At 37.4% G+C, this 132,518-nt stretch overlaps 5 protein-coding genes and 2 pseudogenes across 11 annotated transcripts; 4 read left to right on the top strand and 3 right to left on the bottom strand.

The window, feature by feature from the left end:
* Positions 1-24,441: 24,441 nt before the first annotated feature.
* Positions 24,442-26,788, bottom strand: LOC129239318 (pineapple eye protein). Its single transcript, XM_054874755.1, has 3 exons — positions 26,605-26,788; positions 25,930-26,539; positions 24,442-25,862 (listed from the first exon to the last, which is right to left on the bottom strand). Exons 1-3 carry the CDS (start codon positions 26,722-26,724, stop codon positions 24,691-24,693), a joined length of 1,902 nt encoding a protein of 633 aa, XP_054730730.1. The 5' UTR covers positions 26,725-26,788; the 3' UTR covers positions 24,442-24,690.
* A 3,117-nt stretch (positions 26,789-29,905) lies between these two features.
* On the top strand, positions 29,906-44,863 carry LOC129239301 (uncharacterized protein DDB_G0286299). Of its 4 annotated transcripts, none has more exons than XM_054874714.1 (2): positions 29,906-30,053; positions 41,149-44,863. In XM_054874714.1, exon 2 carries the CDS (start codon positions 41,189-41,191, stop codon positions 42,989-42,991), a length of 1,803 nt encoding a protein of 600 aa, XP_054730689.1. In that variant the 5' UTR covers positions 29,906-30,053; positions 41,149-41,188; the 3' UTR covers positions 42,992-44,863. The 4 variants fall into 4 exon arrangements, with proteins under 4 accessions (XP_054730689.1, XP_054730715.1, XP_054730697.1 ...); XM_054874740.1 differs by lacking the exon at positions 29,906-30,053 and adding an exon at positions 30,056-30,147; XM_054874722.1 differs by lacking the exon at positions 29,906-30,053 and adding an exon at positions 30,071-30,157.
* Positions 44,864-52,215: 7,352 nt separating this feature from the next.
* Positions 52,216-56,584, top strand: LOC129239280 (serine/threonine-protein kinase greatwall). 4 transcript variants are annotated; one of them, XM_054874675.1, is made up of 10 exons: positions 52,216-52,542; positions 52,833-53,310; positions 53,393-53,557; positions 53,616-53,758; positions 53,831-54,001; positions 54,076-54,204; positions 54,709-54,866; positions 54,945-55,034; positions 55,094-55,791; positions 55,881-56,584. In XM_054874675.1, exons 1-10 carry the CDS (start codon positions 52,354-52,356, stop codon positions 56,144-56,146), a joined length of 2,487 nt encoding a protein of 828 aa, XP_054730650.1. In that variant the 5' UTR covers positions 52,216-52,353; the 3' UTR covers positions 56,147-56,584. The 4 variants fall into 4 exon arrangements, with proteins under 4 accessions (XP_054730650.1, XP_054730676.1, XP_054730667.1 ...); XM_054874692.1 differs by having other exon boundaries at positions 52,217-52,542; positions 53,399-53,557; XM_054874683.1 differs by having other exon boundaries at positions 52,217-52,542; positions 54,079-54,204.
* A 25,924-nt stretch (positions 56,585-82,508) lies between these two features.
* Positions 82,509-108,812, top strand: LOC129238181 (sodium channel protein Nach-like). The gene is made up of 9 exons (XM_054873218.1): positions 82,509-82,693; positions 88,241-88,447; positions 88,786-88,975; positions 93,622-93,755; positions 96,832-97,099; positions 97,170-97,383; positions 102,787-102,955; positions 107,178-107,296; positions 108,625-108,812. Exons 1-9 carry the CDS (start codon positions 82,509-82,511, stop codon positions 108,810-108,812), a joined length of 1,674 nt encoding a protein of 557 aa, XP_054729193.1.
* On the bottom strand, positions 89,451-89,638 carry LOC129236666 (U2 spliceosomal RNA; annotated as a pseudogene).
* LOC129236567 (U2 spliceosomal RNA) lies at positions 89,879-90,064 on the bottom strand (annotated as a pseudogene).
* A 3,515-nt stretch (positions 108,813-112,327) lies between the features above and the next one.
* On the top strand, positions 112,328-130,748 carry LOC129238170 (sodium channel protein Nach). Its single transcript, XM_054873207.1, has 11 exons — positions 112,328-112,569; positions 112,680-112,883; positions 112,986-113,178; positions 117,848-117,975; positions 118,166-118,286; positions 123,330-123,708; positions 126,481-126,599; positions 126,736-126,940; positions 130,160-130,325; positions 130,400-130,512; positions 130,579-130,748. The coding sequence occupies exons 1-11, from the start codon at positions 112,328-112,330 to the stop codon at positions 130,746-130,748; spliced, it is 2,040 nt and encodes a 679-aa protein (XP_054729182.1).
* Positions 130,749-132,518: the final 1,770 nt, after the last annotated feature.

The following is a 132,518-nucleotide window of genomic DNA, read 5'->3' as shown; positions in this document are numbered from 1 at the left end:
GTAAAAATTAAAAAAGAAATATATGTATTTCGACCTCCGTAGCCGAATGGTTGATGCGCGATTACGATTGGGAAGTACACAGGTTCGAATCTCCGTGCATAATACACCAAATAGAAACAATTTTTTCTAATAGCGGTGCCCGCTCGGCAGACAATGACAAGCCTCCAAGTGTATTTTTGCCATAAAAAAGTTCCTCATAAAAAACCATGTGCGGTTCGGAGTCGATTTAAAACTGGCGTCGACGGAGCCTGGAGAACAACATCAAGACACATGTTACAAATCGGAGGGGGGTATAAGCGCCAATTATTTATTTATTTATTCCGTACAAACGCAGCGATTCCAGGACCGCAGCAACGGCACAAATTTACTTTATAGTACGCACAAGCAAAACAAAAAAAAAAAAAACAAAAACACAAAAAAAAAAAAAACGCAGAAGCACTAGCCAGGAAACGGAAATAAGCACTAAAAAGTAGGAGATGAGTAACAACAAACACAAATTACCCCATAAAATCTTGGAAAAAATAAGAGAAAAACGAAAACTAAGGCAACAATGGCAATCTACACGCTCACCAGATATCAAAAAAAGGCTGAATATAGCAGCAAAAGAAATTAAAGATATATTAAAAGTGGACAAGGACGAAAAATCTGAAAAATATATCGCATCACTGGGAGCTACTAGAGCTACAAACTATACACTATGGAAGGCCTGCAAAAAAATCGAAAACGCGGTTATGCACCAACCCCCTCTAGGACAAGTAAAAATTCTTGGGCGAAAACACCAAAAGAAAAAGCAAAAATACTCGCTGATCATTTTAAAAAAACATTTACAAATCAACATAACAACCAAGGCATTGACAATTCTGAATTTCATGCCCACCTCACAAATAACAAATATACCAATCAAGAAAATAACTTCAAAAGAAATTCGTATAGCAATTGAGACAAAAATTGACGTAAATAAATCCCCAGGATATGACGGAATCGCAGGAAGGATTCTAAAGGAGTTACCTGACAAAGCAACTCTGTACTTAAGAAATGTATTTAACTCAGCATTACGAATGAAGTATTTTCCACTGCCTTGGAAGGTTGCTGAAATCATCGCAATACCCAAACCTAATAAAGATGCCTCTGAAGCTTCTTCATACAGACCAATTAGTTTATTACCATCATTATCTAAACTTTTTGAGAAGCTTATACTTGACCGCCTTGACCCCATACTACAGGCGCGAAACTTATTTCCCTCACACCAATTTGGATTTCGTAGAAAACACTCAACAATAGAACAGGTACATAGAGTAACAAATAAAATATTATCAGAAATTGACAAAAGAAATACATGTGTTGCTGTGTATCTTGATGTAGCGAAAGCTTTCGACAGCGTGTGGCACAAGGGTTTAATATTTAAACTTAAACAGTATCTTCCACTCGACTACTATTTGTTAATGAAAAGCTATTTAGCAAACAGATTCTTTTATGTGAAATATAGAGACAAATACTCTAATATTCAACTCATGGAAGCCGGTGTACCTCAGGGCAGTGTACTAGGGCCTGTACTATATGTGCTGTACACAGCTGATATTCCCCTGCCTGCAAGTATCGACATGATAGCAACTTTTGCAGATGACACTGTTCTATTGGCAACTCATAAAACCTTAGAAGCAGCAACAAACAAGTTACAACAAATTTTGAACAAAACACTAACATTGTTTAATGCTTGGGGTATACAAATCAATAGTGGCAAAACAATTCATGTAGTTTATTCCAACAAGAAAGTAAGACACAAGAATCTGACAATAAACCACTCACAAATCCCAATAGACACGAAAGCAAGATACCTTGGAATGACTATTGACTCCAAACTTCTCTGGAAAGAACATATTACGATGAAAAGAAATGAGGTAAAAAACAGATTCCGACAACTATATTGGCTACTTGGCAGGCGCTCGAAACTGTCATTGCTGAATAAAATACTTATATACAAAACTGTGATTGTGCCAATCTGGGCATACGGCATAGAAATCTGGGGTACTGCAAGCAAAAGTAACATTAACATTATTCAACGACTACAATCAAAAATACTCAGAACTATAACCAATGCACCTTGGTACATCCCAAACGAAGACATTCATCGCGATTTCAACATCGAAACAGTAGCAGAAATCATCCGCAAACGCAGCACAAATCATATTGTCCGTTTAATGAACCATTCCAATAATGACATGCGACAACTCCCAACAGCAGAAAGGGCAAACTCTAGGCGGCTCAAACGACCAACCCCAACTCAGCTGATAACTAGAATAATTTAAAGCTATGCACATACCTACACTTGTAAACTCACACAAAAACTTAACCCAAATGTAATATTGATAATGATTAATGTTATAAAATCCAAGCTGCAGAAAGAATTACTTAGTGTCATACGACAGGTGTAATTAATAAAGGAGGCAAAAAAAAAAAAAAAAAAAAAGTAGGCACCAAAAAAACGCCAAAAAAATTAGGACCAAAAAACGCCCCAAATAGTAGGCACCAAGGAAATATAACGCCAAAAAGTAGGCATCAAAAATATATTTCGTACAAGTTTGCACCAACAAGCAAGCGCAGCGTTATTTTAGAAATTAGCAACCACAACGAAAAACTCCGGAAGAAATGTATCTAAGATATATATGTATAAGGCAGTGGTCGGCAACCTTTTCAATGTGTTGAGCTACTTTCAAGATTTTGAAATAAACAGCGAGCTACTTGCACAAGCCAACATAAATTAAATAATACACAGTTACAACAATAATACACATACAATATATGTATTTATTTTACTAATATACGTTCTATATATAATAAACTTATGATTTATAGTGCTTATACTTATACATAACTACATCCATGTTCACACCTATCAACCGTAACAAAATTTTTTGCAGTTATAATGGCAAATCACAAGCGACTTAAAAAAACAATAAAACAGTAATAGTACATTATTATATAAATAAAATATGGGCAGATAAAAAGAGCATATTTAATGAGAAGGTTGACATTCTGACTCATCGATAATTTTTTTAATATTTGCAGTATGATTTGATACAGTCATTCGAATACAGTTATCCAAATGTATACATATCTGTAAGCCGATTGCGGTATTTATTTTTAATAAATTTCATATTGGAAAAAGAAGATTCACACAAATAAGTTGAACTGAATAACGCTTTCACTTTCAACGCAACATGACATAAAACTGAATACTTATCTTTACTTACTAAAGTCCATATACATTTTGTATTTGAACCTAAAGATTTTAAAGTCAAGTCACTTTGAAAAGCAATCAGTTCCATTTCTGTCACAGCAATGTCTTCGCCAAAGTTGTTCATAACACAAGTTGCAAACTGTTGTAAATATATCAATGTCCATGAAGGGTGAAACAACAAATTGCGTCACTAAAGCAATTTTGCTGAAATCCTTGAAACGATTTTTGGATATCTTTTCGGAAAGAATAGGAAAATGCTTAGTATCGCGGTTTTTTAGGTTTTGTTCCCAAAATTCAAGTTTTGTAATAAATGCATTTATATCACAAATCACAAATCAATTTCCGCTAATTCTTTATCCCTGCCTTGAAGCTGCAAGTTAAGCTCATTTAATTTCTCTGTAATGTCCACAAGAAAACCAAAATCTCTGTGCCAAGTCGAATTTTCCAGTTCAGGAATCGGTTCATCGCGTTCTTTGAAAAATTGGAGTATAGCAGGCAGGACATCATTGAAACGTTGAGCACTCGTCCTCTGCTTAACCATCGCACTTCAGAGTGAAGAAGTAGCTCTCCGTATTGACAGTCAATTTCATCAGCCAAGGTTTTAAATAATCTTCTTTGTAACGCTTGAGCTCTAATCTTGTTCACAATTTTCACCACCAGTTTCATAACGTTGTTCAAGTTTAGAAAATTTCCACATAATGCTTGCTGATGTATAATACAGTGGTAACTAAGAAATTGTGGAAAACTTTCATCCTTATGAAATAGCGCCACGAGCCCCTTATCACAACCCACCATAGCTGGAGCACCGTCAGTTGTCAGGCCTACCATTTTTGATATTGGAATTTTCTCAGAAGATATGAGATTTTTTAAATGAGAAAACAGCTCTAGCCCAGTAGTATGTCCTTTGAGTGGAATAAACTTCAAAAGATCTTCTTTAATTGTAAAATCACTAAAAGCCATCCTGACAAATATGGCCATCTGTTGATTCATCCAGTTGCAGTGAAAAATAAATACAGTTATCTAAGTCACTTCTTAATTTTAAAAAAATATCATTGCTCATTACTTCTACTCGCCTCATCACTGTATTAGCAGAAAGTTGCATAGATTTTATAGCAGACACTATTTCGTCTTTATTTCTAAAGTTGGCGAATAAAGAATCTGCAGCTTCCAAAAATGTTTGTTTTATGATTTCCCCGTCTTCATAGGGTTTTTTCTTTTGTGCAATTATCTGGGAAACACGATAAGATGTTTCAGTTGCAGCCTTATTTTTGTCGATTGTTTTCAAAAATATTGACTGTTGTTCAATTAACTGGATTTTTAAATGTTTCAGTTTTTCTTTTCTGGTGGCAGAATTTAACGGGAATGCCTTCTCAAAATTCGAATGTACAGTTTTATGATACCTCTCAATATTTCCTTTTTTAGAAACTGACACAGATGTATTACATAACAAACAAACACTTTTGCCTTTAACTTCTGTGAAGAAGTATTGTTCTTCCCATTCCGAATGGAAATGGTATGTCTTCGCCTTCTTACTACTGCTTGCCATAATGTTTCGAACTCTAACCCAACCGCTGCACGCAGAACGTTGGTAATGCCGTTCAGTATTAAACTGAGCGCAATGTCGACGAGCATTGCGTATATATAAAGCCAAAAAATTCTCGAACACGCTAATCGGTTCCAGCCGATCCTAGAACGGAGACGCGACTTCGCGTCGTGTTTGTCGGCGCGAAATCGTTTACCGCAGTGTTGCCGCTGTTTATCTATTTATTATGAAAATTTCTGAAATTTGCTAATACTGGTATGATTTTCAGACTTTTGGATTTTTTGCAACGTGAGCAGCTCGAGCTACCAGAATTGCCTTTGCGAGCTACCGGTAGCTCGCGATCGACGGGTTGGCGACCACTGATATAAGGTATAGCACTCTCTCTCTCATTTTCCTCTACGTTATATCTTTTTTCTCTCTCGCGGAATGAAAATGCCCAAAACGTTGCATGGCCTGGAAAGTTTATTCTCCATTCTCGCTCGTCCATCGACGTCTAAATAGTTTCTCTTCAAAAATATCAAATGCTCTCTGTTCCGAGCCGTGCATCGCATTTCGGCGCCTCATTATACAGGATCCGGCACTCGAAGTGTAACCATTTAAAAAGAAATAAATTTAGTTTGGAAAATTACTTTTATTCAATTCAAAGTAAAAAATGTGTGAAAAAAATACAAAATTAAGAATCAATTTACTTTTGCTCGATATGACCGCCTTTTGCCTTGACTATGGCCTTGAGACAGTGCAGAAACGAATCGTAAGCTGCCCGAACGTGACTTGCAAGTATTTTGGCCCACTCGCGGACAATGGCTTTTTTTATCGCCTCATAACTGGTGAATCTTTTAGTTCGGACCTGCTCTCCAAAATGGCACAAAGAGAAAAATCCATCGGATTCGCGTTTGGTGAATTTGAGAGCGATTGTGTGGACGAAACTGTCTTTTGACGTTGCAGTCTTTTGATGACCACCTCCATGACGTTCCGCGATGCTACCAGTATCATTGTAACGAGTAACGGTGAGATAAACAAAAACTCTATTTACTTTAAGGTGCTCGAGCTCACGAATAATCGCTGTTTGTCGCAGCCAGTATAATGCAATTGGTCTGAAGTTGGTAACACTTCGAGGGCCGGACCCTATAGATCATCCGTCAGCAATATTTCCTATGTTTAATGTCGTTATCGATGCCCTTTTGTTTTGTGATTCCCCATAGTCTTCGATTTGATATCGTCCAAGGCTAGAATTTTTTGCCGTAAGCAACGATTAACAAAGCATTGTATTTTATGTATGACGACTTTTGTTGTGTGCCATGTTTCACTACCGCAGGGAAGCGCTGTCTTTACGCAAGCGTTGAAGATTTTTAATTTAGTAGATGGACTTATTGTGGATAATTTCCATATAGGCGCTCGAAAAGCTCGCTTTGCTTTATTCAAGCGATTGCTTACTTCAGTCGAGGTACCAACTTTTGGTATCAAGGATACTCTAACATTAGCCAGAAAGTACAATAGTTCCCAATAAAAAAGGGATATGCAATTCGAGCATTTGTGCGTTAATGTTCTGTTGTTGTTATTGTTGTTGAGGGGGTCGAGTTTTTACTGTATTGAGTGGGGTTATTGTTGTTGTAGCAGCTGTACTAAGCCCTGTCAGTGTAGCGTATATCACCAATCCCCTTCGTCTAAAGGTAGTCCCAGGAAACATGCTGTTTCGACAGGTTGGGTTCAGAAGGAGAAAGGTGTTAAATGAGTGGGTGTAGTGGAGCATGTGAAACGGCGGTTAGTGTCGTGCGGGGTGCCTTCATATGCAGGACATATCTTTGGTATGTCGGGGTCAATTCTGGATAAGAAGGATTTTAACCTGCTACAATATCCAGAACGTAATTGGGCCAGTGTGGGGTCTCACAGAGAAGCTGGATCTCTTCATCTGCTGTAGGTGGTGGTTGGACTCCGATTATAGCATTCGGTGGCCGGGAGCTTAAGAAAATGGCAATGGCCTCCCGACGAATGTCGTTTACCGTCTGTCTAAACACTGTGTGGTCCAGTAGATGTCTGTTCGTTTTGTCCTGGATCTCGCCTGACGTGCCTGGGAGGCGGCTCTGGCTCAAGCAGTTTTTGTTTGCTTCAAGTTTGCTGGGTAGTTTATTGTGCTGCTTTGCTGAGAGCATCTGTGCCTCGTTCTGAAGGTATTGAAGAAGGAACATCAGAAGGCAACCCCTCGCTAGCCGAATAGCAGTGTTTTGGCAAGTCTGGAGCTTTATCCACTGCGTGTCACTAGTTTCAGGCGACCAGGCAGACGCAGCGTAGTTTAGAACTGGTCAGTCAATTGCCTTAAATGTCGACAACAAGCAGCATTTCTTTATAATTGCGCACAAGCGCTACCGGCAAGCAATTTGAGGACCTTGTTCTGATTTTGGACTTTAGTGGCAAATGCGGTTGTGTGCGCAGAGTATGGGTAGCAACTGCCACAGCCTCTGTCTAGTGTCGAACCTTTGCTTGCTAGCTCGTCTGCTTTCTCATTATCCTCTATATGCCTGTGTCCGGGTATCAGAGCAATTTGAAGCCAGCCAGTGACCAAGCAATTCTAGTTCCTCTCTACACTGTGAAACTGATTTGGATGAAATGGAGTTGGAGTCTGAGGCCTTGATAGCTGCTTGACTGTCTGAAAAAATGGCTAGTCTGGCACAAATTTCTTTTTAAAGTATTTCAGTGATTTGCAAGCTTCTCTCATTGCTAACAGTTCTGCCTGGAGTTAATGTTTTTTTAGCCCAGCTAAAAATTTTTTTCTTTGTCACTTTTACTTTCTTCCTTTTTTTAATCGGGTTGATGTACTTTGTTAAGTTTACCGCTACTCACGAAAGAAATATGCACAAAAAATATCATCAATCGCTCGCACTTCTTATGCCGTCATACGACAAAATTTGGTCAAGGAATGATCATTGCGTTATAATAGCCAACAGAGCATTGCATTCTTTTATTTTCAAAATTTTAATAATATATTTCAATAATTTCATAGCTCATAAAATCGCTACTTATAATATTTAATTTTAGCTTTGCTTGTGTGTGTGTGCTTGTTTGTTCGCGTTCATCTTTCAGTTGTTTGTGGGCCTAAGCTGCAACCAATTTGACTTACATATGTTTTGCTCACCTCTGCCTTCGGTCGACTCTTCGCCGAAGAAGTTGAAGTTCAGGGCTTTTGCATGCTTAAAGACTAATTAATACGGATTTTTCGCGATTTCATTGTGAATATCCATTAAATTCAAATAGCAGAATGCGACATTAATTAGCATAAACGCTGTGGTGTTGTTTCAAATGCATAGGTACTATGAGATTTTGATGGCATTTTTTATACATACATATGTATGTATGTATGTGTGTGTGTGTGTGTGTGTGTTTGTGTTATGAATATGCACAGCCGGAAGTCATGTTTTATTGGAGTTTCATCAACGGGTAGACGCGCTTAGAGAGTTTGCAGTGCTGCTGTTTTAACAAAACATTCGTCGATTTAGTGATAATTAATCACTTTTTGCAAATATTAAAGTCTGAACATAGTTAGCGTGAGTTATGGAATTGCAACATTCAAATGCGAATAAAAGAATTATGCACAAAATTGTTAATACCCACTGACCCCCGTTGAGGTCAAAATTTAAGAAAGTCTGCATTCTGTTTTACGGTGTACCAAAGGGGGTTTATGTCTAGTTCGGAGTTTTCCATTTCGGGTTTATGGCTTTTAAGGTAGTTCACGCAGCGGACAAAGGTTTGTGTGTGTTTTCAAAGCATCGGTGTTAAAGCGTAGTCGATTTAGGAAGCCATTTTTGTTTGTAGCCACAAGTCTCATTCTGACTTTTGCGATTCCCAACCGAACCAACGCACAGTGGTCCGACCAGAAGGCGTTGGCGGACAAAATTCAAAAACTCATTTAAGGGGTTATACGCAGTTATGAAGCAAATAAAAGACGGGTTGTCAAGGATTTATCCTGAAGAAACTTCAGAATATTTTAATTTGAAAATTTTTGGCGGTTATATGTTAAAAGCATCCTTCAAGAACGTAACAAAATTTTTTATTTATGAAAATGTTGATTATAGAGCGCTCTGCAGGCGATTTCTGCAACCTCCTTTAAAAAAAGTCGATTTACGGTGTACATCGTAACTCAGGATTGGATTATCTGAAATCAAAAAACCAAACAAATTTTGTTAATATATTAGATTATCTAGTAATTAATCGTTCGGCTAATCAAAGTAGTGAATTTTCACAAAATGGCAGCTTTTAAAAGAAAAGATTTCGATTTTACGTTAAAATTTGGCCGTAAATTGATTATAAAATGGAAAATAAGTATCAGATTTACAAAAGGAACGATTAATTACTAGAAAATGTATCTTTAAAGATTGAGTTAAAACGGTTGACCGATCAAACAAGCCGTTTTCGAGATATCGTGTACACCGACTTGAAAAATGCCGTTTTGAAAAAAACACAAATGCAATAAAAAAATTGATTTTTTTGAAAGTCATAACTGCGTATAACCCCTTAATTAAGCTGAAAATATATATTTAGGGGTTTTAAGGATCAGTGATGACGAATCTGACCTTAGTTTTAGCAAATTTTAAATTCATTGAATACTATAAATACATTTTTACTTCCGTAATTAGCTGGTGAGTTCATTTTTACATTTTTCACTACCCCAGAGAGTACCACGTGGAGGTTTACGGTAAGGTTATTCTCTCCTCATTTTTTTTTTGTTTTTAGATTTTTTTTATTTTTTATTTTTTTTTTATTTTTTTTTTAATTTTTAAATTTTTTTTTTATTTTTAATTTTTTTTTTGTTTTTTAATTTTTAAACTTTTTTTTTGTTTTAGTTGTCTCTTAATGCTGATGGGGTCTGTGATGTCTTTTTCTGTCTTTTACACAAAATTGCATAAGTCATATGTAACGTTTTGCCTGTGGGTAAATGCACAAAAGCTACATTATTTTTAATTTGCGCAACTTTGCGCAACAGGTTTCAGTTTGAGATCATAGCTGAAATATGTGGCTACATCCCTCATGTTGATTTCAAGTGGACCGGTGTGGACCACTCGAAAAAATGATCTTTAAAAAAAAATTTTCGAAAAATTTTGAAATTTCAAAAAAAAAATTGGATTTTGTACCACAACTTAAGAGAATTATTACTGTTTCCGTTAATATATTCAATTATCTTTTTTTTTCAATATTTGGTTAACAATCATATTGTAATATTTATTTGCAGACATGAAAATGAAACTCTTGTATGAAGTACGATTTGCATAAAATTTCATGTTTAAAGTCAAAAAACTACAATGAAAAATTTTTTAAATTAAGTATTGTAATATTTTCAGGAAATCTGCCTTGAATATTTAAGAAAACATCTGCGTTATCAAATTTTCATTTCAAAAATGTTGAAAAATTGAATTTTGTCCGGCCGCCGGACCACTGTGCAACGTGGGCGCTTCAGAAAGTTCGGACGTCCAGAAAACAGATTCTGCGCCAAGTTCTGCTGATGCAGAAATGATCTAATTTGGTTTTCAGTTTGGTTGCTTGGAGATGGCCAAGCAGTTTTATGCCGAGGCTTATGTGGAAAAATTGAACAACCAATAGCTTGCCAGGAGCTTATTGTTGTTGCAGAATTCAACTACTTTTTTGGAATTTTTTCTACATTAAGTCGCTCCTGTAAGTAATGACGATCATTTTGAACCAAGAATTATTAAAATCGGTTCATTTTTGACTAAGTTATGGGCATTTAAAAAAAATTTTTTCTTATATAATTAAAAAAATCGAGTTTGAACCGAAAAACAAAATTGCCGATAACTCTTGAAAAAAATTTTTTCGGGCGAACAAAAAAATACGTGTCTCATTATTTTGACCAGAGAGCAACATATTTGAGTTACATCGAAATCGAAGAACATGACCCGAATAGCCCGGTTGAATTGAAATGGAAAGCATCAGCATTGAAATCGCCCATTCCAATTACAACGTCCTTTTTTCTGATGGAATCGAAAGCTGCCTCAATTCAACTGTAAAAATTACGTTTTCTCTCATTTCCGTCACTTGCTTCCGTTGATGCGTACAATTACAATAACGCGGTTTTTCGCACACGAAATTGAAAGCGAGCCAGCAGAAGCCTAGAATATAAAGATCTCCATTTGATAAGTGCTTTTGCTCAATAATTAGCTACACCCTCGATGGCATATTTTTCAGGACCTGAGTAAAAGTTTCTCGCCATTTGTCGGAACATGTTCGTCAAAGCCCGTCCATCTGCACTCACTGATGCCCAAGATGCCAAGGTTGAATCTCCGGAACTCCACGGTTAATTGCTCTAATATGCCTGTTTCGTATAAAATTGTACATTCCACTATCCAATTCCAGTAGCCTGTTTCATATTAAGGGTGTTCGTCAACGGTGGATTTGTAAGATATTTCAAAAAATGGGCGATTTGACTCATACTAAAAACTAAAAGCTCTTTCAAAAGAGTCTTTCTCTTCTCCAAACTATAGTCTTTGTGAAATCATCTCCTGGGAGATGAAGCACAGAAGCTTAGTCAGACCTGCTCGTACTTTCGATGGCGCAGGCGCTCCATATGTTATCGTAGGCCTAATTAGCATGATGTACGTCTATTCCAGGATTTTTGGGCTACAACCTCTGGATTTTCCTGCTAATCGTTTGGACGCTTTTTTCAGTTGAATTGGCATCCATATTAAAGCCGGGATATTTAAATCCGCTAACCATTTCAATAGCGACTCCGTTCATAGTGATTTTCCGAATTCCTGGTAAGGATCTTTTTCTGGTGAACCACCTCAGCAAACTATATCTTCGTTAGGTATATCGCAAAGGCTTTCTCGAACTTACCGCAGATGCCGTTGTTATGACTCATATTTGCTGATGGAAATTACGTAACAACTAGTTAACAACTAGTCTGCACAGGTGAGCATGATAGTGACCGCAATTTTTACCTGAAAGAAGTAAATGGAGGCCTTTTTAAAGTTTGATAAGTTATCTAGTGATGTAGCTGTTTTTGAAAAAAATATGCGTTTTGAAGCAAAATAAAAATGTGTGAAGTGAACTGTTTTTGGAAGATTATTATATTCGATTTTTGTCAAGGCGAATCTTTTAAAGATATTATCGGTAAATCAGCTGGTTTGATTTTTTTCTTGCGCCGTGTCCATGTGACTGTCAGCCCAGATTGAAACAAGGCGAATTAATTTTTTGTTTTCTACTTAGCCAATACTTTGCTTTGCAAACGAATGGTGGAGTTAGCGAAGGATATAAGAGGAAAGTCATTTCAAGTTGGCACAAATATTACTGCGAACGATTTTAAACACTATTTTCAAAGCCTACTAAACCAACCGCAATTATTACGCAGCTGCGCTATGTAAAGAAGAAAAAACCATTGAAAATGCTAAAATAAATAAAGCGCCAGGAGAATATAATATAGAATACCATATGAACGGCTAAAGTTTGCTTCGCCAGAATTTCTGTTAGAGTTAAGGGGACAGATACCTGTAAAATTTCGGAAAAACATTTTTTTGACGTGATAACGTCTTATAATTCGATTTAGCCGGCTGCACGCACGAAAAAATGTGTCGTTACCTTGCTCATTAGTGTTACCTTGCTCATTTGTCGTTACCTTGCTCATTGCCGTTACCTTGAATGAACTGCAAGCGAAAGCGCGGAACGAACGGCAACGTTCGACATCTTGCTCTCTCCTACTTAAGTGAGCGTATATATGTATGTATATGCGCATATGTACATATATAAAATCACGTATTTGTATTTGCATATGCCTTCTTATTGATTATTATTAATTTGATTTACTTGAAGAATTTAAAATAAAACCAAGTTTGTTAATAATACCTGTTGTTTTAATGTTATTATTATTAATTTTTTTATTATATATGAAGGAAAAAATGTATGGTAATATTTACCACATACCTTATAAGATATGTTGTATACTAATATATGTAATATATATAAACATGCATATACATATACAATTTCGCGCAATTTTCAAAACGAACAAATCTATATGTAAAGATGCATACAAATCATATGGACATATCAAATATACGAATCTATTCCGTACGCAAGCAAATGTAAGCTAATGTGCTTGAACTGCAAGCGAGAGCGCGGAACGAACGACAAAGAGCACAATCGGCCCCCACGCTCGGCAACGTTCGACATCTGGCTCTGTCCTACTTGAGTGAGCATATATATGTATGTATATGTATGTATATGCGCATTTGTATATACATTCATATACTTGTATTTGCATATGCCTTCTTCCTGTGTGCATGGTAATGAACCATTTCTATAGGACGATGATAGAAAAAGTAGGAAATGAAAGGGAGTGTTTCGAGTGTAAAGTGTCTTGAAAAAGGCAAATCGATGATGGTGCCAATATCTTTCATGAATTTGATAAATGTTTCGTCATTTTTCACGTTTGTGTAAATGTAACTTGACCTATTCCATTGCAATTCCATTTACCTCCTCCTCTATATCCATACAAAATATCTATCAAACAAATAAAATCAAAAATTTGTTTTGAAAATTGCAACCATTCCATCAATATTTTCTTATGACGTTGTCACGTTAAACTATCGTCAGTAAACCGACTTTACAGACAACCTCTTTTTTTCATAAAATGTTAATATAATCCTTTAAGAATATGTCAAAAAAATATTAGATCGTAAATTTAAGTATTTCTTATATTATAGACCGTGACGACTCTATTCTTTGCGTTCGAGAGATGGGGGAGGAATTTTCATGTATTCAAACTTTAGACGCGTTTTTCTCAAAACTATATTTTTCGAATCAGCGTACACGACAACTAGAAAGTTATTTACCGATCTGCCTGAAATTTCAAGTTTTCATTACAAGTTTTCGAAAATAATTTTTCGAAGCAAAAATAGTAGGAAAATTCGCCCCAAAATTCATTTATTTTTTAAGCATTTTATTTCGCAATTTTTTTTATTTATTGTTAATTCATATAGAAATTATGACATTAATAAACAAAAAAACGTTTGGTTTTTTGTATTCAGGTCACTGACGACGATGCTACAATGCCTGCCGATTGAGAAGCCCCGCTGCGACCTTCCTGGAAGAATTAAGTGTAAATCCGCCATTTTAAATGATTAAAATAAAAAAAAAATTTATATTATTTTAATGTATAAATAAACTGTATGCCAATTTTGAAAAAAATATATTGACTTCTTCATTTTAAATAATTTTAATGAAAATCAGGGAAAATATGGCCGTTTACAGGTATCTGCCCCCTTATCCCGCAGCTTATGCGAAAAAATTAAGCTGCCAATCAGGAGTGATCCCGAGGATTGATCACAAAAATGACAGAAGTCGCTCGACCATATCTCAGACCTATGCAGGCGACTGCACAAATTGCAGTGTCCTGCGAGAATAAGATGCCTGAATCGCTTTTGATTGTACCCTCCTAATAAGGAGCCTGACGTAGCCCCATTAATTGATACCAGCTTATATCACTTAGCCTTAGCTCTTCGCTTTTAAGCTCTTCCTTGATGGTGAATTGCTCTATGACAAGGAATGGCTCTGATCATATTAATAGCGGATATGTCCTGGGACCCGTTGAGCCTGATGTGACTATTTAATCCTAAAAGAAGATGGAGTCTGTCGCTCAGCATGGCAATTGGCTCATCCCACAGTTGCCTTTCTAAATTTACATCTGCCCATAGACAGATGGCATACACTTCATCTTGGAAAATGCTGAGAAAACTACTCAGGAGCACCACCAGTTTTGTTTTGGGGTCATAGATGGTGGTGCTAGAAATTTCCTTAATGTCCGATTCAATTATGAAACTCTTCTTAACAACTATAGCCTTTGTGAAATCATCTCTTGGGAATTAGCAAGCGGCAGCTGCAGGCTCACACAATTCCATGTCGTTGGATTAGATCACTTTGTCTTTGCCAAAATCTTCCCTAGTCATGTTAAATAAGGAACGCTTGGTAAACTGCTGAATAACCATATGAAGCGATACTAACTCGAGTACTGCGGCTGCCGTAGCCGGAATGGGTTGGTGCGTGACTACCATTCGGAATTCAGAGAGAACGTAGGTTCGAATCTCGGTAAAAGACTAAAATGAAGAAAAAGTTTTTTTCTAATAACGGGTGCCCCTTGGCAGGCAATGGCAAACCTCCGAGTGTATTTCTGCCATGAAAAAGCTTCCCAAAAAAATATCTACCATTCGGAGTCGGCTTGAAACTGCAGGCTCCTGCATTTGGAGGAGGAGAAGCTCGTCCAAACACCTAAAAATTCAATAATTCACTCAGTTTTATTTAGTTTTACTTTCTGGTCGCTTTGTTGGTGTTCTTCTCCTTTCAGCAGTCAAGTCTCGCTCGCTGCTGCAGTGTTAAGAGAAACTCTTTTGTTAAAAGAACGACTTTTTTGCTATATTCGAGGTTATGTAACAAGATAAGGTATTCTTTTTGTAAAAATGTCATTATGGTTTCTTCAGTATTTTCTGATATTTTGTTGCTTGTTTTTACTATAAATACACCTCTTAATGCCCTATATCCCACTAAGAATTGAGGACCGGACGAAACGATTGCACCCCTATTGTTTTAATTCAAACGCTTTTTAAAGGTGTAAAAAGGTTTTCAATGTTCAGAAGAGTTGAGAGAAGAAGATTCAATATTCTTGCATAACCTTAAAAGGAGCAAAAAATTAAATGATAAAATTTTATAAGAATCGACTAATTTTCATTAGCACTAAAATCTTCTCAGATTGACCTTTTTTAACCTTCTTTTGTTTAATAATATTTTTTTTTAACTTATAGTTTCGGTAACTTTAAATTAAAAAAAAAAAAACAAACACGAAACTTAAAAATTTTCGCATTTTGGAAAAGCATTTTCGCATTTAAAAAAGCACTACATTTATTGCGAAGAGCAAATGGTTGGCAACACTGCACAACTCGGCAAACGTGACGTCACGCACTCTTGATGGGCGCTATCTTGTTTCTATCATTCTTGGGCTATCAACTTTTTTCGAAATAGTTTCGATTTGATTTATTTTCTTCTTTCAGTTGAAAATTATAATGTTTTCTTTCCAATTATATCTCTTATTTAGCCATAAAAATTTGTTTGCAAAAGTTATTGAAAATTTTTAAAATATTATTGACTTCTTTCTTCAGCTGGGATTTCATAGCATTAATCATTCATTAATGTTACATTTCGATTGAGTTTTTATGTAAGTTTACAATGTGAACTTTGAATTTTTCTAATTATCAGCTGAGTAGGTGTTGGTCGTTTAAGTCACCATCTGTTGATGGGGGTTTTCGCATGCCAGTATTCGTATGATTGGTTAAATGGAGAATATGATTTGTGCTGCGATTGCGGGTGATTTTTGCTACTGTATCGATATTGAGATCGCGATGGATATCTTCATTTGTTCTGAGTAATTTCGATTGTAGTTGTTGAATAGTTAGTTAGTTTTACTTGCAGTTCCCCAGGTTTCTATGCCGTATGCCCATTGATTGATTGGCACAATCATAGTTTTGTATATGTGTAAGTATTTTATTTACTACTTACTTTTCTACTATCTTATTAGAGCAAACTACATGAATTGTATTGTAAAAACTTGGCTTATCTGGAACTGCCCACATGTAGTACAGACACCTGCACAGAGTCCAGATCTCGACGTTATTGAGAATTTGTGGTCAGAGCTGGAAAATAAAATAAGAAACCATAATATTTCTAATGCTTCTGATCTGAAACGGGCACTACAGGAAGAATGGGATAAAATTAGTTCTGATAATACAGCAAAACTTGTAGAATTCCCGATTCAAAGCTGTTCTGAATCAAAAGGGAACCACACTAAGTATTAGCCGTAATCATGAAATCGAAATATTAATGAGTTTATGTTTTTTGAATACTTTTAATTTAGGGCATAATTTAAGCTGTGGCCTCAAAACTGTAACTGAATAATTTGCCATATCTTTCGTATGAAGAAAAAGTTTTTATTATTTTTTGTTATTAAATAAAACATGTTATTTAACAATAAAAAAATATGAATTTTTGCTGTAATGGAAGTACCATAAAATATATTTGATATTTTAATATTTTTTTTTTACTGCATAAAATAAGCTGTGAGTCACTGTTTTTCTTAAGTAGAGAGTGGCTTTGTCAGAGGAAACTCTTTTAGAATCGTTCGTGTGATTCCGTCATGTCCTGGAGATTTGTTTACGTAAATTTTTGTCTCAATTGCTTGACGTATTTCTTTGGAAGTAATTTTTATATTTATGTAATTGGTAACATTTGATATGTCTTGGTTATTATGTTGATATGTATGTAAATTTTTTTTTTTTTTTTTTTTTTTGTTTTTTTTTTTTAAATGGTTAATATTGAACATTTTGGTCTGTTTGTCAAATATCTTAAGTTTGTAGATATAAACAGACATAAACAAAGTTTTTCTAATGTTTTGAGCATAGTATTAAATCTTTCCCTAAACTGATTCATTTGTATTTATTGTATTTTGCTTGAGTATAATAAGAGGTAAACTGAAAAATATTCTTTTATTTAATATTTTTAAAAATTTTAAACATTTTGATTTATTTAATATTGAAAATTTTGTTATGGAGTTCTTTCAAATGAATTATCTTTAGTTCTTTCTTTCGTTTTTATATATTTTTTAATTTAAATTTGGGTATAAAATATAGATACATTTAAAATTTTTTCAAATATTTTGGGCAGTGTTCTAAATTTTTCTGAAAAGTGATTTATTTGTAAGAAGTAAACGGAAAGATTTAAAAAAGAGATTTATTCAATGCTGAAAATCTGATATGGAGATTTTTAAAGTGAAATATCTTCAGTTTTTTCATTTATATACACATATTTTTTTTTAGTTATTTGTAAAATTATTTCAAATAATTTGGGCATAATTTTAAATTTTTCTTAAATTTTCTGTTTTTTTGTGGGCTTGAGTATAATTAGAAATAAACCGAAAAAATTAAAAGCAAAATTATGACTAAAAAAATTTTTATAATTTTTTGATTTATTCAATGCTGAAAATTTGGTACGGAGTTTTTTCTTTTTCTTTTGTCATATACATTTTTAGAATTGTTTTTATATGAATTTTGTTGTATGAATTTTTTTGTAATTTTTTTTTTTTTGTAAAATTTTTTTTTTCCAATATTATTATTTTTATTTCTTGTAACATTGTTTTCAAAATATTTTTTTATATTTTTTTGTTAAATTTTTTTTTCATGATTGTGAACGTAGTGTGAAAAGTTTTCTGCCAATTGGTTTATTTGCAGGCTTGATTATAATAGGAAATAAATTGAAAAAAAATTATAATTTTAAGATTTATTATTATTATTGGTATTTATTGCAGTTTTTAATGCTGCTGCAATCTTTTGATGTTTTTAGCGACTATTTTCTTCAAAAAGGCCCACAAATTTTCAATCACATTTATGTCGGGACTCTGGACTGGCTGGACATATCGTATCTACTTCACACTTTCCAAGAATTGTCGATTGAGTAAAAAAAGGAGTTTGCAATTATTTTACCTGTTTTCTATTATTCAATATATTATTGCTTTCTCCGTTATTTTTTAAAAAGAATTCCACAGGCTTTTAAACAATTGTCGGTTTTTTCTCGAAAATCTTAAAAATATTTCCTGAGACCGCCATGTTGTTAATTTTGAAAAAAGATGCATAAGATTATCTATTAATAAAACTAATTTGTCTTGTCCGATTGATTTTAAATGAATCTTCAAGGACTTGTGACGATAACCGCAAGGGACTTCTGGAGAAACGGGCTTCACACAAACAGCGATCACTTTTACAATTACTAATTTTTTTTTCTTTAAATTTTGCTTAAGTCAAGTCGAAACATGATGTATTAATGCTATGTTGTTATTTTGTAAAATAAAGCAATTGACTAGCAAAAAAGAATTATTGAAAATAATCATTTTTCGGCTGGCAAAAATCCTCCACTGAACCCGCCCAGAGGGTGCCGGCTGGTAATAGGTACCACAGTAGTCCTGAAATAGGAGGTACCTAGCTAAGTTAATTATACAAAGTTTGGTGTTCGCTACTCCTCAATAGTACAACATCATTCGGAGTATCTTTAGCATGGTCGGGGGTAAAGGGCTGGATCAAGGTGTAATGCGACCCGTGCCGAGGATCTGTCAGGCTGGGGGCCCTTTTCAAAAATAACTCAGTCGTAAACGGAGCTTACGGATACCTGGCGCCCTCCGTAATAGCTAGCCTTACCTACGTAACTGGAGCTATGCGTAGGCGGACTTCTCCTTCTCCAACACTCGTGGGTCCAAAATGAATATTGGCAAATCTAAAAATAAAAATTCCAGGGAGACCGGTTCCTCCACTAAAGGACCGGAAGGAGCTTCCAGCTCTGCAATAAAGGCAGCGTCCTTGACGAGCCTCTCTTCAGCCCCAATTGCGACTGAGGCCAAGCCTAGTCAAAATTCGGGGGCTAACAAATCTACGGCTGGTAATTTGGTCCAGCCAAACAAGCAACTGTTGCGACAACCGAAAGTTGGTCGCCAAGATGAGGTGACTGCGACCTCAGTCAGCGCTAAAAGCAGTTCTCAGGTCCAGAAATGGCCTACAATAAAAATTTCTGACCCGTCAAAAGCTGGGTACCAGGAAAGGCGCAATGCGGCCAGGTTACTCACTAGAGTACACTCAACGCCACCAGCTGGGGAAGAACTCACTAAGGAGTTGCAAGAAGCGATCGAGTGGGCGAAGGCGGTACTACCCAATTTCCAGATTGAGCGTCCGGTGCATCCGGACATATCTAAGCGTCAGAGGTCAGCCGAGGGGGACAGCTCGCAGGCGAAGAAAATGAGGCTGCACAATGTCACGCCACACAAGTCTTTTGCGGAGGTTGCAAAAAACCGCATCATTATAGGCGTTGTAGACGAAAACGACCCTGAAGGAAAAATCCCCAAGAACCAGTGGAAATGGGTGAATGCTGCGCTGACGAAAGTAGCGATGGAAGTTATGACCAGCAACCCTGGGCCTCCTCCTTCCTGTACAGATGCAGGGTGGTATCAGGGGCAAATAAAGATAGTTGCTTGCGACGACGAAAGGTCGGTGCAGCTTTACAGGATTGCCATCTCTAAAGTTGGTGAAGTATATCCCGGTGCCAAGCTGGCGGTGGTCGAGAAGAAGGAAATTCCGTCTCGCCCAAGAGCAAGAGCTTGGTTACCAACTACTCCATCAGAGCCTGAGGATATCATGCAGCTGCTAAGAGCATGCAATCCTAATCTTCCAGCTGACAAATGGAAATTTGTCAAGTCTTTTGAGGAGAAGTCAAACACCGAGGTGGAGTCGAAAAGAGCCACTATGCAAGTCATGCTACTGCTGACTGAGGACTCACTAGAGCCATTGGCGAAGAGCGATGGCGAAGTCAATTATGGCTTCTGTAAGATCAAAATCAGGACATACAGAAGCGACATGTTAGGCCAGCTTGCTGATGATGAAGAGTCGTCTAGCGAGATGGACGTGCACGAAAAGGAGTCAATAGGCGTGGTCGACAGTATTGGACACGCTTCTTCTGGGGCGGATTTGTCAGAAGACTTTGCTAACCTGTTGTCGGAGAAAGAGCTCCTGGGGGAGGTAGACGCAGACGTAACCAGTGAGGCTCCTTCAAATAAATCTGCACCACAGTAAAGCAGCTACAGCAGCCCTTGTTGAACTAATGGCGGTAGAAAATCCTGACATTGTCCTCATTCAGGAGCCATGGGTGAGACAAGGGCGCATATGCGGATTGAGGGCTCCGCACTACAAGCTTTATGCTGCCAGCTGTGCAGGTAAAAGTAGGACATGCGTATTAGCTAAATCTAAACTTAACGTTTTCTTAATCCCAAAATATAGCAATGAAGACTTCACGACGGTAAGCTGGGAAGCAGGTGACATCGAATTTCGTATGGCGTCGATGTACTTGGCCCACGAAGAACCCGTACCACCACAACTGTTGGTGGATTTGATAACGGACAGCGAAACCTCCAAAAGCAGACTAATACTGGGTGGTGACGTGAATGCACACCACTCTGTATGGGGAAGCTCGGATATCAACGAACGTGGTGAGTTACTTTTCAATTACATTTTATGTACTAAATTGCTGTTATGTAATCGTGGGAACGATCCTACTTTTATAATCAGGAATCGTCAGGAAGTTCTTGACATCACCCTAGTCTCAGATTGTTTAATAGATAAGGTGGTTCAATGGAGAGTATTAGAGAAGCACTCCTTCTCAGACCATCGCTATATTGAATTAATATTAGAAGAAGAAATCCCTCAACCTACTAGTTTTAGGAACTACAGGAAGACCAACTGGCAGATGTATAATTACGAGTTGGAGAGAAATCTTCCCGAAATTCCCCCTTACTATCCAGAAAACGAGGAAGAATTAGATAAGCTAGTCAATTTGTTTACCGGAACATGTTGCAAAGCGCTAAATAAGTCTTGCCCTCTTGTCAGGCACAAGGGGAAGACAAAACCCCCATGGTGGTCCTCAGAACTTAGCCTTCATAAGAGTGTATGTAGAACACTATTTAATAAGGCGAAATACTCTAATTCGGAAGACGATTGGAACTTCTATTATGAGCAACTCAAAGTCTATAAAAAAGAGTTGAGGAAAGCAAAAAGATCTTCATGGACGTCGTTCTGTGAGGATATAGAAACTACAGCGGAAGCTTCTCGCTTAAGAAAGGTCTTGGCTAGATCAACGACATCTATTGGCTTTTTACAGAAGCCAGACAACGGCTGGACGACTTCTACCAAGGAGTCGCTAAGTTTACTATTAGATACTCACTTTCCGGTGAGCTCTGAAGTCTATAACTCGGGTTCTACCCGAACTTGCAACCCCAGAGTATCAGAATTTCAGATTAACTCAGATATCTCAGACATAATCAATGGAACTAATATTACTTGGGCTATAGGAAATTTTAAGCCGTATAAATCGCCAGGCCCTGATGGGATAATACCGGCACAACTTCAGCAGCCTCTGGCTCATATCACAAGGTGGTTAGTAACCATTTTCAAAAGTACTCTTCAGTTAAATCACATTCCCTCAGCATGGAGGGAGGTTAAGGTCATCTTTATCCCGAAGGCAGGTAGAAGCTCGCATACCAAACCTAAGGATTTCAGACCGATTAGTCTATCATCCTTTCTACTGAAAACATTAGAAAAGCTGATCGACTCAGTTATCAGGTACAGCGTACCCCACTCATGTATTTCCAAATCGCAACATGCCTACTGTAAAGGAAAATCTACAGAGACGGCCCTAAACTCACTGGTCACATCAATTGAAAGCTCATTTGAGGTTAAAGATTATTCACTGGCAGCCTTTTTAGATATCGAAGGAGCTTTTAACAACATCCTGCCTAAGGTCATAACGAACACGCTGTCAGACCTGCGCATCTCCGGAACCTTTGTGAATTTCATTGAACAGTTGCTTACGAGCAGGTTCGTGAATTCGACGTTGGGCTCTTCGGTGATGCGCAGATCTGTCTGTAGAGGTACTCCTCAAGGCGGGGTGCTTTCTCCTCTTCTGTGGAATCTAGCTATGAACAAGTTGTTGCTGGATCTGGAGGAGAGGAGAATTAAGGTTGTGGCCTACGCGGACGATGTAGCTATAGTAATAAGGGGGAAGTTTCCAGACACCCTCTGCAGTCTAATGCAAAGAACCTTAAAATATGTGGATACTTGGGCCAAAACATGTGGTTTGAGCCTGAATGCGGCCAAAACGGAACTAGTGTTGTTTACAAGGAAATATAAAATTCCCGACTGCCGGCCTCTGACACTCAACGGAACTCTTTTGCTGGTCGGTGAAAAGGCCAGGTACTTAGGTTTAACCCTTGACAGGAAACTTTCATGGAAGCTGAATGTTCAGGAAAGAATAAAGAAGGCTGCTACGGCGCTTTATTCCTGTAAGAGAACTGTAGGCTTAAAATGGGGACTAGCCCCCAAAATAGTTCACTGGCTATATACGGCCATTGTCAGACCAATTATGACCTACGGAGTCCTGGTCTGGTGGCCATCCCTTGATAAGAAAACTTCCATTAAGAAACTAGATAGTATTCAGAGGGCGGCAAGCCTCAGTATCACTGGGGCGCTCAAAACAACGCCAACTTCGGCTCTAAGTGTTATGTTGCATCTACTACCAATTGACCTATATTGCAGACAACTGGCCGCCAAAACGGCTCTAAGATTGAGGGAATCATCGATGCTCAAGACAAACAAATGGGGACACTCGCGCATACTTGGGATGTTTCCAGGTATTCCTAATACCACCGACTTTTGTGACTCGGTGAATACATACCTAGACAGGCCTTATACAGTCCATTTTCCATCCAGAGAGGACTGGGTGAATGGGTTAACAAACAACGAAAACGTGGTTAGTATATATACGGACGGCTCAAAACTCAATGATCAAGTGGGAGGTGGTGTATATTCGGAAACTATTTTCGCCAATTTTTCCTTTCGCTTACCTGATCATTGTAGCGTATTCCAGGCCGAAATCCTGGCAATCTCAGAAAGCCTTTTAATGCTAAATAAAAGCGTAGTCACTGTTAGAGATATCTTCATTTATTCCGATAGTCAGGCAGCTCTGAAATCGCTTCTATCAAGCAAACACTCGTCTAAGACAGTAAAGGAGTGTTACAAATTATTAACAACACTTGCACAGTACTTTTCTATTAATCTACTCTGGGTGCCAGGACACAGTAACATTATAGGTAACTGTAAGGCAGATGAGTTAGCTAGATTAGGCTCCTCGCTCCAAATTAGTCAGGACAGGCTTGACATACCTATGCCCCTGGCAACATGTAAACTTTTGATAGACAGATACACCATTAGTGCTGCTAACTCCAACTGGAGGCAGTTAAACACCTGCGCTATAAGTAGGCTAGCGTGGCCCGAATGGAACATGGGTCGAACTAAGAGTCTACTTAAGTTAGGCAGGAGGGATCTAAGGATTGTCGTAGGTGTCCTATCTGGGCACTGTCTAATAGGAAGACATGCCAGTAGATTAGGGGCACCATCTAATGACTATTGTAGAAGCTGTCAAGATATAGAGGAGGTAGAGACAATCGAACACCTTCTATGCGGGTGCATGGCTCTGTGTAGAAGGCGGTGGAGATTGCTCGGTTTCGCTTATCTGGACAGCATTGCAGATGTTGCAAATCTCAAACTATCTAGTATAGCTAGCTTTTTAAAGGCCACACAATGGTTTAGAGAGGACCAAGTTGAGTAGGATAGGACAGTTCCGGTGGTATCACAAGGGGCCTCTAACTGGCCTAGGTGCGTCGTAGGACAGCCACTTCACCTAACCTAACCTAACCTAATCATTTTTCGGGCATCTGACTACCTCTAACCCCTTAATAAAAAAATTTTTTTACATGAATATTTATCAAAATTATCAAGAAAAATTTGAACAATTTTAAAAACTCACTTTATTACACTAAAATTGAGTGGACTATAAAACTGCGTACTCAAATTTTTTTTAAAGATTTTTAATCAAAAATTTAAAATTTTGATGAAAATTTGTTGCATTTTTATAAATCTTTTAAATTTTAATTTAACTTTGTTTAGCTATTATATTTGTTGTAGAATGGGCCTATATTTTTATAAAAAAATAGAAAAAATTAAAATAAAAAAAAGGAAAAAAAGTAGTCAAAATTGATAAAGCATTTTGAGTATTTATTATTTTCACCCTGAGTCTGTACTTGACTTTGGACTAGCAAATACATATAAATACATTTTAAACCTTGAAGGTATCATAAGTTTTTAAAATTTTCATTTAAATTTAACAACATTTGTATAAAACTAATTAAGTAATTAAGTGGAGAGAGCAATGCTGCACAAAAATTTTCTTTTAAAACATCACTGAAGTCTCTTTTTCTCACTTCGAGTACTCCTTTTAAACGCTATGTCGCATACTCTGCAATTATAGCATCGATCTTAGCGAAAATGCCGCAGTCATCACTGCGCGCTATAACATCGCTATCGCTCAACAATTGACTAGAGTTCTGCTCAATGTGTTCCAAGCTCATGCCAGCGAACCTCTGATCACGCATGTTGATGCGCACAGTGGCAGTACCCATGCATTTTCCCTGAACATCATCATATTCGAATACCTCCAAACTTATCCACTCCTCGTTCTCTTCAGCTTGTGAAGAGGAAGATACAACCGGCGATTGATTACTCTCATCCGGTGGGTTTGTGTTTTGGATGCAAGCTATTTCTTGCGTATGCTCAATGCGGGGCACTGATGTGAGGCTAAATGGTTCTGTCGTATTTTCCGATTCTGTATGCTGTGTGGCTGATATATTTGGAGTACAGACATCAAATATTTGTGTTTCTTCATCTTCGATATTGTGACTAATTGGATGTTGGGAAGGTGAAGCTTCTTTAGCAGCTTGTGTTTTAACTGCATCAGGGCAAGAGCTTTCAAGTATTTGTGTTTCTTGAACTTCGCTATCGCAACTAATTGGATGTTGGGAAGGTGAAGTTTCTGCAACAGCTTCTGTATCAGGGCAAGAGCTTTCAAATACTTGTGTTTCGTCATCTGCCATATCAACTGTATTAGACGGAGGAGGCGTAGCAGGTTTTTGTATTTTTACATTTGCTGTGTCTTCATCGGAACTAGCGATTTCAATCATTTCTAACTTATCATCACTTTTCTGACACGTGACTTCAACGCTAGTTTTAATACTTGCATTGTATACTTTTCTGTTTATTGCAGCAGAATTTCCTATTGATGAATTCAGTTCCAAGTTTTGTAGCGGGATTACTGTAACAAAACTATCTGTAGATTGCACGTCATCGTCGTCAGAGAAGGAAGCTATACAATTGGGTACGGCATTTACGCTCTTATTGCTATTTGTTTTTGTCATAAAAATGCTTTTATCAATAACGTCGTTGACATTCTCAGTTGGTAATCCTTCCTTGCGATTTATGACCGTTGACTCTGTGCGCGCGCATGTGGCACATTTGAAGCTAGACATCGGTTCTTTAGCATTTTCCTTTCCTGACAAGCATTTCGGATTATGCGCACCCATACTGCCACACAAAGAACAAAGAATCAAAGACCATTTGCCTAAAAAGATGAAATGATGTAGTAATTTTTGTTGTTCATGTAAAAGAAATAAAAACTATTTCCGAACCTTTATTATAATCTCGACCTCTTGGACACAGACACACCTCCATATTACAGGTTCTGTGTCCGCGATACAAGTCGACATAGGTATCCTTCTGTATCTCCCAATGTGCATCTCTGTCGGGTACAAAAACACCCTGCAGCCGCACTGAATCGCGGAATTCCTTGCTACGACACCAAAGGCAACGTAAGTAATAACCGGCCGCCAGTGCATACTTTTGCACGCATACATTATGCGCATACCCTTTATTACAGCATTTGCCAAATATGAATATCACCTCATTGTAGAGGCCCATTTGTTCGCGACAAATGCTGCAACGCTCAAAACTTGATGGTCGGCTCTTGAGTCCAACAGGTTGGAGTTCTGTCTTTGGTATGCAATCATCGCAATATGAACGAAAATCACCATGAAATGTCAGGAGACAGCGATTTTGACGTCCGCAACAAATATGAAAGTAATCGTTGCACTTGTGGCATTGTATGGAGGCATTGGCACGGCCGCAGAAGCAGCACACACGTTTGGCAGCTGCATTGATTTCTTTGCGAATATCTCTTAATAGAAACCCATTAATGCCGCTGCAATCCTTCCCTCTTTGGGGCAAGTTGGTAGAGAGGAGCTAAAATAAAGTGCACACATCATGTATGTAAGCATTTTGATGTTGAATGTGTGTGAAGTATTTACCAAGCAGAAATAATGAACGACAATATCACGGCTTTGTTGCCAATCGCCAAAGAGTAGCAGATCGAAATTGCAATTAGTCTTATCTTTGCAAATATCACAGGTTTTATAGTCTCCAGCCATCTTCAAATAAAATTCAAATGAATTTCAAATTATACAAATTTGTTTATAAGCGCCTTTTGGTAACTTCTTCTTCTTACTTTATTCATATACACATTCACAGTAAGTATCAGCGTTACTGTTCCTACATGTTCACAGTGAATATATTTTATAGTGGTGAAATTTTTCTGGTAATTTCATTGAAATTCACTTGAAGTGAATTACAGAATCTGCACGAATATTTTTTAGCAATAGAATATTACAAGGCTGTCACCAATCCACAAAGTCTACAAAATGAAGCGCTCATACTACCTTTCATTGAAAAGTATGGTTAAACTAGCACTGAAAACGCGGTCTTTACGGAAATACAGAGTTTTCTATTAAGCTGACCACCAACATGGCACAATTACCAGCGATTTGTTGCGGAGAAAAATACATCATGTATGGCGAAGTGCGGGTACAAATCCCAATTGAAAATTTTTATTTACCTGGGATTTATTGCTAATTTTTGGCGCTGTTTGTGGATTTTCTCTTTTTTTACTGCCCGTCGTCGAGACAACAGTTGGCGATATACTGTTCACTAGACAGGGCTAGTTTATTGGGCCGAGTCATTCCGATAACGTAGAACCGACTGCCATGGGAATGTGAAGGCACCCCGCATGACACTAACCACCTTTTCACATGCCCTTTAAAACCTACTCATTTAACACCCCTCTCCCTCTGGACCCAACCTATCGAAACTGCATGTTTCTTGGGCCTACCTTTAGATGAGCCAGACGAAGACGACCGGTGATATACCCTACACTGACGGGGCTTCTATTACTGCAACAACAACAACAGCAGTAGGCAAATAAAATGAAAATAAGTTTTATTTCGAAGAATTTATAGTGTTTCAAAAATGAGCCATCATTAAGATAAATACATAGAAAGTTAATTATTAAAAACAGATTTTTCCTTTTTTTTTTTTTTTTGATGCGCTTGTAAATAATTGCAAAAGCAATGCGTCATCTGATTTTTTGTTTCGCATGTCAACAGTACGACGATCGCATCGAAGTGATGGCACATGGACTTGTGTATAGTGTGTGTGCTACGGACTAGGCACAAATCGCTGAGAATTGTGTCCTGTTTATGGCCAGCTTTAGGGATGCATGTAAAATTAGTTGACTTGCTTTACCAAGCCGCGACAAACCTTTGAATGATATCATTATTCTGAGACAATGACACATTTTTAAAGGACTTTCAATCAAAAAATGGATTTAGTTAAGACTTTCCGCTCAGCTTGTTTTATGCCATTTAAACAGCGAAACGCCTTCCCAAATTTACGAGTATCCCAATTTAATCCATTTTTCTGGACTTTTTCATTCACACTCGTTCGGATGAGAGGAAAGAAAGACGTGACCAAATCGCTTTCATGGCAGTTAGTTCTAGATTCGGATTTAGTTAACACTTCTCACTCACCTTTTTGACGTGATAACGTCTTATAATTCGATTTAACAGGCTGCACGCACGAAAAAATGTGTCGTTACCTTGCTCATTTGTCGTTACCTTGCTCATTCCCGTTACCTTGAATGAACTGCAAGCGAAAGCGCGGAACGAACAAAGCAAACGAACGGCAACGTTCGACATCTTGCTCTCTCCTACTTAAGTGATATGTATGTATATGCGCGATTTACTTGAAGAATTTAAAATAAAACCGAGTTTGTTAATAATACCTGTTGTTTTAATGTTATTATTATTTTTTGACGTGATAACGTCTTATAATTCTATGTAGCCGGCTGCACGCACCAAAAAATGCGTCGTTACCTTGCTTGAACAGCATGTTATGTTATGATATGTTATGTTATGTTATGTTATGTTATGTTATGTTATGTTATGTTATGTTATGTTATGTTATGTTATGTTATGTTATGTTATGTTATGTTATGTTATGTTATGTTATGTTATGTTATGTTATGTTATGTTAAAGTATATTATGTTATGTTAATGTTACCTCATTCTCTATATCCATACAAAATATCTATCAAACAAATAAAATTAAAATTTTCTTTTGAAAAATGCAACCATTCAATCAGTATTTTCTTATGACGTTATCACGATAAACTATCGTCAGTAAACCGACATTACAGACAACCTCTTTTTTTCTGATTTAAACATCGACCGTTTTTGTAAATGCTTTACCAATTTTATGAATATCACAATTGAACTTATTTTGTCTGAACTCAATTTTATCTCGCTACCTCTCGTCAAACCGATGTCAGTAGTATATATATGTTTATATTTAACTCGATTCCCTTAGTCTATTACAAAAAGTCGTTATGTGAACTGAGCTGTAATATCTTCGCATACCGACCCCATTGGTAGGTAGGTGAAATGGTTGTAGTGAAACCTGGATATTTACGGAGAAAGTGCTCAACAGTCTCCTTCTCTGAAAGGTCCCCACAGCTTCTGCAATTGGGGTTAAATTGTGACTCTAGCATTTCCGCGTGAGTGCCGATCGTCCAGTGACCGGTAAACACAGCTAAGAGTTTGGAAATTAAATGGCGAGCAATCTAAAGGACTTTCTGAGTCCTTAAAGATGACAGATAAATTGGCTGATTTAGAGAAAAGCCCTGCTCCGACTTCCACTTCCATCTTGGAACCGTCAGTGAAGACAGAGGTGCAAGCTTCGGCCAGATTTCCCCTCAATCCAATCTTGCCTATTTGGAAAGATTGCTCTAGCACGACCCTCAAACTCTAGTTTGCGGATAGAGAGATCTGTTCGAAGTTCGGAGTAATACGGTGTTAACTGCTTGAAAATGCTACCATGTCCCTTAAGAAATTAGCTCCAGAGGCCAATCTTCTTTAACCTGATTGCACTTTGAGCTACGATTGAAATAATGTAAAACTCGATGGGAAGTAAGTGCAAAGGGACATTCCTTACTCTCGCAGAAAGAAAAGAGTAAATCCTTTTAGGCCCATTCCCCATTACAAAATTTAATAAGTATTTTTCCGTATATGCCATTCACTTTTGAAACCATCACAACATTAAAGAATTATCATGCGATGTGGCGATTCTGCAATCCACCTCCCATGTTAACCAACTCTTCACAAAGGTTTAGGTCTTCGCTACATTAAACTGTACTCATGCGTTATTATCTACACGCTTGATTTTCGCTATAGTGGAACATATTCTCTGACGTTTGCATCCATTCTTTCATTGCTTGTGAATGTGTAGCGGTGTGGTTTTCGTTTGAAGCGGACTTGTATGAGTGCATTGTAAACGGAAAGTTAAATCTGCATTTTATTTGGGATAAAAGAATAATAAACTAGAAGGTGTAATAAAACACGGATAACTAAAAATACACAAAGAAAAGGTTTGTGTGCAGTGTTTGTATGGTTAATAATTAAAAAGATTTTACATAATTTTGGCGGTATAGAGTGCTTGATGTTGAGGAGCGTCTGATAAATGTATGTTGAGGTAGGGAATTTGTTTAAATATACATAACTCTTTTCGTGTTGCATTAATTTGCCGGGAGCGGTGAAGCATTAAAAGTGCATGATGCGGTTTATGTGCAGGAAAGTTGAGAAAAAATGTAAAATCTTTAAAAGGCAAATATGAATATAACCTCATTGAGGGATAAAAAGTATTCTAATAAAAAAAAAAAACGGCCAACAAGAAAGCGACGAACCGCCATTTTTAAAACGCAGCAGGCCCGAGTCTAGCGACTCCTTTGTGTGCTACACTGATGGCGAATCTAATTGGGAAGCAGAGGCTATGAGAAAAACCCCGTGAGCACAAAAAAGCGAAGTTTATGTAAATAATTTATTTTTATTAAGTGAAATTATTTGCTAACTTCAGAATTGTGTATGAAAATAAAAGGCGACGTTTTATTATAAACTTGTGAGTTCGCGTCGTTTTCACTCGTCTCTCATTATTAGCAAGTTTGTGCTACGAATTAAACAATGAAAACAAAAAGTGAAAGATCAAAAAATCCCCCCAACAAATGGAAGCACACTACTGTGTGTACATCGTTCTTGCATATATGTATGCGTTCTGTGCATATGTATGTGCATGTATGTATTTAACATATAAAAACCATCTTGGTGTTGCATAGGTTTTTCGTTGCCTGACTAATTGACGCAGCAAGACTTTAACGGCTCTTTCGTTGAGTAGCTGGAATCACTTCCATATTTATGTTCTCAATCTACACATTGGATAATTGTGCTATTTTTCGTGCACCCCTTGGCGCCTCCAGCAACTACTTTCAATTATATTCCTAGGGTGGATGTGAAAATTAGTTTCAAGAAGAAATGTTTAAATTTAGTTTTGTTGATAGTGTATGAAAGCTTTTATATGCAATATATAATTATCCGTGTTTAGATAGGGGGTAACTAAAGTTTTCCAACAAAAAACTATTATAAAACCTAGTGACTAGCTTAAAAACAACCTCGGTTGTACGATACCTACTAGATCGTTCATGTGTAGGAAAATAAGCAAATTCTTTTTTGTATTTCTGCATTGTAGCGTAGTAACATTCGCTTTTGTACGCCTTACAACGAGTGTCGTAGGCACATTCTGCCGGCTCCGGCTGTTACGTCCCCACCCTAAAATTAACTATTCCAATCACATTCAGATGCATAGGGCTTTTTATTTGCTTTTGTATGCAGCGAAATGTTGCGAGGGCAGGTTCACTGATCGGATTTTACTAAAATATATTTATGTTGCATTTCAGGCGACGTTAACACAAACTATTTTTATACATTTTTCTGCAGCTATCAACAACAAAAAGTCTAACACCGAAACAATCATGCATTTGCACAGACAGCTGTCGTATGCACTTTCTATTTATGCTTATAAATGTGTATACATATATATAAATATATGTATATGCAATCTACTCATACACTCATGGACAATAAATATACATATATGGGACATTTTGACCACTTTACTTTTGTTTCACCAAAATTTCAAACTTCGCAATTATAATTTTTAGAATAATTCTTGGCATGCTCATTTGGCATTGGTTTTATAGCCCATTTATTTGGTATAATAAAATGCTAGCCATTTTCTCCCATATAATAATAATCTGTTATTTTCGAAGGTAGCTTTATTAATGTTTCCAAGGTTACATATTTCTTTCGACAAATTAAGTAAATATGAGCTTAAAAACTAATAGTGAGAGTCAAAATGTAAATTGTTGTTGTTATGTAACAAAGGGAAATAGATTGGTTTAGATAATGTCAGTAAAGAAAAGATCAGTTTGTAAGGGGACAAATTAAGAAATGTGAAAAAGATATGTAGGAATATAAGTAGGAGAGGTAAGGAGAGAATAAGTAAGAAAGCGTGTGTTGTTGGTATTAGGAGCATGGTTATGTGAGTATATAAAAAAACTAGCAAACCCGGCCCCCTTCGCTGGGCACACTAAAATAGAATAGATATGGTTTAGAACAGAAAATATATGGTTTTCATATTATTTATTTCTTTATTCTTTATTCAAGCGCTTTGGCCTAAACAATATTTTTTGTTTTTCTATTTGTTTTTGAGTAAATATAAAATATAAATTGAAAATCAGGAAAAAAGAAGATTGTTTTTAAATTTCAAATCAACGCATATGAATAAACAATCGTCTTTTTTCCTGATCATCCATGAATTTTTCGTTTCAATTTATATGTTTTATTAAGCATTGGAGCTTTTTTAACCATTATCCATTTATATTTTTCAAAAACAAAAAAAAAAACGAAAGAAATTGTTTTTTCCACGAACACATAATTTCATTCGGATTTCACATTAAATTCTCAAATTTCGTAAGAAATTATTCACTGTTCCAAAATCCACTCCAAAAAAAATCACAAACAATGTTTACATGTTGCACTTACGTTTTTTCCTTATGGCATCCAAATCAGAAAGAAATATTGACACATTGTAACTCACACTGTCAATTTGACAGTTCAGTTCCACCCCAAGCGTTAAAAAAGTAAGCGACATTATGGCTGGCTCAAAAGAACGCTGTACCCGTTGCCACTGCTCCGAATTACAACCAAACTTTACGAAACCCATTTTCAATACTTAACAATGTGCATAAGTTTGGTTTAATTCGGTTCAAAGACACGGCGGATCCACGTTTTGGCATATATTTCGAGACCCTAGTCATCAATAGGTATGAAAATTACCCCGTATTAAAGCACTTATCAACAGCTTTCATTTGATATCCATATTGTACAAACTAGGGTCCACGTTTTGGTCTCTATCTCGAGACCCTAGTCACGGAGCGGATGGAAATACTCTGAACTAAAGTATTCACCAACAGCTTCCATTAGATACCCATATTGTACATACACATCCGAAGGTTACCCGGGTCCACGCTTTGACCTATATCTCGAGACCCTATCTACCAATAGGTATCCAAACTATACGGAAACCATCTTCAATACCTCCTTAACAATGTGTGTAAGTTTGGTTTAATTCGGTGCAAAGACCCTAGTCATCAATAGGTATGAAAATTACTCCGTATTAAAGCACTTATCAACAGCTTTCATTTGATACCCATATTGTACATACACAACCAAAGGTTACTCGGGTCCACGTTTTGACCTATATCTCGAGACCCCAGTCACGGAGCGGCATGAAAAATACTCTGTACTAAAGCATTCACCAACAGCTTCAATTTGATATCCATATTGTACAAACACATTCTAGGGTCCACGTTTTGGTCTCTATCTCGAGACCCTAGTCACGGAGCGGCATCAAAGATACTCTGAACTAAAGCACTCACCAACAGCTTCCATTTGATACCCATATTGTACATACACATCCGAAGGTTACCCGGGTCCACGTCGTGACCTATATCTCGAGCCCTATCCACCAATAGGTATCCAAACTATACGGAAACCATCTTCAATACCTTCTTAGCATTGTGTGTAAGTTTGGTTTAATTCGGTGCAAAGACACGGCCGGTTAGCGAACACACACAAAAAGTTGACTTTATTTTATATATAAGATATTTTTCAGATTGTGTCCGAAAAATCCAAATATCTTACGGAACCCTATTTTTTTCCAAAATAAAATGTAATCCATGTTACTCTTGGATAATGTAGTTTTCGAATGGTGAAAGAATTTTTAAAATCGGTCCAGTAGTTTTTGAGCCTATTCGTTACAAACAAACAAACAAACAAAGTTTTCCTCTTTATAATATTAGTATAGATGTCAAACGTACGTAATTAATTTCCCCTTACGTACGCATTCTGAGAAATTGTCAGTATATATTCGCTATGGGAACGATTATACTTTGAAATATGCAGCTAAAACCATCGGTCCATCGACAACAATTTATGCTTATGCTACTACTACAACAACAATAGCAACATTCTCTCCACTAACCGGAATTAAAAACCTATCAAATCCATTGGTGTTAATTTTGCGTCAAGGTGTTTGTATGTTTTTGTGGTTGTAACAACATGAAACTTTTCCCTTGTGAGAGCATATGTTATGGCCGGTTATGACCCTACTACAAGCGTCTTTGCATATTCCCCTATTCGGAACCAAAATTACATATTTAAAGTTAAGAATAAATAGAATTTTTTGTTTGATTTTGTCTCTCTCCTCCACTGCATCAAACGCATTAGATGGCTGTAGATGGCTGTAGATGGGTTTTCTTGGTTTAATTTTTCGCAGTTTGTGGTCTACATTATGGCATCGGAACGGTACTCTAGTGCTACTGGTAGTGTACCCGTGATACTCTTGCCATCTAGCCGATATATCTACCTTGATTTTTCGGGGTGTTATGGCCTATGTGGGAACTTCGTTTATCTGAACTTCAATCTTAGAACCTTATAAAAAAAACTAAAACAATAATTTCCTTATTAGAATATTCTGAGTTAAAATGTCCCGATTTATATTCACTACAAATGAGCATTCCATGGAATGTATAATTTTGAAGTGTAAAGAACACTATGTATGTTCATACATATATACAATAGTATCTAGCGTTACAAACAAATTATATATTTAATATTTCGATTTTAGACGTTCTACCTAGTTCCACCATCTACATACAGACGTTTTGATATGCAGTATTGTTGGACCTGAAACTAACCTAACCTTCTAAAATCCCTTACCTGCTCTGAATTCGTCACAATTCACTCGTATTGAAAGACTAGCAACCTTTCCCGATTGTAGCGCACAAACTATCAGAACGAAAAAAAAAATAACTAATGGGTTGTTTGCCTGGCGATAACTTGTTTGTTTTTCTCGCCATTTTTGTTTTGCTCATTTTCCTGGCTTAGTTTTTTTACCCTCCCGCCGTGCCACTCTACGCCGCTTCGCGTCATTTCAACTAGGCAACCGGCAAGCTAAACGGTGCTTCTGCTATGTTGCACTAGGTTGCTGTCTTCTTTACCTACGGTCAATGTTGTTTCTGTTTGGTTGGCTATAGTTGAGAAAAAACGGCAACAGAAACTGTTCGTATGTATATATTTGTGTATGTAGGTATTTACGGCATAATTTTATGTACATTTTTGTCTGTGTTCTTATACATATTTTCATAAAAGTGCATACAAACTTATTGTGTACAATTATATATATATACATGCATATGTATGTAACATATGCTGTCGTTGCTGAGGGCTTGGCGCATGTTGTGATGCCTAGAAACGCTTGATAGCGTACGACTTGAGCAATTTTCAAGTCAAATCAAAGCAATTTACAACTAATTCGTTTCTTACACGATAGATACTATACGTTCCCAAAAAATACGTATAAAAAATAAAAAAATGTGGTGAAAACAATGTTAAAAATTCTTTTTAGAGTTCAGTTAAGAATTTATTTCATGCTTACACATTTTACTTTGTTAATATGTTATAAGAAATAAAATATTAAATGGTGAGAGCAAAAACTACCGAGTCTCAGAGAGTTTTCCTGACACTAATTAAAAGGCTCTTCGTACATGCGTTGAAAAATCTCACTCTATTTGCTCTATGAGATTCAAGAAAAATGCATAAAGATTGAAAATCGTGTTAAAGTAAAGCAAATTCGTATAAAACGAGAATTAGTTTTAATTATATATTCATTTCGTTTCCTACTAGATTTTTGTCGAATTATATATTTTCTTAACACGATATCTTGAATTATTTAAATCAGGTTGTCGATGGTAATTTACGATTCAATTATGAGCTGTATTAAGAAATTCGATATTAACAAACTAGGTAGATTACCATCTCATAAATTGCCTACGTATAAGAGAAAAATAAATTCTTGAATAAATGTTTTCTATTTTTTTACTGTGAGCGACAGTCGGTTCTACGTTGCCGAAACGACCCGAATTTATATCTGGCCAAGGACCGGATCACAAAATAATGTTTGAGGAATGTTTTGTGCTATTGTTGTAGAAATATGCCTTTGCTTTAAAAATTTTGTCTCGCCGTAACAGGAAATCAATGGAGTATATCGCTGGTAATTATTCAGGCAGAACTATTTTCAAATATATGTTGCTTTTTGGCAAGCCCCATTATGTGCTGATGTGTGCATGTATAAAATATTTGGCTGCATTGTTTTCATAGCACCGGAAATAAGGGCGATTTCAGTTCTGTAGGTAGTTATTAGGTATTTTCTTATACGAGGGTTGCCTTTTATATTATGCGCCCAGTAATGAAAATAATAATATAATATTGAAAATGGCTTTACTGTTTTTTCAAAATATTCTCCTTGAAAGTCTGCACTTGCTTGATCTGATTTTCAAAGCATTTTCGTCACGAGCTGTTTAACACATTGACTGCCACGTCGGCCATATATGTGTGACACTGTACTATGCGGTTTACGCCACGTGGGACACATATGTCCGACACGACTATTATTCTCTCTCGCCATGTCACACAACAACGATTGACGATAAATATGATTTTATTGCAATAATAAAATATATGGCTTGACATGAAATTTGTGTTATGGCCTCTGGTGAGGATACAGCATGCTTGACTGCGCTTTGTATGTGTTAGTGCAGTCGGGTGGCGTCGTGTCACACATACTTGTTGTCGGTAAAAATCAAAAATTTTAGATATTAGCGTCAAGCACCTGACACGCACACATATAAAGTTCTTGTCAAACAATGCTTGACCGTCACCAGAGGCCATTATAGTGGCTTCGGCGCAGCTCAAAAAATAATTCTGTTTGCAAAAATAACGGATTCAAACATCAAAATACATTGTCGTCATATAACGTTGTTTGGTGTTTGCTTGCAAAAGCAACATTCTCCCAATTGTTTTGTTTTTGCAAAACGAAGTAGAGCTTGACATATGTGTGTGACATATTAATTAGTTAAAAACTGCCTGTTTCTAAGCAGAAAATATTACCAGCACTACCCTATATTCCAATTTTGACGTCTCTGATGAGATTTAAAAAAAAAATGCTGTGGCCCCAGAGCATCTTATTTGCTGAAAGTGCCTTGCCAGTCAATGTGTTAAAGCCTTCAGCGGCTTCTCCTGGCGTTAAAAAACGTTGAGCAAACATTTTATTTTTGATGTTCGGTAACAAAAAGAAATCATTTGGTGCCAAATTAGGGCTGTGAATAACCCATTAATTTGATATTTTCATTGCCCAAAAACTTCCTTATGTGGCCCGGTGCGCGAGAGCTCGCACGGTTACAACAACAACAGCTCGCATTGTCTTGGTGAAGAATGTTTCGTCTTAGTAATTCTCCGAAATCTTCTGGCAAACAAAGGGTTGTGTAGCACTCAGAATTGACTGTTTTAAGTTTCTCTAGTGGTGCAGTTGCGACATGACCAATTTTTTTGAAAAAGAAAACCGACTACCATTTAATTTGGCGCCCTTCTTTCGCGATCCCCTTTTGTTGGATTAAGTTCGCCCATTCTGCCGATTGCTGTTTTTTCCCCGCTTATATGCTTCGATCCAAGATTCGTTACGTGTTAAGATGTCATAGACGTGCTTTGAACCGCAGCGACTGAATTTCTTCAAGATTTCTCTATACCAATCGACACGTGTCATTTTTTGGGCAGTTGTCCAGTTATGCCATTTTCAACGAGTACAAATCTTCTTGGTGACCAAATAAACATGCAATGTGTGCGGGTCCCACTAATGCCGAAGGATGCTATTGCGATGCGAATATGCCATATTACGATCTTGCATAATCAACTGACGCACAGCAACCACTTTTTGTGGCACAACAACCGTCTTTAGACGGGCTTCACGAAATTCATCCTGCAATTATCAACGACCTTGATCAATTCACTCCCCTGTCTCGATAATTCACGTCGAAAATCGTAATAAATCATCGTATGAAGTTTTTCACGAGATAATTTCATATTTCGGGCGAGTTGAATTTTTACTCACTAAAAAAAAGAGCAAAAAAAGTACTGCAAAAAAATAATAATTTTTTCATTAAAAAATATCGAATTACAGCTCAGCACACGTAGTGCTGCAAAGGCGTAAAATATAAGAGGCAACCCTCGTACATACTCCAACTAGATAGCTATTCGGTATGGGTTATTATGCATTTTAAATGTAAAGTTTGTATGAATTCTTTCCTATATTTTCAGCTATATCATCGGCTATTGAACATTTTTGAATAACACAATGTATGAATAGCCAAATTATAAAAACCCCTATTTTTCATAAAAATATATTATAGTTCATAGCATAATACCAAAAAGAGCGTTGTTGTTGTTCTCTCCATACATGTAAAGGGAATTGTGCTGGCGTGACAAGTCTTGGGCCGGATATATGTAAATCAGGCTCATTCCGGTATTGTATAATGGACTGTCGTGGGAATGCCAGGAAAGGAAATTTCTGAAAAAGTTTTGAGCTGCTTTGAAAGCCGAAGCCACTTCCAAAATTATATAAAGTATAAAAACTTACATACCATTTGTTTGAATATACATATGTAAGCAAAAAATATGTATGCACCTAACACCAGTATGCAGATTAAGTTACATTCCATTCTCAATCGTGAATATTTCAATTTTTTTTTTTACTATGAACAAATTATAACCGCATTCATTGTACTCTTTGCAGTAGCATTGTTATATATGCACATATGTATGTACATACATTAGGGTGCGCATCGCTCCTCATACAAAAAATAAGTGAAACTATTTGGCGAACGGAATTATGCAATTTATTATATTTAAAAAAAAATGTACGAACGGAAAATACTTAAAAAATTGAGTTCTTATACCCACGCACTTGTGCAAAAATTGATAATCTTAGTTTGGGGTAAAAGAAATTCATTATTTCCTCGGTAGATGGCTGTGACATTTCACACTAAAAAATTCTTTTGCTGTGTTTTCTTTGTTCCATTCAGTTGTGAGCATTGTACATTTCTATAAGTAAAAACCACTCTCAGTCGGTTGTCAAAAAATGCCCACAGTTGAGATCACCTGATTCCGAAACGCCATTTTATGAAACATAAATGCATGAAAAATACAATGCGCTCAACCAAAAAGACCAACAACTCACACCATCACTCAAGTCTTTTTCCCCAAACTAATATTTGTAACAGTTGTACGTAAACATAAAAAAAACATAACGTTTGTACGTAACAGCATAATCAAGGCACCCTAATGCATTTACGTAGTACACACCAACAACAATAGTAGTAACTGGTTCCTAATTTGCTTGCTCCTTGTGAGCTTTAATTCAGTGAAATGCAGTGACACGTACAGTGAACGCGCGAAAATGGGAACATTCACTTGTATGAATACTTTAATTTATACCTGCCTGTCTTGGGGAAAGCTAGGGGCACTATTTCTGTTATGATATGACACCCAGGCAACAATAAATGCTCCCAACTCTTTCTAAGTTATATCAAAGCTGGTGCTGGAAAGTCTTGATAAGCTGAATATCTTAGGTCAAAGCAAGTACGTATTCCATGGGTTCTAGGGTACATAGGAATTACTGGGAACGAAATGATAGATAAATTAGCCATGAAAGGTGCGGCCTCACCATATATAGGCCCATGGCCAGTTAGTGGCCTTGGAAGAGGTAATGTCTCCTCTCTAAAGCTGCAATTAGAGGTTCTGTGCCGTTGCCATAACCGTAACCATTTCAATCAGCTGTTCTTATCAAACATATGGGCATCACTGTAAACACCGTAACCATAATCGTAGTCGTATGTATTCATTGTCGCATGTCGGCATTTAGCGGCCCAAATTAGTTCGTAGCTGATAGGCTCGCGACGTCTGTCGTTCGGAGCGATAAGATACACATAGGTATAGTAAAAGAGTCACGTTTTCATTCAAATACATTAGGGGGGCCATTAGCGATGAAGACTTATATTTTTTTATAATGTAAACTTACGATGTGAGAGAACGGTAGAGTCAACGAATTTCAGTTCTTCGATTCAGTCTCTGAGGGCCACTACCAGAGGAACCAGCAGTCTTTTTATATATGTATTTTATATTTTATCCTACACACGATGACTAAGCTGCCTAGAGATGATCAGTCAGAGTTCTGACGAATATTACTTTGAATCTGATAAGACGGACGATGACGGGGTTACTTCGTCTATTTGAACGATACCACATAATGCCGGAATATAAAACGTATACCTAAATACAACCAAACTTCTTTTTGTTGTTGTTGTTTTTTTTAGTTGATAATTATTTTTTTATTTTATGAAAATTTTTTCTTGTGTTAAATAAAGCCTTAGTTTTTATAACGTTTAACGCATTATTTTCTGTACTGTGCACTCCAATTCCTCTCGTCCTCAGCGATGCTCGCCCGTCTAGCGGCTCCGTTCCCAAATGGTTCATTTATGGGACCATTATACACATTCCTCAAGTAAACCTTGCGTACTGAACCCATTTATCAAAGGTAACTGCCCAAGCAACATAGTATTACCAACCATTCGAGGTCATTATGCCCCGCACCCAGGCCACGAGGATTCTGCTGTTACCGTGGCGCCGCAATGTTATGGCGGATTCTTATAGAACTCGACAAAAGAAAACGAAATGAAAGAGTAAAATTTTTTGATATCTCGCTTAGTTTGCGAGATATTAATTTTCTTTGTATATGGTATTTTTATTTGCCCGCCACTGTACTTCTATCGAGACTTAAAGATTGTGCAATGTTCTACAGAAGTTGTAAGGGCAGCTGTAAATTGCGCTCTATACTAACAGCGTTGAAGTGCTTTTATTATCTCGCTAAGATAAGCCTCTTATTCAATTGAACTGAGGCGTACGCATACCAGAGGAACTACATACATATTTGTCTTGTTTGTCCCACGCGTCTAAATAATTTTTCAAATATTTCTATATGTGTTTGTTTTAGTCGCACAGCATAGCAGAGAATGTAAATAGAATAGTGGAAAATGTAACTGGTTGGTTACTTATTTTCACTTTCAATGAGACATTTTTTAAGGTGGGTGGGCAAAGAGGTGCGTTGTAACGTAGTTTATTACTAAAATCCTTACTTATTTTAAAATAATTGAATTATGTATTTGCATTTATTTTTTCTAGATACTCTAAGGATATCACAGGATAATCACTACTAATCAACATGTCGGCTAAGACAGCAACACAACAACCGCGACGTGCACCACTTTCGCTCTCTGGCGGTAAGCAGCACAATCAAAATAGTGGCAAATCTGCAGACTCCAACGTTAATTCAAGTAATGGCGCTAGTGCTAAAAATGATAAGCATTCTGCTAGTCAGAAGGTCGAGCCTACTATTAACGATACAAAAGAAGTGAAGAAATCTCAGCATACAGAAAAGAAGCAGCCGCAGCAGCAGCAATCCGTTAACAATGAGACTGTAAAGAAAAATGAAAAAGTAGACGAAAAGAAATCTCAAAATGGCACCGGCAAAGATTCCACTAATGGTGGTGAAAAGGAAAAACAACAGAATGGCGCTGATAAACAAGAAAATGGTAATGCTAATGGCACCAATGCCAAGTCGGGCAATACAAATTCGAACAGTAATGCAGCCGCCAAGTCGACTACAAAGTCAAATGAGAAAACTGCTACGCCGGTCGTGAAAGAAGATGTAAAGGACTTGGAGAAAGAAAAAGAGAAGGAGAAAGAAAAGAAAAAAGAGAATGGACAGGAAAAGGTTATCGAGAAAATCGAAAAAGAAACGAGATCCCGTCGCCATGACACGGCTGCAGCCGAGGCTGAGAAAAAGCAAACAGAGAAGACCGAACCTAACAAAAGCGATGAAACAAAAACTGAAGTGGCAACACCAACTTCCCGTTCAAGTGCTGCTCAGGCCAAGTCGAGCGCTACACCGACAAAAGGTGTGAACAGATCATCTGGAGCCAACACACCCACAAAAGCAGTGGAAAAATCGAGTGCTTCGCTGCGAACCAAGACTGTTACCACTGTCATAGACGATGCCGAGATGGAATCGCTCGCCGTAGAGTCGTCACCAGTAAAACCACAGAAGAACTCGGTTTCCACAGCAGCTGCTCCTACTGTTGTCTCCCAATTACAACCACCCGTCGCCACTTCGACTCCAGGCAAGATTTTACAATCAACACAAAAGGTGAAATTGCAAACTCCCGCTGCCAAGTCAGAGATCCCAATAAATATACAGAATACTGGCAGTTTACCGGATCGCAACAATGCGCCACGCACCTTCACACAGATCGGTGGACGTCGCAGCATACGTCCAATAAACGAATATACGCCTTCGAAATTCCAAAGCAACTCGCAATTTCGTGAATCTTATCGTCGTATTAATACCGAATTGGATGTCAGTTCGACCACCAATACCAGCATGAATGTCACAGTTGGATCTGAGGTGCCGAATAGCTCGTCCTTTTCGTTCTTCGGTCGTGGGCGCAAACGCGATCGTACACCACCACAACAATCACAATCAACCATAGAGATGCATACCGATGCTGCTGACTATTCGCCGCCAAAACGTGCACGCTTGGATATGTATTCCTTCTTTAGTGTGGTCTCTTCGCCAATAACAATGCTGCGTTCGCGTCTTTCGAAAGCTACCATACAAAGTAGTACGCCGATGAAGTTAAGCTCCAAACTAGCAGACGATGATGAAGAGGCCGAGGTACAAAATGTTTCCGGCATTTCAATCGAAGAACAGATCGTCGAAGGCGCCGAAAGTGAGGAGAAGACTGCCACCGAAGATGTGACGGTGGGCAAGAAAAGTGACGCTGAAACTGCGCCCAAGACAGATTCGCCTATGAAGGTTGACGAGATATGCGGCATTGAGAAGGGTGATGAAATAGACTTAAAGGGGGGCATTGAAGCAAAGTCCCTGGATATACACGAACTTCCAGCCGTCACAGCAGATACTTCCGTAACCTCCGCTAAGAATAGGAGATGTAACGTCATGTAAGGAGAGGAAAGTAATGAAATCAAGCGTATTGTTTATAATAGTTACCATATTTTTCTTTAAATGTATCACTTTAAACGTACATATATGTTCAATCCTTCGAAAAGTTAATTAAAATATTCTACTATATACGTACATGCATATTTATAATTATTACATTCAGTATGAAATGTATATGTTTAAGTGCAGAAGACGTGTTTAGTTATATAAGAGTGTATCGCAGTCCAAAAACAAAAAAAAAAAAACATTGTTTAGTAATACTTTCTTCTGTATGCAATTTAATTAAATGTTTATGTATAATTTGGTATTTGTGTAGAAAATTACAATTATTTCTTAAAAACTATGCCGTTGAAAATGTTTCGTACTAAAAATTAGTAAAGCAGTATAAGGCAGATATCAAATACTAATTTGGATAAACGATTGTTGCTAGCTAATAATATGTCTGTTCATGTAAAAATTATGCAGTAACTGAATTTCTGAGAATGCTCTCGCAAAAAGAAAAATATCAAAAAAAAAGTACATGAACGCAAAACCAGTAACAATTTGCAAGTTTTATGAACAGCTGATTGAATTGTTGGCTGGAAACATCACCAAAATTTAAAATTTTTCAGTTGAGCTACCGCGTATTAAATTTGAAAAAGGATAAAGCAAATAAAATGCAAAATAACGAGCTTCGGAATCACTTAATTTTATTTTCTCCACAATAATTTATTTCATTTAATCATCGCTGTCGGATGCAAGACATTCCATTAGCAATTGCAATTCACAAATTTTAATTCGTGCTTATTTTTACTTTACGATCAACTGTTTTTCTCACTTGTTTTTCTTACAAGTAAAAATTTAACCGGTAAAAACTTGCAACTTCCCTTCAAAATGAAATGTCATTTTGTTCTCTCACTTTCCCCTACTTTGCAAGTCTATTGGATACATGAACACCAAAACTTGATAATTTGTAACAATTGTTAGAAATTATTTGCCTCATGAGCAGATAACATGAAAGCGATTATTGTTGAAATTGCCTTATACTGCTCCAACAGAAAGAATATGACATTTCGAGTTTGGTCACGAATTTTATTGTAACTGTCTTTGGCGGAATTTGCAAGGTGAATTCTTAGAAGGTGACTTCGCTAGAGCAGCAACAACACTTACATGCATTTTGCTTTTGTAATTTGGTAGTCTGATTGCCAAAATTTCCATGAGAATGTCAACAAACTAATAAGACAACAACAAAGAAGCGGGACACTCTAACCAGTAAAACGCAAGAAAAAACCATCAAATCTGCTATAGCGAAATCTTCTGTGGATTCGCCTTGATAGAGTTGCTTAATGCTCGACCAAGAGCCAGTATATTGTTTTTTTAATCGACTGCAAATTTATCTCATATAATAAATATTATTCTCTTATGTTTTTTTTATATATCACTTTTTGCTTAGAAAAACATAAAAGAACAAATATTTAAAAGAAAATTGGAAATAAGCATATAAAAAAAATTATTTCGAAATTTCCTGTTCGGTTTATAGATTAGAATAATTAATTTTAGTCGAAGCTAAAAATCATATCCCAATTGATTTCTTATGAAACAAATGAATTAAAGATACTTTATCGCATAAATATATGCAGGTATTTGTAATACCTTACGAACTTTTAACTGTTTGTAATTGTCAAAAGATTTATTTGTGCATTAATTTTGTTTGTAAAATGTAAGGCCTGACTCAAATGCGAGGGTCGATCAACCACAACATATGCATTATAATTTCAGCATATCTAAGTATGTAATAAAATAATTATAAACACATACGTAATACATAATCATAGTTTTATGGCGATTTTAATCAGTATCCGATATTCTTAAAAATAAAGCAAATTTTATAACAAATTTAACGCCGTTTAAATGTAAAATTACTAATCAGGAAGAGATACGAAAAAAGTAAGTAATCAGAACAAAACAAACACTGGCATGATAACGCATGGCGCAGAAGCTTGGACGATGACAATATCCGATGAGGCGTCCCTTAGTGTTTGAGAGAAAGATTCTGCGAAAGATTTTTGGACCTTTGCACGTTCGTGACGTCGATGAAACAATGAGCTGTATGAGCATATATTATTATAGGATAAGAAATCGTGGAAAAATAAAACAAATATTTTTGCACCAAATTGTCACAAAAATCTTCCGCGCAAATTAGTTTGAGGTGTGATGAAAATTACGCGAGATCCGAAGTTAAATCCGAAACAGCTGATTGTCAGACAACAGAAAGTTTTATATAATTTTTCATTTTTTTCTGCTTATTTAATACACCAAAACAGCCTAAAAAGTCATGAGAAAGTTAAGAAGCATTTTCTAAGAGACTACTCCGATTCTTTAGATATTCCAGAGCCTGCTAAAAATAATATTATATGTATGTAGTAGATTTCAAACTGCAGCAACAAATATCAAGGACGATTCCATTTCGAGTTTTTCCTGTAATTTTTTTTATTAATTTCTGTTGCTGTTTTTGTTATTGTTGTTGTAGTAGTAAGAGAGGACCCCGTCAGTGTAGAGTATATCACCGGTTGTCTTCGTCAGGCTCATCTAACGGTAGGCCCAGAAAACATGCTGTTTCGACGGGTTGGGTCCAAAGGGAGAGGGGTGTTAGATGAGTGGGTTTTAAAGGGCATGTGAAAAGGTGGTTAGTGCCGTGCGGGGTGCCTTCACATGCCGGACATAAGTTACGTACATATGTCGGGGTCAATCTATATATATAAAAATGAAATGATGTTCGTTTGTACGCATTTTTTTGGGCCGATACGAGGCCAATTTTATTCGTTCTTTTTTCATATTATAGGGATCCACTAGGGGAAGGTTTTTAACAAAAAAAATTTCTTTTAAATATTTTCTTCATATAAAAAAAAGAAAAAATCAAAATATTGTACAAAACAAAACTTGCTCGATTCTTAGATTAAAGTAAGTTTCGAATCGACATTCATTTTATGTGTACAACTTTTTTTGAATTTTTCGTTATTGTATACAGAAATTTTTTTTTTTTTATTTCTTCCATAAAATATTACACCTGTCGTTAGACAATAAGTAATTTGATTTACAAAAAGATGGAATGAGAGTGATATTGAAGGGCCAATGCCCCCAAGCTCATTTAGAAGAAATATATACATATTATTTAAAAACAAGTGGTTAACATTGACATATACGATTAGTTGACAATTGATTACATGGATTTTGCAAGATCTATTGGTGTTTGACGGTTAAGCCGATTTTGGGTAGATTTTTCTTTATTTGGTAGTCTTCTCATCATAGGATTTGTATGCGTTAATAGTCTATTTATGTGTCTTCTGCTAGCGTTTCGTATTGTTTCATCAATAGTATCGATGTCAAGGTCGCGATGAATATCTGCGTTAGGTATGTACCAAGGTGCATTAGTTAAGGTCCTAAGTATTTATGAAAATAATGTTTCAATTCAATTGAGCAATGCTTTCTTTGACCAATTCTATATGGAAATGAATGCGTTTGCAAACGATGTTTTCGGCTATGAACAAATGTTGGAATCGAATGAAAAAGGAAAGAAACGCGAAATGATAAAAAAAATTCTTGGAAAATTTAAAATGAATGGTGCTTCATTATTTTGTTTATTTCTCATTTTTTCAGAAGTACACCACACAACAACTCATTCCAACTCTGATTTTGAAATCCTGTTGGAATTGGTGATCGATAATTTTGTCACTATAATGGTCAATGGAAATTTGCGTGTATCAGACCCTGCATATTATTTACCATATCAACTTTTTATGGAACATATGGACCAAATGAACACAAAAAAATAATTTAGTTTTGTTTTGATTTTTTGCAACATTTTGGTTTTCAGTTAATACAATAAAAACAATACTGTTTTTTCGTGAACACAAAATTCTAAATTTATTACGTTGTTTGTTTAGAATTTTTTTAGAAAAAAAAGTAAATTTTTTGGTTTTGAGGAAATTTGTTTATTGTTGCTATTTGTGAAAGCGTAGATATTTGTAAGTATTTGACTATAATCCAAAAGTTAATGGAATACCACTATGACACATAGAAAACATTTTTTCAAGGGGTGTTTTTCGAAAATTATAAAAAAAATTGTTTTCAAAAATTTTGAAGAAATAAAGTAAAATAAAAAAATTTCGAAAGCATGAAATTTTTTTAAAACCAAATTTTCTTCAAAAAGATAAAAGAAATTTCTTCGAAGAGGTGTTTTTCTAAAATTACAAAAAAAAAAAATTCAAAAATTTTAAACAAATAAAATAAATAAAATAAAACTTTTTCAAGGGAATGAAATTTTTTCAAAACAAAATTTTCTGAAAACCAAACAAACTTTAAAAAAAAAATGGTGTTTTCAGAGCATTTCATATTCCACTATTAATAGAGAATACATTTTTTCGAGGGGGTGTTTTTCAAAGCGGAAAAAAATCTTTTTTAACAAATCAATTTAAACTTTTACAAAAGTATGAAATTTTTTCAAGAACAAAATTTTCTCAAAAACGTTAAATAAAAAAAAAAATAGTTTTTTCAAAATATTTAATTTTCAGCAATTAACTGAGAAGAAATTTGTTAGAGCGAAGTGTTTTTCAAAACTTCAAAAAACACTTTTTAACCAAAAAAAATAAACCTTTTTTCAAAAACAACAGGAATGATAACATTGCCTAACAATTTCTGCACTTTTGCACAGTCTAAAGAGGCATTGATACAGAGTGTATTTCCAAACATAGTTCAACATTACAAAAACCATGATTGACTCAGCGAAAGAGCAATTTTAGCTGGGAAAAATAAGGACGTCAATGATATAAATTCAGCTATTTTAGATCAAATACCTGGTGACATAGTTGCGTATAAGTAAGTCAATGGACACTATTACTGATCAAGATGAGGTCGTAAATTATCCAACTGAATTCTTAAACTCACTCGATTTGCCAGGCTTACCACCTCATAATTTACGATTAAAAATTGGAGCACCGATTATTATGCTGCGCAATAGTAATGTGCCCCGACTTTGCAACGGTACCAGACTCGCTGTGAAGAAGCTAATGGGTAACGTTATCGAAGCAACAATTTTGAAAGGGAAGTACAAAGGAGAAGACATTTTGATACCCTGAATTCCACTGATTCCGGCGGATTTACCATTCGATTTCAAACGTTTGCAGTTCCCTATTCGCCTTGCCTTTGCTATGAGAATTAATAAGGCGCAAGGACAGTCTCTACAAATGTGCGGTATTAATTTAGAATACCCAATTTTTTCTCATGGACAATTGTATGTAGCTTGCTCACGAGTTGGCAAACCATCGTCATTATTCACGCGAAAGATGAAAAAACCAAAAACGTTGTCTACCAAAAAGTGTTACAATAAAGTTCGAATGAAATTGTATCAAAAATTTGCTTTGTTTCGTATTAATTTTATTCTCTTTCAGCAAATCATTGAATTTATCGTCTAGCGAAGCGGGCGAGGGTACGCTAGTTCTGGATAGATATGAGTTTAACCTGCTACAATATCCAGAACGTAATTGTGCCAGTGTTACGCGGGTCTCATGAGGAAGCTAGAGCTCTTCATCTGCTGTAGGTGGTGGTTGGACTCCGATTACGGCATTCGCTGGACGGGAGCTTATGAAGGTGGCAACAGTCTCCGGGTGAATGTTGTTTAATGTCTGTCTAAACACTGTTCGGTCCAGTAGGTCTCTATTTGTTTTGTCCCGGATCTCGTCGGCGTAGTGTAGTAGGTGTCTCCTGACGTGCCTGGGAGGCGGTTCTGGCTTAAGCAGGTGTTTGCAAGGGTCAAACCTACGGCAGCACCCTAACAGGAACTGCTTGCTGAGCAGTTTGTTATGCTCCATGACAGGTAGCATATTGGCCTCGTTGTGAAGGTGTTGTATTGGGAACATCAGGAGGCAACCCGTCGCTGTCCGAATGGCAGTGTTTTGGCAAATCTGGAGCTTTATCCACTGCGTGTCATTAGTTTCAGGTGACCAGACAGGCGCAACGTAGTTTAGAAACGGTCAATTGTCTTAAATGTCGATAGCAAGAATTCTTTGTCTTTGCCCCAAGTGCTGCCGGCAAGCGATTTGAGTACCTTGTTGCGATTTTGGACTTAAGTGGCAATTGCGGTCGTGTGCGCAGAGAAGGTGAGCTAACTGTCGAAGGTTACACCCAAAATTTTGGGATTGTTTACCATCGGAATTGGTGTGTCATCGACTTTTACCTTGAGAGGCAGTTTGACCTCCTTTGTCCAGGTGGTAAAGAGGTTCGTCGTGGACTTAGTGGGGGAAAGTTGGAGACTCCTCGCAGTGAAAAAGCGAGAAAGGTCGGTGAGGTAGTTGTTCACTTTGGAGCACAGGCCATCGATGTCATTGCTCCCTCATTAATTTCTCGTAACCGCTGCTTCGCGATTTCAATATTTGAGAAAAATAGCGTTGCCAATTTCTGGCGCGTAGTTTGAAAATATGGACCAATAACTTGACATTCGTAGTAATTATTCCTATTTTAGGAAGTAGGCGTTTGATAGAGTTAAAAAATTATCCATCAAATAAATATTTGGAGAGCAAAGTGACAGTTGGACGCCAGCAAAAACGTAATCATCATTTGAGGAAAAAGAAATCCAGTATTTTCTCGGTAGATGTCTGTTGTGATCGATATCTCATAAAGTATCGATTAAACCATTTAAAGTTTATGCATGTTATCAAGGTGACATTACACACAGAAAATTTTGTTTTGCTGTTTTTTGTTTGTTCCATTCAGTTGTAAATTACGGGCTGTTAACAATGGAACTCAATAAGGAGAAAATTCCGTATATTTTACAGTTTTTCTTTGATAAAGGGGAAAATGAAAGCCAGGTCGCTGGAATTGTGAATGATGTTTATAGTGTCGATACTGCGGCCGTACAGCTACTTATAATTCGTTCACATAGGTATGCATTAATCACCTATAGATCCACCAAATTAATCTACCCGTTCACATATGGCAGATTACCTGCAAAATTGACCATTGGTGGAATATTTCGGTGTTTTTGGTTTCTTTAAATATTATTAACGATATGAAGAAAATACAAGGATAATAAACAGTTGGAGGAAATCCGAAGGCGACGTTTACTTATGCAGGTTACAAAAAATTATGGCAGCAATGCGCATGGGATATTCTATATTACATTTTATAATAAGTATAAGATGACAAAACGTTTATGGACACGCGCTTTTTTCTGTAAAATGAATCCTTAATTAATAATATTTAACAAAATTTTTATTACCATTATGTTTACAGACCTGTTTTTTTTTGCTGGCATCCATTTCATTTAGTTTTTATTTTGATGTTTCTCCTTACATTCGTATCAATAATTATCGATAACACAGAAAACACAGGGTTGTATGTCGAAAAGTATCGTTATTATCTAGGATTATTTTATTATCTCAGATTTTGGGAGAGAAATTTTGTATGGGAAATCGCGCTTTTTAATTACGGATTTGGAGTTAAGCGCGAAAAAGTTGACCATCTACTTATATGTAAACGTATTATTACGTGCAATTTTGGTTTCGTCGATTCCGTTCAGGGATTTATGATGTTAAAGAAATTGTCGATAATGTTGACAAAATCACAGAAATAATCGAAGTGGACTGACAAGTTAGTAGACGAGGGCCACAAGATAAAGATCGATCATTACACAGTTTTAAACTACTTGCACAAACATTTTAGACAAAAATAATGGATTTATTTTTCCCAAAACTAATATAAAAAATCTGATAAAAATTGTAATACTATATTATATAATAAAATCAATAAAATCCTTATCATAAAGTTTTTGGAATTTCAAGAGCATTAAATCGGGTGTTATTATTTCGCGTTTTAACTTCGTTTCACTTACTAAATACCTGATTACCGTTTAAATGAAAATCGCTTAGTGTAAACGGAGCGGGCAATTTTTTTCACATTCAACCTCAAATTCAACAAATCGTTCAATCAAATAAATAACTTTTAATGCACCTCTGCCATGTTTTTACAAAATTTTCATGCAAGGCAAATTCACACAAAGTGAATTCGCTTAGGCAGATGACTGGGTTTTTTCCAAGGCGAATTTACTGATTAGAATTCAAAGTGTCCTGCTATTTGTTTTTGCCGTATTTCCTTGTTTACATTCTCATTGAAATTTGAACGACTACACAAAAACAAAACACATGTAAAAGTATTATAGCTCTATTGGGCTAACCTTCTATGAATTGATTAATATCGACTGATATTGGACTGCAATATTGGCTGTGTAGGTGAAATACTGATGTATCGCGATCCAAATATGACAATAAATATAGAATAAACAGTACATATTTTTATTACAAAAAGCTACAAAACATTGACGTATGTAAATATTTTGTAAGGCACTGCGAACACCTTAAATATTTTCGCACCTTCACAAAAATTCCAATTTTTATTATTAACCTTTTCAAATGTGTAAAATAAAAAATAATACGAAGACCAATATTTAGTGCTTTTCTAGGACAATTTACTAGACAAACTTGACAAAAGGATTTTTTTTCACTTTTTGCATATATAATTAGGTTTTTAGCGCAATTTAAATGTAATCAAGAGCAATTTTCCTGTTAAATTTACAGTCAGCTCTTGCAAACTTCCTTGCAAAATTCCTTTTATACTAAAAGTGTATCTAATATACATCTCATACTCTTTTGACACGTTTAAATACGTTGTAAGAAAAATAAAATAAAAATCTGTGTAAAAAGCGAATTAGGTGAAAACAATATTAAAAATTCTTTTTAGAGTTCACTTAAGAATTTATTTCGTGCTTACACATTTTATGTCATTATTATATTAAAAGAAATAAATTATTAAACGGCGAGAGCAAAATCTACCGAGTCTAAGAGACTTTTGCTGACACTAATTTAAAAGCGTCGTACATGCGGCGAAAAATCTCACTCTATTTGTGCTATGAGATTTAAGAAAAATTGATAAAATATTGAAAATCGTGTTAAAACTAAAAAATGCGTGAGAAGAACAAAGTTTGTTTTTCTATTTAACTATTGTTAAATCAAATTCGGACAAAAAATATCGTGTAAAAGAGAATTAGTTGTACTTAAAAGTCCTTTCGGGCTCACAATTTCAACTTCTTTTCTAAATTGGCAAGTGTGGCCTCACTGTAAAATATCCCGTAAAATTTCCTTTCTGTATGTAAATCTGTAACTTGGCAGCACTACATTGGCAGTTATGTCAAATTCATTTTCATCATTTTCAACGTTCGCTCGAATTTTGAAAGATATTTTATGGGATATGTTATAAATCAATCAATTAAGCGATAGTTCAAGAGAAGTCTATATTAAATTGTCATATTTCGATTTTGTTTGAGAAGTACAAAATATATGTACGGTAAAAATTCATCTGGAACACTATATGCTCGTGTCATGGAAAAAGAGGGGACTGCAACTGTGCAGTACCACCAATGCGATTATAAGACACCTAAAAAATCGTCTATGGTACTCGATGGGGAACATCTATTAGATAAAATAAATATTCTAACAACCAAGCCGGAGAATCAAACGTGTACTAAGGTATTTATCAATTTGAACAAAGCAATGCGTTCTTAATTGGCCTACCATTAAATTGCTAATTGTGAAATAGCGAAAACTTTTACTGATATGATCGTAAAGTGCAGTTACTTGGCGAACACAATTTGATGTTCGTTTTGCGTGGTTTTATTGTTTTTGCAATTGCTTTTAGTTTAAAGTGCGCTTTGGATAAGTCAGTGCCAAATACTTAATAATGTTGGCAATCATTCATGTTCTAGAGAAATCTCATTTACATGTAGATATTATAACTTATGACTGATTTCTTCTTTCAGCTCCCAACAATCAACGACTTTGTGATTATCAAACCCATTAGCCGTGGAGCATTTGGAAAGGTGTTTTTGGGTTACAAAAACAATGATCCAAACAAATTGTACGCCATCAAAGTGATGCGCAAATCGGAGATGATAAATAAAAACATGGTATCGCAAGTTATTACAGAACGAAATGCATTGGCGTTGTCACGTAGTCCATTTTGTGTCAGTCTATTCTACTCACTACAATCGCTAGCGTGCGTATATTTAGTGATGGAGTACATGGTGGGTGGTGATCTCAAGTCGCTGCTTACCATGTATGGCTACTTTGACGAAGCAGTGGCGCGCTTTTATGTGGCCGAAGTTGCGCTAGCATTGCAATATTTGCATGAGCATGGCATTGTGCATCGCGATATAAAGCCGGACAATATGCTGCTATCGGCAGCTGGCCATGTAAAGTTGACCGATTTCGGGTTAAGCAAAATTGACAACAGAAGAGGTAAACTATAAATATTTGTTGTATTTGCGAGCGTATTTAAGGTGAATACTATGAGCAAATTTGCTAATTGCATAACTACAAGTTTCAGATTTGGAAATATCTGATCTATTAAACATTTCGCCTACCCTAAATACACGAACACCGGGCCAGTTGCTTTCGCTGACTTCACATTTATCTTTTGGTTCGGAGAAGAAAATGGAATGTGGAACTGGCACTTCAAACCTGATGAATGCTATGAATAGACGCCGTAAAAAGTGTGATAATTTTCATGATGCGCTATATTGAAAAATATTTATTTATTTTAGATATGACTGAATCATCGGATAGTGAGGCCGATACTTCCTTGAATGAAGCAGAACGAGCTAGTGATAGTAAAATATCTGGAGTCTCTCCGTTCTTTTCGGTGGAAGAGCTAAATGTTTCTGTTACGCACACATGCCCCACCAAAGTAATTTTGAACTGTAAAATGTTTTTGTTTTTAGGAGAAGTTAAATGAATTACTATGCTTACGATTTTGTAGACGCAATTGACCGACAGTAATTCCTCCTATTACACGTGCACATCAACAGAGGCAAGTAACAATGAAGCAAGTGTCAGTGCAAATGCACCTACGCATACTCGTCACGTCGGATTTGTGGACATTAGTAAGGAAATGAACGGCGCTGCTACTGCTGTTAGAGCGAATTGCAATGTAAGCGGTTTAAATTTAATATAAAATGCCGTATGAGAAAAATGAATTTTTATTTTTGTATACACTTTTACAAGCAGGAACATAATACACTATTTAAAGATAGTCTCAAAGAGAAAAAGGTTTTAATTAAGGTGCAGGAGCAGAGTGATCAAGAAGGAGATTCATTTGAGTTTAGCATAGTTCGAAAACCTTCGATGGATGAGGTGTGTAAGCGTATGTTTTTTGTTTGTTGGTTTGTGTGGTATTTTGGACTGGGGATTAAATGTGAGATTAAAAACGAAATCAATTAAATTTTTTTAGTTATGGTATTCGATGAAAAATTCCACACCTTTCGTTGTTTATTGTATATGATGAGGTGCCTTGTTAAGTGGTGTGTGTTTTGTGCTGGATGTGGTAAAGGGATAGAAAATAAAAAAAAAAATGAATGTTTCTTATAACACAATCTCTTACTCGTTATAACACAATTAACAGCTTTCTATGGCTATTGCATGCAATTTTTCTATGTTAAATTTTCCAAGTGGAGAAGTTTATTTTAATTTTTTTACTGCACCATTAAAATTCTTTACTTTAAATTATGCACTAAAATATGTTAATGTTAATATGTTAAATTTTCCAAGTGGAGAAGTATATTTTAATTTTTTTACTGCACCATTAAAATTCTTTACTTTAACTTATGCACTAAAATAACACGGATTTTTTGAACACAGCGTTTGCGTATTTCAAAAGGCACAGAGGACTCCGGGGTATCCAGTCGTAAGAGTGACTATTCCATTTCGCAGATTAACACCACCACAGGCTCACTAGACAAGGCGGACAATATGTGCATTTCGAAGAACGATACAGGTTGCTCAGACTATTCGCGAAGGTATGCGTTGCAGAAAAAAAAAATTTTCAAAATCAAAAATATCTTAATACGCACTGTGTTTTTCACACATTCATTTAGTTACAACACGAACATTACTAGCGAAGCCAACAGTATGCGTTCGCCATTTCGCAATCTATCGAAAAATTTCAAACGTCCCGAATTCATGAGGTTTTTATGCACAAAGCAAACATCAATTTTATTTAAAATTTCCGTTTCTTAATTTTTAGGGGCATGAAACGCAAGCTAAATCTGCTCAATCGTTCTGAGAACTCGCCCAGTCTGGAAGGTGACGGCTCCAATTCGGTATCTAACTGTGGCAGCACCGGCCTCACACAAGAGATCGATATTCTTGACATCGGTAGCAGCACGCCGAAAAAGCGTAAAGCAATTAGCGGTGTGCTGAAAGTGCGCTCGCTTTCGGACGATGAAATGCCACAGACTCTCAGTGAGCATGTCACAAATGTTGTCTTTTCGACACCTGTGTCATCCCAAAAGCTGCCTCATCGTGATGGTGGCTTGTTGGGAAAACTCAAATCAACACGCTTTGCGTTGCCAGTATCGATGGAGATGAAAAAATCGGAGCAAGCGACAGAGAAGGCATCGAATGTGCAATATTTAAAAATGCCAGCTGATGATCTTACCATGTCACCCATCAATTTGGGCAATAATGTACCACAAACGCCGAAACGTATTAATACACCTTTCCGCACGCCAAAGTCGGTGCGGCGTGGCGTTGGTCGGCAGTCCACTGAACGTATACTCGGCACACCCGATTACTTGGCACCCGAATTATTGTTGCGTCAAGGACACGGACCGGCTGTTGATTGGTGGGCACTCGGCGTTTGCTTTTACGAATTCTTGACGGGTTTGCCGCCCTTCAACGATGAAACACCACAAAAAGTTTTCGACAACATTCTGAATAAAAGTAAAATAACATTTTTGCATCATTTTGATTTTTTTTTTGCATCTTAACTGATTTCATTTTTCTTCTAAATAATTGTTTCCTTTTTTTAGATATTGAATGGCCAGAGGGTGATGAAGCTTTGTCCGCTGAAGCAGTTGAAGCAGTCGATTTACTGCTTACAATCGATCCCACGTTGCGTCCGGCAGCAAAGGAGGTGCAGCAAATGCGTTTCTTCGAGTCCATAGATTGGAAGAATATCGAAAACGAGGAGCCGCCTTTTGTGCCAACGCCTGAAAATCCCACCGACACGGCGTACTTTGAGGCGCGCAACAATTTGCAACATTTGCAATTATCCAACTTTACGCTGGAAGATTAAAGCCTAAAACCGCAGCAAACAAAGACTGAAGAGTGGCATAGAGTTTGGTTTCAATGGGGTTGCACACATAAACTAGAATTCATCGTGTAAGCAATGCAACGGAAATTAGCTGTGGTGTTCTAAATAAAGTTGATTAGTTGTATGACTGTTCCGCCGACAGTCGGTTATACGTTACTGGAACGACCTGGATTTACTATATATCCGGTTAAGGAGTGTCACTCCTCGTACATGTATGGAGGATGTTTTTGCTGCTACAACAACAACATTAGTAGTATGACTGCATTAAGAAAACGTTTAGCTAAACACTAAACACTGCGTATTTACTAAAATTCAACTGATTATTTTGTTAATTTACTTTATTTTTTAAACGTTATTTTTTTGTGTTTTTAATATCGGTTTGTATTGCTTTGTAAAATATAATTTTCACTAGTAAAACAACTTTTGTATGTACTTCTATTTAGTCTAATTTAATCTATTTATAATATAATGAAATATTTGGCTTTTATATATCTATGTCCAAAGAAAAAACAGTTTTTTACTTGCTCCTACGAATATTTTTTAGTTTCTTATAAGAAAAATGTATTCTTTTTCCAATAACCAGTTATAATGCCTTTCGTTAAGACGAAGTGCCGGCATTTTTTAATTGGTTTCCTATGCCAATTTACGCTCTTCTTTTTTTGTACTGACTGGTATGAAACATGTAAACCGTACCGTTATATAATATTATTTAATTACATATGCACATTCAGAACTCCTTTATCATATGTCTCGTTTCACTTTTTTATTTGTAAGATTTTATTTAAGTAGTCTGTAACACATAAAAATTGATAACGTAATAAAAGAAAATTCCACTAAGAAATTGTATATAAAATAAATCGGATTAAACTGCTGTTGCGGTCATTAATTTGCAAAAAAAAGCGAAGAATTTGACGAAGTGAAAGCCATTCCCATGGCAGCCGGTTCTACGTTACCGTAATGACTCGGGTTTTTCCCGACCAAGGGCTGCCGCCCTAGTAAACTAGCCCTGTCTAGTGTACCGTATGTTTTTTTTACGAAGTGAATTAATTTTGCGTAATTTTTATACAAATTTTTATGTTGAAACCTGTGTATTTTTGTAATTTTGTTTAAATAAGTCTTCTAATGCGCGCTATTGGCTACAGGAAAATTGCTTCAAATTCTATTCTTCTATTTTTTTTATAATTTTTTTTATAATTGTTTTTATATTTTTTTTATAATTTTTTTATAATTTTTTTTATAATTTTTCTTTTTTCTAATTTTGTTTTTCATAATTTTTTTTCATAATTTTCTTTTTTCATAGATAATATCTATTTTCATAATTTTTTTTCATAATTTTTTTTTCATACTTTGTTTTTAAGAATTTTTTTTTATAATTGTATTTTAATTTTTTTTTAATAACTTTTTTTATAAGTTTTTTTTCATAATTTTTGTTTTTTATAATTATTTTGTTATAATTGTTTTTTTTATAATTTTTGTTTTCATAATTTTTTTTATAATTTTGTTTTTTCATAATTTTTTTTATAATATTTAAAATTTTTTTCGTTTTATAATTGTTTTTCATAATTTTGTTTTATAATTTTTTTTATAATTTTTTTTATTCTTTTTTTTCATAATTTTGTTTTTTCATAATTTTTCTAATTTGTTTTTTTATAATATGTTTTTTAACAATTGTTTTTTCATTATTTTTTCATAATTTTGGTTTTTTTATAATTATTTTTTTATAATTGTTTTTTATAATTTTTGTTTTTTTTAAGTATTTTTTTGTATATGCTTTTTATATTTTTTTCATAATTTTTTTTACAATTTTTTTTTCATTATTTTTTTCATAATTTTGGTTTTTTTATAATTATTTTTTATAATTGTTTTTTATAATTTTTTTCATAATTTTTGTTTTTTTATAATTATTTTGTTGTATATGCTTCTTATATTTTTTTTTTATAATTTTGTTTTTACAATTTTTTTTTCATTATTTTTTTCATAATTTTGGTTTTTTTATAATTATTTTTTTTATAATTGTTTTTTATAATTTTTTTTTCATAATTTTTTTTTCATAATTTGGTTTTTTCATAATTTTTTTTTCATAATTGGTTTTTTCGTAATTCTTTTTTCATAATTTTTGGTTCATAATTTTTGCTTTTTTTTATAATTATGTTTTCGTAATTGCTTTTTATAATTTTTGTTTCATAATTTGTTTTTTCACAATTGTTTTTTTAATTCTTTTTTTCATAATTTTGGTTTTTTTATAATTGTTTTTTATAATTTTTTTTTTTTTATACAGTGCCAGCTCGCTAATCCGAAGGTGTGTAATCCGAATTATCCAGTAATCCGAATTGAATTTATGACGCATTACGTGCTCTATAGTCCGCATTCATTGCAAGCTCGCTAAACCGAATTTTTGTTTTTTTATTTTTGAGTCTGCTTTTTTACAAAACCATGAACGGAATTTTAAAACTAACGGGATATTATTGAAATACAGAGCCTTCTATGTATGTAAGTGTGTATTTATCTTGTTGCGAATAGTTTAGTTGTGGTATTAGTCGCGAAAACATCAATTTAAATAACATGGCAAAAAAACGTGCACATAAAACACTGTCATTAGCTGATACGCTTAAAATAATAGAAGAAGTAAATCGTGGACAATCAGGAAAAGTTTTAGCAAAGAAATTTGGTGTAGGAGCTTCACAATTTGCGACATAAAAAGAAATGCTGAAAATATTAAAAGGTAAAAAACCTGTGTAAAAAATGTATTCTGTAAATATTACGGTACATATGTACATATTTATTCTTTTATAAGATTTGCTGCGAATTCTGATGCCAAACTTTTAAAACAGCGCAAGACACTCAAATCGGGAGAGGATGAAGAATTAGAGATTAAATTGTATGCTTGGTTTGAAGAGAAGCGGTCACGGCATCAAACCATTTCAGTAGAAATTTTACGACAAAAAGCTAAATCACTTCATCAAAAAATGTATCCGAATCAATCATTTCACGCTAGTGACGGATGGTTGCAAAATTTTAAGAAGCGATTTTCTGTGCGAATTTTGAAAATATGCGGCAAATCCTTATCTGCTAGACCTGATCTTGTACCTGATTTTCAAAATAAGCTCTATGACATTATCGAGAGTGAAAATCTGATTGACGACCAAATTTACAATGCTGATTAGTCTGGACTCTTTTGGAAAATGTTCCAGAAAAAACTTTAGTGCATTGTAAAGAAAAGTCTGCTCCTGGTACCAAAATGAGCAAAGAGAGAATCACCTTCTTGTGCTGTGCTAACAAATCTGGAACTCACAAGCTTAACATTGCTGTGGTTGGGAAATCAAAAAATCCACGTTCGTTTAAAAAACAACATATTGTTGAATATTACGCATCGAAAAATGCATGGATGACAACATATATTTTTACTGAATGGTTTTTTAAATCTTTTATACCACAGGTAAAAGACTATCAAATTGAAAATAATTTGCCCAAAAAAGCTTTATTGTTACTGGATAATGCGAAATGTCATGGAGAGCCGCTGGTATCTGAATGTGGGCAATATAAAACTATGTTTTTACCCCCAAATTGTACTAGTATTATTCAACCCATGGATAACGATACGACTAACACAGCTGTTTTACAAAAAAGATCTCTTGTGTGAACTGGTAAGCTCTGTAGCGGATGATTCAGACATTTTTTTGAAACAATTCAGTTTGAAGGACGCTTGTGAATTGCTTAAGCGATCTTGGGACAGGGTGCCCAATTCTTCTATAAAGTCTTGTTGGAAGCATATTCATTCTCAGAGGTGGGCTTCAGATGATAACATCCCTCTATTATTGTTACAACAAGAGTTGCCAGAGAATGATCGTGTTGAAGAAACAGAAGAATTTCGCACAATAACCAACTTATTTCACCGCAACAATGACGTGCATATTTCTGAAGATGAAGTTCTTAGCTGGATTATGAACTCTGACAATACTTCGTGTAGTAGTTCAGAGTCAGACACAGAAAATGTGGAGCCAGAGCCTTTAATTACGAAACACGTTAAAAATCGTGAAGCTCTGCAGGCCTTAAATATTTCAATAGATTGGGCAAAGGAACGAGGTCTGCAATCGGATTACATATTATATTAATGCTAAAATAATTGCGGAACAAGGCTTTAGAAGCATGTGCACTGAAAGACAAGCAAACCTACATCACTAATTATCTACGTTAAAAAATAACGTAATATGTAAATACATACATACATATGTATTTATAAAAATCTTTAATTTTTTCATTATTGATTAATAAAAATAAAATAAATTTGTTTTGAAATCCTGGCTTTTGTTTTATTTTCGAATATAGTGAATTATAAGCATAATAACAGCACATCCAGTAATCCGAATATCTCGTTAATCCGAATCAGGGTCTGCAATCATTAATTCAGATTAGCGAGCTGGCACTGTAATTTGTTTTTTCATAATTTGGTTTTTTCATAATTTTTTTTATAAGTTTTTTTTTCATAATTTTTTTTAATAATTTGTTTTTTTTTTCATAATTTGGTTTTTTCATAATTTTTTTTCTAAGTTTTTTTTCATAATTTTTTTTAATAATTTTTTTTTTTCATAATTTTTTTTTTTCATAATTCTTTTTTCATAATTTTTTTTTCATAATTTTTTTTTCATAATGTTTTTTTTCATATTTCTTTTTTCATAATTTTTTTTTCATAATTGGTTTATTCATAATTTTTTTTTTCATAATTCTTTTTTCATAATTTTTTTTCATAATTTTTGTTTCATAACTTGTTTTTTCACAATTTTTTTTTAATTCTTTTTTTCATAATTTTGGTTTTTTTATAATTATTTTTTTATAATTGCTTTTTATAATTTTTTTTTTCATAATTTTGTTTTCATAAAATTGTTTTTTCACAGTTTTTGTTTTTTAATAGTTTTTTTTTAATAATTTTTTTTTCAGAATTTTTTTATAACTTTTTTTCGTAATTTGTTTTCATAAAGTTTTTTTTTATAATTTTTTCATAATTTTTTTTATACATGTTTTTTGGTTGGTTGGTTTAAGGGTGACCCCGCATCGGAATGCCACATAGACCGCAAGTTGGGTCCGTTGTGTTGCCCTAAAGCTCATTATTTTAAATGATTTCCCCACCTAACCGAGATTTTTATTGTAGATTTTGGTCAAAGATATTAATTCGTTTCCAAAATTTGATGAGAGATTCGATTTTCAGGTCCGAGAGTACTGAAAGATTGTCAATTGTTGGAGAGCCTAGAAGAGCGAGTCGACTTCTGGCTAGACCCGGACAACTGCACAGCAAATGTCTGCTCGATACTTCCTCATCTTCGTCCTCGCAGTATCTGCACAGGTCGTTTTGAGGAACCCCGAGCCGACGTGCGTGAGTGCCCAAAAGGCAGTGGCCGGTGATAAGAGATATTATATGCCTTAGTTCGTGTTTCGAAAGACTTGTAAGGGTTTTTGTCTGTTTCAGATTGTAGGATGGCCAGATTTGTCTGGTCGTAACGCAAGTAGTTTCCACTCGCCACCTCCGATCAGCAATGCTGTGAAATTCTCGATCAATGATCACTGTGGCCCGGTATCCAGATAACGTGGACAGAATTCTGAACACTTATTTCATCATGGAACGCTACACACTTGAACAACGATTGCAAATCGTGCAAATTTTTTATGAAAATAATCGTTCTTTTGCTGCTACTTTAAGAGCATTACGGCCATTTTACGGTCCATTTAACAAGCCGTCCCGTTTTGGGGTTATGTGAAGTCATTGGTCTACAGTAACAAGCCGGCGACGATTTGTGAGCTCAGAGCCAATATTGAACGCGAAATTGCTGGAATTTCGGCCGATTTATGCAAAAGAGTGGTCGAAAATTGGGTTCAACGATTGGACTTCGTAAAACGTGCACGCGGTGATCATGCAAAAGAAATCGAATTTCATACTTAAATCTATATGTTCAAACTCGATAATAAAAAAAAATTAGTTAAAAAAGTCAAACCGTTTGTGTTTTATTCATAAAAGTTCAAAAGTTGAAGCGCTCTTACTGAAAAACCCTATATTTTCTAAGAGAGTTTTCGCACCATACCAGATAGCGCATACTTCCGCTTGGAATACACTACAGTAGTCGGGTAATCTAAATGATAGATTGATGTGAGGGGAATTGGAAAAGATTCCAAATTACACTTTACCGTCTTGTTTTGAACCATCCGTATATACAATCTGAGGGCCATCGATTTCGGTAAGATTTGTCTTCCATTCTTCCCTAGTTGGGAGTGAACAGGAGAAAAGCATGGGTGGTGATGGAAGACTTACATGATAGTCTATGTCGAAAGAGGTAACGGTGTTCCTGCTCAGTGTGGCCGAATGGCCAAGATACTTATTCCATTTCGATATAGCATTCATGCGTGTCGCTGCTTTCGCTGCAATCGCTTTGCCAGCCAGATCGATATTGCTTTCATAATTTATTTTTTTCATAATTTTTTCATAACACTTTTTTTTCATAATTTTGTTTAATCATTTTTTCTAATAATTTTTTTTTCATAATTTTTTTTTTTTCATATTATAATTTTTTTTTTCATAATTTTTTTTATAATTTTTTTCACAATTTTGTTTTTCGTTGCACAATTTCTCATTTTGAGATGGCCTAAAGGCAGCAAATTGAATTTTTTGCTTGCACATCCACATAAACGAAGTTAGTGGGTCATTCAGCATTGCATTTGGGATTTTGAAGTATTTTTCTTTTCGCATACAATTGGGTTAAATTTGAAGTTTATTTGGAATTGAAAAATAACGCAAATTGCTTTTTGATTGTACTTACAGGCATTTGTACGCAAGCATCTACCAAACTAACTTGGCTGTGGCAGAAATTTTGCAGCTTCAAAAAAAAAAAAGTTTATTCATTTGCCTTTAAACGTTTGTTTGTGGGCTTGTTTTACCATTGGTCAGTGATTCCATTTCCTGTTTCCAAATTCCATGAGGTAACACATACTTCGACACTCTTGCAGCAAAGGAGCGATTACGTATAAAAATAGCTATGCCTTCATCACGGGCGTGTTGCTGCACTTACTAGTTACTGTTTGACCAGCCATTGAAGTAGTTACGTTACCAGTTAGTTGCTGGTGGTGCAGGAGTTGCTTTCATAATTTACAGGGTGCACTCGCTATTTTAGGGCATGCATATATGAGGCTATAACTTCCCGAAACCATTATTATTTTTTTTGCTCTTTTTCAAATAAGGCACGAAGGACTACAACTTAACTCAAGAAATGAAGAGACACGCAGTTATCGTGGCTATATGTGCAAATCCTACCGAATTAGAAATCTCTAATTTTCTTAAATGCGCCCCTTCGTTCATTCGACCATAAGATTCGCAAAGCACACGAGGAACGTTGTGATACTCCGATCTGCAGAATTTTTTCAACAAGAGTGAGTGTTCTTTGACGAGTGCCCTTCAAAATCAATAAGGGCCGTTGTGAAGGAGCTTAATGCTTCGGAGGGTCTTATTCGTCGAGTTGTTCCTGAAGATCTCCGGTATAAGTCCGACGTTGTGCGCAGAAGACAGTTTATGTTGGAGCAAACATGACAACAGCGTGTTATAATATGAAAAAGCCTTCTAAATAAACACCCTGAAGAGCCTGAGATGTTATGTTTTTTTTCTGTCTTAAAAAAATGTTGACCAAGATCAAAAGGCCAACCTCGGAAATAATGACAGAATGGTTATGCTGCAATCCTACATAGGTTCCTTTTGTCATGCACACGGAATTGCCAGCCATTGTTATGGTCTTAGGTGTTGCGAGCAACAAAAAACATGCCATGCCGTCACACTTCTTTACTCAAGGATCTCGAATGTATCGAGGTTCTAGAGAAAGTAGTGAAACCCTGGATTGATAGTGTACGCGGTGGTAGCCCATACATGTATAAGAAAGGAGTATTCTTCACACAAAGCGATGGCGACACAAGATTTGATGGCTGAAAATTTCCATGATCACATAACACCGAAGTTACCCGAATCAACTGGTTTACTACGTTTGGGACGTAGTTGGGCGTGAAATCAATAAGCATCCTCATAATACCATTTTTTCACTGAAGGCTTCAATTAATACCGTTATGGTCAATAAGGGGGAATAAAAGGCATTTGGTTCGGGCAGGCAATCGATTCCGGAGCCGTATCGAGGAGGTTATTGAAACTAATGGAAATTTTATAGATATACTAGCGAAAACCCGCCCGTTCCGCTGGTCGTCTTTAAAAAAATCTGGATTAATTAATTAAATTAAGCCGAAAAATACTGTGTGTATTTTATAAAAATTCTCGCGCATGAATAGTAATGAAGAAAGTTTTAAATAGTAGTAGCAATTAAAAAACGTTTGATGTGATTTACTTTATTACTTTTTTTATTGTAATGCTCTTTGGTATACAATATTAAATTGAAAACATTTGAATTCTACCGGCATATCCGATGGTATCATTGGTATTCGCGGTATTAAAACGTCTTCACCAGAGAATTTTCCATTCAAAATTGTTGCTTCAATGACGTTATTCATCAATCTCTTAACTGTTAATCGAGTGCCATTACATAGTCGTGGTTGATTTATGTTTCTCAACATAATAATCGGTGCTCCTATTTTCAAGTTTAGCATGTGTGGCGGTAATCCAGGTAAATCAAAGGAATTCAAAAATACAGTGGGCTAATTTACAATATCATCTTGATTTGTAACAGTGTCAACGGATCGATATGTTTGTTCTGGACTTGGTATGTTAGCCAAAACAGCCGCATTCATTTCATTCACATCTTTATTTTTTGCCAGCCATGATGGCTCGTTCACTAAGCCAATTATGATTTTTGTAATTTTGAGGCAAATTTGGGAAAATAATTTGAATTAACTGTTCATTCGTTTGACTTATTTGACAAAAGTTTGGTTGTGAAGTTATTAAGTCAGTTAAATTATCGACAGGAACTATATCCAATAATTGCTGTGAAAATTCAGCAGCTGATGGATCATTTTGCATTAGAACACGTACATTTGTAGTTAGTTTGAGTGTTTGAACATGTCCACAAATATGATGATTTCAAACATGCAGCCAATTCATCTGCTACAGTTGCTCGAGGAATAAGAGGCAGTGTTTGTCTAAAATCACCTGCCAGCAGCACTAAAGCACGACCAAACATTTCATTTTTACTACGAAAATCCCGTAATGTCCTATCAAGCGCTTCCAGTGACTTTTTATGTGCCATCGGGCACTCATCCCATACAATTACGTGTGCGAAAAAGCGGAAAAGGAGAAGAGAACTGTTCTATTCCCCCCCGCTTTAACCCAGCTAAGTGTTCAGGTGCAAATGACTTTTTTGCGTGAAGTCTGATATAAATAAGTTCTATTTACTCTTCTTAAATTTATATAAACTTTTCCAGGCGAAGTAAAAAAACTGACATATATTTGCTTCAACCGTATATTTGTGAGTACACAGGTAGTACGTAAATATATGAATGATATAGGTAATATCTCATATTAGCATAACCTTTCTGCAAAAAATTAAGGAAACGATCACCAATCACGCCAACAATGATACAATGAATTTTTCGCTATAACTGACTTCAGATTAACGTTTATATAATAAGCGGATATTTAAGGGGTTAGGGGTAGTCAAAGGCCCGAAAAAATGATGATTTTCACGAATTTTTTTTTGCTACTTAATTAATTTATTTAACAAAAATAAAAACATAGCATAAAAACATCATGTTTTAACTTGACTTCACCAAAATTTCACAAAAAAAAATTAATAATTGCAAAAGTTATCGCTGCTTGTGTGAAGCCCGTTTCTCCAGAAGTCCCTTGCGGTGAACATCACAAGTCCTTGCAGATTCATCTAAAACCAATCGGACAAGAAAAATTAGTTTTATTAATAGATAATCTTGTGCCTGATCGAAGCTTTTTTTTTTTTTCAAAATGAACAAAATGGCGGCCTCAGAAAATTTTTTGCAGATTTTAGAAAAAAAACCAACAGTTAATTGTTAAAAAAAAATCGAAATTTTTGAAAAAAAAAATCCTTCGATCAGGCACAAGTTTTTCATGTTTTTCAAAAGCTGTATAAATTTTATTGAAATCTACGTAGCGGTTTTTAAGTTACAGTGTTCACCAGTTTGAAAAACATAGTTTTGAGAAAAACGCATTTAAAGTTTTGCTATCGGCTCCGGAGCGGCCGAGCGCCCTTTGTTAATTGTTGAATAACTTAAAAAGTATTTGTCGGATTCACTTCAAATTTTTACACAATATTTTTAAAATATTATACTTTAAGAAAATGCAAAAAAAAAAAAATCGATTTTTTGAAAATTCTGACTACCCCTAACCCCTTAACATTTTAAAATTTCTTTAGACTTTTTTTTTTAAATTTTTAATAATAAGTGGTATTCCTCTTCCTGTAGCTATTCCTTTTCCTCTTCCATCTCCAGCTCCATCTCCTTTCTTTATCCCGGAAACGGGCAGTAAAAATTACTTCACTTAAAAGCTTTCATCAACAGCTTCCATCTGATACCCATATTGTACAAACACATCCAAGGATACCTTGGTCCACCTTTTCGGCTATATCTCGAGACTCTGGTCACTCAGAGATCTAAAAAATACTCTGTATTAAAGCACTCATCAGTAGCTTTGATTTGATACCCACAATGTAAAAACACATCCCAGGGTTACCCGGGTCCTCGATTGGGCCTTCGGCAGCGCCACCTGGTGGCGAGTGGAATCAATTAGCATATTATACTAACCTTCACCGTGGAAAAATATATATATATACCAAATTTCATAATAATCGGCCCAGACACACACGACCAAAATGTATTCAATTCTAATGAATGCTATGTGCGGTACAAAAAATACGTGCGGCAAATAGCAAAAACACACTCACTTAACCGACGCACCGCACACACACGCGTTATCGGATTTCAACCAAACTTCACAGAAACCTTTACCAAAGCAACACCAACAATGTGTGAAACTTTCATTGTTTTCCTTACACGCGTTGCTGAGATTACCGGAGACAAATGCACACTTTTTTTCGGCTTAATTTTTATATATATAGATACAGGGTCCGGCGCTCGAAGTGTAACCAAGTAAAAAGGGCATACATTTTGTTTGGAAAATTATTTTTATTCAATTCAAAGTAAAGAATGGGTGAAAATATTACAAAACTAAGAATCAATTTACTTTTTCTCAATATGACCACCTTTCGTCTTGACTATAGCCTTGAAACGGTCCAGAAACGAATCGCAAGCAGCCCGAATGTGACTTGTAAGTATTTTGGCCCACTCACGGACAATGGCTTTTTTCAGCGCATCGAGACTGGTGAATCTTTTAGTTCGGACCTGCTCTCCAAAATGGCTCAAAGAGAATAATCCATTGGATTCGCGTCTGGTGAATTTGAAAGCCATTGTGTGGACGTTATGACGCTCGGAACGATGTTACTTAGCCATTCTTGGTTCACTCGCGCTTTGTGAGATGGTGTCGAGTCCTGTTGAAACGCCCATGGTGTGTCACCGAAATGTTTTCTACCCACGGCTTCAAAGCAATCTCCAGAATACTTTCCCGACAATATTTCGCATTTACCTTGACGCCAGGCTCTATGAAATCGATTGGAGAGCGCCCAAACCATTACCTGTGGCGGGTGCTGCCTCCTGGTGGCCAATCGATGACTCAAATTCTAGTATGAGTCGGTCAAATAAATTCTATCGTTTTGGGAGTTTACGAATTGCTCAATTTGAAAAATTTCTTCGGCAGAAAACGAAATGTTCGGAAATTGACGGCTTTCAGCCAAGCGAAGCAACTCCTTCGCTCTCTCAAATCTGACTTGTTGCTGCTTTGGTGTGAGATCATGCGCCTTTTGGATCTTATAAGGCCTGACTTTAAGATCATTTTTCAGTATGCGGCTGATGCTACGGTCAGAAATTTTCAGTTATTTCGCCATTTGATTGGCACGTCGTCGCTTCTTCACTTTTTGAACCATTTTACGTGACGTTGGAGTCTTTTGATGACCACCTCCATGACGTTTCGCGATGCTACTAGTATCTCTGTAACGGGTAATGGTACGATAAACAAAAACTCTATTTACTTTAAGGTGCTCGAGCTCACGAACAATAGCTGGTTGTGATTTCCTAGCCAAAAAATCCATTCTCCAGCCAAGAAATCCATTACAGATTTTCTTTTTTCGCGTTTACTCTCCGCAAAATGGTTCCGCGCGCTTGTAAACAATGCTCTGGACTGTCATTTAGCCAACTAACAGACAGCTGATGCCCATGCACCAGATGCGCGAGCGGTCTGATGTTGGTTACACTTCGAGTGCCGGACCCTGTAAGCATCTGGCTCGTTTTACAACAATTACCTAAATTTCGTCATGAATTTGAGGTCCCGATTACCTAAGCTGGCAATCTGTTGGGATATATTGGACTGCGTCTGGCATGGCTGCAAATTTATCTGCCACAAGACCAACATCAAGAAGTTTCCTTATTTATTTTCTTCTTTATACCCTAGGAGTGAACGTGGAAACTTCTGACAGTTTCCGAGTAGACATATTGAATTCCCTCTTTACTAGGCTAGTTTAGGTTCGGTTTAGTTGCCAAGATGTCTATAAGAGACTCGCTTAAATGCGCAGTTACTTTCCTGCCTAATTTATCTGCCATTTCGTTCTTAATAATTCTTATGTGCCCTCGGACCCATAGGATACGTATCTGGTGCTGACCTAAGATATTCAACTTATCAAGACTTTCCAGCACCAGTTTTGATGTAACCTGGAAAGAGTTGACTGCCTGGCTATTAGTACGGATAGCTATGCTTCTGTTGTTATAGTTGCTTTCAAGGTCAAAGTGAATGTAGCTTTCTAAGGCGTAACATCCGCTTAAAATATTTGTGTAATCGTGCCTAGCGCTTCCGAGTATCTTTTTACTAGCCCGGTGACCTCTATTCTTCTGTGAGGAATCAGTCTTTGTACCTTGTTATCATATGTATTCTCGGTTTTCTTGTAGGATTTAGACAACCCTTTCCCTTTGTATTGCCCAGTAGTTCAGTCTTGTAGCGTTTGAAAAAACTGAGCATCGGTAGCATTATGATTCATGGTATTGAGATCTCAGTGGTTAGTTCAACAAGAATATCAAACTTCCTGCGATTTTAATGAATGCCTTAGGTAATTTTGAAGCTCTGGTTATTCTTAGGATAACCCTCCTTGCTTGGGATTGGATATGAATGTGAAGGGGTATGAGTTTTAGAAGAAGCTCCATTGCTGTCGTGGGATATGTACGCATGGGTCCTGTTATACGCTTGCAACTCTTTGTAGCCTTGTTAGTGCGTTTGTTACTGATTGCCTCGCCGAGTAATTCTCCCCGACTGCTGCCCCGTAGGAAATCTAGTAGGTCTGATTCATAGTTAGCAGCCATGTAAATCCATCGTAGTATTTTTGGTGTTCATTCCTAACTTTTTCCTGCTGTCGATTTAAAGTCATGATTACTCTAATGGCTTTTTTTGCCATTCAAACTCTATGGCCCTTATTATGAGCAACATTCGATCTTCGACTGTAGTCGAAAGTGCTGATCGAACGAATTTTCATTTGGTATTATGGAGCTCATTCGTTGAAGATTAGGACTATTATGAATTTCGATCGCTCGACGCACTTACAATAGATAATTTTTTCTCAGATGATACAGCAAATTAAAATAAAAGAAAAACCGATTGTGTTGAAAATCTTTGCTAACAACATTTTTAAAAGTTAAAAAAAGTATTTTTTGTGAAAATGAGTACAACGGAGTTGTGGTTCGACGATTCATCGGACGATGAGAGCTTAGTGGAACTAGCTAGAAGTAGAAAACGGTTGAGGGACGCATCCAACCCCCTAGAAATGGCTTCCACTGAGTAAGTTTAGAATTTTCAAAATGTGTTGACGTTCTTAAGGGGTAACACCACTGTAGAAATTTCAAAAAATTGATTTTTTTTATAAACTTAAAAAATTCTTTGAACCTTTTAAAATACAGAACAAAAAGTTTTATATAATACGTTACCGAAGTCTATTTAATAAATATTTTAAGCGTTTAACCAAGGGATAAAAATCCATTTTTTTTTTTTGCATGTTATTGTAGTAAAACATTTCAAAAATACCGTGTTAAAATTTTAAGTCAATCCGAGCAAAACTTTTTAAGTTATAGAGCATAAAGCCGAGCCGCCTCAAACATCTGCCGAGACGCAGCAGTTGCGCGCGTAGTCCGTTACAAACTTTAAACGCGGTTTTCTCGAACCTTTTTTTTTAAGGTGCTTAGTCATTGGCATTTGAAAACTACTCAACCGATCCTTTTGAAATTTTGCACACATATTTTACATATAAAATGTATACCAAATGGCTGAAAATGAAAATAAATCGTCACAATATACGTTGGGGGGAAGTTTAACTCATACTTTAACTAAATTATTCGATTTTTTTGATTTCAGATGATTCTACGCTGAGATATGCTGACTACTGCAAAATGTATTTTTGAAAAGACGTCTACGTAAATGTGCTCTCATTCGCTCATTTTGCAATATTTTTACATGAAAATTTTATCAAATATTCTTGAACTTTACTTTATAATATGCAACAACTTTTAATAAACTGACTTGAACCGTTTCGCTACAATAAATTCATGAAAAAAGTGTTTTTTTAGCGTGTATCCCTATATTTTAAAGCTAGCCACAGTTCTGCGATTTTGTGCTCAGGGATCGTACCAATTGAGTACGTTGTATCCAGGCCAAATTCCACCCCAGGCGGATTTATGCAGGCATCAAATTACAGAAAACCGATTATACTTTCTTCGGTATTTGAAAGTACCTGAAGTTTGTAAGGGCCCCCATCTGTTGCTCGGAGTTCAGCTTTGTTTTGCGACATTTTTTTTTCGCTTTTGACTTCATGTCGGCCCATACCTACCAAGGGAAAATAAAAATGTATTTCTATAAACATCACACAAAAAAAAAAAACCATTATTAACCGTAAACCATTTTGCTGCCGTTCTCACTGGTGGTCCCAAGCAATTCAGCTCGTTGTAAATTCCTCCCATTTTTTTGCTACTTGAACTTTAGTGCAAATCCCTTTTGCGAATTGTGGATTCTCTTCGATTAATGCAACTAGCCTTTCTAATTGCTGTTTGGTACTCACGTCTTTCGACCTGCATAAAATTAACAAAATTAGTATATATTTATTATTTGGTTACTATAAAACAATAAATAATCGCAAACAACTTACTTTTTAACAAGTTTTCCCACAATACGCTACACAATCGAAAGCAAAATTGCATTCGACTGTAAATTCGGTATACAACGAAAATTTCGACAGGGTTGCACCGCTCATAATACCAAATTGACATTCGATTTTCGATCTTCGACAACCAACCTATGGTTGGAGGTCGCCGGTTGGAGCTTTAAATTGACATATTTGACGTTCTCTCAAAGAAAAGAAATACTTCATCATAGAATTAGTTGGATTACCGCACAGTGGACATTTAAAATAGCTTCATTTCCGTTTAAAGCTATAAATGTTTCATTCTTTTTGCTTTTGTAGAAAAAAAATGGCCACTAACTCTTGTGTAGGCATACGCGCACTTAACGAACCCACCAATATCTACCAAACGTATGTTGAGGATTATGTTCGCCGTGGGACAGAGCATTGAAATCACTACGAGCTATGCGCGCACCGCACTGCAGCGAACCAATTACATTTTATTACAAAAACAACAAGAAAACGATAAAATGAAAAAAAACATAGTAGGCGCTCTCTCTCAGTCAACCATTGTGGCACTGGTCCAGTTGGCCAATTGTCCAAATAAATGCTATTCTAAAGACTTTTTTCGAGTACTGTATTGCATGACAAAAAATGTCCGTTGAGTACAATTGTGTTTGGCTGCGGGGTGGGAGGTGCGGGGTGCGGTGTTGCTCTAAGCTAGAAGTCTTTGTTTTTGGCTTTCTGGTGTTTGGTGTTTTTTGTTATTGCTGCCTTTTGCACATTTTCCCATTCGTATTTTTCTTGGCACTCAAAATTGGTCTCCTAAGCGAAATTTGGATAAGTTTTGATACTTGAGGTCGTTTACCCAATGCTTAGATATTAGAACACATATTCATGCATACATACATACATACATATATATGTATAATACTTATGTACATATGCATGTATGTATGTATATGCGAACCCATGCGCATTTGTGCGCTAAATACTTAATATTTATTTCCTCTGCATTAAAGCACCACAGTTTGCATAGTAAGAAATTAAACTGAAAGGCTTTTGCAAATGACAAAGGCAATTCTGTACCAAATGGACACTTTTGTTTCCCGAATGTAAGCAGTCATGAATTTTTACAACGATGTCATTGGCTACGCGACATTAGCCTGAAATGATATTTTCCTGTTCCGTTGCGATTGTGTGTCATTTGGAATTGATTTCTATGCATATAAGCGACGGCAGCAGATGCGGCATACCGGGATATTATGAGCTTACAATGGGAAGTCGTTAAACTAAGAAGTGAGCCTTTACAAGTAGACGTATTGAGAATGAGCCTACTGGAAAAAATATATTCTTATTTTACTATGATCGTTTAAATTGAGATTGATCAGGGGATCAATTAAAATCAACTCACGTGGGCAGTCTGAATAAACGGTGGTTTACTCTCAACTAGCCGCTAGCCACATTTTCATTATAATAAGTTTTGTTATTGTAACTCAATTTGCGGTATGCAGTTTTTGATAGAAAAGAGTTATTCAGGAGAATATAAACATAAATTATCTCAAATTTATATTGACTCAAATTTTCTCACAGCAATTGTAAATAGGAGAAAGAAATAAATACCAATAAACAGACAATTTGTAACTGCACATTTTTGTGTGCTCTAATGCTTGATTAACGACATACAGCCATGGTCATATAAATAGCACATTTAGACTTTGAAAGCAAAGAGTTGAATATGTTTTTAAATCATTATTTTTTATTGGAAAAAAGCAACATAGAAAATAAAAAACTTATTTACTTCCACTTTAAAACAAAAAAATGGTCAAAAAGAATTTATGGTCAAAAACAAATCAGATAGTTAAGTAATAATATTATTTTACCAGATTAGTATTTTGTACTATATCCACCGTTTTTGATTACTTCTTCAAGCCATCGCTCCATGCTTTCTATAAGCTTGTGGCATCTTTCCTTTAAAATCAAGTACCAAGCCCCCTCAACTATGGGCCACAAATCATCAACATTTTTAAAATTTTTGTTAGCGTCCTTCACGTCCTTCCACAAATTTTCTATTGGATTGAGAACACGGTTCTACGCCGACCAATCCAGTACATTAATTTTTTCTCTTCTGAGCCATTGCTTCACTCTCTTTGCAGTATGCTTTGGATGTTTGTCCTGCATAAATGTCCAATTTAATGGCATAAACTCAAGCACAAATGGCTCCATTTTATTTTTGGAGTATATCCAGATACTGAAATCTATCCATTTTACCAACCACGCGAACAATCAGCCCAGCACCATGCCAGGAAAAAGCTTTCCAAACCATTATGCTTCCGCCACCGTGTTTAATCGTCTTTTTTGTGATTGGATTTAGCGCTTGATTTTTTGGACGACGTCCAATAGTTTTCCCATCTGGTCCCATCCTGTTTATTTTGGTTTCGTCGGTCCAAAGTACGTTTTACAACGCTGAATAGATTTGTCTTTGTGGGCTTTTGCCAATGCAAGTCGGTGTTTGATATGTCTTTTTGAGAGGTGCGGTTTTTTTCTGCTTATGCGGCCAAACAGCTGGGCTTTGTTAGGTCGCCTTCCTACAAGCTTTCTGGACACCTGTTGACCAGATACTTGGTTTACTATATGTATATATATAATTGGCGCGTACACCCTTTTTTGGGTGTTTGGCCGTGCTCCTCCTCCTATTTGTGGCGTGCGTCTTGATGTTGTTCCACAAATGGAGGGACCTACAGTTGTCAGCCGACTCCGAACGGCAGATATTTTTATGAGGGGCTTTTTCATGGCAGAAATACACTCGGAGGTTTGCCATTGCCTGCCGAGGGGCGACCGCTATTAGAAAAATGTTTTTATTAATTTTGGTGTTTCACCGAGATTCGAAACCGACGTTATCTCTGTGAATTGCGAATGGTAGTCACGCACCGACCCATTCGGCTACGGCGGCTGGCTCTTTCATTATAGCTCTATCCATATGAATGGATATCCATAGGATGCATTTTTCTTAACTAAATTAAGAGCATTATAAACCATTTTCCGAGAGTACATCGTCATTTCAGCTATTTCTGCATAGCTTTTTCCGTTTTGACCCATACGGTATATATAGGGTTTGATTGAAAAGTAATGAGCCTTATGGTCCTTCCACTGCAGAAAACATTTTTTAAACTCATCCGTCGGAATCGCGTTCAATCCGGCTGTCACAGTTTTTTGGATCGCCTCGATGAAATCGAAACGCCTCCCCATCAGCTTTCTTTCCAGGCACGGGAACAAGAAGAAGTCCAGAGGGGACAGGTCTGGGCTGTAGGGAAGCACCGGAACCCCCATCTTGGTCAATGCAGAGGTGCAGGGGAAGGCGGTGTGCGCCGGCGCATTGTCGTGCTGAAGGGTCCAATTGTTGACAAGGTCGGGCCGAACCCGGACGACGCGGTTTTTTAGCCGAAGTTAAGTTTACGTTAAAATTTAACTCTTCACTGATCTCACGTAGACTAGCACGACGGCTATTGTTCAAAAATTCACGAACCCGGTTCATATCTTCGTCTGTTTGCGTCGTCGAAGGCCTTCCAGATTGCTGTTCGTCTTCGACGTCCTCCCGGTCTTCCTTGAACGACTTGTGCCACCGTTTTACCTGGGCACTGGACAGAGATTGGTCCCCGTAAGCCCCCTTGAGTAGCCCAATGGTTTCGGTACTCGTTTTGTTTAGCTTTACGCAAAATTTGATCGAGTAACGTTGCTCCAACGATCGCTGCACTTTCGCCATTGCAAAATCCTAACACTTTTAACAGCTTTCACGCGCGGATGTTGATTGCACCGCTGTTGCCAGCGAACTGGGACCGGTTTCTAGTGGAAGGGGAAGGTCCAACGATCATTTTCCCCCACCCGCCGATTCGGTTGATCGCTTGGCAGACGCTCCGCACGGGAAGGCTCATTACTTTTCAATCAAACCCTGTAAGAGCTCTTTTCTCCGGCGTGCAATGTTTTCCACGTTCCATTTTTAGTAATTACTTTAAAATTTTATTTAAGAAACAAAAAATTATACTAAATGTCGCTGAAATAATATTAAAGTTTTACTCTCCGCTGCACAAGTTAAAATGTGCTATTTTTGGATCCACTTGAAACAGCAATAAACATAAATAAAATGGAACACAAAGAATTCCATAAAAAAAAACGGTAAATTTCTAGCATAAGTGTAATCTTAATAACGGCAATAAATGTAAACAAAGAAATTTATTTGATCAAAGCAGATTTCGTATTAAAAACTTAACTTAACATATAAGATTCACCTTTGTGCTATTTATCTGTCCATGGCTGTACATAGCTATTCTACATAACAGCACCATAGTAGCGGCATTATAGCAGAATTTTATAATTCTGCGGCGGACAATCAGGAACAGAGCAGAGAAGTTAACATAACGCCCACTATGAATAACCTGACTGACTGCAACAGAGCAGAGCAGTTAGCAATGCGTTGAAAGCGGATTCCTATAGCAGAATGAATAACATTAAATTAACGTCTCGTCAACTGTAAATAGCACAACGAGCGGCACGTTAACATAGAAAACGAATGTATTAATCGGAATTTCACGACATTAGCTTGGCTTTATTCGGAATTTATTGGCATAATATGGCTGGCAATTTTTCCAGCTGTTGAAAAAAATGGTGTTCTCTGAAGCCTCCTTGCTGGAACAAGGAATTAGGAGCAGAAAGACGTAGGGTACTTGAATTCTATAGGTTAGCCAAAGTTGCTGACAATGAGTTCTGTTGGAAGGAGTATAAGGATCTACTAAAAGTATACAAGAAAGAGATACGCAAAGCCAAGAGAGAATTTCGGAAAGATTTCTGTAGCAGTATGGAAGACACTAACGAAGTGGGTAGACTTCGGAAACTGTTATCCAAGAATGCGTCTATGCCAAGAACAATACGAAAAATTAACGGGGAGTGGGCTGACAGCTGTGAGGACTCTCTAGAAGGCCTGGACAGCACACATTTTCCAGGGTGTGCGGACACTACAGATTTCGAACCAAGAGGAGATATTGTGCACGACATCCCGACGAACGCAATTACGATCAATAAGATAGAATGGGCTATACAAAGTTTCGGCCCATATAAATCGCCAGGACTGGATGGAAACTTCTCAGCCATGCTTCAAAAGGTAAGCCATCTTGTGGTACCATGGTTAAAAACGATATTCAGGGGATGCTTGAGGTTCGGCTATGTTCCTGTATTGTGGAGAGAAGCGAGAGTTGTGTTTATTCCAAAAGCTGGTGAAAGCAACCCTCTCTACTCGAAGGAATACAGGCCCATTAGTCTGACCTCATTTCTCCTGAAAACGTTAGAGAAGATTCTAGACACATACATTAGAGACACAATTGCGCCGGACGTATTATCCAAGACGCAGCATGCTTACACTAAAGGCAGATCTACTGAAACTGCACTTCTTTCACTTGTACTAAACATAGAAAAAGAGCTAGAATATAAGGAGTATGCTCTAGGAGTTTTTCTAGATATATCAGGGGCCTTTAACAACGTGGCGAAAGATGCTATTTTAAATAGCATAGAGTCACTTTATGTGCAACCCGCGATTTATCTATGGATAAGGCAGCTATTAGCTAGCGGGAAGATAAGAGCGGAATGGAACGATACGAGCATCACCAAATATGCATGCAGGGGCACTTCGCAAGCAGGGGTACTATCGCCGCTATTATGGTTACTTGTAGCAAACGAACTGCTCAAGAAATTTGACGGAGGGGCACCAAAACTAGTGGCATATGCAGATGACATAGCTATAGTAGTTACGGGAAAGTACCTGGACACCATCAGTAATGTGATGAATAACACACTAAAAACGGTACACCAATGGATATCTCGCGCAGGGGTAGGGATAAACGGCGGAAAAACGGACATGGTACTTTTTACCAAGAAGTACAAAGTCCCGACGTGGAACCTCCCGAAGCTAGGCAACAACGAACTTCTTCTCAAAGATCATGCGAGGTACCTCGAAGTTATAATGGACAGCAAATTGCTGTGGAAGCACAATGTTGAGGAGAGGGCGAAAAAGACCAGTAATGCGTTGTACGCATGTAAAAGATTGCTGGGCGTTACTTGGCGTCTATCACCCTCTCTGATGCATTGGTGCTACACGGGGGTAGTTAGACCGATATTGCTGTATGGGGCCTTAGTATGGTGGACTGCGATAAGAAAACTGACATACTTAATGCCACTGGAAAGGATTCAGCGACTCGCTGCTCAGTGCATAACAGGAGCGATGAAAACCACTCCAACGGCGGCGCTGGAAATGATACTCAGCATGCCACCTATTGACCTTATGGCGGAAAACCCGGTAGCGAAATCCGCGAGGAGGTTGGTGGCTGCTGGAGTATTCATCTACAGAACCTTCGGTCACAGCTCAATAGGAAAGTGGAGCTCAGGTTGCACAGACTACATGGGAGAGAAGGTTTCACACTACAATTGAAGAGGAGGGATGGCACAAAGGCATGAAGCCTGGTCATAGAACTTTTCACATCTATACAGACGGCTCTAAAACTTCAGATGGAGTGGGAGCGGGTATTAACTGCTCAAAACTAGGGATAAGGCAGCCTATTAAGCTGCCAGACCACAGAAGTATTTTCCAAGCGGAAGTTTTTGCTGTGGGGAAAGGCGCGGAGCCAGCCTACACTAGAACAAGAAAGAACTCAGCAAATATAATATTATATACGTGGATAGTCAAACTGTAATAAAAGCAATAAGCTCATATTGTATTAAGTCCAAAAATGTTTGACGAAGCAGGGAGGCCATAGAAAGGCTAGCCGCAAACAGTAGGCTGCATATCTACTGGGTACCTGGTCACAAAGGCATTATGGGGAAAGAAATAGTAGATGAGATAGCAAAAAGTGCTGTTAGACTACCTTTTGAAAAAGAGAACAACATACCAAAACCGCTAAATACAATATACAATGAAATGGACGACTACATGAAAAGGCGAGTGGAAGCTAGGTGGACTAATCTAACCAAATGCAAAACAGCAAAAGTCATGTGTAGAACTAACGACAAAAAAAGACTCCATTCGTATTTACGCTCTCGCGAAAGGACTGCAGAACTATCATAGGTATGCTGACAGATCATAATCTATTGGCTGCACATTCGTACAAGATAGGGATTGCTAACACGGACAAATGCAGGAAATGCAGAGAGGATGTTGAGGAAACTTTAGAACACCGTCTGTGCGTTTATCCGGCATTATTAAAAATGCGATTAAGATGCCTGGGAGCCCCACTGTTTGAGGGTCTGGAGGACGTCTCAAAAGCGAATCTCCCAGCGCTGCTTAGATTCGCCAAAAGCGCTGACATCCTACATGATGTCTGCTTTAGATATTCATAGAGGTCGGTCTCCATCTGGTATCGCTAGGGACCAAAAGGTCTATGCGGGCTTGTTGCCAACCAGGCTAACCTAACCAAACCTAATGTGCTGTTAATTTTGCCGACTTCTTTTTCCAGTTTTGGTTGGCTTTTTTCTTCTTTTCTTCAAACCTCTCCTCATCAGCTAAAAATAATGATCCGATGTAGGCTGTTTATCGATGACATGACGAATCTAGACAAGGTGAAGGCAGTAGTACAAAAAAACAAAATTGATGTGTATTTTGTTTGTGGAATTTGCTGGCTGAAATGTCAAAATTTTAATCAGAATGTAAAGAAACAAGCATTCGGTTCGAACCAAACTTTATAGACCCGCACACATTTAAGTAAAATATAATTTGAGCTGCCTGAAAATTTTTGGAATCAAACAAACTCATACACGATGAGATTTATATGTAGTTTATACGAGGGTCGTTTGAAAAGTCTCTGCAAAAGTAATATCTACTTACTTTCTTAAAACCTTTTTTATTTTTCGATATAGCCTCCTTTTAGGCTTATACACCTCGTTCAACGGTGTTCTAGTGTGCTGATCCCTTCCGAATAATAGGATTTGTCCATCCTAAAAAGATTTGACTGAAAAAAGCCATTCGTTTTTGCACTCACCTCCTCGTTTGAGTAAAATCTTTTTTCCGTCAGCCATTTCTTTAAATTGGGGTACAATTAGTAGTCCGATGGAACCGAGGTAGCCAAGTCTGGAGGATAGAGTGGATGTAAAATGAGTTGGAATCCTATTTCCATTAATTTTGTGAGCACAACTGCTGAGGCGTGAGCTGGTGCGTTGTAGTGATGGAATAGGAGAACCACTCGACTTCCTCGACTCAAACGAATGCCAAACACAAAGAAATATACCGATCTAGGGGAAACTTGGTGTGTGATCTTCCAAGGGATGTCACCAACTAAACATAACTTCGATACGTCTAGTAGTGCCATCTCTCTGACTTTGCATGGACTTTTCAAACAACCCTTGGAGCATCAGATTTGGTTTTGATATATGAAAAGTGGGCGTGGTTTTCATTCGTTCTCTTAATATTTATATCGTTTCTAAAAAGGTGTAAAGCAATACATGTACCGAGTTTCGAAGTCGACCGCCTAACTTTTGTTTTTCCATTTTTAATGCTAATTTACCATTTTTATGATTTCTGGAAAACATCAGGACGCACATTACAAATTGGAGGAGGCGCTCGGCTAAACCCCCAACCAGGGTTAAGCTAAAATTTAAGAACTAATTAAGAAAATGGGTAAACTACTTTGAAATTTGTGAGTTCTTTAGTACTGGGTGGTCCTAATATAAGTATCTCTTTGGAAATTAAAGTAAATGTACGAAACTGAAACTCAACCCCGAACAAATTATTCTTATTTATTTCTATTATTTGACTGTCTCGGATAGTTTAGCAGTACCGTAATTTTGTTAACCCAATTTCCGAAGATCTCTTGATCAATTTTGGCTCTATCTTAGTAATTGGCCGAACGATATTCGCCCTTAAGCTTCGGATGCTTTCAGATTATATCGACTTTTAACAACACGCAACCAAGAAAGTTTACAACTCAAAGTGGTCGAATAGCTACTCCGAGGTGGACAAATGATCGCGGTAAGACGGAGGATAGCACATTTATTTAACTAAGTCTTCAAAATATCGATTTCTTGTTGGGTTGTGTGACTTAGTGTACCGTCCTGCTAAAAACAAAGATTATACAAGCTCATATCTTCAATCTTTTTAATCCAAAAAACAGAATGGGATAATGGGAGTGCTATCACTAACCTGAGCCCACATTAACCTGAGTCCACACGCAACTGCCTTTCGCCTTAGACGCATCCACTTCTGGACAATCGCTTTCGGATTTTCTGATTCTCAGTTTTTTTAGTTTACTAATAAAGCCGCGGAGAAGAAAGTGGATTTTGCCAAAAGCCAAATTCGATGTCCATTTGTAGTCCTACAGTAAGGCACAATCTGAGAAGCGAAAGCGAGCTTTGTTTGTTCGTCTTCCATTGCTGATTCAGACTTCTACGCACATAACCCGAGATCTTTTTAGCACAATTTTATTAGGTTGATGCGTGCAAGGCTGAGCCGTTGAGATTGATTGCGAGTCTTGGGTTGAGTTGTTCATACTCGACCACTGTAGCCAACTTCTCGTCGGTGCACACCGCATGACGATAGGAATTGTGAGATGTTAGCCACTAGCATACCAGTTATATCGGTCTCTGGAGATTCGAGCGATGTTATCAAAGGCCGATTAAAGAAAGCTGTAGCTGAATTTGGTTCCTTGCAAGCAATTTGGGACGCATCACATATTTCACGTCGCACAAAACTGCGAATTTTTAACTTCAATGTAAATTTGACTTTACTGAATGGTTGTGAGACTTGGAATGCGACGTCAGCGGACGCGAACTCATGGCAAGTTTTTGTAAGCAGATGCCTTCGGGAAATTCTCAAAATAATCTGGCCAAATATTATCTTGAATTCTGCCCTTTGAGCCAAAACCAAGCAGAAGCCAATACTATTACACTCTAGAGATCCAAAAGAAACAAGGAGGCTGAATTGGCCGTGTGCTACGCAGAGGAAATGGTGACTTAACAAAAGCCGCCATTGACTGGAACCTCTAAGGAAGCCGCATAAGTGGAAGACCAGCGAATACCTGGAGACGACTGCTGCAGTCAGAAAACCATGCAGCCAGCCATGCAGCTTAGTTGGAATCAAGTTAAGCGATTGACGCAAAACCGACCCGAATGGAAGAAACTCGTTGTGGCACTATGTTCCACACTGGAACTCTAGGAATTTATGCTGACAAAAGCAGTCTCATGAGCCTGCTGCACAAACTTGCGTACAGCATGGGAAGTATATGCTTTATTTTGGGCTAAACTTCTTTTTAATAAACGTGCAGTTTAGGCAACACTATACTCCTCTGAAGTAATACTTAAACGGTGATTCCATGAGAATGACTCATAGTAGAAGTATGTAGCTTAGACTTAACGCATTAAAATTTTGTGCTTAGGTAAAAAACCTACTTTGGAAAAAAGTCAGCAATATTTCCCAATGCTGTTCAAGCGTGAAACCACTCAAGCGCATGTAGACTAATTCCCGTAAAATTTTGAGCGGAAGACAACTGTTAGTGTCAAAATAACATTCGTTCCAAAAACACAAACTTGCATGTGGAACACCCGGCGTACTTAAATTAAGTAGGCGTTGTCTATGTTTGCGGTGCTAATGATGAAAGTCCATTACAAACTTCAGCACATACGCCCATGTGACGTTAGCAATTATTCTATGCTCTCTATCCGACCACTTTCCACCTTCTTGCACACACACACACACGTATTCGTTGCATGCACATATAAGTACGTGCCCATATTCGCACAGGCTCATTCATATCCCGTTTGCTGGCATTTGAACTTTATCCGTATTTATTCGCTGCCACTTGATCGCTGACAGAAGTCGTCACGCTGCAGTTGCTTTCGTTGTCGGAGCAAAGCGACAAACCGTATGTGTTGCGTGAAAACCAGTGAACCGTGAAAGTAATAGCGCTGCTGCAGTGGCAATTCCCAACGTGGCAGACAAACAATTAGGCAGCATCATCACAGCTCCCATACCCATAAATCGTTAGCGTTAGAAGGCCAAACTTGGATAGGCAGTTGGAAACTTGGATAGCGCGGGATTGTTGCACAAACGTAACTAGTAGAGATCTCACACCTACCTATGCAAATATAATTGAACAGTGTACAAACACGAAATGAAGACTACATCGGGCGCCATTTGGTGGATCAACAGTCCCAAGCGAGTATCGAAATGGGCAGAAAAAAAGCGAAAGCAATCAGTAGGTGCCATATTCAGCCATGACATGGCAGATCTATTTCGCAACATATCGATGCATGGTTATAGCAAGCTGGTGGACAATACGCTGAATTTATGGCAGAAGTGAGTATACAACACACATACATATGTCTTATGCACACACACACGACACAGTGCAAATACAAATTGATACTATGTACATTAAAGATGGAATTTGAGTGTGTTTGGTTAAATTATGTATTGCAATGTTGCTCATACGCAGCGTATGACTTGAGCAAATACGCATTAATCGGGCACTGTACGCCGTCAAATCTGTAGGGTTTTAACCTTATTTTACAACGCGTTTGAATAATTGCCATATTTGAAGCTCGGAAACAAAATTCATTAGATAGGACTAGTTCAAGACTAGCGAAAAATGTGTATGAGCAATAGATCTAAGGTATGTAGACAATGACATCGCCTTGTAGATGTATGTAGACAGCTGAAGGCATTTGAGGAAGAGAAATCAGCACCTACCATGAAAAATGCAGAATATACTCGTACATCGATATGTATTGGCACCTTTTTGTAAGCAAAATTTGTATTGATGATGAACATCGCACATATGTGGAGCAGGAGGCATAAAAATAGAAAAAGGTTTTTTTAAATTCCTTCCCTCCTTCGTCAGGGTGTGTTAAATATTCTAGTGAGTATCAGCTAAAAGAAGCTTTTAATAGAAACTATAAGGTGCTTGCAACATTTCCTTTTAGCTGTTAGGGCCATTAGCAAGATTTTTGGGGAAAACTTTCGATCGTTCGGGTGTAGATACATATTTTCCTTCAAGTCTAGTAGTTATCTAGAAAAATTTGCTAAATGCCTCAAAACAACTCAATTAAAAATCCAACCCTCCCCAATCCAAATATAAATGTGTTGAAATTACTGTGTATGTGCTCATAGGCTATTATTTTTTTATTGAATTTTTGGATTCTCCATCGTCGATTTTATATGTGGTCAAAATTTTCTCAAATTCTAGTTCCACAAAGTGGGTAAAACGTCAATCAAAAAATAATAAATATTTACAGACATAACGAGATTTGAGTGAGAGCTACTTTAGACAAAAAGTTTGAAATTCATTTTCTCAAAACATCAAAAAATTTATAGGCTATTTTAATACTAAGGGGACGATATAAAAGTCCAACGAATGCGCTGGACACGTAGAAATAATGCCAGAAAAAAGAGCACCAAAAAGCGCCTTCAGGAGGCAACCGTATGGAAAGCAAACAAAGAGAAGACCAAAGAAAAGTTGGATAGATTCGGCTATCGATAAGCTCAAAGAGATTAAAATACAAAACTGGTGGCGATTGACAGCGGATCGAGAAATCTGGAGAAAGATATATAGTTGTGGAAGCAGTGGCCATGTGTTATGCTAAGAAAGAAGAAGAAGGAAGTAATGCCCGTAGAAGCATTAAGTATTTAGTTTCGTAGTCAATGCGAGGCTACCTTTCATAGGCGTTGTGGTAGCGCGCTACCTTCAAGTGGCCTTCTGAAACCAGGCTAAGACAGTTTATTTCCATCACCTTTCGCCGCGGGACTACCGTTAAGCCGCTGCTGTGCCTCAGTTGTTGTTGTTGTTGTAGCAGCACCTTTGCCCTGCCAGTGTAGCGTAATCATCGGTCGTCTTCGTCTAGCTCATCTAACGGTAGGCCCAGGAAACTAGCTGTTTCGAAGGGTTGGGTCCAGAGGGAGAGGGGTGTTAAATGAGTGGGTTTAGTGGGGCATGTGAAAAGGAGGTTAGTGTCGTGCGGGGTGCCTTCACATATGTTTAGTATGTCGGGGTCGATTCTGGATAAGTAGGAGTTTAACCTGCTACAATATCCAGAACGTAATTGTGCCAAGGTTACGCGGGCATTCGGGGGTCGGGAGCTTAAGAAGGTGGTGAGAGTCTCACGATGAATGTCGTTTATGGCCTGTCTGTACACTGTCCAATCCAGTAGCTGTCTGTTGGTTTTGTCTGAGATCTCGTCCGTGTAGTTGAGAAGATGCCTCCTGCCGTGCCTGGGAGGTGGCTCAGGCTCGAGCAGGTGTCTGTATGGGTGAGGCCTGAGGTAACACCCTACCAGAAACTGCTTACTGAGCAAATTGTTATGTTCCTTAATAGGCATCTCATCATGTAGATGTTGTGTAGGTGTCATCAGAATACATCCTGTCGTGGCTCTTAATGCAGTGTTTTGGCAGGTCTGAAGCTTCGTCCACTGCGAATCACTGGTCCCAGGCGACCAGACAGGCGCATAGTTTAGAACCGGTCGGCCTATTGCTTTAAAAGTCCACAGCAACATTTCCTTGTGTTTGCCCCAAGTGCTGCCGGGACATCCCCCCGCGGTACGCCTTGCTTTATTTTCCGCTGTTTAAATGTTTGGTCTCGAAATATTACCGAAGAAAGGCGACCACTCAGGTAGTTCGCGTTCCACCTCTTCAGCCCTGGTGGGGGTGTCGACTGTAAAATGTCATCTAGTAGCGTGGCGTGGCTGACTGGGTCGAAAGCCTTTTTTAGATCCAACGTTACTAGGACAGTCCTCTCGCAGGGGCGGTTTTGGTTGAGGCCGCGGTTTACCTGGGTGTTAATGACAGTGAGTGCAGTGGGGGTGCTATGCACTCTTCGGAAGCCATGCTGGTGTGAGGCTGGGGTCAGGTGTTTCGTAAAGAGTGGGAGTAGAAGGGCCTCAAGAGTCTTCACTACCGTGGAAAGGAGAGTTATCGGGCGATAAAATTCCCCTTGGTTGGCGGGTTTCCCAGGCTTCAGTAGTGTGATCACTCTCCCTAATTTCCACATATCACGAATGATGAGAGTGGCCTTAGACCAGTTGAAGACCTTGGTGAGATATTCTACTCCCAATGGACCCAGCTTTTTCAACATCAGCATGTTTAGTCCGTCAGGTAAATCGGCTTCAATGCCAAATATCGTGATGCGCATTAAAGTCACCTACTACCAATCGGTTTTCACCCCTGATGAGCGCACCAATATCAGGGTGATATCCTGCCTGGCTGCAGGGGACAGGGGGTATGTAAATATTATAGATTTCGAGCTCGGCATCGCCTGACCGGACAGCTATCCTTTGACATTCTAAGGTGCTGTCCCTGTGGACGATGCCTTCATCGAACAGACGATACTGCCCTGTATGGTGGACTATGAACGCTAAGCCTCCACCGTGCTCTCGCTCGCGATCCTTTCTGTGCACGTTGTAGCCGTCCCTGGTGATCAGGGGGGAGCTAGCGTACAGTTTTGTCTCTTGGACCGCAGCTATCTTGATACCATATCGGCTCGTAAAGTCGACTATTTCGTCAATCTTACTCGTAAGTCCGATGCAGTTCAGTTGTAAGTGTTTAAAACTCCTCGGGCGTGTGATCGTAACTCGGGGGGTGAGGGACGCGTGGTGTTGTCTGCGTTGGTCCTGCTGTGCGTTTCGCAAGAGTTGTTGTGGCCTGACGATGACGGACGGCCCTATCGCAGAGGGCGGTTGCGGGTGCACAGCTCTGCAGCAGGGGGCAACGAAGTCGCGTGTCCACTTACGGGTGGTGCGCAGGTCAGAGCTCCTCCGAAAGTGCTGCTGTCTTGTCCCCGCACTGGGATAGGGGCAGGAGAGTTGTGAGTCGTTGGGGGAGTTGTGTTGCGCATGAGGGCTCTTTACCATTGAGGTGTTCTTGGTGGCGGCAGTTTGAAGTGCCAGGGTATTTGCCGTTGAGGCAGGGGCCGCCTGATGGCGAGCGCAACACGTGGCCACATATCTTGTGGACTAATCCTTATGAGTCTTAAGATGGCAGCACCCGTTGCACTTATTGCACCTAACCAAGGTGGAGTTCGGGTGGAGCCGTTTGTGGCAGATGCAGCAGTAAAATACCTCTGGCCCAGGGTTCGGTTCGACGCCAGTCCTAAGGAGAAGTATTCGGAGCAAACGTGCAGCAAGGGATTGCTCCTGTGACGAGAGATTGGGAGTGGGATACGGTACGCTAGACAAGGCTAGTTTACTGGGGCGGCAGCCCTTGGTCAGGAAAAACCCTAGTCATTCCGGTAACGCAGAACCGGCTGCCATGGGAATGCTGTGCCTCAGTCTTTATAGACGCCTTATCTCTTTAATAGTCTCGGCCACTTAGTCGCACTCCACTTTTCCTTCGGGCGCAGCAAATGGTGCACAAAGTCCAGGAAAATTAGAACGGAAGAAGTTGCTTCCTCAAATTCAACATTTTAAGCGATAAAAAGCATTTTTGAAAAGAGCGCAAATATTCTGACTAAGCTGCCAATTAGTTTCGCTTTGAATACATTTGACACAGATTTCTATGAGCATTTTCATAAAAATGAAAAACAAAACGCTTGATATCCGGGATACTGGTATATATTTCAATTGTATACTGATATATTTCAATTGATGGAAAGTATCAGTTCATGATATATGGAAATTAGAAGTATTTATAGATAGATAATTTCATAAAAAATATCGATATTCGATATTCCGATAACTACCTATATTCGATAAATTATCGAAATTAAGGATATAATATATATATATATATACTAAATATTATATAAAAAATATCGATACTTTGTTATATCGATAATTATCGGTATTCCGTAATTTATCAAACTTAATACTTTATCAAAAATATCGGTATTTCGATGTACCAATATCCGATAGTTTATCAAAATTAGAGATATTGATAGATACTTTATAAAAAATATCGGTATTTCGATATACTGATAATTACCGATGTACGATAATTTATCGAAATTGAAGATATTGATAAACAGACTTAATTTTTTATAAAAAATATCGATATTTCGATACCGCGATAATTATCGATACTCTATAATATATCCAAATTCAAGATATTAATAGACAGACTTAATACTTTATAAAAAATGTCGATAGTTTGATATGCAGACTTAATACTTTATAAAAAATATCAATAGTTTTACATATCGATAATTACCTATAATCTATAATTTATCGAAATTAAAGATATTGATGGACAAACATAAATAAAAATATACATAAAAAATATATTATAAAAATAAAAATAGTATTATAAAAATAAAACATAAAAAATATTGAAAGTTTGCTACACCGATAATTACCAATACTCCATAATTTATAGAAATTAAAGACTTTGAAAGACAGACTTAATACAAAATATCGATAGTTTGATATACCAATAATGACCGATATTCGATAATTTATCGAAATCAAAGATATTTATAAAAAATACCGATAGTTTCATATGCCGATATATTTCAAGGAATACGAAATACTGATTTGTGGTATATTGAGAGTAAAAAGCTTGCTATACAGACTATTTTTCCAAAAAAATACTAATATTCTTTTATATCCATATATTTCCATCAATCGAAAATATTGGATTTGGATATATCGATATTAAGGACTATTATACATAAAGTGTTTTATGAAAAAGTATCGATATTTTTACACCGCGATGAATTTCTATCAGACTCACTCTGACTTCGGTGAGACATGCAATTTGCTGCAGGGTACACAAGCACACTTACATTTACATATAGATATTTACCCATTTGCACACGGATATATGCACAATTTTATATGTAAGTACATACATACATACGTACATATACATACTTATACAGAAATGCTCTGTTGTTTGTGTCTACTCTCGTATTTGCAGAATTATTTGGTTGACTGTGCATATGACAACGATGTGCGCTCTGTTCACGGTCTTGTCACTGATTTGGGAGCAATTTGTCGCTCAGTATATTGTCATCAACTTACACAATCCATTGTATCCCATTGAGTCGGTGCCATTTCCATCCATTTCCATCTGTTCGAACAGTAGAATATCATATCAAGCGGCTTTGGCGCACGCAAAGAGGCTGTGAGTTAGATATTTCACTTGTTATTAGTATTAAGCACACACACACACATACACACAAATATAAGTATATCTACACACGAAAGGGTTAATTTTGCTCTTCACAAAGCCATTTACATACGAATATACGGCGGTTTACTATGCATTGGTAGCTATGTTTAATATTCTTTACAGACACATAGTCATATGAGTACATATACATATACAGGTACTATCTACATATATATGCAGGTATACATGTCAAAATTTACATTTGGTGTCAAGGTGCTGGCTTCTTTGTGAATCGCTGCATGCATTAGCTTTGGAGAATGAAGTGCTCATTTATTTCCTTTTTTATACAGCAGCGCCAAGGATCCTAATGGACGCACTGTTGACTACTTCATGGAACATTTGAAATTTTTCATTAGTTTGTATTTGAAAAGCGACCAAGACGTGGATCTTGACATCTATTCGAATTTTCAAGCCTTCTTGGATATTTACGACACATATGAAAATGAAACCTTCTACAATACGCGAAGAATCATGCAAATGGTATGAACTTAAGCTGTACTAATTATTAAGTAGTAAACATTTTAAATATTTTAGAATATAAATTCAGACTAAAAAAAAACACACACAAAAAAAAAAAAAATACCAGTCTAACGGTTAGACTTGATAGAAGTGAAACCTTCCGTAAAACAAACTGAGAGAGAATAAGACGAAAGCAGCATTAGGAGCGGGATAATTATAGGTTCATTATAATATTGCTATAAAGTTCATATTTTATTTTCTTCATTTTATTTTATTCATCCTCAATGTTTTCAATTTCAACAAATGATACGAGTGGCTTATGATAGATAAAATATGATACAAATGCTTTGACTTCGATGTTGTCAAAAAAAAAATACCCAAACGGACCGAAGAAACAGACTTACAAATTTCTTCCATTTTCGTCTACTTGTATTCATATAAAAATTTATGTCTCTTCCCACCAAAGCTAAATGTATTAGTATATTTCTTCTTGTATTTATTCAAGGCTGAAATCCCGGCGGTACTGCAATACCGGGTCAACCCGTGGCAGAGGTGGAGAGCAAGCCCCTAAAACACTCCGCGCATTTCCAAAAATTAGTTTAACATTTGTTGTCCTCCGATGGAGGATCTATCAGATGTTAAGCTGATAGGAACAGATACCACACTACCTACTTCAATAGATTTTCTAATAAACCTTTTGAGAATTACACGCTCACAAAAATTAATGTACGAAATATTTATACCGATTCACTTAAACTGACTTTCAGTATCTAAACCAAAAAACTGTTTTCAATAAATAATCAGAAATGTCCTACAATGCAAATTTCAAAAAAAAAAATTCCATTTTCGTCTACATGTATTCATATAAAAATTTATGGCTCTTCCCACCAAAGCTAAATGTATTAGTATATTTTTTTCTTGTATTTATTCAAAGCCGAAATCCCGGCGGTACTGCAATACCGGGTCAACCCGTGGCAGAGGTGGAGAGCAAGCCCCTAAAACACTCCGCCCATTTCCAAAAATTAGTTTAACATTTGTTGTCCTCCGATGGAGGATCTATCAGATGTAAAGCTGATAACCACACTACCTAGTCAATACATTTTAAATAATAAACCTAATAAACTTTTTGAGAATTACACGCTCACAAAAATTATTTATATCAACATATAATATAACGCTTCGTAACTAAATAACTTTTCGGCCAGCGACGACAGCATGGCGCGGTAGCCGAGCGACTAGCAATGTGAGCTTCCGATCCAAAATCCTTGGTTCGAATCACAAGAAAAAAAAAAGTTATTTTTATTTAGTTCGTCGCTACGTTTATATCAACATATAATATAACGCTTCGTAGCCAAGTTGGTCGCTTTTTTCGTTTCACTTTTCCTCAAATCACTCCCAACGATTCTAAAGAAGTTTTCACTTCAAAAACAAAAAAAAAAAACAATAAGAAGGCCATTCTACTCTACTCTACTCATTCCACTACTCTAAGGTATGTTTTAGGGGGAACATATTTACATACAAGGACTTATATGAGCTTTTAAGTCAGGAATGTAAGAATATAAAATAATCTCGTTTCATCTTTTGTCGCTGTAGCCGCATGGGTTTTGTGTGCCTGTCATTCGTTAGTGCCCAGCTTCGAAGCCCGTTGTAGGCATGAAATATTAAAAGGATAGCCCTAACTTTTTATCATATAACTTCTTTCACAGTTGTTGTTTTGTTTCTCCAAAAAAATTTAAGTGTAACAAATAAACAGCTGAAACTAATAATTTATTAGCAAATTTGGCAGGTTGATTTCCAGTTATCTCTAGAAAAGTTTTTGAACGTGACCAAAGCCGAATCACGACTATATCCACTTTATAAACAAGTCAAATGGCAACTTGGAATAGACATATAAAGGTAGATTTGTAGATATGCTCAGGACATGATTCTGAATTGTTAGGTCACAACGAATTAAAAGTTCACGAAGTCCGTCTTTTTTATGAGGAAGAAAAACTCTGAAGATTCTTTCTCTTTTACGCCGAAAGCTGAGTTGGAATAAGGGCTTTGGGAAGATGACTCATGAAATTGAAATTTGAACAGATAAAGCCAAGGAGCACCACGAGATTTGGTGGCTTCTAAAACACTCAGGCTAAAAAGCCCATTGTATTTAGAGCTCTGGAAAGAGAGTAGATTGTCAAGGAGGAAAGGAGCAAAGTATCACAGAAGGAGAGAGGAAGGAATAGACACAGAGACAAATATGTAAATATCCTCCAGTTTCAGAGAACGAATATTACTCATTCTCACGACATCGGAACCCAAAACGCGTAGCCTTGCTCTAGCTAATGCAGGACACTCACAGAGAAAGTGTTCAGTGCTATCCGCCTCCTCCAAGCAAGATAGGCACGTCGGGTCCTCAATGATTTCAATGGTGGTCATATTCTGACCCAATGGGTTGTGTCCTGTAATAATACCGATCATCAACCGAACGTCTTTCCTTCCAAGTTTTAGTAGAAAGATTGACAGTTTTCTGTTCGGACTTGTCACAAAACACTTTGCAGTTCCGCAGCGTTCTAGACCGGAATATCGCTCTTTATGTAAATTGCATACATAATCGCTGATCCGATTCATGATTCCTGTAGAACTGATTCCGAGTTTTGGCTCTGGCCCTTGTGGGGGAACCGCGGATCACTATTGGCCAATTCATCGACAATTTCGTTTGCTTGAACACCGGAGAGTCCTGTAACCCATATAAGTACAAGCCTGTTTTGTCTTACAATCTTTGAGGTTTGCTTCGCATTCTTCTATCTGTTTCCCGCTCCATCTCCTCTCGATAATCCATTCGGCTACTTTCAGGATAGCAAAAATTTCCGTTTGGAAAATAATTGACATTTCCCCAATAGCATAGTGATACTGATTACTGACTCATAAAGGTGTAAAGACCAATATCATAGCATTAATACTTTTGCTAAGGAAATAAATGTAGAGCTCAGTAAAAACTTCTAATAAAATAGAATAGAATAATTGAAGGTTTGCACTGGGATTTACAGGCTTTTCGCCTCTCTACTCAACACAACACCTCATCCAAACTCAGTTCTCTAAGTAAACCTATGATGGAGCTGGATTAGGCTGAATGCATGTGCCAAAGATGTCTTCTCATTCTTTTCGCTATGGCAAAGCTTTTGAGAAGAAGACGTGTTGGAATTTCCGAGGATTGATCGCAACAACGACAGAAGTCAGTGGACCACATCTCGAGCTCTCGATAGGAAAGATAAAGTGTTTGTTTGTGCTCTCCATTCGCTTTCAAAAAGTTTTGCTCCAATAGGAGTGGCCCTATGGCAGAGAAGGGCAAACTTTAAAACTCTTAAAAAAACTTACTACAGAAACTATTTGCCATTTGGAGGCTACTTAGGTGGACCTACAGACCTTTTGAAGAACAAATTTTGATTGAAAAAGAAGTGAGGTCATGTATGTGAACTCATTCAAGTGAATCTACCCAAAAACAATTTTTCTACCAAAAAGCAAGGTTCTGCAGATGCTTACGAACGGCCTCCTGTAGCTACAACTTTCCATAAAAATTCCCGAAACGCTTGCAGGTGCAGTATTGGAAATAAAAGTATTCACGTAACACTGAATTCAAGTCGTTTCGGGATGTAAGAAAACATTTTGCTGGCCAAACAAAAAGCACTTCAGGTTCAGAGCCGCGGGTAAAATCTAAAAAATGCAACCTCTGGACTAAAAAGTCCCAGGCCTAACAAATAAAACACGTTTTTTTCAAAATTACATTTATTCATCAACGTAAGTTCCATCATTCCAGCGCCGCTTTAACATTTCAATACCGTGATTTGCGATTTTATCTTTTGCCTCAAAGTAGGCCTCAGTCTCAGCGATACCCTATTCATTCGAGCGAAATTTTTTATCGGCGATCATTTCTTTTAGGTCTGTGAACAGCTAGTACTCGTAGTTCCTGGGAGCTAAATCTGGCGAATCTGGTGGATGCGGGAGCACTTTGAAGCTTAATTAATGTAGTTTTGCCATATTTTTGATTGAATTGTGATACGGTGCGTTGTCTTGAAAGTAAGAAAACGCGGCACCCATGTTGAAGTCAGCAAACCATCGTTTTATTTTTGTTTCTGATGGAGCGGAGTGCCCCTAACACTTTTAAAGCACTCAGCAGTGTTTTATAGAACATATCATCATCGGGCAGCTTTGCAGCTCGGGGTTAGCTTTAGCTTCGTTCACGATTCATTTCTATGCATCTCGTCTATCGGTAACAGTTCTTCAGTTTCTAATACCCAGTGCCCTCAGGTCCAACTTGTTCAAACCATGTTAGTCTTAGACGTCCTCGTGCTTTAGACGCTACGGGGTTGTATGACACGATTGATTTCTGGGAGCGGTCATCTCTCATGTGCAGAATATGACCCAACCATCACGGTCTTTAGGACTTGAAGTATTTCAAGATGCCCTCGCCATTACAAATGGTAGCTGCAGCCGTATAATATATAGGGCATATATTCTTTATATTTTAACGAAGCCCTTTGCACTTAATAAGTATTTCATATACATAACTTTCGGTATTCTCGTTCATTTGTATCTATATTATTTAATTATAAATCTTATAATTTGGTAATCCAGTAACAGTTTTAATGATTTTTTAATCCTTTTACGCTTATTTCTTCTCATCCCTCCAGCTCGCTCCATCTTGTTCAAATTTGATCCGTAGCTGTATGTTGGCGGGCAATGAAATCGATTGTTTTAGTGCTAAAGCGTTTCAACCAAGTCTGACTTCATATGGACCTTGTTGCACTTTCAATACAGGAGATTTGTAAGTTAAAGACATGGCTTGAAGAAGAACCGTTTTGCACACTTGCTCATATGCTTAAAGGGAAAATGTGTATTTATCGAACATGCAATTTTATTACTTTAAATTTATGAAGAAATCAGTCAGTTTTTATTAGCCTTTGTTAGACTTCGACAAATAGAACAGTTTCAAGCCGACTCTGAATGGCAGAGCATTGAGTATTTGCGGACTATGAACGATGACTAATTTGCGGCTGTGTTAGCTGCTTTATGCTGCTGATGAAGTTCATTAGATTTTTAATATCAAGACCTGCCATGTCAGCAGGCGCAGAAAAGAAGTGAAAACCAAGATGCTTAAATCTTAGTCTTGCGAGCGCGTGGCAGCTAAGGAGCAGGTGCTGAGATGATTCCACCTCCTCCGCCATAGAGCTGACGCAAAAAGAACTCGAAGTAATTTCGAGTCGCAAGGCATGTATGTCCCGCGGATAATGCCCCGTGACGATACCCACAAAATTTGAGAGCTACTCATCTTTTGCCAATTGCTCCCTTGCCTCCATATAAGGCGATTGTTGCCTTCCTTACTCTCTCCTCAATGTTGGGCTTCCACGTTAGTTTTTTTTTAATCTTCTGGTGCCAAAGAGCAAAGGTGGTCGCTTCTTAACACATCAGTGCCAAAGATCTCAAGCCGGATTCGAGTGAAAGCCGGACAGACGCAGAAAAGTGGCTCATCGTCTCAACCTCCTCTCCACATTCTGGGCAGAGTGTACTGTCTGAGATGCCCATCTTTTCCATGTGCTTTGTCCATAGAAAGTAGCCTATCATCAGTCCAACAAGCTGCCTGAAGTCCCCTCTGCTTAGTCACAGGAGGAACTGCGGCAGTCGGTCGAACATGACAGGTAACATAAGTTTTGTCCATATGCAGCCTCTCTCAGCCTGCCAAGCTCGCTTGTGGGTTAGAGTAACTCGTTTGCTAACCGTGGCTTTGATGGCTGCAGAAGAAAGTGGCAGAACGGGCTCCGTGCCAAAGAAGTTGGCATCCTAGCTAAAGAGTCAGAGGTCTCGTTACCCACGACGCTCACGTGTCACGGAACCCATGTTAGCATCAGGCTATTATGTCTACCGACATAGTTCAGCCTGGATTTACAAGACTCGACTAACCTTGAAGTGGTTGAGGGGCTGTCTAAGACCATGAGCTCAGCTTGGCTGTCACTGCAGGAACATATATGTAGATCTACCTTTCCATTTGTTTACCACAACAAGGTTCATCGCTTCTTGAAAAGCATACACTTGAAACATAGATACATATATTCCAAGAGTAAAGTCCAGTTTTGTCCCGCTGGATTCCACGTAGATCCCAGAGCCGGAGCCGTGCTGGGTCCTGAAGCCATCCGCGAAAATGCGAAAATAGTGCTTGCCGGGCTCATTTTCAGAGTTTGACTACAACTGAGCCTCTGGCAGCACTACACTTTATCTGTTTTCATGTATGACTCTTAATGGCATGGAGTCAAGAGGCATGGAGAGAATCGTTGAATCGAAGTCCACGCCTTCTCTGTTTTCCAATGCCGGACAGGAACCGTACTAGTTCCCATTGTGTTTCAGCCAGCAGATGGCGTTGAAGGCCTCTCCTTGGATGACAACATCAAATGGTGGGAAAGCTATCAGAGCATCTACTAATGCCGGGCCTGAAGTAGTCGGAAAAGCTTCGACGCAACAGATGGCCACAATGCGTTGTAGTCTCGATAAGATCCTCCTGACTTCCACGAGAGTGAGTCTTCTCATCCAGACCACTGATGAATAGGTGATAATAGGTCTTATCAAAGCCATGTAGATCCATAGGACCTTGCTAGAAGAAAGACCCCACGTTTTTTCAAAAACACCCTTGCACTGCCTGAAGGCTGTCAGTGCTTTGGATGTCTTTGTTTCAACGTGTGATTTACAGAGGAGTTTACTATCGAGTATTACACCAAGATATTTAACTTCCTTGGATAGCTGGATTGTGACTCTTTTTAGCTTAGGCAGAAGGAGTCCATCAAGCTTACTCCTTCTGGTGAAGAGTACAATACCAGCCTTAGTGGGATTTGCCGATAGCCCATTCGCACAGCACCAAGTGTGGATCAGATCCAGAGTTTTCTGCACTTTTCTGCAGATGTTCATAAGCGAAGTGCCTGTTACCAAACAGGCAACGTGGTCCGCATATGCTTGTGCATAGACTTCCGAGTCGTTTAAGGTGGTAAACAGAGGATCGAGTACCATGCACCAGACTATTAACCCCGTATGACACCAGCAGATCTTCCTCTGCTCGCACCGAAACGATTCTTTGGGCCAGCATCGAACGAATCCAATTCAATAGCACCCGGTCTGCGCCGTGTCTGCTAGCAAAGCTGCACATACTGTCAAAAGTGGCATTATCAAACACCCCTCTATGTATAAAAAGATGCCCATTGCGTAGTCTCTCCTGTCGATGGCCAGCTCTACCCTAGCAATAAGGTTTTGCAGTGCCGAATCGCATGATTTTCCACTTTGATGGAGACAGAGGGTGAGCTTTCAGCGCCAGGTTAGTTTACTGTCAAGGATTAGTCCTAGATATTTCACCATGTCAGAAAGCACGAACGGAGCGGACCTATCGATGGGAGTTGAGCTCTGAGAATTTTATAATTCCTCGTGAAAAGGACGAGCTGCGTCTTAAGAGGATTCACCGACAAGCCGCAGTCCGCTGCCCAACGAAAAACTATGTTCAGATATCCCTGCATCAAATCGTACAGGGTATCTACAAACTTTCCTCTAACAATTAATGCCACATCATCCGCATAGGCAATCATCCTACAGCCCCTCCTTATCAGCTGCTCCAGCAAGTCATTGATAACAATGATCCACTCTCCACTCTACCACGACCGTTCTGTCGCTAAGAATTCTGTAGATAAATCCCAGCCTACTCAGAGATTTTGTGATTACCCCCGAAAGGACGTTATTAAAAGCCTCTCAATGTCGAGGAAGGCACCAACTGCATACCACTACAACTCACCAAATTAATTAGATCAATTCATTATTTAGTATTTTTTTTTTCAAGTCTCACTATTATAGTTCGTTTTCAATATTTTCAGCTACCAAAATCGTAATCATCGTAATCGTTTTGCTAGCTCAGAATTGGGATTCACAGTCATTCTGAACACCACTCATCAAGACTATTTTACACCAATATTTCCCGTTGATGGCTATATTGTTATTGTACACCATCCAGCTGTATTTCCTGATGCAATATCAGGTGAAGCACATGAACTGTTTCTAACCAATAGCGCCGAGGCTTTTATCTCATTGCGCTCGCTGTTGGTCTTTACGGAACCGAGCCTACGTTCGTACAGTCCACAAACAGTAAGTGAACATCTTTAACTTTATTCCTTTTCCATTATTAGTAATGCCTTCTTTTTTGTTTTGTATGTAGCGCAAGTGCTATTTCAATGACGATTTTCCAAAGTACATAAATACCGGACATTTTCATTATAGTTTGGCAAACTGCATAACGCGTTGCCGCATGCTCAGCATGTTGGCACTGTGCCGTTGCATACCATTTTATATGCCTCTCGAATTGGTGTCAGACGTAAGTGATTTAGTGGTTTGTACAATCTACCATGCGCATTGTCTGCTGAGCTATAGATGTGAGTTTAATATGGAAATATTGAAATAAATGTTGTATATGTGTATGTATGTATGTACATTTTAATGGTTCCATGTGTTGTAAATATTGTCCTTGATTTAATTTTTGATACGATTGCACCAATGTTTTAGAAACGCTTCCTTGAGGCAACTCCAAAACATGGGAATTGAATGTATCAAAGTGGTGTCTTCCATCACATAGCATTAATACATCATGTTTCGATTTGACTTTAGCAAAATTTCAAAAAAAAAAAAAATAATAATTGTAAAAGTTATCGCCGTTTCTGCAAAAGTCCTTGCGGTGATCATCACAAGTCCTTGGAGATTCATCTAAAATCAATCGGACAAGAGAAATTTGTGTGATCGAAGCTTTTTTTTCAAAATTAACAATATAGCGGCCTTAGGAAATATTTTTCAGATCTTCGAGAAAAAAAACGACAATTAATTATAAAGGGTGGTTAAATTTTAAGGGCCGATATTGAATCTAAACCACACCTAAACGTCAAAACTTTTTTTGTATTTTATTCAATATTTTTCAATGCCAGATTAACTCAATTTAAACCATGTAAAGATACACAACCAAGTAATGCGTTAAAGTTATTCAGGCTTATTATGAAAACGGGCGTTCAAATCAAAATGCATATCGCGCACTTCGTGATTTTTTTCGGTCAATTTAATCGTCCAAATGTGCGTATAATCGGAAAAATTGTGCAAAAGTTTGAGCAAACCGGGTCTGTAGGAGATGTGAAAACACCAGTGCATGCTCGTACAGCTCGTACTGCAGAAAATATTGCTGCTGTTCGCGATAGTGTGGTTGAAGAGCCGTCCACCACTCGTCGTCGTGCCCAACAATTGCACCTCTCACGCTCGTCGTTGATGAACATTATGCATAAAGACTTGCATTTACACGCTTACAAGGTGTAATCGACTCAAGAACTAAAGCTTCTTGACCATTCCAAGCGTCGTCAATGGTCAGAATGGTGGCAGGAATGGCAACAGTGAATGATCAATTTTCGACGAAAATCATCTTCAGTGATGTGGCACATTTTCAACTCAGTGAATTCGTCAATAAGCAGAATTGCCGCATTTGGGCGAATGATAATCCAAGAGTGATTGCCGAAAAACCAATGCACCCCCAAAGAGTGACTGTTTGGTGCGGTTTATGGGTCGGCGGCATCATTGGGCCGTATTTTTTCCAAAATGAGGCCGGTCAGGCAGTTACTGTGAGATGATAACGAACTTTTTATTGCCTGAATTGGAAGATATGGATGTGAACGATATGTGGTTTCAACAGGACGGTGCCATTTGTCACACAGCTAACGAAACAATGGCTCTTTTGCGCGAAACATTTGATGGCCGAATAATCTCACGTCGGGGCGATGTCAATTGGCCGCCAAGATCATGTGATTTGACACCGTTGGACTTCTTTCTTTGGGGTTATTTGAAAGAAAAGGTGTACGTCAATAAGCCAGCAACAATTCAAGAGCTAAAGGATGAGATAATTCGGCACATTAACGCCATAGAACCTCAATTATGCCTCAGCGTCATCGAAAATTTGGACCATCGGATGGAGGTGTGCCGCCGAGGCCGCGGGGGACATTTGGCCAATATTTTGTTCTACATATAATTGAACTATACCAATATTATCATAATAAAGAGAAATGATAATAATTTGCTAAAAAATTGTATTTTATTCCAAATCAGCACCGGCCCTTAAAACTTAACCACCCTTTATAAAAAAAAACAAAATTTTTGAAGAAAAAAATCCTTCCATCAGACACGAGTGTTTTATGGGTTTCAAAAGCAGTACAAATTTTATTGAAATCTACCAAGCGGTTTTTAAGTTACAGTGATCACCAGTTAAAAAAACATAGTTTTGAGAAAAAAACATTCACATTTTGCTACTTGCTCTCGAACGAACCGGAGCGCCCGAGCGCCCTCTGTTAATTGTTGAGTAACTCGAAAAGTATTTGTCGGATTCACTTCAAATTTTCACACAATATTTTTAAGAGATTATACTTCAAGCAAATACAAAAAAAAAATCTATTTTTTGAAAATTCTGACTACCCCAATACTTTAAAAACTAAATTGGATGATTAATTTTGCACCACATTATATAATATATAAAATGATTTCCGGGTTTTCGGTATTTTCAAACACTAGCACTTTTCTGGCATTAGTCTAATTCACTATACAGTCTCGTCCACTGAATCATGTCCGACGCTAAGAACTAAAATTTTGTAATCTTAACTACTGATGGTTTATCGGTGTTAAAATAGAAAAGGTAAGGTTAAGTCAGGCGATCTGTGGGGCCAGTCGATGCCGCCTCTTTTTGACACTAGACGTCCCGGGAATTTTCGTTCTGCATTCGCAGTGTGGCGGGGCGCACCGTCTTGTTGAAACCAGTAACCGTCTAAACCTTTCTCACGCTTTTGCGGACACACATAATGAGCCAACATCCATCTATATCGGTTTCCATCGACCGTTTCGTTTTCTCGGTAAATGATGGTTTTGGCGCAAATGCTGGCCCAAACAGTTACTTTCCGGTCACGCAATGGCTTTTCATGGACCTCGTGTAGATTCTCAGTTCCCCAAATGCGGAAATTTTGTTTATTTACGAGAGGTTAAAATGTGCCTCGTCAGTCATTAAAATTTGCTTCAAAAATTGGGTTCAGTGTCTACCATTCGAGCCACTGTTTGGCCGTATTCCAAGCAACGTGAATGGTCTGCCGCCAATATTCCTGGTGTCAATTGAACTTTATACGGAAACAAATTTAAATCATCCTATAAAATGCTCCGCATTGTGGTTTCACTGACGTCAAAATGCTGAGCGCGACGACGATATAACACTGTTGGCTCCTGGGCAACGCTCTCCCGCACTACTTCAATAAGTTCATTGGAACGTCTTGGTCGTTGATGAACGGCATATTGACGAACTCCTACTGTCGCGTGCTCAAAAAAATTGAACACCAAACGACGAATAGTATTGTCAGACGGTGCATGTTTGCCGCGATACTTTTTGCGATATGCGACTATTTCAGCGCGTTGTTTCGGTGTAAAGCGATCCATGGTTGAAATTGTCCTGAATTGACGTAGCGAAAACATGTTCAACATATCGTGGAGACATTTGGAAAAAGTTTTCATCCAAGAACTATTAAGAGATATCTTCACCGGGTATTTCACCAGGCCACCACGTAAAATGCCTCTGATTTCAGAAAAAAACCGTCGCCATCGGCTTACTGACGAATCGAAGTTCAACATATTTGGAAGTGATGGCGGGGCTAAATATGGAGGAGAAGAAATGCAGATATGGAAATTAGTAGCGCAATGGTTTGGGGAGCTACATTTGCAACTGACGTTGGAAATGGACTTTATTAAAGGTACTATGGACCGACATAAATATAAAAACGTGTTGGCACAACATTTGATGCCATCAGTAGAAAGATTGTGTCTTAGATAGGATGGGGTTTTCCAACAAGACAATGAGCAAACTGCACTAATTGTCAAAGAATGTCTCTCATATTACGCACCCAGCCAACTACAATGCCGCCGCGGAGACCGGAGTTAAATCCTATGGAGCATGTTTGGGAGCTTTTAGAGAAAAAAGTCGTCAAAGTATAGTAACTGATGTAAAATCTATAAAGAAAGAGGTAATTAAACAAAGTAAGAAAAGCTTACCCAACTAGTTGGATCATTGCCATGACGCCTTCACACAGTGATTGATAACGGTAGTGTACCTACTAAATATTAAAAATGTTCAAAAAAGCTAGTTTTATAATGATTAAATTCGTTTTTTTTTTAACTAATTGAACTCCTCCTCCTATTTGTGGCGTGCGTCTTGATGTTGTACCACAAATGGAGGGACCTACAGTTGTCAGCCGACTTCGAACGGCAATGATTTTTTATGAGGAGATTTTTCATGGCAGAAATACAGTCGGAGGTTTGCCAATGACTACCGAGGGGCGACCACTATTAGAAAAAACCTTTGTCATTTTGGTCTTTTATGCACGGAGATTTGTACCTAGCCGAATGGTAGCCACGCACCAAACCATTAAGCTACGGCGGCCACCCGTAGTTGAAATAATTTGATTTTTTTAAATTATAAACAAATATGAATTCCAAAAAACAAAAAAAATACATGAACAGTTTTAAATTATTCTCATTACTAAGTCTTTTACTGTATATCTCTTGATGTAGAGTCTAGAGCCTATATGGTGTGATATTACTAAAAACATAACGAGTTTATTGGTATACTAGTCTTGGTCTACTCCAAGAAGAAAGCCATAGAAAATAAGCCCATGAATATTCCATGATTTAATTTAATTTTTTTCTTTAATTGAATGCTTTAATTACCTGTAAAAAGTACAAATTATCGACTCACGAACGTCACACCAGGTGTTCCAAATACCTGTAGGAAAGAAAAAAATCATTTTGAAGATTTGTGTTCTTTTTTCGAAATTCGATTAGGATAAGAAGCTATGGTTGTTGATATTTTAAAACGATGTAAACTAAGCTGTTCTTTTATTTCGTACTTTATTTTTTGAACCATTGTTAAAAAATTTAATTTGGTTTGGCCATATGAGGTTCGTTCAAAAAGTTGTCAGCCTTCCAAAAATGGTCTTCCAAAACAAGGTATGCCGCTAGCGACACGAACTTCGGGACTCACAGGTGTTTGAAATCAAAAAGACAAACAGGTTCTTGTTCAGTGTGAATGTCTTGCGTTATCGCGTGAACTACGATCTTTAAAAAAATAAAACTTGACAAAATGGCGGACGTCCAACAATGAAAACCCCTTTGTTGAACCTATTTTTACTTTAAAGGTCCGAAAAAAAGACTAAAATTTTTTCTTCCATATGATCCTATATTAGTTCACACGATAGCGACATCAATTCTACGTCATTTAAATTTTTTAGAACCGGCTATATCGGTGTCCATTGTCCAAGTGAAGACCATTTTTTGAAGGTTGACAACTTTTTGAATGAACCTCGTATGGACAAAAAACATTTTTATTTTTTAATAATGGATCAAAAAATAAAATAATGAAAACAAGAATAAAAAACTTTTTTTCAAGTTTAGCGAGGGCCTTAGTTGCACATTGGACTGCGCATCTCATCCATCAAATTGGCAATCTTAACCTGAGAATTCCCTTCTTCACTTCAAACTCGGATTCTCACTCTTTACTTGTAACAAAATTCATTTTTTTAGGCATTTCGGTAATCAAAAATTGTTTAGAGTGGACGCACTAAGAAGAAATCTTAAAACTAGAAGTATTGATCTCCGAAATAGCAGCTATAACTTACAATTCCTAAATTATTAGGCTAAAATAACAACTAATTATTTTAAATAAATATATAAAATTAAAAATAATAAATATATAAAGTAATTTTTTCTAAATTATTTGACAGTTAAATGGAACAACGTTCTTACCCAACGCGAACCTATACCTGGCTTAGCTCGTGCTTCGCAGGAGGCCCTTTTTTGTCCCGATTGCTTGCCAGCCTGTGATGATATTCAAAACGAAGTGTCACTAATGGCTTTACCGATCGATCGCTTCATAGCCAGCAGCACGGCAGGGTGAGTACCAAAAGCAATTGAACAAATCTTCATAGAACTATTTAAATTTGCTCTAGGTACACTTAGCTCATAAAGTCTGCTTACAAATATTTTTAAGTTGATTGCAAAACAAAAGGTAAATTTTAGTTGAAGGCATGTTTTATTTATTTATTTTTTTGTTCATTGCATTCTTAACAAAAGTAAAAGAAAATAAAGAGATTCCTAACTTAATTGTTTCATAACGGTAAGTACAGCAAAAAGTCTGCGTTCAGTTTTAAAACATATGGAAAATGCTTTATAAATAATATACAAAAACAGAAATTTATATTTTGTTGGATACCCACGATGATTTAGAACATCATTCAACCCATTTGCTTTGTTTTCTCAGCTGTAATCTTCGTCTATCCAGCCCGCATAGCACTTCTCCAAAGCCACTTTACTTACCACTCTTTTTTTCCAATAGATCCTACAGATGCTCAATAGGATTCAGATCGGGCGGCGTCCTTGGTGGTGTTTAGAGCTATTTTGGAGCGTTGTACAAGAACCAAAGCTTAACGATCTCGGTTATGTATTTTGCCTTTTAGGTCGTTATCTTGATGGAAGCAAAACGTTCTCGATAAGCCAAGATTTTCGGAACTTTGTTTCAAATTCCTTTATTTTTTCAAATACCAGCATTTAACCATTTTCACTTCAATAAATTTTAACTGACCCACATCACATTCCGCAATACCATAAACTCCATCACCGCCGTGTTTGACTGTACCAACAAGATTTTGTTTCTCAAGAGCAGTGCTTGACTTGCGCCAAATAATTAGACGAGCTCTTATCCCTAAAATATAAAATTGACTCTCGTCTGAAAAAATGGCTTGTTTCTAAAACTCTGGAGGCTTTCACATATAATTATTTGCTTCAATATGCTTTCTCCTGTTCGCAAGTGAAATAAACGGCGACTATACCACAGCAGTTTCCGCATAAATACTTTTCTTTCGCGGATTAACTTTAGCGATATTGATTATGCTGCGCACTTCTCGGACCGATAGTATTGTTGGACGCCCAGACCTGGGCTTAGGTTTTAAAAAATCGGTTAGCTTGAAATTTTTTACTACGTGTTGAACGGAGGAATATATCCTCCGAAGAGCTTTACCAATTGGCTTAGTGGGAAGCTTTTCGGAAGGGAATATCACTAAGCTGGAGAGGGTGCAAAGGACTGCATGCCTTGACACCAGCGGATCATGTAGAACTTGCCTCAGTGCTTCGCTGAATCTCATTTTGCACTTACTTCCCATCGACTTTCACGTTATTGCCATCACTGCTTAAAGGAAATCAGGTTAAAGGAGGTTGGTGTCTGGAGGCAATCTCTCAAAGGAGATGGTAGCGTTTTTGGGCAGTTAAAACTGTATTTCTCTGAACTTCGAACAGATCTCTCTATCCGCAAACTAGAGTTTGACGGTCGTGCTAGAGCAATCTTTCCAAACAGGCAGGATTGGATCGAGGGGAAAATCTGCACCGAAGCTTTCACCTCTGTCTTCACTGATGGTTCCAAGATGGAATCGGGAGTCGAAGCAGGGGTTTTCTCTAAACCAGCAAATCTATTAATTATCTTTAAACTACCGAATACTGCAAATGTTTTCAGGCAGATGCGATCCTGCAGGCATGGGAATCGATGAAGAGGGAACGTAGGAGCGAGAGAGACATTAACATTTTCTCCGATAGTCAAGCCGTGATCGAGGCTCTGACGACGACATGGTGCAGTTCTAAATTAGTCAACTCCTGTAAGGAGGATATCAAATTTTTTGGGTGTGCAGATAACATTTATCTGATCTGGGTTCCAGGTCATAGAACCATAGAGGTAAATTAAAATGCTGATGAGCTTACAAGGAAGGGGACTGAATTCGTCTCAGAGACCTTCTACCCGGTAATCGGCATCCGCCTGACTGTTGTTAAAGGTGAATTGCACAACTTATTTCTCATGAGAGCGCAGAAAATATGGAGCTTCACTTTTTCATGTGCTATTTTGAGAACCCCGGGGCCCCAGTACGTCATTCAATTTCCAAACCCGTAGATGTTTTTACCGGTCATTGGACGATCGGCTCACACGCGGAAAAGCTAGGTCTACCATTTAACTCCCGTTGCAGAAGCCGTGAAGACATTTCAGAGAAGGAGACTGACGGCCTGGGGCAGTGCGCCAATCTAAATCTCATCAACCTTCTCCATTACGTCACGGAGACATTTAAATGATGCCATGAAGATCTTTTTTACCACTCGAAATGGTATTACATTTGCTTGTAATTACTGTATTTCATTTCAACACAGACCCTGTCTTATCGGAAAACCTTTTATTAAAGTGCATTACCTTCGAAAGGCATTTTTGTTAAATCAGCTCTCAAGTAAACTTATGCTTTCGACAATTCTTCTCAGTATGCACTGAAAAAATACCATACAATGTTTATAGATCGTGGACATTTATTTCCGAAATCAGTGTTCAGTAAACAATTTTCACAGAGCGTTTAGCCGGCATACCCACGATCGTTTACTAACGGAGGCATCATTTGCCCATCATCATTATCATCTTCATCATCACCAAACGTCACAGTGCGGGGTGAACTATTGCTTCCATTACAATTCGCCTCCACGCCATTCGGTGTTTAGGTTTTCTTCAAACATCAAATATGCCCACAGCTCGTATGCCTTCTTCTATGCCATCTCTCCATCTTTTACTTGGCCGAACTCTTCTACTTTTGCCTTGTGGATGTGTTTCAAAGATCTGTTTTACTAGTTCTACTAATCCATTTTAATGTTTCTGCAAACATTTGCACATCTGATAAGTGTGTCAAACTCGTCATTGTACCGAATGAGGTAGATATCATCTTCAAGTCGTACAGGGCCATATGACTCACTGAGATTCTTTCTTTCGAAACAAATTAATTGATCGACTTCATTCGATTTCAGCACACAGTTTTGTATGCGTGAAGTAAGATTTATATCATTTACCCATACTTTTTCAAAGAGTTGAAAGTGGAGTCTACGTTATAGCTAATAGCGAGCTTCTAAGTGTCAAATGGTTCCAGCAAGAATGTGCAACATGGCACAAGGGCTGATGTGGCCATATCTTTCGGATAAACTTTTGATATCCGCTTGATTTGACTTCTTTGTACTACTTTTTATAGACATTAAAGTAGTAAAAGTAAGACCAACTTTGTTGGGAAAAGTGAAAGATATTAAATTGGATCGACCGGATAAGATTCAGTCGAGAAAACCTAATGCTCGAAAGCTTTTTTAAACACGAAATTACTTGAAATTTGCGAGCTAATAAAGCCAAAATGTTGGTATAGATACTAAGGCGGGTCGATTTAAAAATCGCTCATTGCTGAAAATCGTATTCTAGGGATCAAACTAAGAAACTTTGCCGAAGAAACCATACCTCTAAAACGAATTCTGATGTCCCCCAATTTGGGTCGAACTTTTGGGTAGGGGCAAATTTTGAAAAATCCCACTTTGACCCATTTAGAGTGCTCCAATCGAGTCCAAATGTATGACCGACCCCCACTAACTTTGGACGGCCGATCCACCCATGCCAGTGGCACACCCCCTGGAACTCCCCTGGGGGCTTACCCACACAATCATTTCAAAATATCACCATTTTTGGCTTTTACATGAAAAAATCAGGTAAATGGCTATGTTTTTTCTTTATTTTTTTTTATTTATAATTATATTTATATATATAATAATATCTAATTTTTCTCTTAAGAAATTTATTTAGTCAGAACAGAGTTATAGAAAAGAAACTAAAAAGTTCGACCCAAATTGAGGGACATCAGAATTTGTTTTAGAGGTATGGTTCCTTCGGCAAAGTTTCTTATTTTGATCCCTAGAATATGATTTTCACAGAGCAATGGGCGATTTTTTGCCTCCCCACAAATCGACCCGGCCTAATAGATACTCTTGATTTCTCAATCATTTATTTGACAAAAGAAAAATCTGTACTTGCAAAAAAACACAAATAGGGTTGTTCCAAGGCGAATCTACTTAAGGTGGTATCAGTAGACTATGACATCGTTAAAAAAAAAGAAACAGGTAAGGGAGCCGGGTAAGTAATGGTCTTTGTCTACTGTATTATTTACTCGTACTAGGGGCTAGTGACATACAATTTTCTATTTATATTCAAGGACACCCCAATATATCTCCAAATATTATATTAAATTTCTTCATTTATTTTCCGCACTATTTGAAATTTTAATTGCAGTGAAATGCAAAAGATTGGCTTGCAAGCCCAGAATATGTCGGTGTTACGCGTGTATTTCGCTCAGACTCATGCAAAGTATTACAAGCGCATGATTGGCAATAGCTGGTACGAGGCGGTGTGTAAGTATTCAAACTTAACTTCGTATTAACTTAAGAAATGTTTGCATTGGTTAATGGAATTAGAGCAGAGGCTTAGAAAAATAAAGCAAAAACGAGATTTCTACAAAACACAATGCAAAAAATTTATATAAAAAAAATTTTTTTTTTAATAGCATTGGTCACTCCCGACTTTCGACTAGCCTCAGTTGAGCATTCTCCGGGACGAGGTAATTATGGGTAGGCAATCACGACTTAAGGACCGCTCAGGAAGCTCAGTCATAAGATCCTTATGCTTTAGCATTTGTGCGCTTGAGATTTTTATGTAAAATAATGAAGATCAATACTTAGCTTAGTATGAAATCCACACCTCCTTATTGATGGCTCTGTGCAATTTTTTGCTGTTTGATCCCAATACGGGGAGCCATTTTGGCGTTTCAACAGCCAAAAGGAAGTAATGGAACCATCGAAGACGGCTCTGATGGTTATACCGAAAATAGAGTTCCAGAAATGTTTTGAGAGCAGGATCAAATGCTGGCATAAGTGCTTTGCCGTTGATGAGGAGTACTTCGAAGGCGATAATATCACTTTGAGGAATAAACTTGCATTTTGAATTTTGAGAATATATTCCAGGAACTTGTTAATCAAGGTAGCATTAAAGCGCCATTTTGATACCATTAGGATCCTCCAACTGGCAAATATCTACAGCCGGCCAGAGCTACTGTTGTAATGGAGAAGATTGATGGGATTTAGGATAGCGCATTGCCCCAGGCTGCCGAAGAAAGAAGCACTTAGTGACCTTAATCGTCTAGCTGCCCAACCCAAACATTTGCAGAGAAAGTGCTCAACAGTCTCTTTCTCTGAAAGGTCCTCACAGCTTCTCCAATGGGGATTAAATGGTAAACCCAGTTTTTCCGTGTGTCCGCCGATCGTCCAATGACCGGTAAACACGGCTACGAGTTCGGGAATTGAATCGCGTGGAGTCCCTAGCACTTACTGAGTCCTGCGTCTATTGAAATAGGCCTAAAAGGTTCTCGAAATAGCACATGAAGAAAGAGGAACTCCATCTTTTCTGCGCTTTCCTGAGAAATAAGTTGTACAATTCCCCTTTAGCAACTGTCAGGGGGATGCCGATGACCGGGTAGGAGGTCGCTGAGACCAATTCAGTCCCCTTCCTGGCAGGCTTATCAGCAATGTAATTTCCCTCTAGAATGGTGGTATAATGTTGGATCAATAATTTAATATTAAAATTTTGTTTGCATTGCTTTGCTTTTGATTAGAAATGACAAAAAATAATAATTCTTTACCCTTTTGCTGCTGATTCCAATTAACGTTTCGATTCTTATTTCCAGGCACCATTGGTAATGTAACCTCCATATTTCTGGGTTTCTCAGTTGTTGCTATTTTTGAGATTGCATACTTCTTCGTAAAATATATGGCACTGGCTATTAAAGCAGGCATCAAGCAAAACCAACGTAAAGCGAAAAAGGACACAAAGCAAGGGAATAAAGAGGATATGCAACTATATATATGTCCTTAGAAGACGAAGACATAATAAAAGGCTTCACCAATATCAATGATTCTAAATCTCTAATGTATCCCTCCACACATTTTGGAAATCAATGCACGTTGCACAGCTTAAAGGAGTAATTTCTTTAGTTTAAGAAAACAGATCGAAGTCGCAAGAGTAACCTCAAAAAAAGAAAACCAAAAAAAAAATTAATATTCAGCAAATCGGCTTTAAAATGTTCAATTTTCTTCTAAAGCAAAGGTAAGTACAGAGTACTCTCTCTTAAGCGAACTTCTAATGGACTGAAAAATTTGTCCGCATATGGGAGGTGTTCGCTTAGGAGAAAAGTAAAATGTAATACATGTAAATAATGTTAATAATATATTTAGTATGCTATGGGAGGGTTGTCCGCCCAAGAGAAAAAAATGCGTAAGGATTTGTGGTATGTACTAAAAAAGTGTCCCCTTATGGGAGGTGTCCGCTTAAGAGAGGTGTCGATTAGGAGAGCTTATGCTGTATATACTGTATATACTTTTTTTGATTAAGTATTGTAGTGGTATTAGGTATTTTAATATAGGAGTACAGTCGGGGTCCGAAAAAAGGAACCGCGATTGTTCATGAAGCATAAAAGATATACAGAGTTGCCAATATTCGAGGGACCCATCTGGCAACCCTGTATCTTTTGACAGATATGTCAGATCGCTTAATGACATACCGCGTTGGAAGCGTCACTCTAAGCAGATTTTTACCATGGAGCAGTACATGCCACGCGAGCGCTGCCAAATTGTTGAAATTTAGATTTAACAAAAGAAGTCAATTGTGAAAACTCAGCGTGCGTATAAAAAATTAAATAATGTGAAAAGTGCGCCTTCTAAGAACACCATTAAACGTTTGTACGAAAGGTTTTCGACTGGTGATGCTCTTTCTAATCCAAAGAGGCCAAATCAAAACCGACCAAGGCGTCCCCAAGGACATCCCAAAATCGCCGTTCTCAGCAGTTGGGCATTGCTCGGACCACTTTACAACGAATTATCTGCATTGATTTGCATTTATTCCTGTATAAGTTTCAATTGACGCAAAGATTGTTGCCTGCGGACAAGCCTCGTCGATTGGTATGGGCCCAAAGAGTCATTGAAATCCGTCGGGTCCGTCGAATATGGGCAACCCTGTATATTTGAAATGTTTTTTTGTTTTTTACATGAAAGTTTGTACAAAATTTCAAGTCGCATTTACTCAATAAGCCATGTAGTCTTCATAGTTGTCGAGTATAGCCTGGCATCTTCTTCATACTTTGAACCAGTTTTTCAGCGTAGCTTGTCGGCAAACAGGTCTAGATTTTGCGAACTTGACACACGAGTTGCTTTAAATCATGGACTGGCCTTTTGGCAAGATGCGGTTTCATAATTCCTCCGCCATTTTCTTGTTTTGTTGTTTCTTAATGTGTTTTTCTGAAAGCAGAGGTTTTGGTGATGTGGGACGGTAGGATATGTTCGCCTCCTTCAGTCGATGTTCGATGGTATTAATAATAATAAATAAAAATAAATAATTGGCGCGTACACCCTTTTTGGGTGTTTGGCCGAGCTCCTCGTCCTATTTGTGACGTGCGTCTTGATGTTGTCCCACAAATGGAGGGACCTACAGTTATAAGCCGACTCCGAACGGCAGATAATTTTATGAGGAGCTTTTTCATGACAGAAATACACTCGGAGGTTTGCCATTGTCTGCCGAGGGGCGACCGCTATTAGAAAAATGTTTTCTTAATTTTGGTGTTTTCACCGAGATTCGAACCGACGTTCTAACTGTGAATACGAATGGTAGTCGGCTACGGCGGCCGCTACCTGGTTAGCTAGTGCCAAATACTCGGAGTTGATTATTGTCCGGGGCCAGAAAATTCACGAAATCCAATACAAAGGCAGCGATTTATGAACGTTTGTGATCTTCGTATTTGCTTTCCAGAATTTGGCATTCGAATTGCGCCAGCTTGGTGTGAAGGCTGATATCAGTGCTGACTATTGCGTTAAGGTCTCCTATTACAAAGATGATATCGCTTCGAGGAAGAGTGTTGTAAACCGAATTCAGCTGGCTATAGAAGTCGTCTTTTTGCTCATCAGTCTCACTATCCACTGAATCGTAGCTCTGAATAATGGTGATGTTCCTCACACGCGCTCACATCAACCTGTTCGACACAGGGTTCTATGATATTAAGCTGCGTTTTGCATTCTAGGTTAAAAGAATGCCGACTCCCGACTCCTCATGCTTACGGTCTTGAGGTTTATCTGAATACAAAAAGACGGTGTGTCCGTTTGGGGAGATTTTCAATTTGGGAGGAAATTCACCTGCCCCAGTCTACCTAACTTCATTTAGACAGAGAATGTTCAACTGTATTGAAAACCTGTTCAGCCTGTTAAAATCTCCAGTTCATGTTGGTAGGTGTGTCAGCGTCTCTTAAGGTTTTCATATTCAAGAATCCTATCTTAGTCTTATTACGATAGCCGAAGGCCGTCAACGGTGGGTTTGACTTTGTTATCCGGGGCAGTGATGTTGATTCGTTAACGTGAAAATTTCAGACAAGTAGGTTGCTAGCTCGAGTGCTCTAGCTTAGTGATTGAAATATGTACTATCCTCTAATACCTAAACCTCTAAGCAGGTGATAGCTTGTTTTTGGTGCGCGGGTGATATTTTATTTCCTACTTACCTTGTATATCAACCGAGTTTTCCCCTATCCGCCACCAGTGGATGCGTCTGATGGGAGACAAGTAATCTCCATAGGGAGGTTCGATAGCTGCTTGGCTATTTGATAGGAAATTATGCGATACAAATCTGAATAGATTCTATACAAATTTGAATTGCTGCCATAAATAGCATACAGTATCTAACAAAAGACACGACATTCTTCTTGCTTTCAATTCAAATTGTCAATTAGCGCGCGGAATTATTGCCAATTAACTGTTTGAGCATGAAACAAATCGCATGCTCGTACATTGAACATTATAATCCCCCAACGCAGTGGTGGTATGAGTTTGGCCTGATTGCGACGCACACATTTCACGTCCCATCTTCAGTGGCTAAAAACGACTACCAATTGAGTCGATTTGTGAAGTTGATTGCTACGCTAAGCGCACCACCAATAAGCCATAATGCTGCGTAATTAGTTCAATACTCATACAAGCACGAACACACGCACACACACAAACACACACACACACACATACATATATGTATCTACATACAATCAGCGCATATTGACAACGAGCGACACCGAAACAATTAACCGAAGTTAATGCGCCAACTAGAACGACCCTAATTTACAGGTACAACACATCCCAAACTCTGCATATGCCGTTAGCTGTCCAAGGCCCCCCAGCCAATGCAGCAACCAGTCAGCTTAACGCAAAAGCGTTTGGCATTTAAAAGCAGCTGCAACTGTCAGTGATATCGCAGTTGGATCAAGTAATTGTTGCCGTTATTGGATACGGCGATTGAGTTCCTTTATTGGCAGCAGCGCAACCACGCTCTCAAAGTTACATAGGTAAAGTGACTCATCAATGGCACCATCACCAGCACCATTGCCACTGCATGCGCCACATGCCACGCGACAAGCGCAAGTCACAATAAATCCACCATTTGTGTTGGGACGCGCGCCTTGGTGGCGGACGACGGTACCTACACCGCGACGTCAGCGAAAGCGAAAAATCTCATTTGCCGCGGCATTGAAGGATTTCCTGCAAAATGTGTCATTCCATTGTTATGACAAATTAGTTGAGCCGCATCGGCGTTTTCACGAACGGTGAGTGTGTATGTGTGTGTAAGTGTATAGAATACAAAAACAAAACACTTTTACTATTGCCTGCCATGGCTGCTGGAGTGCGTATGTAATCAACAGTTTTTTACTTGCAGTTTCTTTTGGATTGTTTTCCACATCACCACGTTGAGCGTACTGGTTGTTTTTCTCCGCAGCACCTACTTTTTCGACGGAAACTTCCTAAGCACGACCATTTACGATCCATTGTTCCCAATACGCAAAGTGCATTTTCCTACTCTTTCAATTTGCTCACTAAATCGCATTTCCAATGCCTCGGCCACTAGATATGCCCAGAAATTGTAAGTTGATATTCAAATATATTTTTAAAATAGGCGACTAGCATAAATCTAAATATAAATATTTTCTTCGATGTTCTTTTCTTGACCAATTTTCTCTTTTAGACAAATGGTTGATCCACAAAAACGCGGGGTTAATTATTTTTACAATCACATACGCAAATTGAGTTATGCGTACACTAAAAAGGTCGATAACGATGGAAATTATGAGGATGCCTTGGAATTTCAGAACTTTTTGGATATCTACGATACCTTGGACACGGATGCGTCTTACAATACCAGAAGTCGCATGAGAGAGGTATGGAAAAAATATTAAGAGTTACGGATTGCTAAATATACATTCTGTTAAAAAATATCGGGAATTGTTCATTTAAAAAGCGAGCGTTATAGATATGTCTAAATTTTTTTTCCTGGAATGTTGTTACAACTCTCCACTATTGTGTCGCAGAGTTCGAGCGCGATCTGTCAATTGGCTTGTTTTTGGCATTTAATTATATCAGTCAACCGCAGGTGTGCTCTACGATTTTCACTGTGGATAAAAATATCGAAACAGAATTTGTCTTAAAGTTTGAGTTCTGAACGGGATTTCGTGCGCCGAATCATTGAAAACGTTGCAAAAAGCTTTTGGCGAGTGTGCTTTATCAAAAACTTGGGTCTACGAGTGGTGTAAGGCTTTTGCAGAGGGCCGGGAATTCGTGGAAGATTTGCCCCGATCTGGTTGCCCATCAACGTCTTCAACGGATTAAAACGTCGACAAATTAAAAAAAATGGTGCTCAAAAACCATCATTTAAGTTTGAGGAAGGTAGCTCGTGACCTTAACGTGTCTCACGAATCAATTCGCAATATTTTACACCATCAATTGGGCATGAGATGCGAGGCTGCTCGACTCATTCCAAGAGACTTAAGTTTCTTTCCAAAATTTCCTCGGAAGAAGGTGGCTGAAGACATGCTTGAGCCAGTGAATTCGGACCCGATGTTTGTCCAGCGCATCAGCGCATCATAGCAGGTGATGAGACGTGGGTATATGATTTTGACGTGCAAACCAGTCAACAGGCGGCTGCATGGCGCTATCCACGTGAGCCGAAACCCAAAAAACCACGTTAAAGTCGGTCAAAAGTGAAAGTCATGCTACTTTTTTGATTATCATGGTGTTGTGCACTCGGAAGCTCAGAATACATTCCAAATGGTTCTACGGTAAATAAAGACTATTATTTGGAAGTCATGCGACGTTTGAGAGAGAATGTGTGTAGGAAACGGCCCAATTTGTGAAAAGAAAACTCATGGGTCTTGCACCATGATAACGCATCGTCTCACAAGGCTGCTATTGTGAACACTTTTTTGTCCAAAAACTCGACAAATATCACCGAACAACCATCGAATTCACCGGATTTAGCTCCTGTGACTTTTCCTTCTTACCTTTTTCTAAAACTGAAATTACCACTCCGCGGGCGCCCCTTTGAATCGATAGAGTCCATTAAGGAGAATTCGCTGAAGGAACAGAAAAAGATCTCTTCAAACGCGTTTAAAAGGTTTGATGACTGGAATAATCGTTGGCTTCGAATGGAGCCAATTTTAAAGGCGATAAAATAAATTTTAATGATTAAACAATTATTTTGTATTTTATTGAACAATTTCCGGTACTTTTTTGACAGAATGTATATAAAAAAAATCTACTTTTGGGCCCACGGTGCTGGAAATGGTCGGTTTAGAGGGATTTAATTCATATTTTTAAGATCGTAAAATTACTGGAAAAATTAAAAAAAAAAATGTGGGTAATTTTTAAAAGTTTCATTTTTTTTTAATTTTGAAGTACTACGGAATTCTTAATAGGTATATATTAGAAAAAAATCGATTTTCGTGCCCATTTTTCCCTTGTATCGGGACAAACTAGCAAGTACAGCACTCAGACAACATTAAGTCCATTGTACTCCATTCGGGTTCCCTTTTCAATTTTCTTTAAATCTACCCGACTGAAGAAATCTGAGTTGATCTTGCAGTGCCAAGGAGCCAAGGTGGTCGTTTCTTAACACATGTGTTAAGAACCTCAGTGTTAAAGACCTGAAGCTTGATTCGAGTGAAGGTCGAGCAGATGCACAGAAAGCGGTTCGCCATCTCATTCTCCTCTCCACATGCTGGGCAAAGTGCACTGTCTGAGATGCCCACCTTTTCCATGTGCTTTGTCCGTCATCAGTCCAACCAGCCTCCTACAGTGACCAGGCTCCTCTGCTTAGTGACAGGAAAACTGCGACAAGCGGTTGGACATGACAGGTAATATCAGTTTCGTCCATCTGCAGTCTCTCTCAGCCTGCCAAGCTTGCTTATGGGTTGAAGTAACCTGTTTGCTAACCATGGCTTTGCTAACCTTACTTTGAGCTGTTAAGACGCGTTCCCCATAGTCGGTTTTTGACACGATCAAACAGAAAAAAATTGCACAGTGCCATATCAGTTGAATTCGACGGCTGTTGAGTGGTTGAATTGGCGAATTGCCTGATCTACTAACAAAAAAAGTGTACTCGTATAGTACCGTTGGTGGTGTTTTTGATTGATTCATTCGGAGCTTTCCATGCACTCGCCTGATGTCTGAATTGGGTGTCGTATTGATAAATGTACGTCTCGTCTCCAGCAATGATGCGTTTGATGAATGTTGTGTCGGATTGTCGGATGTTGTGTTTTTTTTGCATGAAATTCATATCTTTTGGGACCAATTTAAAAGGCAACACGGTGTAAACCCAAATCATTAAGGGTCCCGGTGGTCTAGAGTTCGAAAATTTAGGGTATTTTGGATTTGTTTTTACAATAAAAAATGAAAAACAATAATTAAATTTTTTAGGGTTTCTTTTACATACAAAAATGAAACATATTTTTTTTTTAATTTTAATCATTTTAAAAATTACGCTGAAGTTGGCCCTTCCGAAGAATTGGGTCTGGACGGTGTTGTCCATTTTGGCTCTTGTATAATATTTATCTGAAGCACAAAAACCAAAAAAATTATTAATCAATATGACTGTAGCTATGTCCCGTACTGGAATAAAAAAAAAATTTGACAAAATTGCGCGATTTTGAGTTTGACACTCTAAAAATCGGGGCTTTTTTTTAGTTTTTTAATCAAAAAATACGAAATAATTGAAATAATAATATGATTCTAGTACGGACGATAGCATTGGTTGTGAACAACTTATTAAAATTCCAGACGATTCAGTTGAATAGTTTTTTTTGACAACACCAGGCCGAAAAAAGTCGTTTCGAAATAAATGAGATTAAAGTTTGAGGTAAAGGAGCGCGCGGACCGCTCTCTACCTAGGTAATGGGCCGTAGAAGTTATAATACTGGGAATTTCCGCATGCAATTTCCACAGTATATTCTTAATACACTATACTTTCGAAATATCGAAAAAACAAAAAATCGATTTGTTTTAATTTCTAGACGTCCGGGTCCCCTTAAGGGGGGGGGGTAGGGTTTAGCGCTAAAAAAAAAACATTTTTTTTTTTTTGAATTTTTTACAGAAATATGGCTTAAGATACTTTAATAAAATCAGTTGCATGTTATTGTACATCTTTTCAATAAGTTTTTAAAAAATATTAATAATAAAATATTGACAAATAAGCCCATGACAGAGTTTTTTTGGAGATATGTTTTTCGAGAGGTGCTCTGCGGTGCCAATCGGCATTCGTCGTAGAATCATCTGAAACTAAAAAAGTCGAATTTTTCAGTTAAAGTATGACGTAGTGCTCCCCCCTACATTAATAAAATTTTTTTTTTTCATTTTTGTAGTTTTGTTTGCAAAACAACGAAAAACGAGCATTTTTGGCGAAAAATTTCGCCATATTTGTAAGTGAAAAACAACCTTAAAAAAAAAAAGGAAAACAAACAGTGTAGGGGGGAGGTATTTTTGATTTAGAAAACGTGTGCCAAATTTGAAAAGAATCGGTTGAATAGTTTCGGAGTTGTGATTGGCACCGACTTTTAAGAAGTCGTTTCGGGAAAAACGCGTTTGAAAAAATGACTCTGAGAAATTATCGATGCTCCGCATTCGAGGTAGAGTGCCTACAAAGGCTATAACTTTGAGAGTTCTGCTCCGATCCACTTAAAATTTTGACACAACATTCTTGGAATGATTTACTATAAGATGAGTGAAGAAAAAAAATTTCGATTTTGTGACCCTACCCCCCCCTTAACTACAATGCCCTGAACGGATCCATAAGTAATGTTCAAGTCCTCTGCCAGCTCTTTGAAGGTTAATTTGCGATTATTGGTCAACTTTTCATTCACTTTATTGATGTTTTCATCAGTTTTCGACGTCGACCACCTGCCGTTCGTTATCCTCTAATAGACTTTCGATCTCTTTTAAAGCGTTTGTGCCACACGTAAATGGCTGTTTTTTTTTCAGAGAATCATTACTGAAACCGTTTCCATCATTTCTAAGGTTTTCAAAAATTGAATTTTGTAATATGTTGCTAAAAGTAGCAGCTGGTTTTGAATATTTTCAATCTCAATGAAAAATACCTCGGCAGGAATGAATTTTCTTCAAACGAATTGGCAAAAAATATTTAATATATATGTATTTATGACTGTTTTTTCAAGGTTTCTTAGTTTCATGTTTGGTGTCGTTATTAAAAAATGTTGCTTAAAAAATTTTGTCTATCTTGCTTATTGAAATCAGATAAGTACGAAGGGCAAAAAAAAAAAAAGAAGATCGAAGTACTGAATATTTATTAGCACACTTAATAGAACTGTTCTATATTGAAAAAGGAAATCTACTTATATTGTATTATATTAAAATCGATTGATATTTAGGGCACCGCAAAAATGATTTTATTAGCAAATTCGATATAAAATTACTAAAATATTATATTCGTTATTCGACTTTTGACCACCCTAATTTATCCACATATGTACGAAGTATGAAGTATTTGCTTCCGGCATCAAAAATATGTTTATTTAGCTGGTTTTTTTCTTCACCCTTCAGTTAACCCCAAGATGCAAGGATATTTTAGTACATTGCCGTTTGGCTGGCGAGAATTTCGATTGTCAAACGAAATTTCAAGAAACTTTGACTGAGGATGGTTTTTGCTGCACCTTCAATGCAGACGGCTCGTAAGTATGCGCCTATTGCAGTAAGCAGCTTTCTAATGGCATTTTCACAAAATTTACTTAATTATGGCTAAAATTGCCTTAATTAATTAAATTAAATTTCATAAAATCTTATTTTATATTTACCCATTTTTACAAATTTATATGCACGTGTGTAAAGCCCTTGTAACGCTTTTGTCTCATTTCTGTTTAGATATGCCAAGTCGCGTCCTGTGAGGCTTAGTTTTCTCAAGCAAACCAAAGGCCTCGAGCTTTTATTAAAAGATTCAAACAACGATGAGTTTTTTAAGCAATCGCTTTCTGCGGGCTTCGTGGTAAGTATGAAAGCCACAAGACTTCTAACTATGCAAGTTAAAGGGTGTTTCAAGAGACGCGCCTAGAGGTTGTTATAAAATAGGCTTGTAAAAATTTGGATTCCTTCAGGTTTCACTATTTTTATTCAAAATACGGCTCTTAACAATTATTTGTGAAAAATGCCATAATTTAAATGTCCAACCTGAAGAGGTCTAAAGGAAAATCTGCTAAACAGTCCATTCATTAACACTTAGTTGTTAAAAACGTCGGGATATCGAGATATGAAGGTTGTTCAGCAATTCTTTGTATGCAATATATCAGCAATATTCTGAAGAGAATCTTCAGCTTTTGGGCTGTCAGTATTTTTTTATCATCGACAGAACGAGTTTCTTCAAATTTTTTCACCAAACTTTGAATTGCCCATTCATTCGGGTGATTATTTCCACATAATCACGAATTTTGCGATAAGTTGTTCTTAAAGTTGGTGCATTTCCATAATAAGTTTCAATTAACTTAATGCGTTGTTCCATTATGTAAAATTGTACGTCTGTCTACTTGACAAATGCCAAAGAAAACATAGACAAAGGTACCGTCAAGGAATTATTCACTACTGACATCTAGGCGCCACTTTTGAAAGACTCTTTGTTATGTGGTGTAAAAGAAAGGTAACCAAGCAATAAGGGGCTATTCATGTATTTCTTTCTTTTACTTTTACTTGAGCTCTAAAAAATTGCGCTGATTAAATATTAAGACTAGCAAAACTTGCCTGACTTTTTGAACCAAGAAACAGACCACAAAATTCCGTAACTTAGTTAAGTTACTTAGTAAAGTTCAAGTAACTTAGTAAAGAAAATTAGCTTTATTAAAGTTATAGTTAAACTGCGAATTTGGCCCTCAGATTCTACTTACTGATACTTACTTACTGATACTTTGCTTTTGTTTGTAGGCCACTTTATAGGAATCTAATACCTTAAGCTCAACTGACTATAACTCAGAGATAAATAAAAATTTCTTCACGTATTGAAATAAAGATAGAAAGTAGATAAATAATTGCACTTTTAGATACTGGTACGAGGGGTGCCTTTTATATTTCGGGATTAGAGAACAAAAACAAATTTTAATCATCGAAAATCACTTTATTGTTTTTAAAAATATTCTCCATGAAGATCTATACACTTTTGCATGCGTTTGAACCAATTGTCGAAGCACTTTTGCCACTCTGAATGAGGTACCTCCCAAACATGCATTCTGAATGCCGCAACCGCTTCTTCAGGTGTTGAAAAACGTTGACCTCTCAGTTTGTTTTTTACGTACGGGAATAAAAGAAGTCAGGACTATACGGCGGATGACCCATTAATTCGATGTTTTGGGTGTTCAAAAATGCAGTTGTTTGAGCCGATGTGTGAGAGCTCGCATTGTCCTGGTGAAGAGTGATCCGTCTTTGGCGATTGGTTTTCGTAATTTCTTGGAAGACAACTGGCAAACAAATGGTTGTGTACCACTCAGAATTTACTGTTCTGCGTTGTTCTAGTGGTACGGTTGCGACATGTCCAGTTTTTCCGAAAAAACAGGCGAGCATTTGCTTGGAAGTGCTTCGTGCGCGATCAACTTTTGTTGGATTTGGCTTATCTTGAAACACCCATACAGTCGACTGCTGTTTACTTTCGGGCTCATACGCGTAAATCCATGATTCATCACCTGTCATTTATTGAGCATTTCCTTCGACCAATCGACACGAGCCTTTTTTTGAGCGATTGACAAATTGTGTGGGATCCAACGCAAACAAATTTTTTTGACAGTCAAATGTTTATGCAATATTGAATTTATGCTGGTCCCACTAATGCGTAAGATTGTCTCAATCTCACGATAGGTCACATTACGATCTTGCAATATCAGTTCGCGCACAGCATCAATGGTTTTCGGAACAACAACTGATTTTGGACGACCTTCACGAAATTCGTCTTGGAGTGAACTACGACCACGATTGAATTCACCATACCATTGATAAACACTGGTCCTTGATGGAGCTTCATCGCCAAAAAATGAATTAAGTTCATCCATGCAATGTTGTTGAGTTAATCCACGTCGAAAGTTGTAAAAAATAATCGCACGAAAATGTTCACGATTTAATTCCATTTTTGGACCGAGATGAATCTTTTAAGTTACTGTAAACCACACAAATAGCGCTGGTATTTCAAAACGTTCTGAGTACGTAAAAGCCAAAAAATGTCAAACTTTGCGATACAGCTGTCAGTTGCCAGATTGCAACACCAGGGTTGCCAAATCCTGCCAAATAAAAGGCACCCCTCGTACGACATTTATAGAAAAAATCTCATGGCAAGTTTAACCGAAGCACTTACTTTTCCGGGTGCGCCAATTGAAGGCATGTCTTTTTAAGCGAACCCACTCTGTCATTGCTTAATATTTTTTTAGTAAATTTGCTTATTAAAAATAAACTATTTTATAGTTTGCGATCAATTTTAGTCCCTTTTCGAAGGCACCTTACCATGGTAGCTTGGGGAATAGTTGTTCACACTTTCATCAGAGAGCGCCTAAGAGGTTATATATACAGTTATAAGTTTTATTATAAGTTAAGTCCGTTGTAGATATGAAATTAAAATACTTTTGCAAATGAAGTCAGCTTCATTTAGTCATGTAAATATTAAAAAAAAAATGTATTTTAATTTTCATTCGAAATGGTCACCATTTGCTTTTACACAAACCTTCAAACGATTGGGCTATTTAGCTATTGCAGCACGCACGTCTTCCATGGATATTGCGTCGCTGTTTGCATCAAAGATTGTTTGAGACTCTCCAATTCCTGTCAGGCCTTCGACAGGCGATGTACTCCAATTCCGACCACAAACTGTAGACCAATGGATTCAGATCTGAACTTCCAGACGGCCAATCTCCTGTGGCTATGAGCCCGGGAATATTGGTTTTTAGCCACTGTTGGATGGTTTTTGCCTTATGGGCTGAGGCGGAATCTTGTTGGAAGATCCAACGCTCTCCATGGAAGAGAGTACTGTTCAATTGCTTCACCACACCTTCTAAGACATCCTCCTGGTACAATTTCGCTTCGGTCTTAACCTCTTTTTGGTTGGATGGTGGCCACACCAAAGCCTTGGAACAATATTTTTTGCGTCTTAAGAAGTTTTAGCACAGATTTTGTCATTTTGCTTATTAAAAACTTCTTTAACAATGAAATTTTTCTCATCTGTGAAAATAATATTTTCATGGCCGTTGAGCGCGTGCCACCGGAGAAGCTGCTTGCATCTGTCGAGTCAAATTTTGTCAAAAGATTACCAGTTGAGCAAGGGAAGGTTTTCACGTGGAGATCATCTCTAATTTGTCGTAATATGGATCTGGTCGACACGATTTCCCTGGACATGATTTTCTGCTTTCTACGAGGATTTCTGCGAATTCTTTCTTGAACGACTTTTAAGGCCGCTTCGAACCACACGAGGACGACCATTTCTTTTTCTGTCTGTCACTTCAGACGCGATTGATCGAGCGGTACACAAAAGTTCTCGAAATATTAAGTTTTTTTCAGCAATTCGTAATTAATCAATGCAATCACTACAATGCGATTTTCCTTAGCTCCCCACTTCAATTGTTAACAAGCGAAATTTGTCACGAAACTGTGTATATTTTACGATTAGACAATGCATACGAACAAAAGCTTCTTTCCGTATGCATTGTAAAATTTGTCACAGAATTGATGGCAAAAATTTGGTCGAAAACCGAAAAAACAGAAATAAAATTGGATGATTAATTTTGCGCCACTTTGTGGTATTGGATTTCGTAAAAAAGTTGGTAAAAAAATTGGATTATTAATTTTGCGCCACTTTGTGGTATTGAATTTATTTTACTGAATTTAGTAAAAAGTTGGTAAAAAAGAAAAAAAAAAATGGATGATTAATTTTGCCCCACTTTGTGGTATTGAATTTATTTTATTGAATTTAGAAAAAACGTTGATAAAAAAATGGATGATTAATTTTGCGCCACTTTGTGTTATTGAATGTTTTTTATTGAATTTACTAAAAAGTTGTTAAAAAATTGTTGATTAATTTTGCGCCACTTTGTGTTATTGAATGTTTTTTTATTGAATTTAGTAAAAAGTTGTTAAAAAAGAGGTTGTCTGTAAAGTCGGTTTACTGAGGATAGTTTAACATGATAACGTCATAAGAAAATACTGATTGAATGGTTGCATTTTTCAGAAGAAAATTTTAATTTTATTTGTTTGAAAGATATTTTGTATGGATATAGAGAATGAGTTAACATTAACATAACATAATATACTTTAACATAACATAACATAACATAACATAACATAACATAACATAACATAACACAACATAACATAACATAACTTAACATAACATAACATGACACAACATAACATAACACAACATAACATAACATAACATAACATAACACAACATAACATAACATAACATAACATAACATAACATAACATAACATAACATAACATAACATAACATAACATAACATAACATAACATAACATAACATAACATAACATAACATAACATAACATAACATAACATAACATAACATAACATAACATAACATAACATAACATAACATAACATAACATAACATAACATAACATAACATAACATAACATAACATAACATAACATAACATAACATAACATAACATAACATAACATAACATAACATAACATAACATAACATAACATAACATAACATAACATAACATAACATAACATAACATAACATAACATAACATAATATAACATAACATAACATAACATAACATAACATAACATAACATAACATAACATAACATAACATAACATAACATAACATAACATAACATAACATAACATAACATAACATAACATAACATAACATAACATAACATAACACTGCACTGAAATGGGCTCAGAATGAATTGAAAACTGAAAAGCTAGTCATATATAGCGACAGTCGCTCTTGTTTGGAAGCTATCCAAAATCGGAGCAACCCCAATACTTTAATTGCATCAATTCATCAGCACCTGTACCTTCTTCGCCAGCGACACAGAATTGACTTTTACTGGGTCAAATCGCACATCGGTATTGAAGGAAACGAGCGTGCAGATGAACAGGCAAAAGAAGCAGCAAATCAAGGAGTCGATCCAGTATATACTGCATTTCCCTTAAGCTATGCTATACGGCAAATACGTTCTCAAATATTCGAGTCATGGCAGCAGGAGTATGCCGACGATACCACTGGCTCCATTACAAAGATTTTCTTTCCAATTCTTGAAGATGCGCAACTATACCGACAACTCTTTGGGATATCATTTGAATTGACACAGCTCTTTACTGGCCATGGTTTCAACAAGGCATACTTAAAGCGATTCAAAATCATTGACGAAGACTGGTGCCCGTGTGACCAACTCACTGTGCAGAGTATGCATCATCTTTTGCACGACTGCCCACGCTTTCACAGTGCACGACAGAGACACGAAACATTCTGTGCACAATATGATATTCCAGCATTCAACATAAAACAAATTTCAAAATATCCTAGTTTGATAACATCATTTAATGAATTTGTCAAAAAAATAATTGATAATTTAAAAAACTTCAATGCTTCAAACATTCCTACCTAATGTCTTAATCATAATAGTAATATAGTAGAATAACCATCTAACTGCTTGTATCCAATCGCAGGCATTTTATTTCAGTTAGTTTTGTTAAACTATAAAATATTTATGTAATTGAAAATACTTGTAATCTATCTGAATGTTATACTGCACATATGTATGAAAATATTTGCTCTAGAAAACAAACTAATTGAAATAATAAATTACTCGAAACGCAGTAAGCGCGTAGAGCCCAAGGAAAAAAACATAACAGAACATAACATAACATAACATAACATAACATAACATAACATAACATAACATAACATAACATAACATAACATAACATAACATAACATAACATAACATAACATAACATAACATAACATAACATAACATAACATAACATAACATAACATAACATAACATAACATAACATAACATAACATAACATAACATAACATAACATAACATAACATAACATATCATAAAGCATTCACCAACAGCTTTCATTTGATACCCATATTGTACATACACGTCCGAAGGTTACCCGGGTCCACGTTTTGACCTATATCTCGAGACCTTATCTACCAATAGGTATTCAAACTATACGGAAATCATCTTCAATACCTATTTAACAATGTGTGTAAGTTTGGTTTAATTCGGTTCAAAGACACGGCGGGTCCACGTTTTGGCATATATTTCGAGACCCTAGTCATCAATAGGTATGAAAATTACCCCGTATTAAAGCACTTATCAACAGCTTTCATTTGATATCCATATTGTACAAACACATTCTGGGGTCCACGTTTTGGTCTCTATCTCGAGATCCTAGTCACGGAGCGGATGGAAATACTGTGAACTAAAGCATTCACCAACAGCTTCCATTTGATACCCATATCGTACATACACGTCCGAAGGTTACCCGGGTCCACGTTTTGACCTATATCTCGAGACCCCAGTCACGGAGCGGCATGAAAAATACTCTGTACTAAAGCATTCACCAACAGCTTCAATTTGATATCCATATTGTACAAACACATTCTAGGGTCCACGTTTTGGTCTCTATCTCGAGACCCTAGTCACGAAGCGGCATAAAAAGTGCTCTGGACTAAAGCATTCACCAACAGCTTCCATTTGATACCCATATTGTACATACACATCCGAAGGTTACCCGGGTCCACGTTTTGACCTATATCTCGAGCCCTATTTCCAAAATAAAATATAATCCATGTTACTCGTGGATGATGTAGCTTTCGAACGGTGAAAGAATTTTTAAAATCGGTCCAGTAGTTTTTGAGCCTATTCATTCCAAACAAACAAAGTTTTCCTCTTTATAATATTAGTATAGAAAAAAATTAATAATAATGACAGTAAAACAACAGGTATTATTAACAAACTTGGTTTTATTTTAAATTCTTCAAGTGAACCAAATTATTAATAATCAATAAGAAGGCATATGCAAATACAAATACGTGAATTTATATATGTACATATGCGCATATATATACACATATACGCTCACTTAAGTAAGAGAGAGCAAGATGTCGAACGTTGCCGTTCGTTTGCTTTGTCGTTCGCTCCGCGCTTTCGCTTGCAGTTCATTCAAGGTAACAGCAATGAGCAAGGTAACGGCAATGAGCAAGGTAACTACATATGAGCAAGGTAACACTAATGAGCAAGGTAACACTAAAGAGCAAGGTAACACTAATGAGCAAGGTAACTACATATGAGCAAGGTAACACTAATATGAGCAAGGTAACACTAATGAGCAAGGTAACGACACATTTTTTCGTGCGTGCAGCCTGTTAAATCGAATTATAAGACGTTATCACGTCAAAAAAATTGGATGATTCATTTTGCGCCACCTTGTGGTATTGAATGTAGAAAAGTGGGTAAAAAAAAATTAAAAATTGGATTATTAATTTTGCGCCATTACTGAATTTTCTAAATCTTCTTTTAGTTGATTCCCATAAAGACACGTAGGTTAATTGATATTTTTAATTGTTTCATAGAAAAACTAGAAAAGTTAATTGCAGTTACTTTTAATTTACATTTTTTTTATTAATTGCAATTAATTTGAATTAATGCAACTACTTCTTACTACTAAATTATTCTTAGTCGATTGAAAAATTACTTGATTAACGTCCAATAGTGGTCGCCCTCCAACTGGTTTTTTCGCCTTGCAAAACGAATGACTTCGGCATATCTGTCGGCTCAGAGCCGAGTAACGGTCTGCTAGGTAGTACGAGTGAGTATACCTCTAAAAATCTTTTCACCATGCATTGGCACTGCTTGCGAAGGGGAAATCGCTCCTCTTATAATGCTTTATGTGTGGAAAGTCTCAACTCATCTCACAAACTATTGAATAGCAGCTGATTTGCGTCGCAAAATCATCAATAGGATTTATTTATTGTTCGGAATACGATAGTCCTGGTAGTTTATGCGATTACATTACATTAAGCTGTAATATTATTTATATTTTAATAAATAATAATAATAATTTATCTTTTTTAAAATCTTCCTAATTTCTCTTTTTTTTTCTTGCTTGTTTTTTTATGAAAGTTTTATGTATATTCTTACGGTAATTATGCAGAAGTTTCCAGTGGTGCGGTAACCGAACGTTTGGTAGAAACTGGTATGCAAACATACGTATCTATAGTGCCGAGTATTATGGAAACTGTCAACGAAGCACGCATACTGCCGCCATCTGTGGTAAGTGCCCTAAAAAGAGATTAACATAATCCTGCAGACGCATTGCTTTAATTGCTGCAAAAGTTGAATTCAAGCACTTCTCGCTCACTACTCACCACTCTTCCGTTGTTTTACTCTCTTTTCTTCTTCTCTTTAGCGTAAATGTTATTTTGCGGATGAGCAACCTCGTGTCTATGGCAAAAAATACAGTTTCAATAATTGCATTACACGTTGCCGTATGCACAGCATGTTGGTGTTGTGCAATTGCTTGATTTTCACGTACCCCGAAAATTTGTTAGACGTAGGCACGGATTTTGTTTACTGTACGCTGCGGCACAAGACATGTTTGGAACGATATTACTGTGAGTTGCTAAAGAAGACGAATGGATTTATTATTTATTATCGTTTATTGAGTCGAGTAAAAAGTTTTGAAATTTCTTACGCTTTGAAGAACTTAACATAGTAGAGACTAGTCGATTTAGATTAAATTTGTAGCACTTTGTGCGACGAGTTTTCCTTTTAAGTAGTCCTCGTCTCTATTGCAGAAAAAAATATGGACGAGTTTCCCCATATCTCTCTTGAGGTAAATTTTTACCATCAAAAAAGTTTTAAAATATTACAAAAAGTGATGACTAGATTTAAATCCGGAAAAAACATATCTGATACTGTTTAGCAGGAAACATAAAACAGCTGGTCTTAAACGAATATTTCTAGGGAAACCACTTAGAGTAACAGAAAGGGCAATATATCTACGACTTAGATAGGAAGCTAAATTGAGGGCTTCCAGTCGCAGACAGAATACGCAAAGCTATGACGGTGTTGTACTCCTGTGGAAGACTAAATGGGAAGAAATAGGGATTGGAACCCAGAATGATTCATTGGCTCTACCCAGCAGTGGTTAGGCCAATTCTCTACTATGGCATTGTAATATGGTGGAATGTCCTTGAGAAGGGTGTGAACATCAAAAAACTTGACAAGGTTCAAAGACTAGCATCAGTTCTTATAAACGGTGTGATATTAACCACACAAGCGAAAGCGTTATATGCAACATTAAATTTCCTTCTCGTAGATCTGCATGCAAGACATATCGCACGCAGTGCGGCAATAAGGCTGAACACTCTAAGTAAGTAAGTAAGCTTCCCGGACTGGTGGACTATGCACGCCCACTTACACTTATCATTATAACGTTCACCACCCTCCTACCCTCAAGGTAAAAGTGGGAACGGGACGATGTAGGACAGGGCGAGTCTATCCATGTATACACAGATGGCGCAAAGCTCGAGGGCAGGGAGGGCAGAGGTGTACACCCTGAACATCTGAGGATCTTCGTCAGTTTTCAGCTACCCAACTACGGTAGTGTCTTTCAGGCTGAACTGATGGCAATAACGAAAGCCGCGATACTGGTACAGTGTGATGCGATACCTGAAAATGATATCACCAGTCGGCGATAAAATCCCTCAAAAAACAGTAGATAACCTCCAAGGTAGCCATGAAATGCCGCACGTCTCTTAACGAGATGCCTGAGTCATTTCACCTTAACGTAACAGGGGTTCCTGGCCATTGCGACTTTGAGGATAACTGCAGAGCCGACGAACTAGCGACACTCGGCACCAAATTGACCGATGAGTACATTGACAATGACATAGGGATACCCTCACAAATGTGCAAGCTTCTTATCCTTGAAAAATTGTAAGAACAGCGAACGCAAGATGGGTTAATGAAACTACCGGTAGAATCGCCTGACAATTATAGCCGCATATCAATGCTAAACGCACAGGACCTCTGCTAAGCCAAAATAAGCACAGCCTTAGCACACTGACTTAAGTCATAACGGGGCACTGCCTAATAGGTTGACACGCCTAAAAGATGAGTGTGCAATCACGTGACTTCTGCCGAAGCTGTCTACATGATGAAGTTGAAGAGATGATCTCGCACCTACTGCATCATTGTCCTGCTCTATCCAGTCGTAGATAGACAATTGTTTTATTAGTTGGAAGATCTCAGTTCAGCAGAAATTAGAGATATTCTAAAACTTTCGAAAAGTACACACACTTTTTAGGAGAGATAAGGACAAGCTCCACACGTGGCATCACAATTAGCTGTGAGCCTGCAGGTGTCACACAGGACAATCGCTTCAACCTAATCTAACCTACAAAATGTGATAATCGCTTGGTGTCACGTCTGGACTTTACGGCGTAGGCGATAGAACCTCTTATCGAAGCTCTTGGAGCTTCTGATGCGCCTTGCTAAACCAAGCTTCCCTACTTTTCTCCAAAACAGGCCGCTTTTGGTGTTTCGCTTGCAGCAATGTGATCAATTGTTGACAATAGCGGTCCGAATTTTGTTTTTGATCTGATCGGTGTAGCTCTCAGTAGCTGATTCCCTTCTAATCCCACCAAACATAAGAAAAACTTGCTTGTTCGTTAATCCGAACTTAGCGCTCATTTGGACCAGCTCACCGCGATTTGATGACAATATTTTTTGAACTATATTCTCACATGTGACCTTGGTTTCATTGCCAGTTACTAACCATTTCAAAAAACCGCAGTTTTCAATTCGTTGCAAATGGTCTTCTGAGTAAATTTTTGTGGTAACCACACATCGAGCTTCCTTATTTAATTGATTCCAAATGCTTTTTAGACTTCATTTCCTTCTTCGTCTTCTTGATTGGCACTATAACCGCTTAAGCGATTTTGGCCGAGCTTAACAAGGCGTTGGCAATACCAAGTGAAGCCATGTCCTTAGCCACCTGATCTTTCCTCTTCTTCTGCTACCACCAGCTGGTACCACATCGTATACTTTCATAGCCGGAGCGTTTGTATCCATTCGGACGACATGACCCAGCCAACGTAGCCGCTGGATCTTTATTCGCTGCACTATGTCTATGTCGTCGTAAAGCTCATACAACTCATCGTTCCATCACCTGCGATATTCGCCGTTGCCAACGTGCAAAGGGCCAAAAATCTTGCGCAGAATCTTTCTCTCAAACACTCCAAGGGACGCTTCATCGGATGTTGTCATCGTCCCCGCTTCTGCGCCATACGTTAGGACGGTTATGATGAGAGCCTTGTAGAGTGTTAGATTTGTTCGTCGAGAGAGTCCAAAGTAGTACAACTTGTTGGCAAGAGAGATTCTATGTTGGATTTCAAGGCTGACATTATTATCGGTTCTAGCGACGGTTCCTAAATCTTCATTTCTTGGGCAATGAAATAAAGCTTTACGGTACGGCTCTACTGGATTACTTCCACATGAGCGTGTTTCATCTTCAAAACAAACATTTTATTGCTCTCTATACTCTGTTGAGTTTTTAAACTGCAAACGTTTTTCGCTCCAACTTTTTACCTTGGTTATAATGGTATTGGAGAATGTATGGATTTTCCTCGGTGTAACACACAAACTGTTAAAAAACGTGCTTTGAAGCGAGATGCCATTTTAAATCGCCGATTAGTATGTGAGATGTGGCTCACCATCGGCATCCAAAGGAATAAGATCAGAACTTTTTACCTCATCAATGTATCACCAATACTTTTAAATATTATTTATTTTTTCCATTTTTTCCAATATTTACGCTTTACTCTCAGTCAAATGGTCCAATGTCATAACTGAACGCGCGAATATTCCTGGTCTTGAACGAGAAATGGAGGATTCCTTATATTGCCCTCAGTGTTTGCCGCTCTGCTCATCGGTGCGTTACGCCGTTGAACTCAGTGCTTTGCCATTGAATCCATATAACATTGAAGCATTTCCGTAAGTAAAAGAGTTACCGTGGAATGTCGCACTTGTTTCAACTTTTTTTCTTCTTTGTTTTTTTTGTTTTGCAGCCAAATCGGCCTGTCGAATATTACAAATTTTGCAGTGACTCAAGTTTACTTTGGCACCTCGCATATTCAATACTTCAGGCGCATACTTACAGACGACTGGGTTGAATCTCTCAGTGAGTTGGTGAATTTCGGAACTGAAGCAGCATTTCCTATTAAAATGTGTTTAATTTTTTTCAAAGGTTTTATTGGCAACTTGGTGAGCATCGTTACTGGCATTTCCTTGGTTGGCATTTGTGAGGTTTTCTATTTTTTTGGCCATCAACTGATTATGGGTTTTAAAAGTGAAATGGCGTCCGATAGAAAAGGTAAAAAGGGCAAACAGAAAACACCTTTGCTAATATTGCCATGAATTTCTTATATTCTTACACCAGATTTTAATAAAATTTATATTCACCTTACTCCGCTTATCACCCAAATTGTTAAAGAGTTTTTAATGCAAATAAAATGTTTTTGAATTATTGGACAAATATTATTTATACTCCGTACTGAAATTTGATTTTTCAGCGCCGTATAAAGGAAATAAAAGGTTAAGAAACTGCAGGAGTTAAATGGGTTTGAGCGTCAATACTTTCCCTTTCCCAACTGGAAAGTATGTTTCTAATAGTGGGTGCCCGATGCATAGATTAGATTAGATTAGAACCGTATCAGACGAAGCAATTTGTGCCTTTGCAGGAAGGCCTTCTTTTCATCTGATGGGCAGAGGAAAGAAGCCGACTGTACATTACGCGGGGGCTTGGCCTACATTGGATGGTAGCAGCGTTCAGAGCTGTCTAAAAACGGGCGCTGGACATACACATGGTAGAAAAAGTCTGCGTTCGCCCACTGTTATAAAGTATTAAAATAATTTAACGTGCTTATCTTAAAAATCTCAGTTATTTCTTTTCACTTATTTGAAAGAAAATTATTCGTAGAGGGTATGAACAAAATTTTTTGAAGTTTGAGCTGCGTCGTGTTCAGATAACGGGATTGTAGTACAGTTATAATACTTAAATAGGCTGAGCAGAAAAAGTGTGCGTTCATTTCGAATAGTGACGATTATTTGCATGGCAATTACGTTAGATGTAATTTTAAATCATTCATTTAGTTGACGCGGTTAAGAACAAACCTAAAGAGGGAAAAATTGATATTAGAAATACATTTTTTGTTACTATGGACCAAAGGCGAAAAGAAATAGATATTGGTGAAAGGAAAATCATTGTAAGTTTGTGGCAAAATAGTAAGAGCTATCGGGAAATCGCGAAAATTGTTGGGAGGCAATACTCCTCGGTCCAAAGAGTGATAAACAACTTCAAGCAAACGAATTGTTAGGAGTCTAAACCTCGGTCTAGGCGTTGAAAAAAAACTGACGGAAAGAAAGGAACGCAACATAACTATTCTTATGAAGTCTAATCCACGACTAACAGCAAGCCAAATTTCAAAAGACATAGAAGTAAAATACCAAAAGAAAGTACATCCAGATACAGTAAGAAAAATTGTAAAAAGAATCGGATTTCACGGCAGAGTGGCCCGAAAAAAACCCTTCATATCGCGAGTAAATCGACTTAAGCGGATGGCTTTCGCTAAGGAATACGTAAACAAGCCACCTGAGTTTTGGAATAGTGTGATTTTTTCAGATGAGAGCAAGTTTTGCATTTTCGGGATAAAAGGTCGTAAAATTATTTGGAGGAAAAACGAAACGGCACTTGGAAAGCAAAATCTGGTCCCTACGGTAAAGCATGGGGAGGAGTTGCCATGATATGGGGGTGTATGGCTAGTTCGGGCGTTGGAAATATACAGTTTATTGAGTCCATAATGAACAGACATGATTATCTCAAAATTTTAAAAACGAATTTGAGAGAAAGTGCAATCAAACTGGGACTCGGTGAAAGATTTGTTTTCCAACAGGACAACGACCCGAAACTCACAGCAGAGATTGTTAGGTTGTGGTTGTTGTATAATGTTCCAAAACAACTTCGCACACCCCCACAATCACCTGACCTTAACCCCATTGAGCACTTATGGGACGTTCTAGAAAAAAAAATACGATAGCGTACAATAACTAGCAAGGGAATGCTTAAGAACGCGCTTAAAGAGGAATGGGAAGCCATAAGTCCAGAAATAACAGCCAAACTAGTTGGAT

This window comes from Anastrepha obliqua, chromosome 1 (assembly GCF_027943255.1).
Source record: "Anastrepha obliqua isolate idAnaObli1 chromosome 1, idAnaObli1_1.0, whole genome shotgun sequence".
NCBI lineage: Eukaryota > Metazoa > Arthropoda > Insecta > Diptera > Tephritidae > Anastrepha > Anastrepha obliqua.
Note: the sequence above shows the minus strand (reverse complement) of the source record. Positions and strands in the feature narration are given on the sequence as shown.

Excerpts from the sequence above, each read along its gene's own strand:
- LOC129239318 (XM_054874755.1), bottom strand. The coding sequence starts at position 26,724 with ATGGCTGGAGACTATAAAACCTGTGATATTTGCAAAGATAAGACTAAT. Across the intron at positions 26,540-26,604 it reads TCGTTCATTATTTCTGCTTG|CTCCTCTCTACCAACTTGCC; the intron begins GTAAATACTTCA and ends ACTTTATTTTAG. Across the intron at positions 25,863-25,929 it reads AGGTCGAGATTATAATAAAG|GCAAATGGTCTTTGATTCTT; the intron begins GTTCGGAAATAG and ends TCATCTTTTTAG.
- LOC129239280 (XM_054874675.1), top strand. The coding sequence starts at position 52,354 with ATGTACGGTAAAAATTCATCTGGAACACTATATGCTCGTGTCATGGAA. Across the intron at positions 53,311-53,392 it reads CAAAATTGACAACAGAAGAG|TTTCAGATTTGGAAATATCT; the intron begins GTAAACTATAAA and ends CATAACTACAAG. Across the intron at positions 54,867-54,944 it reads TGCTCAGACTATTCGCGAAG|TTACAACACGAACATTACTA; the intron begins GTATGCGTTGCA and ends ACATTCATTTAG.
- LOC129238181 (XM_054873218.1), top strand. The coding sequence starts at position 82,509 with ATGAAGACTACATCGGGCGCCATTTGGTGGATCAACAGTCCCAAGCGA. Across the intron at positions 88,448-88,785 it reads TTGGCGCACGCAAAGAGGCT|CAGCGCCAAGGATCCTAATG; the intron begins GTGAGTTAGATA and ends TTTTTTATACAG. Across the intron at positions 93,756-96,831 it reads ACTTTCAATACAGGAGATTT|CTACCAAAATCGTAATCATC; the intron begins GTAAGTTAAAGA and ends CAATATTTTCAG.
- LOC129238170 (XM_054873207.1), top strand. The coding sequence starts at position 112,328 with ATGGCACCATCACCAGCACCATTGCCACTGCATGCGCCACATGCCACG. Across the intron at positions 113,179-117,847 it reads CCAGAAGTCGCATGAGAGAG|TTAACCCCAAGATGCAAGGA; the intron begins GTATGGAAAAAA and ends TTCACCCTTCAG. Across the intron at positions 117,976-118,165 it reads ACCTTCAATGCAGACGGCTC|ATATGCCAAGTCGCGTCCTG; the intron begins GTAAGTATGCGC and ends ATTTCTGTTTAG.
- LOC129239301 (XM_054874714.1), top strand. The coding sequence starts at position 41,189 with ATGTCGGCTAAGACAGCAACACAACAACCGCGACGTGCACCACTTTCG.